Source organism: Rhododendron vialii, chromosome 2a (genome assembly GCF_030253575.1).
Source record: "Rhododendron vialii isolate Sample 1 chromosome 2a, ASM3025357v1".
In the NCBI taxonomy this organism is placed as follows: Eukaryota; Viridiplantae; Streptophyta; class Magnoliopsida; order Ericales; family Ericaceae; genus Rhododendron; species Rhododendron vialii.
The window spans coordinates 22,164,860-22,294,434 of record NC_080558.1 but is presented as its reverse complement, the minus strand read 5'-3'; the positions used below and the strand labels follow the sequence as shown (position 1 = coordinate 22,294,434).

The 129,575-nt window shown below is 39.9% G+C and overlaps 8 protein-coding genes and 2 long non-coding RNA genes across 15 annotated transcripts in view; 4 read left to right on the top strand and 6 right to left on the bottom strand.

Moving 5' to 3' along the window:
• Positions 1-15,252: 15,252 nt before the first annotated feature.
• LOC131316951 (peroxidase 19) lies at positions 15,253-19,676 on the top strand. 2 transcript variants are annotated; one of them, XM_058346528.1, is made up of 3 exons: positions 15,253-15,533; positions 15,986-16,186; positions 18,947-19,676. In XM_058346528.1, exons 1-3 carry the CDS (start codon positions 15,264-15,266, stop codon positions 19,526-19,528), a joined length of 1,053 nt encoding a protein of 350 aa, XP_058202511.1. In that variant the 5' UTR covers positions 15,253-15,263; the 3' UTR covers positions 19,529-19,676. The 2 variants fall into 2 exon arrangements, with proteins under 2 accessions (XP_058202511.1, XP_058202510.1); XM_058346527.1 differs by having other exon boundaries at positions 15,253-15,620.
• Positions 19,677-23,919: 4,243 nt separating this feature from the next.
• LOC131316955 (uncharacterized) lies at positions 23,920-31,125 on the bottom strand. Of its 4 annotated transcripts, none has more exons than XR_009197331.1 (7): positions 30,110-31,125; positions 28,765-28,987; positions 28,531-28,612; positions 27,175-27,462; positions 26,463-26,510; positions 25,822-26,165; positions 23,920-25,256 (listed from the first exon to the last, which is right to left on the bottom strand). It is a non-coding gene; the product is annotated as an uncharacterized LOC131316955 (long non-coding RNA). The 4 variants fall into 4 exon arrangements; XR_009197332.1 differs by having other exon boundaries at positions 25,822-26,161; XR_009197329.1 differs by lacking the exon at positions 23,920-25,256 and having other exon boundaries at positions 25,626-26,165.
• A 763-nt stretch (positions 31,126-31,888) lies between these two features.
• LOC131316954 (mitochondrial pyruvate carrier 1-like) lies at positions 31,889-39,360 on the bottom strand. Its single transcript, XM_058346533.1, has 7 exons — positions 37,141-39,360; positions 36,826-36,912; positions 36,695-36,739; positions 34,746-34,917; positions 33,283-33,434; positions 33,134-33,188; positions 31,889-33,043 (listed from the first exon to the last, which is right to left on the bottom strand). The coding sequence occupies exons 5-7, from the start codon at positions 33,373-33,375 to the stop codon at positions 32,952-32,954; spliced, it is 240 nt and encodes a 79-aa protein (XP_058202516.1). The 5' UTR covers positions 33,376-33,434; positions 34,746-34,917; positions 36,695-36,739; positions 36,826-36,912; positions 37,141-39,360; the 3' UTR covers positions 31,889-32,951.
• A 3,313-nt stretch (positions 39,361-42,673) lies between these two features.
• LOC131315990 (GDSL esterase/lipase At5g45960) lies at positions 42,674-57,501 on the bottom strand. The gene is made up of 5 exons (XM_058345254.1): positions 57,172-57,501; positions 56,193-56,323; positions 54,101-54,334; positions 44,349-44,604; positions 42,674-43,114 (listed from the first exon to the last, which is right to left on the bottom strand). The coding sequence occupies exons 1-5, from the start codon at positions 57,440-57,442 to the stop codon at positions 42,918-42,920; spliced, it is 1,089 nt and encodes a 362-aa protein (XP_058201237.1). The 5' UTR covers positions 57,443-57,501; the 3' UTR covers positions 42,674-42,917.
• Positions 57,502-74,852: 17,351 nt separating this feature from the next.
• On the top strand, positions 74,853-78,078 carry LOC131315989 (ras-related protein RABA1f-like). Its single transcript, XM_058345253.1, has 2 exons — positions 74,853-75,179; positions 77,281-78,078. Exons 1-2 carry the CDS (start codon positions 74,956-74,958, stop codon positions 77,711-77,713), a joined length of 657 nt encoding a protein of 218 aa, XP_058201236.1. The 5' UTR covers positions 74,853-74,955; the 3' UTR covers positions 77,714-78,078.
• Positions 78,079-79,694: 1,616 nt separating this feature from the next.
• LOC131315988 (uncharacterized) lies at positions 79,695-84,361 on the bottom strand. Its single transcript, XM_058345252.1, has 2 exons — positions 83,729-84,361; positions 79,695-80,100 (listed from the first exon to the last, which is right to left on the bottom strand). Exon 1 carries the CDS (start codon positions 84,259-84,261, stop codon positions 83,746-83,748), a length of 516 nt encoding a protein of 171 aa, XP_058201235.1. The 5' UTR covers positions 84,262-84,361; the 3' UTR covers positions 79,695-80,100; positions 83,729-83,745.
• Positions 84,362-101,365: 17,004 nt separating this feature from the next.
• Positions 101,366-102,334, bottom strand: LOC131317312 (uncharacterized). Its single transcript, XM_058346870.1, has 4 exons — positions 102,278-102,334; positions 102,001-102,168; positions 101,536-101,911; positions 101,366-101,451 (listed from the first exon to the last, which is right to left on the bottom strand). The coding sequence occupies exons 1-4, from the start codon at positions 102,332-102,334 to the stop codon at positions 101,366-101,368; spliced, it is 687 nt and encodes a 228-aa protein (XP_058202853.1).
• A 10,517-nt stretch (positions 102,335-112,851) lies between these two features.
• Positions 112,852-117,975, top strand: LOC131315986 (seipin-2). 2 transcript variants are annotated; one of them, XM_058345251.1, is made up of 2 exons: positions 112,852-114,184; positions 116,670-116,866. In XM_058345251.1, the coding sequence occupies exons 1-2, from the start codon at positions 113,045-113,047 to the stop codon at positions 116,832-116,834; spliced, it is 1,305 nt and encodes a 434-aa protein (XP_058201234.1). In that variant the 5' UTR covers positions 112,852-113,044; the 3' UTR covers positions 116,835-116,866. The 2 variants fall into 2 exon arrangements, with proteins under 2 accessions (XP_058201234.1, XP_058201233.1); XM_058345250.1 differs by lacking the exon at positions 116,670-116,866 and adding an exon at positions 117,273-117,975 and having other exon boundaries at positions 112,853-114,184.
• A 3,586-nt stretch (positions 117,976-121,561) lies between these two features.
• LOC131315984 (uncharacterized) overlaps positions 121,562-129,575 on the bottom strand; it is an 8,025-nt gene continuing 11 nt past the window's right edge. Inside the window, exons 1-8 of the mRNA XM_058345249.1 lie at positions 129,136-129,575; positions 125,851-125,888; positions 125,050-125,121; positions 124,823-124,906; positions 124,712-124,746; positions 123,577-123,662; positions 121,966-122,031; positions 121,562-121,873 (exon numbers count right to left, since the gene is read on the bottom strand). The exon at positions 129,136-129,575 is cut by the window's right edge and continues 11 nt beyond it. Coding sequence (XP_058201232.1) covers positions 121,839-121,873; positions 121,966-122,031; positions 123,577-123,662; positions 124,712-124,746; positions 124,823-124,906; positions 125,050-125,121; positions 125,851-125,888; positions 129,136-129,202 — 483 coding nt within the window. The 5' untranslated portion in view covers positions 129,203-129,575 and the 3' untranslated portion in view covers positions 121,562-121,838. The remainder of the gene's footprint in view (positions 121,874-121,965; positions 122,032-123,576; positions 123,663-124,711; positions 124,747-124,822; positions 124,907-125,049; positions 125,122-125,850; positions 125,889-129,135) is intronic.
• On the top strand, positions 127,360-129,028 carry LOC131315985 (uncharacterized). Its single transcript, XR_009196956.1, has 2 exons — positions 127,360-127,479; positions 128,586-129,028. It is a non-coding gene; the product is annotated as an uncharacterized LOC131315985 (long non-coding RNA).

The following is a 129,575-nucleotide window of genomic DNA, read 5'->3' as shown; positions in this document are numbered from 1 at the left end:
CAATAGAACAATATGAGCTATTTAAGGGACAGGTATTTATTATTACTCGTAATTTACATTTTTTTTAGTAGAATGTGAAACAATATGAGCTCAATAGAACTTTATTGGCAGATTTTCTTTTCAAAGGAGGAGGTTCAGAATACGGTGAAGAAGTATAGCATGCAACAGAATAATGTGGTGAAGACATCAACATCATCACCGACTATGTTGGTGTACAAATGCAAGAACCCGGTCCCATGTCAGTGGCGACTAAGAGCAAGAAAGTGTAAGGATGCCGATGAGTGGATAATCAGTCGATACGCATGCAGGACCACACACTTGCGTTGCGGAGAGTGTAACCCAAGATCATCATAATCTTGACGCACGATTCATTTCTGAAATTATTGCCCCTATCGTGAAAAAAGACGCAAGCACGAAGGTGAAGGTCCTTCAAGCAATGATTTTAGATAGGCCAGAGGGATTCCAACCATCGTATGCGAAGACTTGAGCTGCGAAGCAAATGGCTATAGCAAGAATTTTTGGGAACTGGGATGAGTCGTACGCAGAAGTCGAAAGTTTCTTGGCCGCGGTGAAAGTTAAAAATCCAGGTACGGAGTACATCCTGTTGTCGAAAGATACAAACATACCAGGATGCCGCACATTCGATCGTCTTTTCTGGGCATTTAGGCCAGCCATCGAAGGGTTCAAATATTCCAGGCCTGTGATAAGCATTGATGGTACCTTCCTAACAGGAAAGTACAATGGTGTAATCTTGGGTGCTGTGAGTTAGGACGCAGAAAATCAAATACTCCCTATTGCATTTGCCATTGTGGAGAAGGAGGATGTTGATAATTGGGGGTGGTTCTTGTCATGCCTCAGACATTTTGTCACAAATCGAACAGAATTGTGTCTAATTTCAGACAGGCATACTGGTCTATTGTCGTACATCAAAGGAGATCCGCTTTGGAGACCCCCCATGCTTATCATCATTATTGTGCCCGTCACATTGGGGCAAACTATATGAGGAGGTTCAACAAAATTGTGGGCAACCAAGTAAAAGTTACGGCTATGGAAATCCAAAAACGAAAGTTTAAAGCACAGCTTGAAAAGACTAAAAAGTTCGGCGACAACAAAAAGGTCTACAAGGAACTAACAGAGGATTTGGTTTTAAAGAAATGGTCATTCGCGCATGATGGAGGTAGGCATTACAGATCGGAAACAACAAACATCTCAGAGAGCTTGAATGGGGTCCTAAAAGAAGCTAGGCACCTGCCAATAATGGGAACGGTTATGATGACATTCTACAAAAGCGTGAACTATTTCAATGACAGAGCCGTAGAAGCACGAAAAAAAATTGAGACGGGGGAAACTGGAGCACGTTTGCCATAAAAAAGTACAAACACTGGAGGAATAAGGCACCAAGACACCAGGTCATTGAGTTTGACCGCGTGGCACAAACTTACGAGGTGCAGACTCCAATGAATCGGACGAGCCCATAAAAAGGAAATCACAGGCATTCAGTTGACATGATCAATCGTACGTGCAGTTGCAACAAGTTTCAACAATGGAAGATGTCGTGCTCGCATGTGCTTGCGACGTGCATGTTCATGAAAACTTTCCCTTTCGAATACTTCAGCGATGTTTGGTCACTCAAATCAATTATACAAATGTATGCCTCTCAACCATTTAGGCCCCCGCGTGACAAGGCCTATTGGCCTGAAATCATTGGGCCAACCATCATTCCAGACCGAGAACGTATCCGGGGGAGAGGGCGACCCCAAATCACAAGGTTCAGGAACGAGATGGATTGGATTGAGCACCAACCATCACAGAGACAGTCATGCACATTGTGTGGACAAGAAGGACATAATCGAAGAAAATATTCCGGAAGCAGGGCAGAAGCGTCAAGTTTAGGAACGAATTTGTAATCGATAGTAGTAAGATATTTACATATGTATGGAGCTATGTTGTCTTGTACTTGTTTAAATTTCAAATCTTTATTTTTAAATTCGTAATTTGTAGTTTGTAACTTTCGAATATGTTTGTAATTTATGATTGTGGTCACATTATAGTTTACTTGTCTCATTGTTGCCAACAATTATTTGTTTTCAATGCCCATTAAAAATAATACTAATTGTTCCAAAAAATACATAACGGGCATATGCAAAATAGATATTATTTGTAATTAACACCTGCCACTTGACCATGTTGTCACATTAATCTAAAAAAAAATAATTACATGCTTAACGCCTTTTGTATATGCATTCTCGGATAACCATATCATCAACTAAGGGGGGTGCAAGTGCAACGTATCCCTGTTATATTCCACCGGTCGTTCAATAACTCCGTTTGCTGTGAGAACTCTCCACTCTTTGGGAGCCAAAAAAACGCATGGCACATTCATCAACATTGACACCTCTACGAGAACTCTCTCCATTTTCTTTTTTTTCTTCTAATGAAATCGTCAATCCATTTCGATACTTCAATGACTGTTGATCCATTCATACATACTCCCTCCGTTTCTTATTTATAGTCCGGTATTTCATTTTGGGCTATTCCTTAATAAGTGTCCATTTTGTAAAGTTAGTGGGTAAAAGTTGGTGAATTGTCTATTTTGTCCTTAAAAGTAGATTCCATTTTAAAAAGTAAGTGAGTAAGAGTGTAATGATGATGGGTAAGTAGGGAAAGTGGAGGAAAAAGTTGATGTAAAAGGTATAATGATGATGTCTTTTTAATAAGTTGGAATTACGAAGCAGGACACTTAAAAAGGGACGGAGGGAGTATAATGCATCACTCACATTCAATATGCATGACGCATATTGGATATGCATCACGCATATGGAATATGTATCATGCACATTGGATATGCGTGATACACGCTGGATATCCAGCTGGCCCGGCTCGCATATGCCAGCGCGGATAATGCACATCCGATATGCGTGATGCACATTGAATGTGCGTTTTGAACTATTTTTAAAAATAGTTTGAAAAAACGTATATTTTGACAAATAGTTACGTGGAAAGGCATAAGTCGACAAAAAACTCGTATGTGGCAACCCTGGAATTTGGTCCTTATCACAAATTACACCCACTAATTGTATTCTTTTCAATCCAGAGTCGAAAGACTTTTAATTTAACAAAAATGGCGACCCTCTGTGTATATAGTACTATATAGCTTAAAAAATAGCATATACTACTCAACTCCTTCAACGGAACTTGATGTAAATTGCAAGTTTCCGCTACCACACAGTATCATAACTAATCTGTGATCACTATGCACTTCATATAGACTGATTTCCACACTCATCCGTTTTGTTTTCACTGCATGAAGTTGCCAAAACACCTTTCTCATTATTCCAAATTGGCTTGTTTTGTTATTCAAATGAAATTATTTGTGTAAAAAGTTTAGGGACATTTTGATAATTTCATGTACTGCAGACAAAAAAAGGAGTGTGGTTAATAAAAAAAGATGTGCGAAAATCACTCCCTATACTAAAATAAATATATACTACTATAATTCAACTCGACCAACCTTATTTTAATAGACATCCATAACAAAGTCTGCTTGCGAATCATGCATTTCGCAAAAAGAATCCGTCTTTGTTTACAGGGATGAGTGGACTCGTAGTATCTAAACTTTTTGCGTTTCAATCTCTCTCTCTCTCTAGAAGCACACACTCTCTTTAGATACAAAACCAGTTAGGGCTTCTTCTTTTTTTTTTTTTTTTGGGGGGGGGAGGGCGCCTATCTCCCTCCTCCGCCGGGCTCTTGATCTTGCGTTAAACGTAGTAGATCTGTTCCTCGCTACTCCTTTTCCTCCGTTTTGCCTCTTCTTGGTCTGCCGATTGTCCACCGGTTTCTTTCCCTTGGCTAAAATCGAGTTTTTTTTCGATTTATTCGTTTTTAAATAACTATTTGTCAAAATATACATTTTTTCAAACTATTTTTAAAAATAGTTCAAAACGCACATTTCATGTGCATCACGCATATCGGATGTGCATTATCCGCGTTGGCATTTGCGAGACCGGCTAGTTGGATATGCGTGATGCATATTCCATAGGCGTTAGGGTTTAAAATTAGATTGCAAAAGTGTATGCGTCTCGCATACGCTGTACTGTCTCCATTCTCGCGATCTACGATCATCGTGCTGTACGTTCACCGCCGTTCGCCTCTCTCTGATCTCCGTCGCCGTTCGTCTCTCTCCGATCTCCGTCGCCGTTCGTCATTCCCTCCTCCTTCTGACTATAAGTCCCTCTTTCTCTCTCTCTCTCTCTCTCTCTCTCTCTCTCTCTCTCTCTCTCTCTCTATCTCTCTCTCTCTCTCTCCCCGTAGGCCTGTGTTCAACTGGTTGAATGAAAGCTTCATTTACCTCTCCCATGGCTGAGAATACTTTTGTCTAACCTTAGGAAATGTTTGTTTTCTAGGGCTCCGTTTGTTTCGACTTAAAATCTTTTACGTAGAAAAATATATTCCTGAAAAATCTTTTAGTTGGAAAACAATTACCACACTTTGATTTTTTGGTGTTTGGCTATATCGATAAAAAATATTTGTCCTCCATTTTCGGATTCGGGCAACAAGCAGGGAGACTTAAGAGGTTATGATGAATTGGTGCTTGAGAAACCCATGCTCTCTGTCTTTTTCTCTGATTAGAGAAAAGGAAATTAGACACATGTGCATAATGGGTAAGAAATGGACGATCGGATAGGAATTGACTCAAGTGGGGAGAGAGAGAGAGCCTCTTGTAATCTGTTGGAATTTGAGCAAGACAGTGGAAACTTGAGATCGGGAGGGCCGGAGGGGTTTGTAAAATAATTTACTGAGATTCATCCGGTAAGTTGTTTTTGGTGATTTGAGTGAAAATGTTTGACAATAACAATGTTTTACCCAGTTTATAAGCAACCCAACAAAGGAAAATGAGGAAAATATTTTATCGGAAAAAATATTTACATTGAAACAAACAGAGCCTAGGTGTAAAAATGAGGCTAGTGGTGACACAGTTATATCATGTGAGTGTGAGGAAATAATTATGTTGAACCTGGAAATTTTTTGTGACCATGTGTGATGAGGTTGCTAACGTAGGTAGCTTTGTTAGGATTCCTCTTTGGAAGTTTTGCTTGTCTTTGTCATTACTGGGAAATTGTTTGTTTGCTTTCTTTTAAGAATTAATATCAAACGGAACAAAACAAGGCAAGTTGAGTCCAAAACTAAAGTTACATATATATTTGGATTTTGGAATACGTAATAGCATATGTCAGCTGGTCCCATATATGGTGGTTTTGCCTTTCTATATTTTCTTGATTACACTCCACATCAATGTGTGAATATGCATAACCACAGCCACTAGGGCGGTGCAGTAAATAATGTGTTAAAAGTCTATCGATATCCGAAAAAAGTGTTTTGATATGTATGCACCGCATAATTAGCACATAACAGTGAACCACCAAATTAGCATATCTATCACTTATATAGTGTTGGTTTTGTCTTATGAAGTCACATCGGATGCAAAATATTGATATTGGTGTAAGAGTCATGCTAAAAAAAGAACTCTCCCGAATAGCGTAAATCGTTTTGTGTTTTTTCGACGTACTTTGTGTGAAATAGTACGTGATTTGAAGGAGATAATGCTAAATTGATTTCTTTTCTTTGAGTTGAAACTGCATGTTAGAAGCAAGAAATAGGGTCTTGATTGCTGGAACATGATTTCTTAGTTGCTGAATCTGTTTTTTAGTGCTAAACTGTAACTGGTTGCTGAAATTGTGATATATAAGTGCTGAAAACTGCACTTTGGTGCAGTGCGTTGATGGATAAATGTTGAAAATTACTATTATGTGATGAAACAATAACTTTAAAGTTGCTAAACTGAAGTTACGTGCAGGAGTTTGGTGGTTAGGTGCTGAAAACTGATCATGTTGGCTTAGAATATGTCTGTAAGAGTTGGGATATGAGTTCTCATCTTCAAAACTGAAAATCAATTGTTATACTTGATTGAAATTGGTGTTTCGATCATTATATTTAGTTAAGGGAAGAGTATAAGCAAGCGATTGCTAGTATTTATTCTTATGAGTATCTCCATTTCTTAGTGTTGACATGTGTGGATACGTATGTTGAATGCTAGGTTCGGAGGCGACTACAAGCACCGTAGCTCCACGTAGGGAGTGACTGTGTTGGTTTTCTTTTTATTGGAGACGAGGTGAGTGTTCGATTCATAGATGTTCTTCAATTGGATTGAATTTGTGATATTGGATTGTGACTTCGTGTTGATGGGCAACAACGGCCAATGGCCGAACTTAGTGTCGTGCTCGTGACTTCGTGTCGATTAATTGGTTTTATGCAGAAATTATGACTTCATGTCCAGATAATGACTTCATGTCGGATTAAATGACTTTGTGTCGAACCAATGACTTCGTGTTGATAATTTGCTTAACGCATATTTATTTGTGATGCTAGATTTAATGTTTTCATTGAATACCATCCATGTCTCATTTACATTCCTGGAACTCGTTTTGGGTTCCAGTTTTGCAAGTATAGGTCAGTGTCCACTACAGGTCACGTTTTGCATTTTGTGACTCGCTCGAGGAGTGCGTCGTTGAGGCTTGTGGGAGTACGTAACTCTAGGCTCGTAGATGATGAAGGTCCTTGTTTAATTTTTTGGATAATAGTTGGTTACGTAAAGTTTATTTCTTGGCAGACTTTCGCTGTAATTTGTAAATGACAGTTATTTTGATATGTAAATAAAAAGTGCCTGTTGAACTTCAGTTTTTAGTTATTCTTGGAATTGCTAGTAGTTGGTTGTCGTTGGATTGTTGTCGCGTGTTGTATCGAGATAGGCTAATGAAGTGTTATTCCGGAATGGGGCGTGTCAAAATGTTGGCAGCATATATTACAATCCTGTTATAGTTTTGTTGTTCCTTTTCGTGAGCTGTCTTTACGAATAATGATTTTAAATGTGAAGTAGGAAATCTGTAACTTTGTGTATCTCATAAAATGGAAAAACAACCATTATTAATTCCATGGAATACTTGGTCCTCCTTAACTGAGGGATATGCCAATGGTGCTCATTTTGCAGTTGGTTGTTGCCGGGCATATGTACGTCCAACTCGCTCATTTTCCTAAAACCAAGTTTTGCTTCTCTACATATGTACATCCATTTCCTTTTTCCTAAAATCAAAAGTTTATGTGAATATGCCTCCATGTTAAAAAAATATCTTCTTCTTGGTGGCGATGCAAGCTTAGAAAACCAAAATTGTATTTTTAAAAACTACAATTTTAAAAAGAACAGACTATGCTTGGTGGTTTTGTTACAAAACAAATAACTCGTTCTCACCGTCTTTGATTATTTAAAAAATTGTACTTTGTTATGTTTCATATTATAACCAACATTTTTAAGACATTTTTTTTTAATTCGGACACTTTAGTTTTTACTATTTGGAACAAAAAAGAAGTGGAGTAAAGAAGTTAAGAATAGGATAAGGTCAAGAATACACAACCCATGATGCATATAGGATAAATCTGATGCAAAGCTGTTGGAAAGTGCGTTATTGAATTGAACAGTAGTAAGTCTGATTCAAAGTTGTAGTAGTATGTCTGATTCAAAGCTGTCGGATTCCCCTGCCATTGCAGTAGGGAGCCAGAAATATTGCCTCATGCACATAGTATTCAAAGCTGGTAAATTCTACTGTCATGGGGGGGGGGGGGGGGGGGGGGGGGGGTGCAGATTTATTGCGTCGTGCACACATCATATGCATCATGCACATGGTATGTGCATTATGCAGTTGTTGTATAATAAGGGGTCCTCTCCTCCAGTAATCAGAATCCGATATTTATTTCCATTATCGGTTTATACACTCACAAAAAGATGACCAGTTCTTGTAATGAACGTATAATATGTGTACATGTCGGTGGTCAGGTAGTCCAGCAACCAAACGGTCCGTCGTACGCGGAGGGTACTGTTCTATTATTATCAATACCGCGTGGGATAACTCTCACAAATTTGAGGCAATTTATTACTAATGCAGGAAGATTGCGGAGTACGGTGATGAAAATAACATATGCCTATCCAACTCTTAGCTTCCCCCACACAATGTATACATACGTTGGGGTTGAAGTCGTTGACGATATTGGCGTCAATATAATATTTGATGTTGCTGACGGCATATCCGGTTACACCCCCACTCTATACGCGGAAGTTCTTGACGATAATAATTTCAGACAAGAAGTCGAGGGATCACAATGCAATAGTCTCCTTATCCATCGTTCTACTCAGAGGTCTCATAGGCCGCATGAAAGAGATCATTCTAAACAACAATATTTAGACGACGACACATGCTTTGCATATGACATGCATGACGATTCCACCATCTTGAAGCAACACAACGACTACGTGGAACACGACAGCGCATTTGACAATAATCTTGGAGATGACGATGAGGTCTCACAAAGCTCCGAGGAGGATGTTGATGAGGGTTTAGAGGCTGAGGACCACGAAGAACACGAGATTCCTGAGTTTGAGCTGCCAAGTTCCATGTTCACCGATGACACATGGACGAACATCATGGACCCTAGTCCGCAAATGCCTACTAAGAGTCACGTCAGGTGGGATGGACATTGTCAGCTATTTAAGGGACATGTATTTATTATTACTCGTAATTTAAATGAAGTCATTTTTTTAGTAGAATGTGAAACAATATGAGCTCAATAAAACTTTATTGGCAGGTTTTCTTTTCAAAGGAGGAGGTTCAAAATACGGTGAAGAAGTATAGCATGCAACAGAATAATGTGGTGAAGACATCAGCATCGTCACCGACTATGTTGGTGTACAAATGCAAGAACCCGATCCCATGTCAGTGGCAACTAAGAGCAAGAAAGTGTAAGGATGCCGATGAGTGGATAATCAATCGATACGCAGGACCACACACTTGCGTTGCAGAGAGTGTAACCCAAGATCATCATAATCTTGACGCACGATTCATTTTTGAAATTATCGCCCCTATCGTGAAAAAAGACGCAAGTACGAAGGTGAAGGTCCTTCAACCAATGATTTTAGATAGGCCAAAGGGATTCCAACCATCGTATGCGAAGACTTGGGCTGCGAAGCAAATTGCTATAGCAAGAATTTTTGGGAACTGGGATGAGTCGTACGCAGAAGTCGAAAGTTTCTTGGCCGTGGTGAAAGTTAAAAATCCAGGTACAGAGTACATCCTGCTGTCGAAAGATACAAACATATCAGGATGCCGCATGTTCGATCGTCTTTTCTGGGCATTTGGGCCAGCCATCGAAGGGTTCAAACATTCCAAGCCTATGATAAGCATTGATGGTACCTTTCTAACAGGAAAGTACAAGGATGTAATCTTGGTTGCTATGAGTCAGGACGCAGAAAATCAAATACTCCCTATTGCATTAGCCATTGTGGAGAAGGAGGATGCTGATAATTAGGGGTGGTTCTTGTCATGCCTCAGACATTTTGTCACAAATCGAACAGAATTGTGTCTAATTTCAGACAGGTATACTAGTCTATTGTCGTACATCAAAGGAGATCCGCTTTGGAGACCCCCCCATGCTTATCATCGTTATTGTGCCCGTCACATTGGGGCAAACTATATGAGGAGGTTCAACAAAATTGTGGGTAACCAAGTAAAAGTTACAGCCATGGAAATCCAAAAACGAAAGTTTAAAGCTCAGCTTGAAAAGACTAAAAAGTTTGGCGATGAAGAAAAGGTCTACAAGGAACTAACGGAGGATTTGGTTTTAAAGAAATGGCCATTCGCGCATGATGGAGGTAAGCGTTACGGATAGGAAACAACAAACATCTCAGAGAGCTTGAATGGGGCCCTAAAAGAAGCTAGGCACTTGCCAATAATGGGAACGGTTATGATGACATTCTACAAAAGCGTTAACTATTTCAATGACAGAGTCGTAGAAGCACGAAAAAAAATTGAGACGGGGGAAACTGGAGCACGTTTGCCATAAAAAAGTACAAACACTGGAGGAATAAGGCATCAAGACACCAGGTCATTGAATTTGACCGCGCGGCACAAACTTATGAGGTGCAGACTCCAATGAATCGAACGAGCCCATAGAAAGGAAATCACAGGCATTCAGTTGACATGACCAATCGTACGTGCAATTGCAACAAGTTTCAACAATGGAAGATGTCGTGCTCGCATGTGCTTAATTGCGACGTGCATGTTCATGAAAACTTCCCCTTTTGAATACTTCAGCGATGTTTGGTCACTCAAATCAATTATACAAATGTATGCCTCTCAACCATTTAGGCCCCCGCGTGACAAGGCATATTGGCCTAAAATCATTGGGCCAACCATCATTCCAGACCGAGAACGTATCTGGGGGCGAGGGCGACCCCAAATCACACGGTTTAGGAACGAGATGGATTGGATTGAGCACCAACCATCACAAAGACAGTCATGCACATTGTGTGGACAAGAAGGACATAATCGAAGAAAATGTTCCGAAAGTAGGGCAGAAGTGTCAAGTTCAAGAACGAATTTGTAATCGGTAGTAGTAAGATATTTACATATGTATGGAGCTATGTTGTCTTGTACTTGTTTTAATTTGAAATCTTTGTTTTTAAATTCGTAATTTGTAGTTTGTAACTTTCGAGTATGTTTGTAATTTATGATTGTGGTCACACTATAGTTTACTTGTCTCATTGTTGCCAACAATTATCTGTTTTCAATGCCTATTAAAAATAATACTAATTGTTCCAAAAAATACATAACGGGCATATGCAAAATAGTTATTATTAGTAATTAACACCTGCCACTTGGCCATGTTGTCACATCAATTTAAAAATAATAATTACATGGTTAACGCCTTTTGTATATGCGTGCTCGTATAACCATATCATCAAGTAAAGGGGGTGCAGGTGCAACGTATCCCCTGTTATATTCCACCGGTCGTTCAATAACTCTGTTTGCTGTGAGAACTCTCACCACTCTTTGGGAGCCAAAAATGCATGTCCCATTCATCAACATTGATACCTCTACGAGAACTCTCTCCATTTTCTTTTCTTTTTTCTGAATGAAATCATCGATCCATTTCGATACTTCAATGACTGTCGAAATGGATATATAACGCATCACTCACATTCAATATGCATGACGCATATTGGATATGCATCACGCATATGACGTATGCATGATACACGTTGGATATCAAGCTAGCTCAGCTCGCATATGCTAGCGTGGATAATGCACATCCGATATTCGTGATGCACATGGAATGTGCGTTTTGAACTATTCTTAAAAATAGTTTGAAAAACGTATATTTTGGCAAATAGTTACGGGGAAACGAATAAATCGACCAAAAAACTCAGCTAAAATCAGGAGGCTTAACGGCGATGTATGGCTTGGCGGCTGGTGGTGGTGAGGATCGTGAGGCCTCACACCATTTATTACTCCTAAGAATATTCGGTTTCGCTTAACAGCAAAGGGAGGCCTCAAGACTGGCGTTCGGCGTGGCCGTTGACCAAGCCAGTTCTTTCGCTCAGAGCTTCATTGGGTGACCTTGTAGCGGTGGTGTGTGGCGGCGAACGGAGCCTCAATTGTCGGTGTTTTCAAACCGTTTGTGAGGGTCATTTTTTACGGGTCCTTGACAGTCATATATGGGATCCAAGAATGGGAGAGGCTCATGGCGGCGTTGCCATGGTCTTTAGGTCTGGTGGTTTGGGTGTGCGGTCCAGTTAGGTGGCAGTTTCGTTGGCGATTCGTGGCCTGGGTTGGTGGTCGACAGTGTGTAGCGGTGGAATGAGATCTAGTAGGTTAAGGTTTGGTTTTGGTTGGGATGGGCTTTAAATGTTGGATTTAGGCAGTTTCGGCCTCTGGTTTGTTTTTGGGCTTTGCCCACAGGCTTATTTGAGCTGTATTCAACGGATCTGGGCATTTGAGGCCCTTAGGTGTTTAGGGTTTTGTCCCACCAATACTATAGGGTTGACTCTTGTCACCCTTAGAAAAAGTGTAAGTCCGTCTCCCGCTCTTATTCTGTCAAGTGATCTCTATATTGGTGCCGTTGGGCATCGAACGATGGAAGCTAGCTACTTGCTTGCCCGCGACTATTCGTATCAGGTGTTTATCCAACCTTTGGTTGGCCCCCTCCCCTTTGAAATTGCAAAAAAATGACTATTTATCTCAGAGAAGTTTGCGAAAAATTGTTGGACACGACGTTTCATGTATTTTATATAAAGAATAATATTATGGTGTCTATCCTTATGGTGTCTCTGTTAAGTCTCTTGTGGTTTTATGTCATGTCTCTTATGGTTTCGGGTATGCCTCTTGTGGTATTATATTTCGTCATGTGTGGTTTCATGTTTGCCTCGTACGTTTTATAACGTGGAACCACAAGAGGAACAACATAAAATCACAAGAGAAAAGTGTGTTATGATAAGACGAATCCAGAAGAGGGGACTCATAACTCTTTATAGATGGATGATGCTATGGTGTCCCCAGTCATTTTGGGGACACCGTAATTTTTGGCATAACTTCACCATTATGAGCATAACTAAGACCCATTACAAGCATAACAGAACCTAAACAAGGCATAACCAAGGAATATCCAAAAAACCAACCAATGCACAACAAAACCCAACCAAGGCATAACAAACAAGTTATGCCTTGCTATGGTTCTGTTATGCTCATAATGGTTTTGGTTATGCTCATAATGGGTTTTGGTTATACTCATAATGGTTTTATTATGCCAAAAGTTACGGTGTCCCCAAAATGACCGGGGACACCAAAGTCATTCCCCTCTTTATAAGGTCACTCCTTACTCCATTCCCTCATAGGGCATATTGGGCCAGTATAGGTTTTCATGTAACCTTATTATTTGAGCCCCTCAAGAATGAATATTGCATTTTAGTTAGATGAATATTTTAGGGGTTTTTTTTTTTTTTTTCCATTTTAACTCAGTGAACATCGCATACATTTTTATTTTTCAAGGTTTTTAGTTGAGAGAAGTAATAATCTTTCTTTTCCTTCTCATTTTCATAGTGCAGTTATCTTATTTAGCCTTTTCTTTCTGCATGAGCTTCTTTTTTGGGCGAAAGCAAGAATTTCATTATATCATAACAACAGTTACAAGTTAAAATAAATACTACAAAAGACAAGACATGACTAAGTAAGCTCGTGATGATCAGTATCCTATCTTGAAGATTGAAAAAATATGCCGATCTCCTATATCTGAAACTGGATTAAAATCTACTAGGGCAATACAGTTAAGTCCTGTGCCATCTGAACAACTTTGAAGGGAACTTTTGAGATCCTACAAAAAGACAAATTAGATATCTCCTTTGAAATTTTAAACTATGACTCCATTTGTTTCAATGTAAAATATTTTTCATGTAAAATGTTTTTTTCAGAAAATAAATTTCAAACTTTTATTTTCCGGTGTTTAGTTGACACTTGAAAATATTTTCAGAAATCGACAAAATAGTGTAGAGAGAAAGAACGGGGGGAGGGGGGCGCTGAAACGATGGAGAAATATGAGAATATTGAAATTGAACGTGGGTCAGGACTGGCGATTGAGGAAACCGAGCAATGAGAATTGCAGTAGAAGGCAACTAGTTTATTTCGGAAAATAACTTACGAAAGATTTAAGAGTAAGTCATTTTCATCCAATTAATGAAAAATGTAATACATGTAAAATATTTTCTTCATTTTTTACACAATCAAACACCAAAAAATAGGTAAAACATTTTACTGAAAAATATTTAACAGAGCCTATATTTTCAAAGTGACCGTCAGAGCTGAGCACCCTCTTATCAGCAAGATGGAATTGAGACAATCAATATTGAGCAGACAACTTTAAAATCATGAAAAATAGACCATCTAATTAATTGCCATTAAGATAGATAGCCAAGAGCTCAGATTGCATGGGGCTAGCTACAGCTGAAGCAAGGTTATGAATTTCTGCTGTTAATGGAAACATTCGGTCGGATGACTGGCCACAAAACTCACAACCACAACAAAACTCACACCACTCCAAAAATAATCCTTTCTTCCAGGCTCCCATCAACATGCAGAGTAATTATCTTGAGGTTGTGGTGAACGGGTTGAATCACTCAAGTGAACCCACCGAAAAAAACCCACAAACATCGAAAGTGGACCGTTCAATCCAGACCGGAGAGGATTCATGTCCTCCTCCTATATAAAACTGTTTTTCTAAGAGCATCTCTATTGTAATAAGTAAATAAGCGTAGATAAGCAAATTTAACAACAATGCTCAAAAAACAGTACTCCACATTGTAATAAGCAAAGTTACAAGTCTTTTAGCAAATAATTAAATTCCACCCATTCTATAATCAAACTTAACAACTTTTACTAATAACCAAAACTCAATAACCAAACCCAATAACTCAAAAATACCAAACATTGGAATCGTTTCATCGAGACAAATAATTTGGTGTGGTCGGGTGCGTGATTGAAACTCGTTTGCGATTTGACATATGTGCATTGTTTATTGTGGGGTTTTTTTTTGTTAGGGATGCAAAAATAACCAACCAATGTGAAGGTAGAGGTTGTTAAATTTGATTATGAACAAAATGAATAATCAAATGCTGATGTGACATATTTTGATTATTTTCATTGCGGATGCTCTAATAGCCTTACTCTATCTAATAGCCTTACTCTATCCATCCATACATATAAACAAAGTAATCTGATCAATAACAAACTTGGCTCAACTTTCTGTGCAGTTTCAATGATTCCAAAAGGCTTTTGTTTTTCTCTTCGAGAATATAAATCGCAAATAAATGTGTTCATGTTTTTCTTCCTCTCTCTCTCTCACACACTCTCTCTCTCTCACTTTAATAGTACTCCATATCTCAGGCATTCACGGGTGTTGATTCTCCCTTTCTAATTTTCATGGTCACCAAGTGTCCACTTTTTAATGTAAAATTATCCTCCAGTAGTACAACTATTGGTCTCAAAGAAAGCTCCACTATTCTATTCTATACAGGGAAAAACTTATTTACGGAGGGGTTGTTTCCTATTCTATACAGGGAAAAACTTATTTACGGAGGGGTTGTGAAACAGTGAATTTTTTACAAAGGAGTCATGGTTTTACGAAACTCAGTCTTGCATGTTCAAAAGTATTTTGGACGATTCAAATTAAAAATAAGGTAGTACTAGTCAGAGAAATTTATTACCGATCAAAGTTTAAAAACATATTTCCACCATTAATTGCTAAGACGGACGGATGAGATTGCGTGCATCCGCGAATGACTTATTCTCCTCTATATATATATAGCTACCTATAACCAACAAACAAACAACATGGCTCTGTTTCTCGCTTCTAACTTTTCCCGTGTTTCCATCACTCTGCTCTTATACTTCTTCCTCCTTACCCTACGCACCTCCCACTGTATCCCCAATCTCACCAAAGCCAATCCCACCGCCACCCGCCAGCTCTCCCATGACTTCTACTCCAAGTCCTGCCCTCAGCTCGACCAGCTCGTCGGCTCCGTCACCGCCCAACAATTCAGGGAAGCACCGGTCTCCGGGCCGGCCACAATTCGCCTATTCTTCCATGACTGTTTCGTAGAAGTAATTCCCCCACAATTCACTCTGAACTCACTCTCTTCGAATGCTGGTTGGTGCACGTTAGCAGATCAGGGCATATCATGTGTACTAGTTTGTGCCTGCTACATTTTAGTCAATAAAGCTCGTAAATGGAAAAATGGATCACAATTTTTGTGCAGAGATTCTACATGCCACTTCCATTTTTAAACAACTATGTCACTAATTTGAAGTGTGTTTTTTTTTATAATCAGATGTCTGTGTCAACTTGTGTGCGTTTTGATTAATTACAAAGCGCCTTGAAGTTAACGTTCGGAAAAATCTCCATTGGCCCTGTGCTTGGAATGTTTATTCAATTAAATGCAAACGTTGTCGCATCATTCTGTATTTATTTTTCTGTATATAATTGAATTGAATTGATTAGTTTTCTATTTCTCTCATATACCTATAAATTAAATTAATGTTGGTGAAAATTAAAGGGGTGTGATGGGTCCATACTCATAAAGACAAGAGCAGGGAGCAAAGAATTGGCAGAGAGGGATGCGCAGGATAACAAGGACCTGGCAAAAGAGGCGTTTGATAGCATAATGAAGGCCAAGGAAGTGGTGGAGAGCAAGTGCCCTGGGGTTGTATCTTGTGCGGACATACTTGCAGTTGCAGCTAGAGATTTTGTTCACTTGGTAAGTAATAACCAAAGCCTCTTCTTAGTCACATAAATCTTTCAAAAACGGTCTCCGCTCTCGTTCTTAATATTCGTACTCACGACTTTTTTAATTAATTATTTAAGTTTTTTTAAAAGACATTTTCACACGTGCACTCGCGCTCCAACACCCGCACCCGACTGCTTACGATGTGACTTAGGTTACAATACATACACACCTAAAGGAGTGTATTTCATACTTCAAGTCACGAAAATTCACATCTCATCACAATATCTCATAAATTGGTAGTCGGACACCATAAATTTGTACTACTACTATATTAATAATAGTGAATGCCTGTGCCTGAAGGCACGACGCAATGTATTTTTAACCCAAAAGTGAATGGAATTAGAGAAAATAGAAAAGTAATAGATGACAATAGGTACTCCATTTTGTTAAATTTCAAATTAGCCCGTCTACGTTAGAGCACGATCAAAGTCCAAGAAAAATCAAACTCAGTGTAATAATTTATTAACTCCAACACGTGCAATAAGACCACATGCGCGCCCCTGCACGTTTTATAGGCACAACACAAACAATGATGCCAAAAGCCCCAAGTTACCTTGGTAGAGAGGAGAGGAGAGTCGGGTAACCCATAGCAGCTATATCAACTACAACTTCACGGCAATCATCAATAAAGTAACAGATTCATATCATCAGATTGTTGGGGCTAACTCTAAGGTATTGTCAGTGTTGAGTACTCTCTTCAACTCCCTGCAAGTGGGTGGTGGAGCCCTCAGGATTCGTTGAGGTGCGCAAAAATTGATATGAACATCTGAGTTATCAAAAAGGAAGTACATGAAAGGAAAATAAAATTGTTCTTTTTTTTTTTTTCTCCCATTAACAAATAACATCTTAGACTACAAAAAAAACTTCAGGTCCTTACCCTTGAATCCTTAAGGGTTGACCGAAACCAACAATGGGTCAGAATTATAATCAGAATCTCAACTATATTTGTAATGTCCCAATTCGGGTCGTTACAACATTGATCATAATTTAGCAAATCAAAATCTGACCGACAACCTGTCTCACAAATTTTTTATCCCACAATTGACTCATAATAAGTAGTAAAGCCTTCATTGTGGATAAACAAGATTTGTATTAACAAAAAACTGGAAGACATGTACAATTACGCAGGTCATACACCAATCCATACATATTTAGGAATATAAAAATCAATATCATCGCAAACCAGACCACTAATTCAATTAACACTAATCCTGTCATGACCATAGAAAACTCCAAAAACAGTATCGTGGATTTCGTGATTGCCCATGCCTAAAGGCACGACACAATACGTCGATAAAAAAAAATGGCGCGACACAACATTTTTTATTACAACTTAAAAAAAATTATCCATGGAGAGAAACAGTGTACTACTCTAGACAACATGACACGAAATTGCCTCAAAACATCTAACCTAGAGAGAGGGAGAGAACGTATAGAAACATTAGAATGCCGGAAAAATAAAAAGATTTGATTACCTCTTGTTCTGACAAAGTAGAGGTAATGACCCTCTCTCTTTCTCCAATCAAGGTAGGAAGGAAGCTGATTTCTTCTCTTCTTGGAGAAGCTTACGAATTAGATTATTAAGAAAAAACGTAGATTCATTGTTGAAGGAAAACGTATGTACATGCTACTCCGTTTTCAGGAAACAACGTAATTATCAACTTTAAAAAATAAAGAATGTTTCCTTTTAGCGTATGAATCAAAAAATGTTTGTTTCGTTTTTTAAAATAGAAAAATCAACCTAAAAGGAAATTATTGAGTTGGATGTAGGAAAATTAAATAGGAAAACCTTTTTAAGGAAACAATTTAAAAGCAATCAATTGAAAGGATTTACCGGTCATAAGGTTAGGAGAGTTTATATTAGAAAGTATATTAGAAAGTATTCTCTCGATTAGATGGCTACAACTAACATGAAATATTGATCGGACGGTTGTAAAGGGTGCTGAGTTTATATGTATAGACAAAAACCGCTCTGTTTTATAATATAGACTAGACCCACAAAAATTCATATGTTGGGATAACAAAAATTCATATTCTGGCTCTGACTTACTTTTCCGTTGACTTTTTTGAACCACCAAATTCACGTGTTGGACCACAAAAATTGGGAATGATTTCGGTATCCCCGATTATTTTGGGAGTACTGTAACTTTTGGCATAACAAAATCATTATGAGTATAACCAAAACATATTACAAGCGTAATAGAACCATAATATGGCATAACTTGTTTGTTATGTCTTGGTTGGGTTTGGTTATGTCTTGATTGATTTTTTGGATATTTCTTGGTTATGCCTCATTTTGGTTCTGTTATGCTTATAATAGGTTTTAGTTATACTCATAATGGTAAAGTTATGTCAAAAATTACGGTGTCCGCAAAATGATTGAGGACACCATAGCATCATCCACAAAAATTTATCAATGGCGATAGTACCACATCCAAACTCACACACACACACACCACTCACATGAGTGGTGGGTCCCACACACACTACACACTCTAGTATGTGTATGGAGCCCATCACTCATGTGAGTGTGGGTGTGAATTTCGGTGTCACTAGAATTATTGAAAATTTATATGTTGAATTACAAAAGTTCATCTGCATATTGGACCACAAAATATCGTACTAATTTGACATTCACCGTGACAAGCATTTCTTTTTCAATAATCTGTTAGCAGTTTATCTTTGATATTTTTCACGCGAATCTTCATATATACATTACATGCGGTGCAGGCAGGGGGTCCTTATTACCAAGTGAAGAAAGGAAGGTGGGATGGAAAAATATCAATGGCGTCCCGGGTGCACCTGAATCTACCCCGGGCAAATTCCACCGTTGATGAGCTCCTTAAGCTCTTCGCTTCCAAAGGGCTAACACTCAATGACCTAGTTGTCCTCTCGGGCGCCCACACGATCGGATTCTCCCACTGTGAACATTTTGTGACCCGATTATACGATTACCGGGGATCCAGCCACTCCGACCCGTCCATCGACCCGAGGCTCCTAAAAGCCCTGAGCATGTCTTGTCCGAAATCCGGTGGAAACTCAGATATTGTCGCACCATTTGATGTGACCACCCCGTTTTCATTTGACAATGCCTATTATGGGAATTTGGAGGCTAGATTGGGCTTGTTGGAAGCGGATCAAGCTTTGGGTCTGGACCCAAGAACTAAACCCATGGTTCAAGATTTGGCAAAGGACAAGCAGAAGTTTTTCCAGGCCTTCGCAGTGGCTATGGACAAAATGGGTGGAATTGGTGTGAAAAAGGGGCGAAAATATGGGGAGAAAAGGAAGGATTGCAGCATGCATTCTCTGTGATTCTATTTTTTGGCCTGGTTTTGTTTAATAAGCCGGTTGGCTCTTCTTCTATTTTTTTTCGGTATTTATTAGTTTCGCGTCAAACTCTTATGAATTATTGGTTTGTCTTAACAACATGAATCGAAAAAGTAATTTTTTTTTATACAAACTCAATTTTTTTTTATAAAGACAAAAAATTGACTTATTTTTTTCTTTATTCGAAAAATACTGAGTTCCGATCATAATTTCTATTTTTTTAATTCTTCTCATTGAGACGAATCAATAAACCATAATAGTTTAATACAAAACTAATAAAAAAAAATTGAATAAAGACGAAAAAGCCATATGAGTTATTTAAGTAAAACCAGGCCAAAGATAGAGGTTTTTTTGACTTTGTATATTGACAGGTTAGACTTTGTGAACGTTTAGGAAATTCAGAGGATTCTATTGTTACATTTTTACTTGATATGTAGATGAAGTTACGTATGTGGTTCAGTGGTTGCAGAAACAGATAAAAAGCTCATTTCTCATAGTTGTTAATAATTTTTGGGAAAAGTCTACATTACACATCCCTTAAAAATGTGTATGATATGGACCTATTTTATTATTCATTCATAACACTTTAGTGTGTTTTTTGTAACTTTTGTTCTAGAATTCATAACATTTCAGCAATACGATTCGTAACATTTTCATTATGATTCATAACATTTTGGTGCATCTCATAACTTCTATGCTCAAAAATCATACTCCCTCCGTCCCTTTTTAAGTGTCCTGCTTCGTAACTCTAACTTATTAAAAAGACATAATCATTACACCTTTCACATCAACTTTTTCCTCCACTTTCCTTACTTACCCATCATCATTACACTTTTACTTACTAACTTTTCGAAATAAAAGATACTTTTAGGGACAAAATAGACAATACACCAACTTTTACCCTCCTAACTTTACAAAATGGACACTTATTAAGGGACAACCCAAAATGGTATACTGGACACAAAAAAAGGGACGGAAGGAGTAACTTTTTAGCAATACATTCGTAATGTTTAAGATTCGTAACATTAATTTTCTCTATGAATTAATCATGCATTTTACTTCCAAACAATGCATGGAAGTAAAATGCATGATTTTAAGCTTAGGCAAAAAATGCGGTCCTTACATGTTATTTTGCCATAATTGTATTTTGTACTTCAATAAATCTCTAATCATGCACACTTACACAAACTTTTTTTTCCATTTATTAATATGTATACATTTTTTTTTTAGCTCTTTTTTTTTTGCCATTTGTTAATCCCCTAATCTACACTATTCTAGGGGCTTGGGAGAGGGGAATGAGGCTTACGGAGATCGAATCTTGCTTATGGGCATGTGAATATGTAAGGGAGGCTAACTCCACTCCACGTGCGCTCAAAGACACCACACCTTCTGTAATCAAACATAAAGACAAGTGTTCTGCATGATTACTAAAATACTCCTTGTGCAAAACTAATGAAAGTTCACTAATAATTAAAAATTCATTATTTAGCACAAAACATTAAAAATCAACCAACTACCAACTCCGGCAACCCTCACCCCCGCCGGTGACCCCCACCCAAAGTTAGTGAAATTTCACTAATAATGGGAAGTTTTAATTAGGGTTATTTGCAAGGACATCCCTTCAATTATCACGTTTTGTCAACATAACCCCCTCACGTTTAAAACTCATCGACCTCACCCTCTCATCTATCAAAACTCATCAACTATACCCCCTCCCCATATTTCCATTAAAATCTTGGACGAAAACACATGAAAAGACCAGGTTACCCGCCCTCTCCTCTTCCCCCTCTACTCTTCATGTCAGAGAGCTGCAACTCTTAAGTCTCTCCACTTCTCCTGGCTCACCAAATCATGTTTCCCAACACCACCCCACCTCTCCCTCCACCGCCCTTCCTAGACATCCTCTCTAGACTCCCCCACTCCTTCCTCCCCCTTCGCGACCAACTCCAACAAACCCTCTTCGCCGTCGTAGTAACTAATTCGGCCCTCCCTCACAATCACCCTTTTCTCGTCTACCATCATAGCACCGGCCAAGATTCCTCCTCAAAAATCGCTCCTTCACTCACCCGTGAAAATGACGCCGTTGGAATCCTCCACGTCACCACTCCCATGGTCGGCCAGGATTTCCCCTAAAAAACCTCTCATTTCCTCGCCGATAAAAAACGACATCATTGGGTTTCCCCCCGGAATCTTCCACGGCGATTTTTCCCACTCCAGGTTATTGGCAATTGGAAGGAAGATTTACGTTATAGGCAGAACGACAATGTTCGAATGGATGGGAAATGTTACCGTGAAATCGCCCATGATTTTCCCGAGGAAAAAATTCGTTGCGGCGGCAGTCGGAGGTAAGATTTTACGTGGCCGGCGCCACCGCCTGCACGTTGTTGGTGGAGGAGTACGATCTGGATACCGATTCATGGCCGGGTAGGAGGAAGACAGGGGAGGAAGAAGTTTGGAATTTCAAAATCTGGGTTTTGTTAGAAATTTGGGGTTTGGGAATCAATGGGAGGAATGGCTGAGTTTATAGAGTAGAGAGAGGCAAGGGCATTTTAGGCTCAAAAATTATTTTTCCATCTAATTTAGTCTAAAAGGTTAACATTTCATAACGGAATTGAATGGAAAGGGTGTAGTTGATGAGTTTTGATAAATGAGGGGGTGAGGTTGATGAGTTTTAAATGTGAAGGGGTCATGTTGACAAAACGTGATAGTTGAAGGGGTGTTCTTGCAAATAACCCTTTTAATTATGTACCGAAAATTTAAAAAATCGACCAACTACGAACTTTGGCAACCCTCTGGCCCAAGCTGGCCGACGGCATTAACTAAATTTCACTAATAATGGAAACGCTTAATTTGGGAGACTTATCCACGAGATTACAGATCAACGAATTTGATCGCCTTCCAAGGTTGCATCTCCTAACCTTTTAGCTTTTCTTTGAAAGTTAGTAAGCACACACTAATTTTTTGGTTAAGATCTAGCTATACAAAAATCGGAGAAATTGGTGAACATTCACTAACTAGTATATGCTTAGAAAGGAATGGAAATAATAGTATATGCTTAGGAAGGAATGGGAATGACATTCACTAATGTTCTGGCTTTGCTTTGAAATTTAGTGAATGTACGCTAAAGTTGGTAAGCACACATATTTTCAAACAAATTATAAGGACAAGTGTGGCAAGATTACTAAAATACCCTCATGCAAAATTAGTGAAAATTCACTAATAACTAAATAATTTCACAAAATCCATCAACCACCAACTCCGATCAACCCCCACCTCCAGCCGGCGACTAGGAATGAGGCTCCAAATCCAAAGGGCTCAATTGAAAACTTAACGCCAAAATATGGCCGACCCAAAATTCAATTTTACATACCTTATATCAAGTCTTTGCTAAAGAAGAAATGAACAGAGAGAAGAATTTCAAACAAGCAACTTGCATGACTAAAGGCCAGAGAAGTCCATCGCGGTTGGCTAAAAACCACAAAAATCACACCATGATGGGGGGAAATATAGAACGATCCATACATCTACAGTTACCATAAGCAATATTTAGTCTTGCTAAAACATCCCAGTTATAAAGCTACCTCTAAAGATGCTCTGATTATGTAACTGACTACCAAATTGTAAGCAGAATTGCACGTCTCTCTCTCTCTCTCTCTCTCTCTCTGGTGTGTGTATTGATGATATCTACATGTCTTGCACTAATAGTCTCAAATAGCTAAACTACGGAGTTAATAATAATCTTCTACAAGGCCAAACCAAAAACTGTACAGGGTCATCACTTTCTTGACGTGCAATAGACTGATATATAGTTGAATTAGGCTCCAACAGTAATCAGAATTGCACGTCTCTATGCGTGTGTATTTGTACTGATGATAGTTACATGTCTTGCACTAATAATCTCAAACAGCTAAACTACGGAGTTAATAACAATCTTTGACAAGCCCAAAACCAAAAACTTTACAAAGGCATCCTTTTCTTGACACGAAATAGATTGATGTATAGCTGAATTAAGATCCAACAGTAATCAAAGGATTTTCACAAACTTCTGCTTCATCTCAACATAGTTCCCGCCAATAATATTATGACTTTCCACACCAAGTATCATGTGATCTTTATCACAAACCCTATACAACCCTAAGTTGCACGAAGCGGGGTGGAAGCGGGGTACCCCAAAGCTCCCAAGGTTAGGAGCTCCTATGTTTATTTTATTTCACACACACACACACACACACACACATATACATATACATATATGTTGAAATTTGTCCTACATCGGTTAATTATCTCCTTCAAAACTAGTATATGAGCCTAGGCGGCCTCTTCACTCTATGCCAATTGTTTTGGAGTTGGATGTTTAACATGGTATCAAAGCTAGGATTTCAAGAGACTTTTCCCCTTTATTTCTGCCATAGTTGCACTTTCTTTCGTTGTAATCCATGTGTTTCGGATTCTTTGTTTACCTCTCCACGTGCGAGTCGGGATCGCACATGCGGGAGAGTGTTGAGATTTATCCCACATCGGTTAATTATCTCCTCCAAAACTAATATATAAGCCTGGATCGCCTCTCCCCTCTATGCCAATTAGTTTGAAGTTGGATGCTTTAATAATATTACATAATACCATATTTTTCATTTATATCATACAGAAAATATATATTTTATGTCATTTTTTATATAACATTAAAAAAATGATAATTTTTGTAATATTTTTAATACCTTTTTAAAATTTAATAGGTTAGGATTAGATAGTTTATGTATTAAAAGCACATTGATTCTTTTGTTTTGTTATTTTATGGATAATAAAAGCCCATATGGATTATTTTTGAAGCCTGCAAAGAATTGTGAAATCCACTTCAATCTTTATAGCCCTAATGTATAAGCCCATTTAGTAGCCAAAAAGAATGAACATGCCCATTATATCATAGAAACCCAACTTGGACTGTAAGAATAAAATGGCTCATTACATCATACAATACAAACCCAACTTGGCAGCCCAAAAGAATAAAAAAAAAAAAAAAAAAACCTATTAAGTCCAAAACGAGAACCCTTCTTCTTTCACGCAGCCACCAATTCAGATATCTCTCTCTCTCTTCTTCTTTCACGCAGCCACCAATTCAGATATCTCTCTCTCTCTCTCTCTCTCTCTCTCTCTCTCTCTCTCGTAGGAGCGCAATCCCATCTCAATGGGAACGCGCTCCCAACGTGTTTCTTACTAAAAAACACGGTATCGCGTTTCTCGCCCAGGAGAGCCTACCAAGTAGGCAATTCCTGCAACTAAGATATAACCACACAAGCTTCTCCATTCATGGGAGGACAAGGATATTACTAACTAGATGAGAAAACAAAGAGATAAATTGACGAAAATTGACCTTATCAATTCCAAAAACCAAGCCGCAAGCAGCAGTTGTAGTTACCACCCGCACCAATGCACCTTAATTAGTTCCAATTATCCTGCTTGAAGAGAACCAGGCACCACAGCAATCTCACCAATACACATGCATGAAATAAAATGCAAATGATGATGATGAGAATCATAACATGCAAAAACAAGGAGACGAAGACAAGAACGGATTGTGCATGTGGCTCTAGATAGCCAGCTAGAGACCCTTCATATGCAAGGTAAGATTACTTTTGATTACCGTCTCTAGTCCTTCGAGAATCAGATCCTCCAAATTACAGCTAGTATGGTTGAGAATTCCTCCTCCAGACACAACCTGAACATAAAATACAAGTGAAAGCCAACCTGAGGATTATGAAATAATCAAAGGGAAAGAGGGTCTTTTCAGGCTTATGATGTTGTGTGTAGATTTAACGGTGGAGATGATGAACGATTATACAAATAGGACAATGGCAGCATGGGCTTATTACATCTACAGAGAGCATCATAAGCCCTAAAAGACCCTTTTTTTCCCTTCGATTATTTCATACCTACTCTATATAAAAAGGAAATCCTCAGGTTGGCTTTCACTTGTATTTTATGTTACCGCTTTTGTCCTTCACTTTCTTAGCTTGCCATTCATCTCCCCTTTCACACATAACCACACTCTTAACTTAGTTGATGGGGGGCAATTGCTATATAGCAATTGATGAAACAAGAAACCATCATATAACTATGCATTAAATGCCCCAAGGCACCCAGTGGCTGCTTCAGGACTTTTGTCCAATTCACTTTTGCCTATATTTTATGCAACATAACGAAAAAAATTCAAGAAATCATATTTCGAGAAAAAAATTTAACATGCAGACAAATAGAGCCTAAATGAAAATCTACCACCATACCTCAAAAACACTATCAGATATTTAACATCAAAGGTTCAACCACCGAGATCAAAAACCGCTACAAGACCCTCCTTGTTCAAACCATATGAAAGTGCAGCAGTAGTAGGCTCATTAATGATTCTCTGCACATCAAGGCCAGGAATTCACCCAACATCCTCTGTTGCTCGTCTCTGGGCATCATTGAAATAAGCTGCTGCAGTGATAACAGCTTTTGTGACTATCTTTCCTAAATATGATTCTGCAATCTCTTTCATCTTGGTCAGAATGAATGCTCCAATTTGGCTCGGAGAATATTGTTGCCCGTTGACTTCAACCCAAGCGTCTCCATAAGGAGCCCTGACTATCTTGTATGGAACAAACATTTTTGTTTTAGTTTTTCAATCCACGAAACCAAAATGATTGATTGAACACACTTCAGACACATGTCAAGCACGGTAAAACACAGCCGTGTAATTCGGCAAGCCAACCGGATCAAAATATTGATTAAAACACATGAAAAGGAAGAAAATGGCAGCTTAGAACTCAAATCATTCTCACAATCTTATGCTTTTGATCAAAAGAACCCTTGCCAGTAAACAAATAAAACACAATGTACACACTTGTATTCACATAAGAAACAAGTTTTCTAGTTCGGAAGAGACCTGTAGCGAGAGATCTTATCGACTGAAGCACTGCAGGGGATGTTCGGCCTGTCAAAGGGAAAAGAAAAAAGAAAAATGGTAAAAGGAACAAATAGAAAAAAAACATAGCTGCTTGTAATATTTTTTGCAATCTAGAACCGACTTTTCTCCATGGCCAGTGAATAACCATGAAATCAGGCCCATGAGATGAAATAGCGGTGAGATATATTAGTTCCTTACTTAATACCTCTATGTTGGAAATGAAATGCCAACAAAGAAGTGAAACTATGTTAGAAGTGAAACTATGTTAGCAGGTATGGTATAATATCAAACATCTAGACCATTTCACCATTAGAAAAATATTTCCCTACGATCATCCTCCCACATTAGCAAACTTCACCATTTTGATTGAAATAAAGGTCAAAAGCAACAGAAAGTGAAGTGTAAAAATTTCCATCAAGTTTGTGTTGCCTAAGAATGGTTATGGATTGGTTGATTCTAGCTGCCTCATAAGACTATTGAAATTTACACTGCACTACTGTGACATGATTACACTATGAGAGTGAAATTGAGTTACCTACTCATGAATGGATCATTAATCCCAATGTAGAAGTAGTTAGATTTCTCATAGTGGAGATGATTTTAGGCGCAATTAATAATCAAATGGAGCAGAGGCCAGAAAACCTTACACATTTTCCCAGAAACTGATGCAGTTAAGGTCTTAAGCAATTACCTCAGTTCTTCCCCCTTAAGGATGGGTTTATCAACAAGAAGTTCAGCAATACACAGCTTACACCGTGGAGCCCCCACAAAAGTTCAAGAGGTCGGTACCACAAAGTGACAACTCTACTGGTTAGGGGTTGCATATTCGCAGACGGGCTGGAATTTAGTCCAAAATCAGCTATCTTCAAAACTCCTTCATTATTTACCAGAAAATTTGCATCTTTAATGTCTTGATGCATTCACCTCGCAAGTGGCAGTGCTCAAGTCCAGATAACAACTGTTTAATGTAGCATTTAACCTGCAGAACATGAGAAATAGAATCTTATAACATGGAAGTAACAAAAATCAATTCAACCAGTCGTCGAAGAAAGAGAGTACAGAGAGAAAAAGAAATGAAATCCTTGCATTCATCATTTTGAATGGACACGTGCATCTTGTGCATTTCTACACCACAAAACTAATTGAATTTACTGTACTGTGAGTGTTCACTATCATTCATACTACAGAAGTGGTACGTAATTCAACGAAGGCCAAAACTTAAAATCCAACTTATTTTGGACATATTTATCATTGAAAGATACAACCATTTACAACTAAATAAATAGTATACTCACGTTTCATGGAGGTTGATTGAAATACTCATGTTTCAGTGTGTATTGTCTATACCACAAAACTGATTGATTTTACCATTCTTTTTAGCATTCACAATCATTTCAGAATTGTCGAATTCAAAGTTGGGCTTCCTTACATTCCAAATGCCTTCTATGACATAAATGGCAATCTAATACCTCCCCAATGCTACTGAATCTAAAATCATGTCACTTCTATTCAAAATGAGACGAACAACACAAAATACAACATTGTACAAAAATATTTTTGGCAATAACAAACCTATTCTTCACTGAACTCAATGTCATAGAAGGGCCCAAACACTAAAACCCAAGTCCTTTGATACTTAAAGAAAGGAAATTCATCATTACCCAAATCCTAAAAAAACTTAAATTTGGATATCAAAGGGAAGAAAAGAGTTGTTGCTAACAGAAGTTGTCAAGTCTACTTTCAAAGTCCACCCTTGAACTAAACAATTAGTTTGTCACATACTAAAGACCAAGTAAATTGTGATGTCAAAAGCATGAATAGCACAATAAAAAAGCTATATACAACTTCAAAAGCATGAATAGCACAGTAAATTCTAATGTCAGATGCACTTACAGTTTGATTATGAGGCTTTCGTGGTATTACTGAACCAAACAAACAAAATCCACTGCAATCGGACCGAAATAGGGCCAACCCCTGTCGGAATTTGAAGTGTTTCTACAAATCTATCATTTTACAGAGGCAAATATATTAAAGAGAGCGATTATACCTTTCATCGCCGAGGAACAGGGCTCTGTCTCTCATTTTCAGTATATCTCCACTGAGCGCACTTGGCCGGCAAAAGGAAGCACCTGAATGGCACAGAGACAGCGAAAATCGCTTCGTCAGAATAGAACTGGGAACAAAAAGAGAGGAGGGGAGAGAGAGAGAAAGAGAGAGGAAGAGGTCCAGAAGAGAGAAGGAGAAAAGTAGATCTGGAGTGCTGCTTGTCGCTGGTGCTCACCGGAAGTGCTGGTTGGTGCTAGCGGAAGGTGGCAGTCATGATCTGCGCTGCTGGTAGTCAACAATCATTCCTCTCTCTCTCTCTGGTTGAAGATAGATACATGTGGTAGAGAGAGATGCCATGGGTGTGAAGAGAGAGTAATTCATACCACCTGTCGAAAGCTGCAACCACTGCACCGCCAAGGCGCCAACATCACCTCCAACTGACTTTACCCAAATATCCCCTAGCAAAAGACAAATAAACAAGTAGGGGTGAGCAAAAAATCCATCAAACCACGAATCCAATCCAAACCGAAAGGTTTGGTTTGGTTTTTTAGTAGTATGGTTTGGTCGTGGTTTAAAAAAATTAGAAACCGCATTATATGGTTTGGTTTGTGGATTCACACTGACGGTTATGGTTCCAAACCGATCCAAACCATATAATACACACACACACACACACACATATAATTTAATTATGATTCACTAAATAAATATAGGAGCCTTTTAGTCAACTACTTTCCTAATTTATTGATCCTATTAAATCCATCACAATATTTCTTTTTCCTTCTCAGCTGCCAAGATAATTTAGACTAAACTTCTATATATCACAACCCATTCTAATTTCCTATGATTATTAATTTATTATAAAACCATACCCCCAATAATTGGGGACTAAATGGATTATGTTGTTGTATTAATTTTTTATTATAATAAAAAAAAGCACATGGAATCACCAGATCAGACTTCCATGGCCCAATTCCTAAATTTCTATACATAAAAATCAATTCCTGAATTCCTATTCATATAATTCTTTCACAACCTAGACTAATTACCCTAACTTTCTACACAGAAAAACCTATTCCTATTCTATATAAAGCTAATATGGTAAACCTAAAGGGCAAACCGTGGTTTAAAACCGAAATCGAACCGTATTTTATGGTTTGGATTGGTTTGGTTCTATGGCTTTTGTAGGTTGGTTTGGTCATCTGAATTCATAATCCGTAAGTATTGGTTTGGTTCTTGGTTTACTGTAAAACTGAACCAATCCAAACCATGCTCACAAGATACGAAGAAGCGATTGTGGGACACAGAGTCACAGACGGAATATCTGGAAAGTAAGAAAACCCTTTAAAGTAATCTTTAATTCGAGTGAATAGTGTCTTTGGCCCACCACCAAAATCAGCGAAAAGTAGAAAACACCCCAACCAAATAACATAAGCTTGCCCAATTGAAGGGCTGAATTGGAAAAATCAGATAAATTGACTGGAAATTGAGCAGCCCAAAATTGAGGCAACCTTCTCTTATATGCCTCTCGGGGCTTGGATAAATAGTTACTCTATAAAGTAAAAGGTGCCTTCACATACTTTGAAGAGTGATAACAGCTTTTGGATGTTGAATGAATGAAAAGAGAAGGTCCCAATGGCAGGCAAGCAATTCCAGCACCGCCAATGCTGGTAGGACTGTAAAGGGCAACAGAAAATAATGAAATTCTTGCAAAAAGGACACACATAGTTAAAGACTATCCAGGTAACACAGACGACTCTTGTAGTCCTTGTTTATAAGGACTCGGGTCATTGCTACGCGCTAGGCATGATCCGTCATGCCCGTTGATTTGTAAACGGTAATTATATTGTGAATATTGTCCTGTGTTATTTCCTATGTCATGCATGCAATCTAAAGAAATATGTTAACTGATACCTGCAAATATTTACATTGACGAAATGGCAAAACTAATACCAACCACCTGAATGGTAAAACTGAAACAGAGGGGGCACCTCAAGGTCATTTCCAAGCAAAATCAGCAGCACAATTGAAAAGGAAGAGATTCACACTAGCACGGTGGTAACCAAACTACCATTACTAAAGAGGATTTTAGACATGTCCATCTCACCTAACAAAATTCAATTGGAATTAAGTAAAATATTGCCAAAAACCTATTTGTCAAGTGTGTAACAAAGAATCCAATACATCAGAATCCAACCATCCAATTATTACAATGACTCCTCCGAGGCATATTTAGATGCATCAAGTAATGGAGCACATGTTGAAATCAGCCATGACCTGGTTCATAGTTTCGTATCGTGCTTGGAGGGTTAAAATTGAATTTCCCGTGTCACCTGACTCATAATGATGATAAGATGGAGATGTCGCGAGTGTTGTAAAGGTCAGAGGTCAATATCGTACGCGTACACATATTTAATACATGAAGGACAATTTATTTTCCAACTCTTGCCCAAGATACAATTAGATTCCCTTTCTAGCAATAGAACTTACGGACATGGAGATGGAGATGCTAAAAAGGAAAAGAAACTGAGAATATAAGATGCATAAATATAAGTAGAGCATAGTTTATGTTGGAAATTGTAAGTAATAACACAGAATCAACTTGCATATTAAAGGAAACCATTTGAGCTCCATGCATCCAGATTTGAGGAGGCTTATAATTGGAGTTGAACCGAGTACCTTTACACTCTCAGATCATTCTTCTGTGTGAACCTAGATTACAAAGAGCATCCAAAGTGGAAATCCATGATCAAATAAAAGAATAACCACAATCACCCTTCAGGTACATATAATGGCAAATCATATAGATGAATCTGATTAGTATCGACCTTACAACATCCACTCCATGTGCTTTAGCAGCCTTTTCAAGCTCTTGTTTGCTCAAACTAAGGCATACGGGTTATTAATTCCATTTTCAGCAGAAATTTCTTGTATTTCTCTATATCCCCTCCATCAGGAAACCAAACAATGCACTAAAAATAATAAAATATTAAGTGTCAAAGCACAATAAATAAGGCTACACAAGCAAGCAGCAATTAATTGAGACACAATGGGGAAAATAAGGTGCTCAGAAGAAAAGCAGATTGAGACACCCATTTTCCCTAATGGAACGCCTCAAAACAGCCCTTGCTTCTCCAGGCTTTCCCTCCTTTCTTTTGTCCATCTCTCAGGCTTGGCAAGATACAATATGATGAATGGAAAAAATAAAAAGAGAACCAATACCATTAGAACTTTCACAAATAGAATGAAGAAAATAGAAACATGTACTGACCTTCCACTGAAATCTATCATCTAACATGCTCCTTTGAGCATCTGTCAGCTTCCCAACACATCTCCATATGTCATCACCTGCGAAAAAAGAATAAAATAACCCCCGGTAAGACTTGTCAATTGATACTACTAGTCTAATGCCCGTGCTTATTGCTCAGTGTCATCAGAAGACACAAATCACAAATGTTAGAAGAAACAAAAGAAGAAACAATGCCCATCCAAAAAAAAAAAAAACAGAAGAAACAATCAACGAAAAGGGATAACTGAAGTGCAAAGGGACTTTCAGTTGGGAAGAAAAATCATACTGTAAGGCCCCGTTTGATAACAATGATAGATGGATGGGATTCGTAAGGAGATGAGATTAAGATTGGGATTGGTAATAAGAAGGGATTGGTAATGAGTATGTTTGTTTAGGATGGGATTCGATGATGGGATTATTAATATTATGTTTGTTTGAGATGGGATTAGATGACGGGATTGGATTGATAGAAGAGATTGGTAATGAGAAGAGATTGATAATGAGGAGAGGTTGGGATGGGATTACCAATACCATCTCCAAGAGGGTATTAGCAATACCCCCAAGTTGGGTCTTAGCAATCCCACCGGATTGATAGTCCGGACCATTTTTGGGAAAACAAACAAGGTATTGATAATACCCCCACTCTACCAATCCAATCCCAACCCCTGGAGGGTTATCAAACGGGGCCTAATAGTATTGTAACAACTGTATTTCAAATTTTCTCTACATAATCTTCCTCTAAGTCTAATTTAGGGGCCATAACTAAACAAAATCAAACACAATCAACTTAACTACATTTCTAAAACCTTTCTGACAACAAACTTCCACCCAAATGGGTTTTCCCGGCCCTTCAAGACACCACCAACTGCCAATCAATCATCCATCGCCACATTTCACACATGCCATGCAAGTTTGGCTATGTGCAAATCACCACTGTCAAGAAAGTTTTGCACATAAGCGAGGTCTAGTTTGGAACATTGCCTTAATTTTGCTAATACCAAGCAGTGAAGATTGAGAGTCCATGTTGAATAAGGCTTGACTTTCAATCCATATTACCTCTCCTAAACCAACAAACAGGCAAAGATAAAACCATTGCCCTTAGCCCACCATGGGAGATGATAGAGCTGCACCATCTAATTTGAGGCATGGCATGCTAGAAGCAGATAGTTGCGAGGTTGTACCATCCATGCAAACCTCATGGACAATGCAGAATATATGCACATTGCTGAAACACATGATCAATGTTAACCAAAACTGCAAAGATGCTATCTCTACCAGTATTTGTACATTCTTTTTGAAACCAGTAGTTTCTAACCTCCAGCCATGTTGCCAGAGATCATTTCAGGGGGTTTCTTCATGTCCACCAGCCCCTTCCGAATCCACCAATTACAACTACTATAAATCAAACTGAGCCGTATAGCCATCCAAATAGAAGTTATACTGTCATGTGACAATTGACCATACAGCAATTACACATCCCCAGTTAGCAACAGGACCCCAAAAATGAGTTGTTTTAGGGCCAATTGGATTGTTCAAGAACGATCCAAAGGAAGCCATATAGGACAGCTACAACTCAATAACTCTTTGCCCAGCTTTTCGTTGCTTACATCCACCATCTGTAATGCTCAAAATCGGCGCGTCAGGTACAAACATCATGCCAAATTTTGTAAAAGCATTGCAATAGACAAAATCCAGAATGCAAAACCTTGTAATAAACAAACTTAAGCCGTTCAAAAAAAAAAAAAAAAACAAACTCAAGAATGCACAGTGAAAGGCTGAATTTTGACCCTTGCAGAAGACAAAAAGTCTGGGAGCAAAACTTTGGGACACAGTTGTGTCTAGAGTTGTGTTCATATTGTTGGTCTGCAGAGAAACAGTTCTCCGTTCTCCAGGGTTTGTATGTGCGTAAAAACAATCTCATTAACAAGAATTCAGCAAAATGGACCATCAAAGATATTTTTCATACACTTATTTAGAAATTGACGAGGACAAAGCAAAAGAATTACTGAAAGTGCAGAACATAAGTACCACATATTAATGTGTAACAAAAATGATATCAAATTTTAAACCCCTTTCTCCAAAGAAACCTACTCCTATTAGATAGAACAAAGGTAAAAGAATTTGGGCACACCCTACATTCTCATTTATTTATTACCAAAAGACGGAGGTGCCCAGATAAACAGCCAACTCAATAAAACAATCCAGTTTAACATCGCAAATAATTTTCATCAAATATTTCCCCCTACTCTTAATTAGGTGATAAACTGCCAACAAGCTCAACTCAATAAAACAATCCAGTTCAACAGTGCAAATAATTTTTATCAAATCTTTCCCCTTCTAAGACTTTCAGGAAAAATGAATTTTCAACCTAGGCTACATAGAACGAGACAGATTTAAATATAAACACCGAGACAACTCCTACACTTTCTTAGACAATTTTCAACTATGATGAAGAACTATCTACAAATCAATGCAGCAGTTCGTACTGCAATCCAGCTCCAGAAGAACTATGAACCAAGCCTCCCACCAAGAGAAGATAAAATGAAATACATAGGGTTCATATAAATATCCCACAAGTCCATGACTTCATGGAGAAGTTTTCCACAGGGGAAAAAAAAGTTTCTTCTCTGAATAAATCAAAACAATCCATATAGCATAAATCTCATAAAGCAAGAGCCCAAATAGTTGCACAAAATAACAGCACCATTAGCGAGCAATTCATCATTACTTGTTCCTGATAAGAAGTCATTGACATAAAAATCTCCTTTTAGTTTGGGCTCATGCTTCAACTGAATGAGCACCTTTTGCTGCATGAAAATCGAAAATCTATAATTCCATTTCACAAATCACAAACGGTTGCCTTATGAAAATTAACAAATGGTAGAAGTGGGAAGAGATGACAAAATGTAAAGCAGAAAGGCAGTTACCTCCTCCTCATACTAATTCATATATTTCTTTAGTTCTGATTCAATATTCTTCCTTTTCATAGCTGCAAGCTCTTCCTTCTTCTTCAAAGCCCACTACTCACTCCTCTTCTCTGTTTTCAGCATTGACTCTGGAACCATAGGCCCTGGTTTGGCTTGTGCTTCAGACATCTCTCTGCAAATGACCTAATCAAACTTACAATCAAATAACTACTTTCATATTTTTTATGACAAATTGATACCCCTAACCAATCCATCTCCACTAAAAATGCAATCAAACCAGCTCTGTCTAGGACCTTTGCATTGTTGTTAAAACCAGTATAATGAACAACCAATTTTTCCAAGAAAATCTCTCAATTGCTGCCAAATCAAGGTTTTTTGTGGAAACGAAGGAGGCAATTCTACGAACGGAGTCGCATCGCCTACAATATGGATGTTGATGCCGGTACTGGGTTTCCCTCTCTCGTCGGTTCTAAAAGGTATTTTCCTCCGTCCCTTGAATTCATTATTCTTCTGTACTTGATCTCTCCATAGTAAGGACGTAGATATGGACGTATGTAGTAATCTTTCCAGGGGATTATGGCATTTGTTTTAATCTTTTTTCTCCTTGCATCAGATTGAATTCTGTATCAGATTCCTGATAACTTGTGTTGATAACTTGTTTTTAAAAATCTATGGGAACAGGTTACGTTTCATCCCTCAAATGAAGTCTTAATAGGGCCATTCAATATAGCTCAACTGAGAAGCCTTAAAGTATAAACAAACTAAGATTTGAAGCCAAGTGAGAAGGGCAAGTTATTTTACTAATTTACACCATTATCAAACTATCAATTATTGTTTAGAGTTGTGGACCATAGTCTTCTCCAATGGAGTAGGCCTTATTAACCAAAAAGAGAGAGACAAAACCACACACTTGCTCATACACTTGTCACTTGAACAAAAATGCTCACATGGGGCGTGTGGTCCCATAGTAGAACAGAATAGAAACAACCCCACACAAACTTGCACATACACTCCTACAAATGAGGTTCCATGTGAGGGTTTGTACAAAGTGTATGTGCAAGCATGCGCGGTTGTAGCAAAACTGTCAAGGATTTATGCCAACTATATTATGGGAGTTGGAACGTATCTCAAGTGCAGAAGGACCACAATATTACATGTTTTGACAGATAGGTGGTTGAGTGATAGACATAACAAAGATAAATTTCCTTGGTTTCCTTGGTGGCCCTATGTAGCATGGATACGGAAATGGACCTGGATATGAACACAGACATGGGAATGCTAAATAAATGGGGACACAGACATGCCAGGGGACACACCAAAATTAAATGAATAGATAATTTGTATTTATCTTAAACCAGTGGAAATTGATTATATGTATAAACATGAACATCAATTTGTATAATCAAGAATCATATACACATCATATTACACTTTAAACCCAAAATACTTGAAGTACATAATGATAAAAGTCAAACAGGGGGAAAAATAAAAGAGACTTGCCTTATCTTTTAAAAGGGTTTGTTCAGATCTTTTGGTGAGATGATTTACTGGAACTTGAAACGAAAATACAATAGAAGTTGTCAACATTAAGACCAATAAAGCCATATCCTATGAGTTGCCTCGCACAGAACCAGCTCTACCAGTAGAATTAGAACAAGAGAAAATTGAAACCTACAAAGAGGAAAAGATATATGGTAAACAAAACATCTATTGACATTCAGGTGAAGCAAGGGGTTTGGTTCAAACACATCACGCACCTAGGATTCTGACAAGCATCACTCGGCCAAAAGCCACAATTCCATAATTGCTACTGTGTTTGAGGACTGATACAGAATTTTGAAGAATGAATAGGTGTTTCAGCATACATTACATATGGAACAAAAGCATATGTGGGTAAGCAAAATTATAACTTATGAAGTCATGAAAATAGAAGCTAGAGGAAAACTAACCGTTGCGGTACAAGCTGATCAAAGAGTCGTAGCTTCCTCAAACATCTGCAACAACAAATAAATATTACTACTAAAGAACCATTTTTTCAGAAAAATAAAGAGAAAATACAAGTAGTTGATTGCATCTATACCTCAGGCTACAAAATCTAGAAATACAAGTAGTTGATTGTATCTATGTACTGTACGTGGGTAAGTGTATATTCAGAGAGATCTTTCAACTATCACAACAAAAACAGACGATAAATAGATCAGAAAAAGCTAGGTCAGAAAAATAAACCATCTCTGATCCGGACTCCAACCAAACCTTTTAATCTATCTAGTTCAAAGAAGCAGAGAGAATGAACAAAAGGAATAGCTGTGTAAAAGCAATGAATTTGAAAGCCATAACTTGAAAAATAAAATGAATTTGAGACTAAAAAGTACACAATTGAAGAACACAAACTAACATAGCAAATCGCATGACAGCTTCTCTCTATCCTTCCCAAAAATCTTTCATCCACAGCCACTAGAAGAGTTCTTCAATCAAAAGAGAACTTTGTGACGCCGTTCGAAGCAGAAACAGTTCTTAGAGTACTCTATGAAGCTGCTCAAACAGTAACCAGTCTCTCTCTCTCCAACGACAATAACCTAAATAGGCTTAGGAATTACAATTGTGAAAGCCATATTTGAAGAAATTCCTTGTCGACAAAGAAACGGAAAACACAGGTAAAGGCGAGATAAGAGGCCAGAGAAGACGCTGCAAAATAAGGGAACAGCCCTCTACATGGACTGGGAAAGCCTAAAATACCCCAACAACTAAGAACAAACAGTACGCAAATAAAAGGGCAAAATGGTAAAATCTGGGTAAAAGAGTACACAATTTCAGCAAAATCCGGAAAAAACATTACTCCCTCCGTCCCAAAAAGTTGGACACTTTTGGGACTGCATGCCATTTTTGATCGCTTATATCTTTCGATTTATAAAGTTTTATGTGATTTTGAAAACTTTGTTTAATAGAATTAATTAAGATCTATCAAACAAGATCCATATAGCATATTTTTTGACATTCACATTGAACAATATAGGCGATTGAAAATGGCACACTCCCGAAAGTGCCAACTTTTTGGGACGGAGGTAGTAGCTTTTTTCAGTAAAAAATACAAAAATACGTAGCTTTTACCCGAAAAATTATTCGGTGTAGGTCTTCCAAACAAGGCAAAATGACGACCCTACCCTCCAATTCAAACTACAAGGGTAATCCTATAAGGGGTATTTTGTATTTTCGCGGCTTGGCAACCAACGTTTGCTGTTTTATTACAAGAGTATTGATACTTGTACAAAATGGTAGGTCTTGCCAAAATTTGAAAGTGTAAGTGGTAACCATAGCATAGCCAACAAAAAAAACTAAGTCAAGCACAACCAATAAACAAACACAATACCCAACATAGGATTCTAATGTTTAATGGTATTGCATCACAAAACCATGTTCAAATGGACAAATATCTAGAGTGTTCAAATGACACAATTCAAGTGTGAAGCATGTCACAAACTGTTTGAAATCCTCCCCTTTTTTCATAATCCCATCTATAAGAGCCTTCCCCGTCAGCCAACATATATAGAATTTAAACTATTTTGGATGCCCTTAATCCTCTTATCTCGTAACCCATTGCTCGGCATTTAGTCAAACACCTAGTAGGCGCTATCTTCTAATGTTTTTCCACTCTTTAATTCCCTAACCAATGGGTTATGGCTTAACTCAGTTTAACTAAAACTATATAATAGTGCATGATTAGGAGAAAGTGCTAGAAAGTAAATTAGGAATAAATTCAATGCAACTCATTTTCTCTACTTTCATTAACACAAAGTATTAATTACACAATCATCAAAACAACCAAGACAGTTGTGACATGATCAAATTGAAAAAAGCCTATCTCTTGACCAAGAAGGTTATCAGTGAGAAATCAAATTGAATGAATAAACAAAAAAGAAACAGACATGTTCATTATGCTCTGAAAATCACAGAAAGATAACTGTACCAGAGAGAGAGGAGGGGGTTTCATGTGTGGGTGTGGCCGTTGTGGGTGGGGCGGTGGGTATGAGAGAGAGAATATAAAGAGATCTCTAATTACTAACGGTTTACAAATTTGAATTCTTGATCGATGAGAATTAGGGCTACAAAGCTACGAATCCCAAAAATCCTAACCCTAGGTTTTCAAACACATTTGCATTACTACGTCTCCTATGAAAAGCAAGAAACATCAGATGAGCTTAAAAAGGCGGGGCCAAGGGGCGGACCGGCACATCTGATCTTGTCTTTAATTCGCTAGATCATCTTCTCCTTCTTCGGCCTCGAGTTTCCGTACGATCCCTTGAACCTCTTCCCTTTCTTCGTCCTCTTGTCCCCGCGTCCGCAGAGGATCGGCGCCCCCGCCGCAGCCAGGGGGTTGACTGCTGACTGGCGAGTGAGAGAGAGAAGGGGTTCGAATCGCCTATCGACTGAGAGAGAGAGGGGGGTATGATCGTCTGAGAGAGAGAGAGAGAGAGAGAGAGAGAGAGAGAGATGAGGGCCAAATCGCCGATCGAAAGGGTGTGTGTGTGTGTGTGTGTGTGTGTGTGTGTGTGTGTGAGAGAGAGAGAGAGAGGAGGGAGCGTCTGAGAGAGGGTTTTGTGTGTGAGGGGTTTGTATTGTGGGTGTGGCGGTGGATGTGGCAAAAAAATATAATGAGATCACTTCACTGATCAATTGTGGGCGGTCCTACTCTCTTATTGTGAGGGGGTATGTAAATTAGACAGGCTAGGTACACCGGATTCCGGTCCACCGCATGGTTATTGATGTTTATTTCAGGTCCTACAAAAATATAAAAAAATATTTTTAAATTTTAAAATAATATTTTTTGGAACCTTGTAAAAATCAGCTTCAACGGATATAGGTAGGTATATTTTTTAAATTTGTAGGAGTGAAACTGCTCAGTTTCGCAGTTTTCGCCACTATAAATTCAAAAAGCATACCTACTGACATCCTTTAAAGTTGATTTTTTACAGGGCCCAATAAATATATTATTATAAAATTTATAAATATTTTTTTGTATTTTTGTGGGGCCCGAAATGAGCCCCAATAGCCGTGCGGTGAACGGTCACCGGACCACATATGCGGTGATCGTAGCCTGCGGTGATCGTAGCCTAGCTCTATGTAAATGGGTGTGTGAATAGGTGTGATGGTAAAATTATTGTTGAAAATTGATTGAATGCTTGATGATCATCTTTTGCGATGAGAACAGAGGTTTCCATGAATCTCAACCGTTTATAATGCATTACATGTTCGATGCACGGGACCAAAAAAAAATCACATCAGCGAGATTTGGCCAAAAATCTCTTATACTCCCTCCGTCCCAATTTACTTGTCTCAGTTCTATTCTAACTAGATTAAAAAACTAGTTTTATCTTTAAAGTGGTAATGAGTTTTATATCCAATATAGATCTTTTTGGATAGATCTCGATTTGTTTTATAATTCAATGTCTTCGAAATCACCTAAAATATTATAAATTACAAGATATAATTAATTGAAAAATGACACGAATTCTAAAAAATGACAAGTAAATTGGGACGAACGAAGTATTTACTAGTGAAAGTCTACTAATAAGTGAAAATTCAAAATTTAGCACAAAACATTAAAAATCAATCAACTACCAACCCTGGCAACCCTCGTCCCACCGGGAACCCCATCCAAAGTTAGTGTCTTAGTGAAATTTCACTAATAATGGAAAGTTCTAATTATGTACTGAAAATTCAAAAAATTGACCAACTACGAACTCTCGCGACCCCATGTTCGTGAAAATTCACTAATATTGAAAAGTTCTAATTTACTACTAAAAATTCAAAAACAAAAATGTCCAATTATCAGTGAACCCTCAATTCCGGCAACCAACTCTAGCCAGCGACACACGAATTTAGTGAAATATCACTAAATCAATCAACAACCAGCTGTAATGAAAATCTCACTAATCATCATAAAACAAGGTCTACTTTGGGTTTTGACTTAAAAAGTCAAGTTACTTTTTTGCAATGGCGGATTTTGACTCCAAATGGGCCGACTTAATAGATTTTTGCACATTATGTCAAAATGTTTTACATATTATGTCATTAGATTTTTGCTTTCCAATACATTATATTTGTACATTGAATGATTCTAGCTTAATGAAGTATACCGATTGTTTTGTTTTTTTTTATTTAGGCTCATTTAACTGTCACATTCTTATTTTTTATTTATGAAATGAGCCACGATAATGTAAAATAATCGATTTTTTATCAAATTAAACCAGATTAACAAGATTGTAAGTAGTTATACATGGATAATTATCATTAATATACAAAATCAGGTCTATAAAAAATTTTAAAACTCAGACGCTCGGGGAGCCAAGGCCCCCTCGGGCCCCCACATAGCTCCGCCCCTATTTTTTTGTTTTGACTTTATTCAAAAAAAAAATCGTGTTTGTTAATTTTGCGTTAAACTTTTGTGACTTATTAATTCATCTCAATAAGAGGAATCGAAAAAATACAAAATCATGATCGAAACTCATAATTTTTTTAATAGTCTTGCTATTGTCAGCTCACAGAGCTGACGATAAGCACACTAGAAGGCAAGGAAAACACGTATTTCTGTGGACTTTTTATACCATTTAATACACATTCACACACTCACTATTGTCAGCCCATTGGGCTAATTTTAGAATTTTTCTTTTTTTAATAAACATAAAAATAAGTCAAAAAGACACTCTTTTTCACTTTTTTATTTTTTGTATTTTTGAAAAAATTATGAGTTTTGATTATGATATTTTACTTTTTCGATTCTTCGTGTTACGACGAATCAATAAGTTACAAAAGTTTAAAGCAAAATTAATAAATGCGAAAAAAAATTGAATAAAGACACAAAAAAGAGTAAAAGTGACTTTTTAAGCCAACCACGAAGTCGAACATTTTGAAATTAATAAATGTGTTGGATTAATTTAGTTCATATCTAATCTGAAGATTCTGATATAATCTGAACGAGCAACGAATCCGTGCTACGCACGGGAACTGTCACTCAAAAATTTGAAATTCTTACAGTATATAATACTTTTGAATCATAAAATAAAAATAGTTGTTAAATCCGACAACTCAACTCCACTCCCACCTAACCGGGTGTAGTGGGCCGAACAGCACAAGCTTTAAGTTTGGGCCAAACATAAAGTAAAGAAAGGGGAAAATGACGGTTAATAGAGTGTTTTGATAATTAATATCCGTCAAGAACAATTTGCTTGTTAAAAAATGTTTTCAACATGTCTTTGACGGGTATTAATTATTAAAATACATCATGGGCCGTCATTTTCCCAAAAAAGAAAGATAGAATGGGCTTCTAGTTGCACGCTCTGCTTGGATTGGCATGGCTGTGCCACTTCGGCCGGTTGAGGCTCGGCCTCTACCGCTTTGCCTCTGTTGGGCTTCGCCCATTATCTAGATCACACATGGGTCAAACTAGGCCGCGATGCGCCGACAACTAGAACGGGAGTGGAGACAACTGGAACGGGAGTGGAGAGGCCTGGAACTCGCGAGGCTAACCCGTGCAAGGATGGGTGTGACCGTGGCCATATATGAAGTGCAAACCAAAATACTGGATCAAATCTACTAAAACCCACTATTAGCAAGTTATATATGTTCCGATCAGATACTTAATGATATCCGATCAAGTTGATTTTTTAATTACTTGTTCCACTCGACGAGCTCTACGAAGTGAACATTTCCGATCATCAGAGCGAGACCGGAGTGGGGGCTCCTTGGCCAAGACAGCACGCTGCTGTCCCTTTCCCTCTAAGGGACAGCAGCTCCCCCAACTACGTGCAAACCTGGTCTAATTCTCTTATTATGTGAAGTGCAACAGATATATTTTTCAGCAGGCTTGCAAATATGTTCAACTTTAAAATGGTTGTGTATATAGTTGTCATCTTCGAAATGATCCAAAAATGTGCTACGAATGAACAACTCCATTTTATTCATCAAGCAACTTAACGACAAAAGACCACAACATTTATGTTTAGGAATTCTGACAAATTCCGTTAGTAGCACATATTTCCCTTACACAAATGCCCCCCAAAATGCCACTGCTGTGACATAATAGAATTGGTATTATATGTACGCATTTTTTTTTTAAATTAACGAGTTTAAAATATATTCCTTTTGAATTTTTGGTGAAAGAGCTTAAACATATGATTATTTATGCTTGAGAAAGAAATCAATGGTGGGAGCTAGAGACTTGAAGATGATGTAGTAGGTACTCTCTGTTGGGTGTATTGCATCCCAAAATGCATACTTGGAGGCATCAGTGCAAGTAGGTGATTCTGGATTGCACGAGAACGAGGCTTCTAATAGACCAGTCCCACAACAGCCTCTGTCCACCACATCAAACCCTAACAACAACAAAAAATAATAGATGAAAGAAATTGTATGTCAAACAAAAATGTTAGAACCACACCCATTTACACACCCACACTCACAAAGTTGTGGGCTCCACACACACTACGCACATCTAGTGTGTGTGGAGCCCACACCCTTGTGAGTATGGATGTGTAAGAGCATCTCCACTCCTTACTCAATTGTTTACCCAAAGTTGAGTAAAAATTTAGGTAAAAACTTGATTTGGTATAAAACAATCCAATGGACTAATGCAAATCTAGGCATAAATTTGAGTAAAGGTTTCATTAATGGCATAGTTGTAAATTTGAGGGGGAGAAAATAGCCTTCAAAATTTGAGTAAAGATTTTGTTCAAACCAAATTTGGAGAGAAATTATGAGTTTGAGTAAGGAGTGGAGTGGTGTTTCGGGTGTTTTTTACTCAAATTTGAGTAAGGAGTGGAGATGCAGAAATGCTCTAAGTGTGGTTGTTGAATGATGTCACTTTGTCTGGTTGAGGTTTTAGAAAGTTATTTGAGAGTTGAGTGATAATAAGTGGAGAGAGATAGAGAGAAAAATTTATTGAAAACTGTGCCGAGAGTAAAAGTTACTCTCAAAATAGTGAACCAAGCGGAGTGATATGTTTTTCAGCATTAATGTGTTTGACTACTAGTTACATAGCAAAAGGTGAATGGTAATATTTCGAATGAAAAGCTAATTAATATTGGTACAAAAAATAGGAGTGGAAATTATTTTCCACACGACACGAGAATCCGATACAAAGTTTAGCTGGTTAGGATCAATTATTCGGAACATGGATATGACACGACACAATAATACGAAAAGCTAAATTGGTCATGTTAGGATTGAGAGAATTTTGACACAAATATAAGATTACATAACACGACACCCAGAATCAAGTTAAACCACATGCTTTGAATTTGGTTAGGAATTTTCGGAAATTAAAGCTTTAACATAATCTAGACATTTTCCCTTGAAATTTTGGCATGTGAAGGAATTATTTTTCTCCAAAAAAAATAAAATAAAAATAGAGCAACTCTATGCAATTAACTTCAAAACACAACTCCGAACACAGGTGCATCCGAACACAATTATGGTTAAAAGTTGTGGGCGTAGGTACAATTATTTTAAGACCACACCCATGTACACATACTGCACAGTGTGTACATGGGTGTGGAGGTAGCATCACTCTTCTGGGAAAAATATTGGACGAGTTAATGATCCACTCACCAAACTTGCGGCGTTGGATGATATCGACCATCGGTGTGTATATGTCGGCATAAAAGATCTGGCGTCCACGAGTCTGCTGCATGGCTTTCAACTGATTTTGAAGCAGTTGATTGTAGTCTCTGGCGACGGAGGATAATGATTCAATACAACCACGTTTACGGGAACCACCAGAGTTAAGGGTGATAACAGCAGGCACGCAGCCCATTGGAGGTAAGCCAACGATGAATATTCTTTGAGCCCCCTCGTCCGCCAGATCCTACATTTGAGCAAATGTCACCAACTGATTGAGAAATTGTGGAAAAATATTTAATATCACCGATCAAATATGGATGGGATGATTTAAGATTTGAATCTGATTTCTCTGAATTATGTTGTTAGACGGCATAGTGCCGTCTGCGTCATCTTTGCCATCCAAAAATATTTTTAACAGTTTAAATTTGACTCATTTGAGTCAGTTCTTTAAACTTTTTCCTGAAAGAGTTTTTCAAAATCTGGATAATTGAATACAAAGATGATCAAATGGCTACGATGAAACGACGGAGATCTCTCTAGAATCTAATTGCAGATCAACTGGGTCCTTTAAGTTTTTTTATTTTTACTTAGGAGAATTTAGAGTGTAGCCCAAAAAGTAGGTTTGGACTTAATTTAGTCCTGACAAAAATATTTCTTCTTTATTTCAATCTTTTTTCTTGATTTTTCATGCATTTTAACTATTTTGTCCATTCTTCTTTAACTCTTTGCGTACATGTCTATTTTTAGTAAAGTTTATATTTTTAGAATCAACTCCTGACCCATATTATTTCGGACAAAAATATCATTGGCTATGTGAACTGGCTATGAAAACTACCAATTCTCATAGCCAGTTAACATAATATTTCGGACAAAAATATCTCCACCTAGTTCACATAGTCCGAGTTAACATATTATTTTGGACAAAAATACCCCTGAATTATGACTATGAGAACTGAGGCTGTAAGAGCTATATTTTTAGAATCAATTCCTGAATTATATTATTTCGGACAAAAATACCCTTAGCTATGTGAACTGGCTATGTGAATTGAGTTATGAGAACTGGCTATGTGAACTGTCAATTCTCATAATTAGTTCTATGAGAACAGCCAGTTTTCATAGTCAGTTCTATGAGAATTGGCTATGAGAAGTGTTTGTTCTCATAGAGAACTAGCTTTGTGAACTGGCTATGAGAACTGGACTATGTGAATTGGCTATGTAAACTGAAAAATACACAATTCACATAGTCTTATCACACATTAAAATACACAATTCTCATAAAAAATATATAGTTCTCATAGAAAATACACGGTTCTAATAGATAGTTCTCATGGACAATACACAATTCTCATAGATAATTTTCATGAACAACACACAGTTCTCATAAAAAAATACACAGTTCTCATAAAAAATACACTCACGAACAAAAATTGAAGAAAAATAAAAAGATAACCAAAATCAAATATAGTTATAAATATTCTTACCGCCATGTCTTAAAAAAATAATCAAAGTAAAAAAATAATAATTCACATAGGAAATAAATTGATTTAGAATTGAACTTTTAACTGCCAAGTCTCATAGTCAGTTCTATGAGAACTACTCAGTTCTCATAGAGAACTGGCTATGTGATCGGCCAATTCTCATAGTCAGTTTTATGAAAACTGCCAGTTGCTTTGTGAACTAGTTATGAGAACTGGACTATGTAAACTGAAAAATATACAGTTCACATAATCTTACCACACACTAAAATAAAATACACAGTTCTTATAAAAAATAAATAGTTCTCATAGAAAATACACGGTTCTAATAGACAGCTCTCATGGACAATACACAGTTCTCATAAAAAATACGCAGTTCTCATAAAAAAAATACATAGTTTTCATAGACAGTTCTCATGAATAACACACAATTCTCATAGAAAATATACACACGAACAAAAATTGAACAAAATTAAAAAAAGGTAATCAAAATCAAATATAGTTATAAATGTTATCACCGCCAGGTCTTAAAAAAGTAATAAAAGTAATCATTTTGAAAATCGCTGTTCACATATTGAAAATCATTTTGAAAATCACTGTTCACATATTGAAAATCACTATTCACATATTGTTCATATCAAAAAAAGAAAAGAGCGTACGTGGCTTGCTCATATTAGAAAATCACTTTCATTCACTGTTTACATACATTGTTCCTCTTCATGACGAAGGGGACCTGATCAACCTTGGAGTAGAAATTTCAGCTTGTTGTCCAAGTTGAGCTTCCTGACGGAGTCGGAGAGCACCGCCAAGGCCTTGGCAGCGAGGCGGAAGGTGGCGTCAGAGATGCCGAAGCGGTTCTTGTCGGGGTGGAGGAAGAATTAAGGCGAGATGGCATTGTGCTTCTTAACGAGCTTGAGGTCGGAGTGTTGGGCACGCGAGGGTCGATCTAGAGGAGGGAGTAACTAGTAGTCGTGGTGGTGGTTGTTGATGTGCTTCTCGGAGGCGATGAGGACATCGACGACGGCGGGGATCTGGTTGGGGCCGTCAAGCATGGGGTCGGTTTCTTGGACGAAGATAGCAAAGTCTCGCGTCGCTGCCGCCGTGCTAGAGGTGGTTGTCTTGTCGGAGAATCGCACTGTTCGGCCACGTTTGGAGCTGCGTCCGCCATGGATGTTTGTTTTCTAGCGTTCATCGAAGTGGACGTAGCAGGACTGGTCGAAGTCGACGACAAAGTATCAAATGGAGGAGAGAGAGAGAGAGAGAGAGAGAGAGAGAGAGAGAGAGAGAGAGAGAGAGAGAGAGAGAGAGAGATTGGCATCGGTGGGATTCGTGGGAAGATCGTGGCTCTAGTTTTGAAGGAGCGTGGTTAGAGAGAGTATCAAACGGGGAGGGAGAGAGAGAGAGAGAGAGAGAGAGAGAGAGAGAGAGAGAGAGAGAGAGAGAGAGATTGGCATCGGTGGGATTCGTGGGAAGATCGTGGCTCTAGTTTTGAAGGAGCGTGGTTGGATTGAGGGTATAAAAGTCAAGATCCAAATAACTGAGCCTATGCAGGTTCAGAAAAATATTTCAGGGTTGGGTTCAAACCGAACCTAAAAAACAGGGGTGGCCTTTAATTTCTATTTTACTTATCCAGTTCAATCTTCAGCAAGAGAGTGTGATAAAATCGGTACAATCAATTTTTGTCCACACCCCTCCATACTCTAAATTTTCGTCCGCATCTCAGGCTCAATACTATGATCCGAACCGTTTACCTTGTAAATATGCAAAATAATTATTTACGAGTATAATATGATCGTATATCAATATTCAATAGATATGTACATAAGTTACACTTTGTTCTATAAATTGTAAGGTTAAACTGTAGAGCATATTTACCATTCATTTTGCATAACAATTTGCTACATGTTCACTCATTTATCAATAGCAAATAATTTGAGCAAAACATATGTTCTTTGTATGTTTTACGAGATGAACGGTTCGGATTATAAGTTTGGGCACAAAATATTGGAAAAAATCGAAAGTATTGAAGGGTATGGAGATGAGCTCAACCCAATTCGTTAGGACTAACTCCTTTATTCTCACACTTGACTAACGACTGAGTTCATATGTTTTGCTCTCCAAAAAGAGTGAGGTGAGGAGGCGACCAGACATAAGAGCATCTCTAAGGAGCTCAACAAATTGAACCCATTGGCAATAGTAGAGAGCCAAGAGCACAATTCATCCTTCCAACGCGCTCAATAATCCCCTTAGTACTTTGCCGTCATCCACTGTTATTGGCTACTAGTGTCGAGCAAAACCCATTCGGTACTCTCTCTCTCTCTCTCGGGCGCGCACATGCCAGTGTTGTATATATATCCTCAACGTGAAAAATGACTGTATTTGCGACCCTCACACCGCTCACCCATTGAGTTGCCGGAAAAAATGAAGTTTCAGGCCTCTGTTTAGTTTGGCCGGTTTGTCAAAGTGGTCGAAAATTATTTTTGACCACGGGATTGTGTTCGCGAAGAGGAGACGATCACGATGGTAAAAGGATGACCTTGAAATTCTACCGGAACAACGCTCATGCGCCGTTTGACGCCGACGAGTGAGATCTACTCTCACTGTGTGGTGCACGCGAGGGGAGGTGGAAAGGCTGTGAGTTGCTGACACGAGCATGAGTAGGTGTAATAGAGAATAATGTTGGATTGCATAGGTGAAAAAGTGGTAGTCAAAGTAAAGTATGTAAAAAATGTACATTTCTGATACTTTTGAGTAGTTTTTTTTAGGGTTGCTCGCGGTTCGGTTCGGTTCAGATTTTTAGGAATTCGAGGACTGAACCGCTAGTCACGGTTTTCACAAAATGAAATCCGTGTACAGACCAAAAATCCTACGGTCCGGTTCCAATCCAATCTGTGACTCGCGGATCGGTTATGGTTTTGTCCACGGATTTTAGCAAAAATAAAGCTCAAACATATATCCCACAATAAAATGGAAGAGAGTTACATTCAGAATTAAGTTTAACACCACCAGAAAATACTTGTTACATAAACTACCAAAAGCTTAATTTAGAAATCAAATTCAAAAGAATCTAAAACACTAGTAGAATTGTATTATTATAGTACATTACATAACATAAAAGAATCGGAAAAAAAACAAACTACTGAAACTCAACTAGGGTTATCCGTAATTTATACGAAAAAACTACGATTTACTCCTTATATTTTATGTACATCTATATTCTATCCCATTATTAAGATAAAATACTAAAATTGGTGGAAAAAAGTGTTAACATTACTAACAATTTATTATATAAATACACACACACACACACACACACACACACACATATATATATATATATTATTTATATAAAATAAATATCTCACGGTCCGGTTCGGTTAATCCACGGTTTCGTAATGAAAATCCGTAGACCGAACCGCGAGTCATGGTTTTCTAATTTTTTAATCCGTGTCCGGACCATTAATCTACAGACAAAATCCAAAAGGTACGGATCGGTTCGGTCCGGACCGATTTCACGGTTCACCGAATTTCTTGAGCAGCCCTAGTTTTTTTTGACTAGTAGGGTTGGAGCTAGATTTCTAAACGTGATTATTCCAACTGCAGGCGTGAGGCGGTTATAGGCCCATAAAACTAAAAATGTCCCACCCGAGGCCGAGGCAAGTTGTGAGGAGGCAAAATTTGAAGGATAGAATCAGATAGCACGACTCATGTGTAACTTTCTCCAAATCCAAACTCTTTGGAAGTGACCATCGACCACCTCGCGGTTGGTCCAACCAAATGTGGATTTTTTGGGTGCCGGTAGGGTGTCAGCGATACGGACCGTCTAAACTTGTTTTGGACGGTTTGGATTTTAGAGAAAGAAAAAGAGTAGAAAGAGTGATGGAGTGGGGGGAGAGAGAGAATAAATCAGGAACATCCAAAACATGTTTTACACGGTCCAAATCGCTAACAGATACCGCCACATGGTATCCATGTGGCACCGAAAAACATCTCAACCGAACGAGTCCGATTTGTCTGAGTCATTAATAACCATGTCAATAAGTATCACTGTCATGAAATGCGGACTAATGAACATACTCGTTACTTCCACTACCAATGAATGGAGAAATTCTTGGTTGCTAATAGGGAACGGCGTGCTACCCTTCGCACACATTTAAACTGTCCAAAAACACGACCGACGGTCCGGATTGAAAGTATGAAATGAATTTTTAAAAAAGTAAAAGAAAAAAAAAAGTTAAAGTGTATTTTAATTTTGATCTTCGGTTGCATTTTTAGATGGCTCAGATGTACGCAAAGGATACCACATGTCAGCCGTACCCCATTTGCACCCCAAGAATTTCTCGAATGAATGAGCTATTATTATTTCATGCTCCTCGAGTAATGTTCCACACGTATTTCTAATGAGAAAAACTTCTTTACGGAAGTGAATCGCTGCCGTTCAAAAGTGTTTTGGACGGTCCAGATTTTAATGAAAACTTTTCCTGGGAAAAGTTAATTTTGGCCGGTCATAATTGAAAATAAATCTCAGCCATTGATTGAGCTAATGGACTACTGAGATTGCGTCGCTCCGTAAACACACTGTTTATGGAGCGACCGTGAAAAAGTCTATCTCATTTCTAATATGTGGGTTTCAACCCATTGGGCTCGTTTGGATGCAGTAAAAGAAGGGGAGATGAGTAATACCCCTCAACCTCAATAGCACCTGGGGCCCATCTCTATCCCTCTGTTAGGAAGGCAATGCGCAGGGGTATTCCATAATCCTCCTCCTTCGGTAAGACCGGAGAAGAAGGGATTCACCGGTCTTATTTTCGGATAGGGTTTGAGGTGTTATTAAGTTATCCCCCCAATACCCCTGCAAATTGGACGATTTTACCCCTCCTTATCCCTTCTCTCCTAACCCCCAACCCGCCTAAGTTTTTGACGATGAACAACGAAACAAGAACAGGAAGAAAAAGAAGAACAATAGATCAGATAGAGAGAGGACTAATCAGGTTGTGACGTTCAACAGGGATCGGAGAGACGGAGTGTGTTGTAGTCGTTCTCTCTTCTTCTCCTCCTCCTCCTCCTCCTCCTGTTGTTGCCACCACCGTTCTCTCTCTCTCTCTTATGGCGATAAGAGCAAAGGAAATTTATCCTGTGCATTTGTGCCCATGTGTTTCTTACAACCCCACCAATAATCAATTAAAATGAACACTTTGACCCATCTATAAAAAAAACATCTCAAAAAGAACACTTTGACCGAAAAATAATTAAGATGAACACATATTTAAATCGTAAATTAAAGAAGGGTCCAACTTAAAAAACAAAATTAATAAAAAAAAACACTTAAAAAACAAATTTTAATTTTTTATACTTATTAAATTAATTTTGATCGTCGGTTGCATTATGTGCCTCACTCATGCACCTACCTACCTCCGTCAGCTTTTTGGTGCTTTGACAGTTAATTGAGTATCAATAATTCTAACTCCACATATCATATCCAAATACACACTCATTTACACACCCTCACTTATAATAGAGGTGAGGCCCACACACACTGGATGTATAGTGTATACGAATTCTATCTCTATTGTGAATAAGAGTGTGTAAATAGGTGTGTGTTTGAGTGCGGAGGTAGAATGATTGAGAAAGGATATGCGACATGGTACGGGTTTAGGTGCTTTCAATGAATTCACACACTGCATGGTTAAAATTTGCCCATTAATTGGACTGCGACGTACAAGGACCCATGTGATGGCTCAGAGGTAGAACAAGGGCAATTTTCTACTTTAACTAAACCTTTTGGTTGGACGTCGTCAACTGAAGAGGACCGTCCAATAAATAGCTTTGATGACCCGTTCAACTCAACTTCTTATTAATTACCACAAAGTAACCTAATCATGCCATCGAGTATCGAGACAGAAAAATGGGTAAGAAATTGAAGTGGTGTTTTTGTTAAATTATAAATGGACTAAAATAGTACATGTTTTTACAAATTTTTAAGCGGATCATTATCTTCATAGGCTCATGTACATAATAACTAAAATAAAATTTAACAAAAATAACTTGACTATTGTCATTAGCCCGCAATCCAATTAGTAGAAACGCAACCTAATTTAATCCTAATCCTCCTGTAAGACCTCTGTCCCTGCCTTCAATCCTCCCTTGATCTCCCATAGTCTAAATTTTGTTTGAATGTTAAGCGTCATTCGCGTTCATTCTCTCCTACGCAATCTGTGACTAAAATACTAGTACTCATAGAATATCAAACAATACGCCAAAAATAACATTTCTAAACAAGGTTTTGCACGGACTCTTGGGCCTAGCTCATGTCGTTGTGTAGTTCTTCTTCGAAATTGAAAGGTTGTGAGTTCGACTCTTATGGAAATGAGGTCACCAGTGGCGGATTTAAAGTAGGACCAGTGGAGGCACGAGCCCCCACTACACTTTCCAATAATTCCAATTTTTACCCCTAACTTATTATGGTCATGACATTTGTATCCTATTAAATTATACACATTTTCTCTTTATATCACTTACATCCCCTACGGCTTGTTCGTTTGTGGTACTCAAAACCCCTGCACATGGTCACCAATAAATTATCTTTATATATATATCTCCACTCGTTACACTTTAAAACCTCCTTCCAAATTCAAACCGAACAGAGTCCTAGTATCTTTGTCCAATTTTCAAAAAAGTCATTTTAACTTATTTGTTTTACATAAAGACTCGGTTACCTATTTCTACATTGTAGCAAATTTTACATTTAACATCATTTCTTTAAGATAATTGTTGTTTATTGTGAGTAAAAGATAGAAAATTATAAACCTTGAGGTCACCAGAGGGTTTGTCAGGCCATTAATTTCATAGCCCTAGATTAGTTGATGTGCGAACTAGTTGGTCCGAACATTTAAAGAAAGAAAATTCTATGACCATTTTTAATGGTGCCCCCACCGAGTTAACTAGAAACAAGATGGTAAAAAGTTGTCAGTGTTTGCTGACAACTTTTTTTTTTATAGTAGAAACGAGATGATAAAATGCGTTAAATTTTTAGTATTTTTTTGTTAATGAAAACGGAACCTAACTCTAGTGATGTATACCATATGAAAGGGAATTAAAAAAACAAAGATTTTGCATGAAAGTTGACTGAGAATGACATAACAATAATATTAGGTTTTTTTCAAAATCTAGGTTTGACAGATGGATGTACCACAAGAAGCTAGTACATTATTTTGAATGAATTTTTTTCCGTCGTCCCCACTGGGATTGAGTATAATGTATTTCGTTTTAGGTCGAATGCATAGCTATACCCATTGGGATATATTGTTTTTGTTTATGAATAAAAACTCACTCTTGCAATATTTTGAAGGGTCCTTCTATAAGTGGGCTGTTAAAAAGTTGATAAAAAGTCAGAAAAAACCCATACTTCAATACGGAGCCAGGATTTTGCGCGGGGGTAAATATACACAAAAAAAAAAAATTAAAATAAAGAGAGACAGCAATGTTACTCCCTCCGTTCTATTTTCTTAGCCCATGATTTCATTTTTTGCTTTCCCAAAAATGTATGTCCATGTTAACTTTTCAATGGGCATGATGGAGTACATTTCTTATTTCGCCCTTTCTTTTTAAGTCACAATCAACATTGAAACACTCTTTTGACTTCAAATAAGATATCGAATCAAGGGTATTTCGGGGAAGTAAATTATTTTTTAGTTTTTAATGAATGGAGGGAGTAGTACAAAATTAGTAGTATTTGGTTAAATGATAATATTAACTCGTTACTTACTCTTTTATTTAATTTTAGCCCATAATTTTAAGTAATTTCATATTGTTGGTATCCTTATATTATTTAAAAAGAATTGTATTTAAATATCATTCAGACTAGTTATAGTAAAAAGTTGTTCCATGGCTTGAAAAATATTAAAGTTGTTACTTTTAACTTTTTTAACAAAACAATGGAAGGGTGGCGGGCTATCTCTGGAGGGAGGGCGGGATTATAAAGTTTGGCGATAATTTTTCTTTTTTCAAGGTAATAGTAGGGTTTTTCTAAATTTTACGGTTGTGCCTGCCCCCTATTAGCCCTCATCTGGCTCCATCCTTGCTTCAATACACCTTTCACACATTTTTATATACTTTTCACATATTTTAATACACATTTTAAACTTCAAAGAAAGCCCAGTGCATTGTTTTTAATTAGCATTCCCTATTTTGAATAATGAGATGTCTTTAATTAAATAAGAAATACTGTAGTACTTTATTGGAGGGTGGGTGATGAGAGAGACAAACCTTGATAAAATGTTGGAGGTTCTGAAGCAAGAAGAGTTGGTAGCTTGAAACGGTGTAGCTTTGACGTCGAATTGGTGGGCCAAAATAGTTGACAATGAAGTCATTGGTACCGGCGCTTATTATGATCCCGGCCTTATTGATTAGGATTTGGGCTCTTTGCTTTCCAATGGCAAGCTCCAGTCTATTTTTGTACTCTCTAAAGTATTCCATTTGCTTTGGCATTGGAATTGCACCCTGGAGGAAAAAATGAACACTAAATTATTTATAAACTCGAAATAAATTAAACTCTACTGCCATCACATGAATTATTTTCGTTAATATTTTGTAGGGAATGTAAAATTTTCATCATATTAAGTACTTTCTCGTCACCCATTTTATGGATCTACATACAACTCATCGATGGTATGACACGAGAACTTTTACTATATTTGTATTTAGTAACAAGCATGCACAATTATCAATCTTTTTGGAATAACTATCCCTATATATTTTGAAGTGTATGATAGGAAATTCAAACCAGGTCAGTCAATAGGTCACATGTAAAACGAATGAAAGTATGCAAATTTGGGTTTGAATTCGATGGACAGGGGGTGTGTGCTGTGCAGCTTCGTGCTGCACAGCGTGCTGCACGGCCTCTGGCGAGGCTTTTCCGGCATCGGTCCGACAATCGGAGACGTTCACCGCGTAGAGCTCGTCGAGTTCTACATGAGCATCAAAAATCAGCTCGATCAAATATCTTTAAGGGCCTCATCCGAACATATATAACTTGAAAAAAATGGATTTAGTGGTTTTGATCCAGTGTTTTGTATCCATTAGGATTCATTTTTTTTCAAGTTATATATGTTCGGATGAGGCCTTTAACGATATTTGATCGAGCTGATTTTTGGTGCACATGTAGAACTCAACGAGCTCTACGCGGTGAACGTCTCCGATCGTCGGACCGATGCCGGAAAAGTCTCGCCGGAGGCCGTGCAGCACGCTGTGCAGCACAGCACACACTCCCTGTCCATTCGATGCACTTTACTGAAGTAATTTTATTGCATATATATATCATTTCTACACTAAAGCACGTGGACTTTTCTAGTTTAACAATTGCACGTCTAGGTACCGCCAGTCATAACAATCAAAAATAAATAAATTGATCGGCAAAAGTAAAATTTTATTAATTAAGATAACAATAAAAAATTTCATAAGTACTATGAAAGAAAATTTGGGAATTGTCGGGATCCGACAACCCAGCTACCGCCACTTCTATAACACCCCCATTAATTGTTCTTTCAAGTTTAATTAGAGAGAAGTCGGTGACGTTGACGTTAATTTATACCCAAAAAAAAAAAAAAGGTGTTGGTGACGTTCTTAAATACTACTACTATGCAAACCAGGCCATTTATTTCAAACAACAAGATGGTACTTTAGAGCATCTCCAATTCACCTTTATTTCTCCAAAATAGAGAATGAATGTGACACATTGAGGGAAGATTTTATAATTTATTCTCTTTTTTCTTCACTTTTTGTAATTTTTGGGAGAATTTTTGAGGGACCCACCGTCCTTTTTAAAGTTTGGTCTTCTAAAAGTAAATTTGGTCCTCTAAAAATGGAGGATCAAAAGTAAATTTGGAGTACAAAATTCCTCCAAAACTCTAAAAAGGAAGATGGGTCCCTCAAAGATTCTCCCAAAAAGTACAAAAAGTGAAAAAAAAATAGAATAAATTACAAAATCTCCCCTCAATATGTTACATCCATCCTCTATTTTGGATGGATTGAAAATGCTCTTAGTAAGAGCATCTTCAATCCAATACTCTATTTGAGAGTATCAAAATACTCTATTTTATTCATAAAGTGATTTTAGAGGAAATCACTATTTATATTTACTCCAACCATAAACTTTCTATTTATTCATAAAGTGATTTTGGAGGAGATCCTTCATATTTTTTCTCATTCTCCAAATATGAAGGATCAAAATCTCATCCTCTCAAATAGATGAGGAGGATGGATTGTAGGAGTTTTATACTCTCAAATAGAGGAATAGAGCATGAATTGGAAATGCTCTAATTGGTGAGAGAGAGAGAGAGAGAGAGAGAAAGAGAGAGACGACTATTTGTGCTGTGAGGGGGTCAAATCCAGAGCCAGCAGATGCGAAACTAACTCCGGTCATCAGCTCCCCGATGCTAAGACTTTGATCCAAATATGCTGGCACATTCTCCTTGATACCCACGTATGAAGCTGGGATCCCGACACAAGAGACAAAAAAACAAAAACAAAAAATAAAAAAGGAAGGTAATTAGAGTCCGTTTGGAAAGAAATTAAAGTGTGTGGAAAAATGTAGTCTGCTCGAAACTATATATATATATATATATATATATATATATAGACACACACTCCCTCCGTTCCTAATTAACTGTCCACGTTACTATTCCGGACATTTTAAAAATTCATTTATATCTTCCAAAGTATAATATTTTTTATATGCAATATGAATCTTGTTTGATAGATCTCGATTGATTCTATTAGACAAAATTTTGAAAATTATGAAAAATAGTATAAATTAAAAGATATAACTCATTTTAAAAAATTTAGAAAAAGTGAAAGTGGACAGTTAATTAGGGACGGAGGGAGTATGTGGTAACCGAGAAACAACCTTGCAGCCGAGCTATTATTGGACCCGACTGCGCAATCCAAACCTGAGGGGAGACTAGCACAACAACCCACCGCCATGATCTCCTACTTAAATCATGGTTTGCCTCCGAGAGTAATCAAACCCTGCTATGTTGTAAGCGCATGTTCACCCTTACTATGTTAACAAATCGTAGGTGGGTGCTCGAAACTATGTTATTCATATTTTCCCCTCAATTTCTTTCCAGCAGTTAAAGTTTTTGTCCAAAAACATGTATATTTTTCAAAAAGAGACGAACCAAAAAACAAAAGACAGACGAAATACTAAATATAAAAGACAGACGAAATACTATATATACATATATATATATATATATATATAGGTTATTTTCTGTATAAAAATTCTACTACAACCTTTGTAATTTTGTATACAAATCCATTCTCTTTTTTGGACTAACCTACAAAATCCGTAACGAGGCGGCCATTGGAAAACCTTCCGGTGGGAATGTGATTCGGAAAGTCCCTCCCATAAGGTTGGAAATTGCTCTTGAAAATAGTTTGAAGGTAGTTGTTGTTGCCGGGATCGACCGTGGAGTCTCCGAATACCAAAATAGCCGTAAATGAGTTGTTCGAAGGCTTCTTGGTTAGAGCTGGGGCTCCTCCAGCTTTGAACACAAACAGAAGAAGAAATAGAACGGAGAAGAACAGAAGTACAAAATGCGGCCTCATATTTGCTTAAGCTCGCCTTGAAAGGCTCAAACTGAAACGCTAACCTACACAGCATATATATGGTACTTTCCACTTTTTATAAGCATCTATCTACCACCAATTCCATCTTGCAATTATGATCACTATTACAATATTATTAAAAGATGACGTTTAAAAAAGTAAAAAGATGTCAGTTTTTGAAAAAATCGTAATTAAAAAAATTGTAATAGATAAATAATGTCAGTCATCTAAAAAATTATGATATAATATATTTATGATGTCACTTTCTAAAATAATGACATAACTATTATTTTTTTTAATATCAGTTTCTCTTAAACTGTGATCTAATATATTTATGATGTCACTTTATAAAATAGTGACATAACTATTATTTCTTTTTAATGTTAGATTCTCCTAAATTGTGATTTAATATATTTAGTCACTTTGTAAAATAATGACATAACTATTCTTTTCTTTTCTTTTTTAAATGTCGGTTTCTTCTTATAAGTAACATTGAAGAATAAAAATTTGTTTTTGGAGAAAACGGCGCCATCTATGAGCATCGTTGCTTTGAAGTCTCAAATCGGGAGCAAGTCATTACATATGGTATCAGAGCCTGTACCAACCAGAAATGTGAGATAGAATCTCAACCTCATACGAGGACGTGTGTTCCTAAGCGGGGGAGATTGTGACGCCCTGCCCCCCTGGGGAGTTCCAGGTAGTGGTCAACCGACCTGAGGGCAGTTGGGACCTGTGCTAGGGGCTGTCGGATCTGTGACCGGCCAGAAGGGTCAACCGAGGGTAGTCCCATATCGCTTGATGAAGTGTAAGTTGTGTGCTATAAATAATATATCATCATCTTATCTTGTACAAGAAATTTTAAAGCTATGAGGGTGTCAAAGCCAATTGAAACTTCATAGTCAAGTGTGCTCGCACTAGAGTAATCCTGGAATGAGTGACCTCACTGGGAGGTTTGATGGGATTTGGTGTTCAAAGCAGACAATGTTATACAGGGCGGGAGCATATCGTTACAAAAGATGACAACTTTAAAACACTTTAATGACGTTTCACAACTGTCATCTTTTACTTTCAATTACGTTTATAAAGCGTCATCTTTATAGATATTAATGACAGTTTCAAACCGTCATTTTAAAATTCAGACTTTTAATGACAACTCCATAGTTGACAGTTTTAAAACATTCATCTTTCACGTTTAATAACACTTTTAAATTGTCATCTTTTAAGATTATTGTAGTAGTGGATCCTCAACTTAAAAGGTAGTATCCATCACGTTTTAATGAGAAATTTTTGGTTGCTAATCGGCTACCACGTGGTACCCATGCAGCACATTCGAGTTGTCCAAACAATGCAACCGACGGCTTGGATTAAAACACCATTTTCCTTATTTTTTTAAATTTGTTCGGTACCTTTCAATCCGAACGGCTGGTTGCATATTTGGACGACTCAAATGTGTTGCACTGGTGCCATGTCAGGCATCGTACCCTACTTGCACCAAAAAATTTCTCCATTTTAATCGTTTCCTAGGAAAAGGCGTGTAATTTTAGAATCAAAAAATAAATTACTTCCATTTAGGATTTTTTGAATTAATTTTTTTGGCCCCAAATTAAAGAACTATTCGTGATCTTTAATTTGGTGCGAAGAAACTCGAAAATCATGTACACGAATATTTTTTTTATTCTAAAAATTGCATGTATTTTCATAGAATACTATCATTTTGGAACATAGTGAGTATTTACTTTATGTTGAATCCAAATACTACTTAGAGCTATTCATCTTGTACGAAGAATCCCACAAAAAATCAACTGATCAACCTCATATCAGTAAGTATTTGGTTAGAAAAATACTTGTCTTGTTTAAAAATTTATACCAAAAAATAAAGGGAAATTTTTAGAAATCGTCCCCCAAGTTTCAACCGAGTCTCATTTTCGTCATCCAAGTATCAATTGCTACTATTTTGACCTTCAAGTTTGTTTTTTGCTCGAATTTAGTCCAATCATAAACGTCTGTTAACAAAGATGACGAAAATTGGCAGATTGAGGGTAGTGTAGACATTTCCCTCTCTTTTCCTTGGACAAAATGGACATTTTGCCCAGTTTCCTGCCCAAATCAGGGCAAGGTATGACAAAACCCTAAAACTGGTACCCAAATCCATTATCTTTCAATGGGGCTAGGGTACAATTGTACAAGTCAGTGAGGGGATCGTAAAAGACAAGGGAAGGACCACAAAGCTCTCTGCGAAGATTCCATGGATGCGCACAATATGGGGTAAGTTTGAAGCCCTACCACTGGCCCAACCATCTCTGATAAACCCACAAATTGTCCACTTTCATTCACCTGAAATTTCAAGAAGACAGAGTGCAGAAAAATGGTTATCCGACCATAGAACTAGAGTAGCAAAAAGTAAGCATGCGTAGGAATTATTTTTTGCTGAATAATTCTTCTTTGTTTATCAAAACTAATCATTCAAGTTTTCAACCAAACCACTTTTAAAACCTTTCTGAGAAATTGTTTCTGAAAATTAATAACCATATAGAACCTAAGTTATCAAAAGCCAACAATAAACTTACTAAAAAAAAGAGGAAAATTGGACATTTGGTGCCCGTCTCAATCATTTTTTCCTTCAGAATTTTTTTTACTAAAGTTTGATTTTTTAATGGATTTTGCAGAGTAGGGATGCTTGTGCATTTTTTATGTGGGTGGATTGGCCAATGCGTGCTCGGTCAATAGAAGACATCCCTGGGTTGCTTAGAAAAACCACCCAGCTTGAGGAGGAAGTCAGGCTGTGCAAACAAAGGGAGAAGAAGGTGATGGCATATGGGGTGGTGTTTTTGGTCTTCTGGCTGTGGAACCTCTCCTCTGGTGATGAGAAATGCAAATGTGATCAAGGGTTTTAAGCAATTGAGTTGCAAAAAATAGTGATCTAGGTTATGCTAGGTTATTGTAGGTTAAGTTATTAGGTTATTTTATGGTTGGTTACGGCAGCCTAGGTAAGGTTTTGGTGGCTTTTTGGTTGGGGAATGTGTTACAGGTGGTGTTGTAAGTAGTTGTGTAACCCATGTAACAACCCATTTTGTGAAATTGAAGTAAATGAAGTCGGTTTATTTGGCTGCTAACCTGTCCTTATCATTTCTTCTTATCATTGACTGCAAGCAACTTTCAAATTTAGCAGCATAAGAATGGGACCAATGAAACTTTGAATGATAAATAAGTTTTGCCTTTGAAATTAGGTGCCAGTATGTGGAACAACTTTGAATGAGATGTGCATTTAGGAGCATTTAAAAAAAACCAGCTTTGACAGCATGCCATTGTTACTAACTAGATTTGCTAGCTTTAGCACAACAGATTTGCTAGCTTTAGCATCACAAAACCTTGACACATCTTTACACCATTCAATTAGCTACAATTGCATGAGCAGAGCACACGAAATACAGCAAAAACAGATTACAAACAGCAATATAGATGCCAAATATAGTAGCCTTTGAAACCATTCTGCTATATACAGCAGAAGGCAGATTAGAAACTAGCTTGGAACTTGCCTAATACTGCATAAGAAAGAAAAGCAATAGACAAAACATTTCAAAGAAGCCACCTTTGGCATTCATAAACCATTACAATATGTCCATAACCAAAAGCCATTACTAGATTCAGATACAAGTGGTCCATACAACAACTATCAAAAAGAGCACAAAAAACACAGTAGCCATATCAAGCTAGTCCATAATATCAACCATATCAAGCTCTCTCGGTTGAAGAACTGGTCCAAATATTACATAAAGAACTGGTCCAAACATTACATAAACCATGACCCCATAATAACAAAAATAACTTCTCCAAAAGTAGATGTTTCCAACAAAAGAGCACAACAAACACAGCAGCCATATCAAGCTCTCTTGGTCGAAGCTTTTGGCAATCCAGAATAGTTGATGAACTTCCTTTGATTGGCCCTTGTATTGACACCATGGGTTGGTTGTGGTGGTGCCCTTATATTGACACCATGGGTTGCTTGTGGTGGTGCCCTTATATTGCCAGCCTTGGTTGCTTGTGGTGCCCTCATACTGAATGGCCTATTGGCCCCCATTGTTGCTTGTGGTTGGCTGAAACTAGTCCCCATGGTTGGTTGGCTACCACTAGTCCCCATGGTTGGTTGGCTTGCATTTTGTTGTTGTCCATTGGCAGTGGTGTGCTTCTTTCTAACCTGTATGCACTAAACACCTTTTCACCACTCACCACATATATGTAAATAAGCTAAAACAAAATCTGAAATCAATAGAAATTAAACTCACTAGTAGCTTTGCCCTAGTTGTACCCTGGTTTTCAGTGATTGGTTGTCCTTTGCAAGTTCTCTTATTATGCCCAAGGTTACCACATTGGGCACAAGTTGTTGTGGTGTTTCTTCTCTTCAACTTGGTGCCAGTCTGTGGTTCATCAGGTCCTCTCTTCCTCAGTTTCTTTGGTCTTCCTGATTGAATCTTAACATTCGGTGGCAATGGTCCAATGACACCTGTTTTGGGCCACATATCTGCACCATTCATTGGATAGATTATTGGCTCCTGCTTTAGAATCTTTACAGTTGGGGCAGATTTCTTGAAGGGAAAAAAATCCTTTGTTTCCTTCAATTCAAAAAACTCTTTTTTTATGACAAAGCTTTGAAAGAACCATCTTGTAGTCATTTTGGTTGTAGCCCAAAAAATGTTGAACTAATCCATGTTGTGGATGCAGAGTAATTGAATAAAGGTTTAATTAGTGATTCACCTTTGTTTTGCACTTTTGACTTTATGCATTCATTCCTCATCTCCATCTTGTTTTCTTATGCAAGTCGAATTTTGACAAAATTTATGAAAAATTAGACCGAAAAATATGGTACCCTAAATCCCTAGGGTATCCTAAGATTTTTAGGTACCCAAGGATATTAGGATATCCTAAAACTCTAGGATATTTTAAAATTCTTGGGTGATACTTCCATTAATGGTAAATGAATTTTTGTAAAAGTGAACCTAGTGGTAATTAAATATTTCATATTTCCTTAATGAAAATTAAGTATCACTTTTCTATAAAAAAAATTTGAGATAAAAATCTCACTCAAAGTAGTTATTTGGTTATAATTATAAAAAAAAAAAAAAAGGCCGTTAATTGGGTGCTCCTTGTGTCGTGGTAAAGAGCACTTTGGACAAATATGATTTTTTATTTTTTTTAAGGAACCCCAAACGTAATTTTTCTTTGATCCGCCCCAAACGTAATTCATTCATGTACTAATTTAGGAATACAGATTTGGACAGAGCATAAGCAGCTCCAAGAGCCTCCAACCATCAAGGAGCCTTGGTTGCAGCTACATATATAATGGAAAGAGATTACATTCTTTCCATCGGTGGTGGCAAATTTCACTTTTTCACCATCATTTTTTTCGTTCCTATCGTGTGTTTATTGTTGATCTGAATTGTTTATCTTGTAGACTCCATAGTAAAGTATTCATGCAAAAAATAAACTTGATCGGACATCAATAGGAGTATCAAAAATTGAATTTTGCTTTGTATAATGGATAGTTTATCTTTATTACAGTATTATTGACAGAAATCAGATCATCCATTTTATAAACTAAAATTCAAATTTTGATATATCTATCGACTTCCGATCAAGTTGGCTTTTTGTATGGCATTACTATATTGCGGGTCTTAAAATATGAACGGTTCAGATAATAACAATAGTCTCTTGGTGGAACTCATAATAGGCTATGGTGAAAAAATAAGATTTTACATCTGCGGTAAATAGAATTTATTCTCTAATGGAAAACATTAAACAGGCCTAACCATAACATTTGCCTCTCCAAACAAAAATGTTTGGATACACGACAAAACCATGAAATGTCCATGAACGCACCGTGGCACATTGAGTTTAAATGGAATTTGACATGTTTAAAAAAAAAAACATCATAGTGACAAACAGGAGAGTTCTAGCACCATTTCAAGTTCAAGCAGGTTACGGGTCCAGCTCAAGTTGGTTGTGAGTCTAGGTTGGTGCGGGTCTTGTTTGGCTACTTTACTTGGCTACTTCACCCACGTTCACGAGTGTGATTGATGGGTACGGTTCCAGCATCTGGTTTCACACAAGTTTTCTTTATTTTTGTTTTGTTTTGTTGTTATATTTTGTTTCATTATTTTTATTGTATTTTATTTTCGTATTAATATAACAGGATTAAGTTTTAAAAAAATTGCTATTTGCAAGGAACCACGCAAGAAAAAACGCATTTGGATCCATTTTGGGTCCCACAAAAATCTAGAAAAATATTAATAAATTTTTGAATATTATTTTATGATGCCCTGTAAAAAATCAGCTCCAATGAATATCGGTAATTATTATTTTTTGATTCGTAGAGGCAAAACTGCTCAGTTCGCCCTTATGAATTCAAAAGTAATATTTACCAATGTCCATTGGAGTTGATTTTTTACAGAGCCTTATAAAATAATATTGAAAAATTTATGGATATTTTTCAAATTTTTTGTAGGACCTGAAATAAATCCAAATAATTTTTTTTACGTGATTCCTTGTAAATTTTACTTACGATTAGGATTTCTGAAAAAGAAAAAAGATAAGCAGAAAATAAAATAAAGAAAGAAGTACCTTTTCAGATGTCCAATTGATAATCTGGTTCAACACATGTGGCCTTATTAAATGAGTCACTTTAATACTCCGTACAACTCACAAATAAAGGACAACTCAGTTTCGAGTTTGGGCCACACAATTTTCTTTTCCTTTTTTATCAAATGAAAAAATGGTGACCAACTAAAAAAAAAGTATTAATACACTTTTTGTTTTTTCAACCGTCCTACTCACAAATACTACTTTTACACATACATTGCATAGATTTTTTGTGGGGCCCATTATGGGGTCCCACAAAATGACCCGAGCCGTTCATTAATTTTAAAATATTTTTTAAAGGAATTTCGTAAAAAATCAGCTCAATCGGATACATGTAAATGCTTGAACCAATCTTACAACTTTTCATTCTCCGGAATTCTGAATGAAAAGTTGTAAGATTGGTTCAAGCATTTACATGTATCCAATTGAGCTAATTTTTTACGAGATTCCTTAAAAAAATATTTTAAAATTAATGAACGGCTCGGATAATTTTGTGAGACCCCATAGTGGGCCCCACAAAAAATTTGTGCAATGTATGTGTGGAAATAATCTGTGTCGGAAGTGTTTTCCTTGTTTTTTACCTTTCCCCACTCTCTCTCTCTCTGTTATACTCGTACGTGATAACTCAAGCGTGGCGCACCTTAACCAATTATGAGAGACCAATTTCACCGTCTGCTGCCTTTTTCCTCTTTGTAGATCAGAATTTCATAGGTTTCCAACTTCTTTACTTGGTACTTTTTTTAATACAAGGTGAGAGAGTCTAATTATAAAAAGAAAATCAACCTAATTACAATCAAATCATAATCAATTACAATAAAAAGAAATCATAAGAATCATATAATATCATAAACATATCCTGATATGATTATGATATTATATGATTCGATATTCTAACAAATAAAGACTATCAATTAACAGTTTTATTGATCCAAAATTCTAGTCTAGAAATTCAGCATAGTAATTTTATGCTTCGATCAATTCGTATCAATATTCAGTTGAAGTGCTATTTGAAGTGTTTTGGCTCGAATTCAGAGCTGTTTCAAAGCTGTCTAAAGCTGTTTCGAGCATTTTTGGTGCTATCTGAAAATCCCGCTCGGGCGAGATTCATGTTCGTCCAAGCAGTCCGTACAACCGTGTTATGTGGCTTCAATCCCTGCTCTCTGAAGTTTCTACCTCAGCGGGAGTCACATTCGCCCAGACGGTCGAAAACGCTAAAACGCGGAAAGACTTCATTTTTAGGGAGTTTTTTTAGAATTTACTAACCCAATTAGGTTTTCGTTTGGTAGCAACTTGTCTTTGGCTATAAATACTTGTTATGTGGCCTATTAATTAGCGTGAGAAAATATTGGGGTTTTGGTTTATGGTTTGAGAGACTTTTGCCTTTGTTTTAGCTTTGGTGAGATTTGGGTAGAAGGGTTTTTGCATAATGTGGGCACACGCCCCTAAAATCTTGTTTTATAAAATCGGCTGCGCCATTTTTGGAAAGCGCGGCGAAATGCTTCGATTCAGAGTCGCCACTCGGGTTTTGCGGTAAACACCCAAGAAACCGAACTTGAAACGCTTGCTATGTTTTGATTGGAAAATGTTTTGTAAACTGGTCCGTCATCACCTTTGATATCTAAGGTTCGGGAGCTAGGTTACAAGAGGGGAATGATTTTAAAGCACCTCTTCTCGCCTAATCCAGAGATCGGTCTCTACTCAGCATTTGTAAAACATTTGTTATTCTCTCTCATTAATCAATTTCAACCAATTAGGACGGAGAATAGTTAAAGGTGTAACGACCCGGATTTTTGACCCAAATTTTTTATATAATATAATTAGGAGTATTTTCTTAATGCTATTAATACTTTTTTTTATTGCATGCATTTATTTATTTATTTTCTTTCCTACACACATGCATTATTTTTTTTTTCTCCTACATGCATGCACGTTTTTTTCCTACGCAGCATGCATGTATTCTCTCTCTCTCTCCCTCACCTCACTCTCTCCTACAACCTCTCTCTCTCACTCCCATAGCTCTCTCTCTCTCCAGCCTTAACTCTCTCTCTCTCTCTCTTCCTTACCCTCCAAGAAAAATCAAATTCATCCCCCATTGCCCAAAATCGAAAATTCTTCATCACCAAGCAAAATCCGAAATTCAATTCATTCATATCCATTCCTTACTTCCTCTCTAGCCCCAAAAACAGTTCCAATTCGTCCATACCAAGTTTTATGAACCCAACTCCATTAAATTTGATCCTATCCTACTCCACCAAAATTCACCTATAAATACCTCACCCCATTGACCCACGAGCACACCACGATATTTCCCACACTACCGACTAGAAAGGAAGAGAAAAACAAAAGAAAATCAAGCTCCAAGCTATGGAGTTTTAGAGAGAGAAAGTGAGAGAGAAAAAAGTGGGTTTCGTGCCTAGACCCAACCGAAAACCCATCCAACCATTCCAATCGCTTCCCACAACCCCAAGCATCCCCAAACGTCATCCAATTCGAACCCAAGGTTTCCCCTCGGCCAAACCCGAAGTCACCTTCCTCAATTTCGAAAATTTTGATTTCAATCCAATTCGATCAACCCGAGGTATTATAATCCCTTCCAACCACTTCTCTAAGTATATTAAGTGTTTATATGCTTAACCCTATGCCTCGAACGAATCCATGCATCGAAACCATGACGAAAAGTCGAAAAAACAAAATCTGGATGCACCCTTGCGGCCGCAACCTTCGGGTTCTGCCGCCGCAAGAACCAGGCTTTCCGACCTTGGGGGACGGAAGGTCAACTCGGTCCAACCTTGAGGTGTGTACTGTTTTGGTTCGAAACCATTTTCCAACCTATTGAACATCATTTTTGACACCCGGACTTTTTTCCTAGACTTATCACACCCCAAAGATCATAACTAGTTAATATCATATTTTTTAATTTTATTCTCTATTTATTATATTTTTACTTGTTTTCATTTAAAGTTTACAAACGAAAAATCTATGCACCTTCCAAAGAACGTTTTTACCACCCAAACTATTTTTCTTAGACTTCTCGCATCTCAAAAATGATATCTTCCTAAATTTATATTTTTTTGTATTAAATTTACTATTTATTATTATTTTTAAAGTATTTCTAATCAAAATTACTTTTCAACCTTATAAACCTTCTTATTAATGCCCGAATAATTTTTTTTAGACTCTTTACACTCCTAAGATGAAACTTTGTTAATCTCAATATATTTTATTTATTAGATTATTTATTATCTATTTATTTTACTTTCGGCAACTTTCGTTAATATCTTTTCTTAAATATTTTCGCGACCCTCCGGATCCAACTTTTGATGCTCGAACATATTGCATAGGACTGTAGGACTCATTTTAAGGTCATGCTACTTCGCTCATTATTATTATCTAATTTTCTTTGTATTTATCATGGTTATTTATCTATTTTAAATTCTTAAATAAAACTAGTATAAGCCTAGGCTTACTAATTTTTGGACCAAATTAATATTTTTTTTCTTATTAATTAGACAAAAGTTTCTTGCTTAATTATTAACTTCTTGGCCATACAACACTAAAGGCAAATTAGACAAAAGTTTCTTGCTTAATTATTAACTTCTTGGCCATACAACACTAAAGGCAACAGCCAATTCATAAAAAAGTTATGTGATTGCATTGCTTGTTATTTGTTTTAATTATTATTTGATTAATTGTATATTGTACCGATACCATTGCTTGTAATTTGTTATAATTATTATTTGATTAATTGTATATTGTACCGATACCATTGCTTGTTATTTGTTTTAATTATTATATTGCACCGATATTTGATTTGAATACTAGATTGGACCCTAGAGACATGGGGTGGTATGCGAATAGAATTCACATAGACGATTCTAAGTCAATGGGAAAATGGTAAAGTGTTGAAGTTGTGAGATTGTGGATTGTGATTTGGCCATGGCCAAGGATGACCTGCGGGGCCCGGTGATATTATTGTGGTGACACTAACGTATGGTACACCATGGGAAGTTCCAAAGGGTAATCGTGCCTTGCAAGGCCAGCAAGGGGGATTATCCCATGACACGGACATAGTTAGTGGCTTAAGTATGGTGGCGACCCTAACGTATGGTACGTCATGGGAAGTTCCAGAGGGTAATCGTGCCCCCTGCTATGGTCTTAAATGAATTCATGCGAGGTACATAACTTAGGTGAATTCATTTAGGACCCCGTGTGCAGGATAACCAAGGGGGGATTTTCCATGACACGGTCATAGTTAGTGGTTATGGGAGGAAAAGATCTCGTGGATGGGATCTTAGATTTCACGTAAGGTTAATGGATAGTAACAAACCGGTTTATGTGTAAAATCTCTGCTTGACTTCTTCGATTCAATATTATCTTGTTACTTGCTAGCTGTAAAGTAAGAGGGGTAGTTGGGTTGGATTATTCTGCTGGGTGATTTATCACTCATGGATACGTCTGCATCCTGGTAAATCGGTTGCGTCGGCGATCAATTTGCCAGAAGGCACAGGATTCAATGGAGGGGATTCAATGATGGTTCAGTTTGACATGGAAAGAATATCAGGAACGAAGATCGAGTATGCTTGGATTCGTATCAAGCCTAGAGTCAGCTCTGAAGTTAATGTATTTTGAATCAGTAAATTTATCTTGAAATTGTAATAGTTAAACCTTTATTTTGGAAAATTATATTTATTTAGCAAAATTTTCTTGAGAAATTATTTTATATAGCTTTCGAAAAATCAAGGCGTTCCAAAAGGGGATTAAAACTGTAACATGTTGGCAGGATGTTATAGATGACATGCTCACTTAATTAAAATAATTAGTATAAGATAAAAACAGACTTCTGTGGAAGTTTTAAACAGACTGGAAGACACAGTTCCAAAGTGGCATGAGCAAGAAAAAATCAGCATGAACTGATTAAGTCACTTCATACTAATTTGACCTGTGTACGCCAATACTAAACAAGCGTACGCCAGTAAACTCAAACTCACAGTTCTTATTTTCATCCCTTTAGGCTCTGGAAATACCAGTGCTCATCCAGGACAAACTAAGCAGTATTATATAGCAGATAACATACAGTAATAAATAGTTTGAATGGGCTCAGAGGCCACCAAAAGAATAGAACACCTTATAAACAGTGTGGGGAATAAAGCAGAGGCTAAAGCCTAGTTGCCATGCAATGGCCAGCCATTAGACTGGGTTGGACTGGCACAGGTGGGTAGTGAGCTACCGTACGCTAGTTCTAACCTCTTATCCAATGCATGACTTTGCACTTTTTGGGTTCTGAGACATGTTCAGAAGGACCCCAAAGGCATTCCATAGCAACAGAAATGAATATTGAAAAGTAAAACTAGCAAATTTAACTATGGAAAGCAGCAAACTGGTTTTAACATGCTCAAAGGTGATAAAAATGAAAAGAAAAAGATAAAACAGCTAGACACTAATCCCCACGCCAGTACTACACATACAACCATGATTGGTATATGCATACTTAGGACTATTGTGCGCCAGTTCTAACCACCATGGCTTTGAAACCTTGCTTGCTTTTGGGCCAGGACTGGTATTGATTACCAGCTTTGACCTTACCAGCCCCCCTCAGGGATCAGAACAGTATGCAAAACAAAGGTGTTATACCTTTGGTTTTTGAGTTTGAAAAAGTGCTTGAGTTTTGAATGGATGAATTGGTTGGATGATGCTTGGAGGATGGTTGTATAGATGAATGAGAATGAGTGGTGTATTGCTTACTTTCAAGAGAAAGACTAGCAATGGCTTGAGAGGGAATGTGGTGATTTGGTTATCTTTGTAACCCTTTGAAACTTGGAACCTAACAACCAAACTTGTAACCCCTCAAAAGACCAATGCAAGGGGGTATATATAGAAGGTGGATGGAGATAGAGGGGTTAAAACCAATCAAAGAGACTGATGCCTTAGCCCCAAAGGCTTCACTCTCATTGGATGAGAGGGAAAAGGTGATGGGATTGGAAGGTTCCCATGTGTTGTAGACCCTTAACCATGGCTTCTGCATGCTGAAAAAAATAAGTTTGACCAGAGGTTTGACTAGCGTACGCAAGTAGTGGACTTGCGTACTCAGGTCCAAACTGCAGCTTTGACCGATGACTAACACGTGGTAAATGGACCGGCGTACGCTGGTTTTGGACCGGTGTACGCTGGTTTTGGACTGGCGTATGCAAGTAGAGTTTTGCTGGGGCTTTTTGGTTCAGGTTTAAAGGGTTTTAACCACTCAAACTCAAACATACTAATATTTCCGGGGTGTTCTTGATCTTATTTATCATCGGGGAATCAAATACCATAAGTAAACTAATCTGGACAGTCCAAAATAGGGTGTCTACAACACTTTTTCTTTGTAGCTCTTTGAGCATCTGTTTGCCTTTGTTTAGTGGAAGTCATTGATCGACTACCCGTGGCATAGGTTTACATCCCAAAGTAAGCCGAATCATGTAAATCTCTTTCTCTTCTATTTGATTTCTCTCACATTTTGATTGATTATTTTGGTTTGCTTCGCACATATGTTTTGTTTTTCAATTCGATATTCATAATCACCGTCTATTTATTCAGCTTTCGCACAAAACTCTTCTTGTCAAATTAATGCAACACTACAAGAAAATGCAGATTTGGCGACACAAAGTGTCACGCCCTCGATTTTCAACATAAATATATAATCTATTTCGATAAAAGATTCTCGCATAACAATTATAATACCCAAAAGAGTTCCCAAGTTTAAAGAGTTTATAACATTGGCACTCTGGCCCAAATTAAGCTTAGGTACAGGTACAAACAAGTTATAAGGTTACAAATTCATCTTTACCAAAATAAATCTATTACAAAAGATGATTAAGTAACCAAAACAAGTTAGCTTTCAAAAAGTCTTCACATCCAAGCATACGATGTATGAAAGTTACTATCCAGCGTTTTGACCTGAAAAGAAGATTGGGTTGAGCTACACTAGCCCAATAGAAAAATCTTTTACCAATTCTATGTACAAATATAATGATAAATGCAAAAAGGATGAAGACAGGAAATTTAGCTCAACGATGGATAATAATCAATTTATAAGTGTGCCGATATTCAACGAGATCATTCTTAGGCATGCCATTACCATGATATGCCAACTAATTCACAAGACAATGATAACTATAGCTATCTCGACACAACTCGCTATCATCCATCTCCACCGTCTGTATTTCCACCTCTTGCGTTACAGTATAATTACCACGAGGGTTACCATATTACCACCCTTTGCATTACGGAAAGCCCTAACAGCTTGGATCACCGTATTACCACCCCTTGCGTTAAAAGACCCACTTGAGTCTCCCTATTATCATCCATTGCGTTACGAGACTCCCTAGTCCAACTTTCAACCCCAAACAACTACTCTCTTACTCAATATGCAAACTAGAACTTTCTCATAACCACATTCATGCAAGAATCATCATACGTTATGCCATTAATACTACCACTATGCCATAAACACTCCCAAGTAATCAATCAATCAACAAGTTATATTTTACACGGTTTTAATCAAATGAGTTCCTATTCATTTCTTACTAGCGGAATGCCAATGGACCAAAGATAACTTCAATGAATCAAAGGAAATCAATTAGACATGTTTGGAATAGGTTTGGAGGTGTCCAAAAAGGTTTAGAAGTAATTGGGAGTCAAAACGGTCGATCGGAGCAACATGGGCAAAACTGCCCAGAAAGCCAAGGAGTATCGATACCAAAATAACCGTATCGATACTCCGGAGTTTGGAGTATCGATACGCAAATGACCGTATCGATACGGGAACACTATGACAGATTTCTGAAACTACTGGAATGTAGATCCTTTCAGCGTATCGATACGGGGACATTACGAACGACGATTTTGTGCAGAAAACTCAAAAGCAAATACAACAAAACACCCAATGATTTAAGGTACGATTTCTACACTTAATCAACGTATAAACACATAAAAGAGGTAAAGAAATCCCTACCTCGATTTAAGGAGCAAAAGTGATTCGAACGAGACCTAGCTCCAAACTTTTGAAATCAACCGACATCTTCTTCCCAAGCCTCACCCAACGCGATACGAACCCAAAATCACGTAGAGGAGGTGAAATGAGAGTGGATCTTTGAGGTTTTGGAAGAGTTTTGAGTGTGAGAAGAGGAGAGAGAGAGAGTGAGCCGAGAGAGAGAGAGAGAGAGAGAGAGAGAGAGAGAGAGATACACGGCTGGAGAGAGAGATACAAGGGAGAAAAAATGATCCTCTACACACACTCACCACTATTTATACCCTTATATCTTTAAATCGCACACCCACTCCCCCAATCTTCCATTCTTTCACTTAAACCCTCAATTCAATTAATCACCCAATAAACCACATTCTCTCAATTAGTCATATTAACAATAATTTCAATAATTAAAAAAAATACCCGAGTCTCTACACAATGAAGTACATCGGCAAAATTGTATATGGATCGGCAAAGGTTTTCGCTGATGACAAATTTTGTGTCGGCGAGCTGTCGGCATTGATATGTCGGGAAAGGGTTTCGCCAACGTGAATTGTCCTTCATCGGCAAAAGTATAGTTACAACGATGCGGGTTTGCATCGGCAATTCTTGTCGGCAAATGGTATTGCGTCGGTAAAAAGGGGTACTAAAATCAAAGAGTTTCTCCACTTTTGCCGACGAGATTTTTGCCTCGCCAAAAGTCAATTTTTTAAAAAAACATGCTGCTTCAGTGCTTTCGTTATATTTTCGCGTGTCTCGTGTTTCGACCAGTAGACCTCAAACTCAACTCTCCGTGTCATGGTTCTATCTACCAACTGCACCAACATACTCTTCAATACTAATTTTGCAATATCTATTATATATCACTTACTTATGCGGTACATATACAATTTTATACTAGATACAGTATAACATACTCTTATATATAGGTTGCTAATTTTGCTACTCCCTTTTTTGTTAATGTCACTCCCCTGCAAGTGTATTTTTGTTGCAAAAATACATTTGCAGTGGAGTGAGATTAACAAAAAAGAAAGTAGCAAAATCATTTCCCTATATATATTTATAAAGATATATTGTATATACATACAAATAACACAAACACATACACAGAGACATAACTACTATGGGGCTTATGGGGGCCTTGGCCCCCAACTGGTTCAGGATTTTTTTCCCCCAAATTTCAATATTAATATTAGTTATTTTTTGATTTGCTAAGAACACTTGTATACTGTATTTTTTATTGGATGTTATTTGACATTTAAATGAATGTAATTAGACGCTTAGGTATTAATATTAGTTGTTTTTTTGGTATTGGATGTCATTAGACATTTCGTATTTGTATATACTCTCTCTGTCCCACAGTTTCTTTTGTCCACAAACTTAGAACCTAAAAAAATACATTAAAAAATATAATTCAAACTCTCTTTTTGCAAATTACTAGAAATCCATGTGTTCTTTAAATTTTTGCAAAAAGTGAAAATTTAACTTTTGCTGACACAAATGTCATCGCCGAAATATTTATCTTTTGGCGTTGCACATTCTATTGCCAAAAGTTCCCCTTAGGACTATCACTGACACAAAAATGTCGTCGCTAAAATATGCAAAACTTTTGCCGATGCACATTTCGTTGCTAGAAAAAAAATTTCGTTGGCAAATATTTCGTAGGAGAATATTTCCCATCAACCTTACTTTTCCCAACAACATTGCTGATGCACTTACTTTCATCGCAAAAAAATCTACATTTACCAACACGAACTAGTTTTGCATCGGCAAAAGTAAGCCGACAAAAAATGCATTGCGTCGGCAATCGGGTCGCCTTTGGTGCATTTTCTTGTAGTGCAAAATAAAGTTTTACAAATTAAATGGCTCTTATCCATGGAACACAATGTGCACTCCACAAAGAGTGGATAATGTTCACCCACCTTTTAAATTTGCGAACAAAATGCACCATCACAACTCCTATTTCTTGGAGTAATGTTCACCCACAATGTCGTTTTGCCATTTGTCTATTTAATCTTTGTATTTTCTTCAAAGATTAGATTAATAAATTTCATTTGCAGAGAAGAAAAAAAACTCCTAGTTCCTTGAAAAATTGAATGAGATTTTCTTATTGTAGGAATCTAATAAAAAGAAAATTCATATTGATCTCCAAAGAAAAAAAAATTAAAAATTAAAAACAAAAAAGAAATTTGCCAAGTAAGCTCTTGTAAAGAGATTCTCGCAATCTCTTCCCCCTAAGGTCCTTTTGGACAAACTTATTAGGGACTTTTGAGCACGATTTTTGTGATTTTTTCTCTTAATCTTATAGGGTGTGGTCAAATTTTTACATCATATTTTTAGTCTTGGCGATAGAAATCTGAAAAATACAAAACATAGACCAAAGTTAAAAAATACATATAAATGATAAAAAAGACCCAAAAAATTAAGATAACGGAGTTTTTTTAATTTTCATCTATGATTTTATATTTTTCTAATTCCTCTCGTCAAAACAAAAAATATAATATAAAAATTTGTTTCGTATCTTGTAAAGATTAGGATTCGAATCAAACCAAAAAGCCCCAAAAAAAAAAAAATTGTGCAATGAGACCGTAAATATGCGGAGAATTCGAAGAACATCCATAAAAGAAATTGGTTTCTCACATTTTCCATCTCTCTCTCTCTCTCTCTCTCTCTCTCTCTCAAAAGCGCCAAAAAAAAAAGAAGTAAATTTGCCACCTAAGCACTTATACCTTGTAGTTCCCTCCGTCTTTGTCTCTCTCCCTCTGAATATGCGGAGATTCGAGTCGTCCGAAGAACATCTCTCACATTTCCATTGCGATTTCTACGTCTCTCTCTCTCTCTCTCTCTCTCTCTCTCTCTAACCATATATAGTCAGATGATGGGGGCGTACAGAGCAGATGATGATTACGATTACTTGTTCAAGGTGGTGTTAATAGGAGATTCTGGTGTTGGAAAATCTAACCTATTGTCACGATTCACCCGCAACGAGTTCAGCGTCGAATCCAAATCCACAATAGGCGTCGAATTCGCCACTCGCAGCATTCATGTCGATGATAAAATCGTCAAGGCCCAGATTTGGGACACCGCCGGCCAAGAAAGGTCTCCTCTCTCATTCTCTCATATCTGTACTACTCCCTCCGTCCCATAAAGTTTGACACTTTCACTATTCTAATCCTATGAAAAAATTAACTATATTTTTTAATCCGTAATATTTTTATAAGCAATATGGATCTTATTTGATAGATTTTAATTTGTTTTATTAAACAAAGTTCAAAAATTTGCCTAAAATATTATAGATTGAAAGATACATGCAATTTAAAAATGACACGCATTTTTTAAAATGCCAAACTTTATGGGATGAAGGGAGTATTATATATTATCACAGAATGATTTTTTCGTAAGAAGGGCTGCCAAGTGACGAGAATTGACCGTCTTTCATTAGAACATAAAATCTATGTTTCCTCATGCCATCCATAGCACGTATTCGCTGCTTGTATGTTTCAATGATAATAATATATACGCATGTATTCTAATACCCTACAGACCCTTGGGTGTTCCGGGTTATGTCCTTGTGATGTATCGTCAAATTCTTTGTTAGATCCTTTTTTTCCTGTTCTCCGTCTTTAATAAAATTCATTTTTGCCGATAAAAAAAAAAACCTGTGTTTTTTCATGTCGTGCATAGCACATGCAGGTTCGCTGCTTGTATATGTTCATGATAATACATACATTATGACACATGTAATAGAGTTTTTTTATTGGGATAGGATCGATAGTGAATGGTCATGTCTATTGTCCGGCCAGCTCTTTTTGGGTCCTTCTAAGGTATGTTTCTATAACAAGTATGGTTCATTTTTGTAAAGCTTGTTGAGAATATAACTAATTGCAATGAAAATTATGTTAACCGGATAGGGATTGCTATATTTTTCAAGTACATTAATGTTGAAAAAGGGGTTTTGATTCAGTGTTTTCATCTTTGTAATTTCAGCATAAACTCTAAAAACGTGTCAATTGACATCCGTTTTTCATAATTTTTGGTATGAGGTGTACTCCACGAGCTTTAAAAAGTAAATAATTCCAATCTTTTAAGAGGATGCAAAAAAACCTGCAAATAGTCCAACAGGACGGTCTAGTACGTAAAGGAGAGGCTCCGAACCCTTTTTGATTTAAGGTTTTTTTTTTTTTTTGGTTTGGACTTGGATGAAGGACTGGACGGTCTAGGTTTTAGTCTGGTCATGTGTGGATTTTTTCCATTGACTTGGGTAATCGAGGATGTTCTTATTCATGCCAAAAAAATTACATTAACCGAAATATCGTTCGATATGATTTCAAAACATGTGTATCTTGCAAAATAAGAAAAAAGAAAGAAAGATGTAACATTGAATCGGAACCTTTTTTCTCAATAAAGATCTGTTCCAATAACCCCTATCAAATTAACGATAATCCCAACATGATTTTTGTTGTGCCATGTCTTCCCAGCAAGAGTCTGGAAAATGAACGGGCGAAATTAGTCCGAAAAGGACTCACAAAAGGTTATAGTAGTCGGTAGTTATATTCCTTTGCTTTACTGGAGGATATCAACTTGAAGCAAGGATGGAATCAGAGGAGGTCTAGTAGCGGCGGCCACCATGACAAGAATTTTAGAAATTGCAATTATTATATGTATAAAAAAAAATTATTCTCAACATGTATAGTCTCACCATTGCTAGATTTTTTATCCTTTCTTTTTTGTTATATACTAGTCCTAAATCTTCTATTTTTTTCCAAGAAAAAAGACCCAAAAAATTATTCCAAAACTAAATTCAATGAACCAAAGTGAAATAATATAAAGGATGAGGTATAATTAAGGGGAAAAAAAACCTCCACACTTAAACCCTAAAACAACTTAACCTACAAAAATTAAAGTTAGTCTTTTTTCGTACTCTTTGTGTAAATGACAAATATCATTTACTATAGTTATGTTATTTTAATTTTTTTTGTAGAGTCGATGACTATTAATATTGTAATTCAATTTTTTATTTTTTTTCGTATACATTTTGCCACTGTTAGGATACAATTTTGGTTCCGTCCCTAACCCAAAGAAAAAGAAATCGACTTTGGCAAATAATTTGATTGCAGAAGAGAATGTTCTTTTTACATCTAGGGAGGTGGGGGAAACATTGTGGATTTTAAGCTGGTTTTTGAAACATTGTTTGTCGAAGGTACCGTGCTATAACAAGCGCTTACTACCGAGGAGCCGTGGGCGCTCTACTCGTCTACGACGTGACCCGACACGTCACGTTCGAAAACGTCGAGCGGTGGCTGAAGGAGCTCCGGGCCCACACCGATGCCAACATCGTGATCATGCTCGTCGGGAACAAGGCGGACCTCTGCCACCTCCGTGCCGTGTCGACCGAAGATGCAAGGGCATTTTCGGAGAGGGAAAACAACTATTTCATGGAAACGTCGGCTCTAGAGGCTTTGAACGTCGATAGTGCGTTCACGGAAGTGCTGGCGCAGATCTATAGGGTTGTCAGTAGGAAGGCGCTCGATATAGGCGATGATCCGGCAGCATTGCCAAAGGGACGGACGATTGATATTGGGAATAGGGATGATGTATCAGCTGTGAAGAAAGGAGGGTGTTGCTCTGCTTAATTCCTGAGTCTGGAAAAATGAGGGTGGTGAAGTAGTGCTCTCTGTAAATTGATTCGGTGACCTTGTGTATAATTATATTGATAGAGGCTAATTTTTCAGTAACTTAAAATGTTGTCTTGATAAAATTGGGAATCTGGACACGTAAAATGAAATTTGCCATGACAGAAAACCATGCTTTTGATACCGGAAAAGATGCACGGGACAATTCGATAAAATTGGAATAATGCTGGTAAAGCATTGGTTTGATGTTAACAAAAACCATAGCAGCGGATTTCCTTCTCGTCTCTCCATTTGTATTGCTTTTGAAAAACAAGTTTCCTTTGCTTTTTATGTCTTCAGTTTTCCCTGTTATTCTGAAGCTTCAGTCTGAAAAAATATATGTGGGTCTTTAGAGTTTCAAAGTTGGAGACTGATATTTTTTTTTTTTGATCAGAAGAAACTTTTCATTATTAAGTAAAATCCCACAAAGGGTACAAGAACCGGATCCGGAGCCCTCGGTTGGGTAAAGACCTCAACTTACGGGTTATCCAAAAGGACCGGGAGAACAAGATCCAAACGGACCGAGTGAACAAGCCCACAAGGGGCGAAAAATCCGCGCAGGGACAAGAAAATAAACTAAAACAAAAACCCACTCGAAACCCGCTGATCCGACACCATTGGCCGCCGCAAGCTGCAAATCTCGCCAACGAATTCCAAAGAAATACGCCGGCTGCAAAAGGCACAGATTTGTAACTGCGAGAGGACCAAGGAAACGCTAACGCAGAAAGAGGGTTACCCTGCGCAAGATCGCTGGCCACCAATACTTTAGCCATCCCACCACCAACACAGCCACCAACAACACAGTTGCCGGAGACAACCTTCGCATCAAACACTGAAAAAACAGAAAAATCTACCCCTAACTTTATTATCCCACCAACCGCACCCATCGGACCTAGAGAACCAGGCCGATACAGATCCGAACCAGGGAAATCGGCCGGAGAAAAGCTGGAAGAAACCAGCGAAACCAACAGCAACATAAAGCAGAACCTAACTCCTGAACCACTGTGTACCTCGCTTATTACACTCCGATTGGAAGCCAGAGGACTCGGCTGCCACCAAAACCACCACAGCACGGGTCGAGGACGATGAAGGAGGCACCACACCCCGCGCACCGCCAGAGGCAGGAAAGACGAGTTGGTGCTCCATCCGAACAACAACAACACCGGAGGAGGACAGGGAGAAGATCCAGGATCCATGGCGCCAGACGAAGGAGGGAGAGGTGCTCGGTGGCGGAGGACGATGGGAGGGGGTGGGGAGAGGGGCGGCGGGATCCCCACCCCCGAGGCGGACAACCCTAGGAGAGGCAACTATACGAGAATATCTCTCTCTCTCTCACTTTTGAGAAGAGCTATTCACACATCAAGCTTATCAAGCCTACTCAAAAAAAAATAAGTTGGAGACTGATATGGTATGTGATGCATGATTCTTGGGCATATCATATCAGTTGGAGACTGATATGATATGACCAAGAATCATGCATCGCAAACCATTGTATCCCCTTTCGTCAAAAACAAAATAGTACTAAAATTATGAGAAGATTCGACTCTAGAGACCCAATTTCGTCAAAAACAAAATAGTACTAAAATTATGAGAAGATTCGACTCTAGAGACCCAATTAGTACAAGCCGTAAACGATGCAAAATAGTACTAAAATTATGAGAAGATTCGACTCTAGAGACCCAATTAGTTCAAGCCGTAAACGATGATGTGACAGCTAATTATGGTTGGAAAGGCCGTGGTATTGCTGTCTTCCTGATAAAAATTGGAACTTATAAAGTGGACTTATATTGGAGAGAAATGGAAATTATGAACTTTAAATTCAAAATGAAAATTGGCAGGCGTGTATAAAAAGAAATTGATCCAGCATCTATGAAATCTACCTACTTTTCACTTTCTAGACTCATGAAAATAACTTGATTTGAATCTGTGTTTGACCTTTAAAGAAACAAGAGGATAAATTCTGCATTTCTCTCTTGAATACTTTTTCCTTTCTGTGTTCTTCCTCCACAAAGCCATTGCAGGGAGACTCGTAGCATGCGACAAACTTGAACGCTTGATAACTAAAAAGTTGACTGGATAAAGGTTGTCTTTATCAACATGATAAGAGCAACCATGATAAAATAAAATAAAATAAAATAAAAAACATGATAAGAGCAACTGCCACTGTAAACAAAGTAAAATGGTCGAAAAGTAATTTTCAAGCTTTACATATACTATACATCCGTGAAAGGTTATGTAGGGGACTTCCAAAATTGCATTTACTTGTGTATGAAACAAGTCATTACGTTAAAGGGAAACTGCTTCTTGGAGACGTGGCTTTCGTATGGTGTCTCTTCTATGTCTGGTATCTGCGATCACCGAGCAGTGGTTTAGAGAATTGAAGGAGTTGTGAATATGGGGAATTGCATGCAGTTAGCAATACAGGATCAGCAATACAATGTGATATAACATCAGCACCCAAAAAAAGAGAGTGATGCAACAAGAGCTCAGGCTATTTGCTCTAAAATGCAGTATAACACCACATAAACTTATTCCGCATGCTGCTGGGTAGGGAAAGAGCAAATGCAATCAAGTGGTGTCGATAAACCAGTTTGATGAACGCAAGGAAGGAAAGGCAAAAAAAGTAATGGATACTAAAGCCCTTTAAAAAGTATTATGCAGCAGCACATTTTCGTCTACGAGGCTTTCACAAAAAATGGAAGGACAGGTGGGTTTTGAAGCTTGTGTGCCAATTTTGGCTATGACAAAAGTGTTGCCTGATGTCGCCAAAAAATTTGGAAATGGGCAGGAGGTTTTCCTAACCCATGGAGATACTCTTAAGTAACAACGCCTTTCAGAAGGAATTTAAAAGAGAGTACCATAACATTGTTTTCAAAAGATGAAACACCCACTACCTGAAACAAAATTTACGTGCGAAATGTCAGAACAATCAAAGGGAGAGTCCCTCAAGGCACACAATGTGCCGAGGCAGTCATTGACTCATGATCAAACTCCATATGCATTTGAGTTTTTCAAGTGAAATCCAAACATAACAAGACTCATGATTCCTAGCGTATACGTTAAGGAAATACACACAAATCTCACAGAAAATCCTTAATTAATGCTCACCTCAACACAAGATGAGCCCATGTAGAGCTCGACAGAGTAAAGAAACAAATCAAGATAGAGTAGACAAACTATTGTTTGGATATGGGGACAAAGTTAATTCTTTATTTGGCCAATGCTGATTACCTCAATAGGCTTCCTCTACCAGGTCTACAACTCTACATTCAGTCACGAGAGAAGATACTAAGCACATTAGAGAAGTGTGCACTCAGTTCATTTCAATCAAGAGAAAATTGTTATTGGTATCTGTGGCATAATAGTCCTTGCGTAAAATGGCAAGAGTACAACTTGGACTTAATTACTTGGGCAGTTTGGTGAGCGAACATATCCACAAAGTGAGGAGTCCTGATACATTTGCAACTTATAAGGCACAATTAGACTAACCTTACATAAGCAAAGTGGAGGCATGATGTCAGCCTGAAACTTCAAACTGGACCCTAAATGTTTGATAAGTGATTGCCACTAAAGATGTTATTCATCAATGTGAGGTTGAGGCCAGTAGCAGGCATGGGAGAACATTGGAAAATAGAGAGAATCGCTTTCCCTCCATTTGACACTACCTTCCCCGTGGCAAGCGGAGTGATAGCAAAGCAATCCTTGGCAGGGGAAATCACTGCCTTAAAAGCATAATCTTATCTTTTTCGGCCCTTTTTGTTCACGATAGTCTGGGGAAGGGGGTGTGACATCCTGGTAGGAAGTGCAATCCTCCCCCAGTCAGGAAAGAATCAGAATTGGCGAATGAAAACGTTTGGAGGGTACCAACAACAGCAGAAAATACAAATATATGACCCGCATTTCCGGCACCCGTTGTCGAAATTCACGTAAATGGTTTGAGAAGCACTTGAGATGACCCAGGTTGGCTAAAAAGATTGCTCGAAGGCACACTCAAGAGTTTTATTAAGCAAATCCATTACTGGACATCCGTTCCTTGTCAGCCATAAGGACAGCTATTTGAGAAGTAAATGCAGATTGTGTATGTAGTTAATCTGCATAGTAGAATGATGCTTATGGAGATAATCGATTGGTTTCTTGCTGGAAAACAATTACAAAACCAATTGGGCAGTAAGTGCATATTTCCGTTATGAAGACTACAATTTGGCATCTCACAGTGGGATACTACGAGTAAAAGCCAGTGCATTTCACTTGAATCTTCATGATACATAAAAGGCACCCAACAATTGTGATGATGCCAATAGACTTCCATCTCTAACTATAAAACTATAATTGTTAGATAACTATGAGCTATGACCAAAAGCAAGTTGCTGGGTAAGCATACAGGATTCATTTCAGTTTTTTAACCGGTAAAGAACGGTGCATGCTGGAGTCAAAGCTCACCATCCTAGTGGCTAAGACCAAAGGGAAGCAATACAGATCCACAACAGTAACGTAACAGGATCAGAAGAAAACATTGGAGCATTGTTAAAAGGATAAAGAAAGTGACAACTTACAAGTGGAAGAGAATAAAAATCAACCAATCAAACCACCCAAAATATCGAAAGTAAGGCTTATTTAACCAATTAATTGGGTCGCCTAAAGAATCATTTTCATTCTGCTCTGGGAATCAATATATGGGCAGTCACGTAAAAGAAAAGAGGATAATTGCGGGACTATAAAAAGGGGAGGGTATGATCTATCCTCTTCTCAGTAGATTACAGTTGAATGTCAGGAAACAATGATCCTGCAACCTTAGATTGAACATTAATCAAGCAATACCCCCGAGTGCGGTTTATTCTTCGGAGTTTCTGCAGTGACTATTTCTATTTCCTAAAGGAAACACTATTCCAAGGTGCACAGTCCCGTTGGAGTCCTGAAGCATCTCATATGCTGGCCAAATAATACCAAACTCAAGGAGGCTGAATCTCATTTTCACAGTCCAAAACAGAACTAGTTAAATATGTAGAATTGAGAATAAACTCCAAAACCCCAAAATCGTAACAAAAATAAATCGTCTTAAATCCCCAACAGAAATGCCGTCTGAAAACAACAATTCAAATCACCAATGAACAACAAACATCACCACTCAATATGAAAAGAAACATACATATTGATGGATTCAAGATGCTAACCTTGGAGAGGTGAACGTATACGGAAGTTTGGGACCAACATTTACAAATTTCAGATTTTATTGTGTTGTGGATCATACTTTAGATTTTAATTTTGTTGGCTCCGTAACTTGAAGCAATTTGCAAAGAACAATATTTTGGGGCTGCTAGCCTGGTCCATCCCCAAAGAATATCTAAATATAAACACATAAAGCAACTCCATTGCACTGCTGGGCTGGTGGTCAAAGCCCGAGAATAAAGGAATTGCTTCCTCCAACGGAGGTTGCCAGTTCAAAACCAACCTCTAAGGTGCTATGAACTCTTTTGAATCATTCTTAGGTGCCATTGCCCCGGCTTTCACTGGACCCATTAGTGGATGGTGGGACTAGTCTCAAGGTGAGCGTAAGATGGCCCGTTACATCCGAGTTAATAAATAACAAATATGAACCTACAAAGCGACCACAACAGATAAATAAGAAACTGAAGCTACTCACCCGCACCCTTGGGTTCACAACAATCACAAATCATAACTACCATAGATAAGCCCCAGGTCTTGATCCTTTAATGCCCTCTTCTCCTACTCTCACTCCTTGCACTCTCTGCTCTAGCTCTCGCTACCGCTAATTTAGTAGTTTGGGATGTCATCAAAACACGCTTTCACGCCCGCTTAGGTCAACGCCCACGATCACTATCAGTATCATGCACACATAGTATTTTGTTCCTAAGCCTATCTACACCACCACCCAATTCACAACACGCACGAGTTAACATAGCATAGCATACAAACATATAATAGTGCGCCAAAAAAACAGAAATAGAATCTACTGACCAGCAATTCAGTAGGGTTCACGATTTCGGCATATCGACCGCGTTGCGAGGGTTAGACGTAAGAGTCGCAGGCACAGGTGGGCACGGAACATCATGCCCTTCCTCCTGCTGCTGTTGTGGTTTTTGTTCTTGTGCTCGTTTCTCTCCGTCGTTGTTGTTGTTGTTCCCAAACGAGGGCAGAGGATTGGAGCCCTTGACGATCCAACCGAGGGCGAAGAAGGCCATACCCGCGAGTATGGCGGATCCCCACGCCTGCGAGTACCAACGGCTGTACTGCCTCGTGGCGTACCTCCACTGCTCCCTCAGGGTCGCCGCGTCCGGGTTGATCGGGTCGGGCGGGTTCGGGTAGTGGTGGTGCTTGTGGCCGTTGCTGCTACTTCCGTGGTACCCGATTTCCGGGGGGTTCGGGTAGTGGTGTTTCTGTGCGGCGGCGGAGGTGGTATCGGTTCCGTTGTGATTGGGTTCGGTTGAAACCCTAGAATCTGAAGAGGAACGAGGAGGAGGAGAGTTTTTAGGGTTTTGATTGTCGGCCATGGTTGGGGTTTTGGGAAATGCAAAGTACTACTAGCTAATAAGATATGGTTGAAAGTTGAAACTAGAAAGCTCGAGCACTCTCTAATTTTACATGCAACAATATCTGAGTCGAGTGAGGGCTTGCTCGGAAAAAAAGCCATTGCTTTCCCGCGAAAAATAAGCCAAATAAATCCACATAAAAACAAAAATAAATTAATAAGTCAATTTTTTCGTTTTTATTCAAAAAATATTGGAGTTCGATCAAAATTTTATACTTTTTAGATTCCTCTCGTCATGAAGATGCAATAATCTCCAAAAAAATGAGGATAAGCCTAGTGATACGAAATTTTTTTGAATAAGGACAAAAAATAAGCCACTTTGGCTTATTTGTCCGAACACCCCCTGAGTCGGGGGATGCCGACTAGTCTTTCTATTCACCATGCCAAATGCATAGCTTTGTTTTCTGCCACCTGCCCAACCGGCCATAAATGAACTGAGTCATTCGCGAATTATTCGAGGCTCAATTCGGTAAGAGCTCGTTCGAATTCGATTCATCTGCTAAACGAACTGAACTTGAACTTCAATTCTAGGCTCGTTCCGTAAATGAGCCAAACCTGAGCCTAACGGTATTTGGCTCGGTTAGGTTCGTGAACCTATACTTAAATTTAATTAATAATTCAATAGGGGTCTATTTGTAAATGTAAAAATTTTTAAGGTTGTATATATAATTTAATACAAACATAATAGTAGATTTAGGGAGTGTTTGGACAAATAAGCCAAAGTGGCTTATTTTTTGTCTTTATTCAAATTTTTTTTGTATCACTTGGCTTATCCTCATTTTTTGGGGCTCATGACGAGGGGAATCTAAAAAGTATAAAATTTTGATCGAAATCCAATATTTTTTTAATAAAAACGAAAAAAGTGGCTTATCTTATTTTTGTTTTTATGTGGGTTTATTTGGCTCATTTTTAGCGGAAAAGCCAATGGTTTTTTTAAAAGAACAACCCCTTAATAAATGTTCCAAAATATGAAATCTGCGTCGGCTTTTCACATGAATATTTTCACCATTTTCTGTTTTACGGTATAAATACATCCAAATAGGAAATATCCTATGTGAGATATGGAATTTAAGGGTTTGAGGGTTTTTAATTTAGTGATCGTAGCTAGTTACTGAATTTTATATTTATGAGTTTTTTGGACCTAGATTAATGATGCTAGTTCTTCTTTATGACTTTAAATTGGCCCATTTCATTTTGGAATTTAACGAGCCTAGCTTGAAAGCTCGAAACTTTACAAGTTTAAGCTCATGCTTAAAGCTTGAAATTAGCTTGAATATTCCATAATCCACGCCAAACTTATCACGAACACAAAATTTCAAGCTCGAGCCGAACTTGAATATTAATTTCAAAAAGTTTCAAGCTCAAGCCATACTTCAATACAATGCTTGGCTTGATTAGCGCCCCTAGTAGACTCCCTTCTTCGTTAATTTTTTTCAATTTTGTTTTGCGTGTTATATTAGTCTATTTTGAACTTTTGTTTGATTTGCATTATATTATTTAGGTTAATTATTCATCACAATGACGAGTATATAAAGTACAAAGTCATGATCAAAAGCAAAAAAAAAAATATATATATTAAAGACGAAAAAATATCAACTAGTTTTCTTTTCTTTTTTTTGTCTAGAGGGTCATTTTATATGAGCTTTATCAATATCTTTCCACATTTTGATATTTTACCGATTCCTCTCGTCGGGACGAGTGATTAATCTCAAAAATTATGACGAAAAGTTCAACCAAAAGCTACGAAAAGTTAAAAACATTCAAAAAAAAAAAGTTTAGAAAAATAGAACCTGATCTTCTGTGCCAAGGAATTCTGGACCGTTGACCCACATACAAATCTTTTAAAACAAAAAAATTTCCACACAATCCACCAGTCAGAGATTCCTCGGTAGGGAGGATCTATTGTATTAGAGCATCTCAAATCCAACACCCTCCAAATCTCTATTTGAGAGGATCAAATTAATCTATTTTATTTGAAAAATAGATTTAGAAGATTGTACTATTTATCTCAATTCCAACCCAACACTCTATTTCTCAACTCCAACGCATATTTGGAGGAAATCCTCTATTTTTTTCTTCATCATTTATATTTAGAGGATCAAAGTTCATCCTCCCAAATGGATGAGAGTTTTAGAGAATGGATTGGAGAATGTTTTTCCTCCAAAATGAAGAAATGGAGTATGGGTTGGAGATGCTCTTAAGAGGAGAGGAACACTGATCCTGTATACAAAGACAAAAGGTCTAGGAAAACAATTTATGGACACAATTGTGTTATGAGTTGTCCGATGTAAGTGGGACCACTTGTATTGTACAACTTTGGACACAATTGTATCCGGAATTATGTCCAGTCCCCCTTACTGTCCAATTTCGGCCAATCGGCCATTATCTAGCTAACGTCGATTTTGTTCAATGATCGAATCCATTCATATTGTAGATCTCGTCGAGATGTATAACTGTAGACACCCCATTCTGGACTGTCCAGATAGCGTTATTTGTCGATCTTTTATTACCCCAATGATGATTATAGTCGAGAACAGTCTGAGGACGATGGTGTGTTTGAGCTTTGAGCGTCCCTAACCTCTCTCAAACCCATTCCAAACCCTTCAAACCAGAGCCAAACAGCCCCAACAAAACCCAACTGGCATACGCCAGTGTCTTGGAGGCGTACGCCAGTTAACTGCCACGTGTCAGTCATCGACCGTTGACCCAGTTATCAGTGGCGCACGCCAGTTCATATGTGGCGCACGCCAGTCAAATCCAGTCAAATCAACTTTATTCAGCCACATGGACGAGACTTTTGTGCCACCCTGACGTCGGCCACAGTGTCCCTGATGATTACTCTCGGCAGAGGCGTTCCCTCTCTTTCCTACACCCCCCATCAACTAGTCCCATGCATTTAATGCATGGGAGGCTCCAACCTTGTCCCAACCAGCCAAACATGGCCTTGATCAAACTGATCTCAGTCACTCCCCCTCTATAAATACCCCCCCTTGCATTCATTTGCAAGGGGTTAGACACTTTAAGAAGCACAAGGCTTTCTTCTCCTCTCTTCTTGCTTTCTCATTCTCTTCTTCCATTAAAAGAGAAAAGAAAGCAACCCACCTCCATACACCCTGCTGACATACAGCCACCTTCCAAGCCTCCATCTTCATCCCTTAAGCTCAATACCCCCTTCAAACCTCAATACAAAAAGGTATACCACCTTTATGTTCTTTTCTATTTTCGACTCCTGAGGGGAACCAGCAAGGCACAGGCTAATAAACAATACTAGTCCTGGCCTTGGACTGGAAAAATACAACAATCGTATGAGATGTACCTTGGCGCACGCCAGTTATCCCATGCCGTACGCCAGTCATGGCAGTTCGAGCTCAACTGGCGTGGGGATCATGGATCGTCGTTTATGTTATTTTATCTTTCTGTCAATCACCCTTGCATAATAATAATCAGTTTACTGCTTTCTGTATCTAAAACTGTTTAGCTGTAGTAGTTACTGCTTGCTCCTTCATATTATTCAAAGGGCCTCTGGGATCCTTCTGGTCATATTCCAGAGCCCAGATGATGCAAAGCCAAGCATTGGATCAAGGTCAAAGTGGCGTACGGGTATCCATAAGTGGCGTACGACAGTTTGTCCTAGGATCCAATGGCTGGCCCTTGCATCCTAGTTTAATCTTGGCCTCTTTTATGTCCCCACTCTATTTAGGGGGTTTCGTGTCTATTTTCATGGCTTCAAGCCATCTCATCTGTTTGTAAATATATATTCTGTTTTATTTAATTGCATGGTTTGTCCTGGCTGTGCGCTGGTCCCTTTCCAGAGCCCAGAGGGTTGAAAACAAAGACTGAGCAAACAAACAAGTGGAGTACGCCAGTTATGGGGTGGCGTGCGCATGTTCTATCAGCATGCAGTGGCTCGACCAGTGCATGCTGACACAGAATCTGCTCGCGTCCCTGCAGGGCAGCGTACTTCAAGTTATCCAGTTTGCTTAGTGCTTGTTCTCAATCTATATTTAGCATTGCAATCAAGCCATCCATAAAACATTTTGTCACATAAATCACAACTTGTTATAGTTTTTAATCCCCATTAACTGTTCCCCCGCCCTAACTGGCTAAAATTGGTCAAATGAGAGAAAAGATGCAAACGCTTTTACAAAATGCCCGAGTAGAGACCGATCTCCGGATTGGGCGAGAGGGGTGCCATAAAACCCTTCCCCTCTCGTAACCTGGCTCCCGAACCTTAGATATCGAAGGTGACGATGGACCAATCTACAAGCCTTTTTCAAAATCAAGCAAACGTGGCAAAGCGTTTTTCGAGTTCGGTTCCTTGGGTGTTTTCACCGCTAAAACCCGAGTGGCGACTCTGAATCGAAGCGTTTCGCCGCGCTCTTCCAAAAAAGGGCCGCGCCCGATTTTTACAAACCAAATTTCCGGGGCGCGTGCCCATAGTGGCGACTCCGCTGGGGACCTCATTGCATTAATTGGTATTTGGCGTTTAATACATAAATGAACAAATTTTCAAAAGCTTGTCAAAACAGTACACTTTGCGCTGCTGAAGAACGGAATGGTAACGTAACAGGATCTCAGCGTCCGACCAATCCGAACTGAGGCTTTTACTATTGTTCATTTGTGTAATTTTCTCCAAGTATTGATTAATAAAAGTGAGCCAAGCTTCAAAGGGCATTCATTTCAAAAGCGTTGCATTTTTCTCTCATCAAATCATTCTTCGGCGTTCTCCGTTCGTATCGATAGTTGGTCAGCCCCGTTGAGGTGTTTTGGGTAACCGGCACAGTTTACTGGAGCCCGGGGTCCTCGAACGTCCAACAACCTTGGACGATGATGAGTCGTACTACCGTTCGACCATTGCTTTGCTCTACGCGTTGCAGTGGGAGGTATATTGTGGCTCTAGTCAGAGGAACCCCTTAAGCCAAAACCGGCCTCTACAGCGCTTACAAAGCACTAGAACCTTTCAAACTAAGACAGGAACCCGCAGGGTAGGATTACTTGCTTCTAACCCCATATCATGTCTATGTGTTACCGCTTTCCATATTGCATGCTTGTACATACATTCATGGCCGCTTTGCGTAGGAGCATGCTAGAGCGGCTTTTAGGATGTCTTGCGTCGAGTCTGCCTTGCGCCCATTTGACGTTGCCTTGGACCGATGACGAGTCGTGCATCTCGATGTTGCACGTTACCAAAATTTTCAAGTCCTTAATCAATGAGGCTTCGGGAAATCGATACTTTCTAAATCCTTGTCTAAAACCCCATCGAGGTTTCAAACCGAAAACTAGGAGCAACGGAGAGAATGGTATGATGCTTACACCACTCGGGTTAAAAGTGCTAATCACTTACACCAAGCTCCGGCACAGTGCTGCTTACGCCATTTCGGTTACGGTATCATGCCATCTACACCGAGTTGTTCCAAAATCAAACTTTGAAACTTCGAGAAGGGTAAAAGTCAAAGGCTTAGGCTGTTTCGGCATCTCTTAGTAACATTCGGTTCAATCAAGGATACACCGTCGAAAAGAAAATCCGAGGATTCTATGACAACCGTCCGAGTGTCGTAAGGCAGACTCTCTCTAGCTCTAGAGTCTAGGAGGACACCGACGACATGGGCATGATCATTTTTCCTTTCTTGTCGATTCTTTGAAATAAAATGATTGCAGGCTGTCACTGAGCTCTTATACCTTACTGTCTAGTCATGCCAATGCCAAAGCAGAATTCTGAAATCAAGAGCCAAACCTACTTGGGACCGTCCGTCGAGTCTGTGTTGAGGGTTTGATTTGGGGTTCGTCTTTCAGTCGACCGCAACGGAAGCTCTGGCCTGCACTGTGTCACGGGAGGATTCACCACCGACTACTCCGCACGAGTCTCCTCCATCTACTCCGTCTCCACCAGCATCTCCCAAGCTTGTTAAAACAGAAGTACTAGCCATGGCGGATGTCCCACCTCCAAATCTTGCAACCATGTTAGCCGATCTGCAGCGCAACCTAGCCATCATGCAACAAAGGGCCGACCAGGCCGACGCCTCTATGGCCAATCTTCAAACCCTAATCGAGGAGCGACTTCCCCTTGTAGCAGGAGGGGAAAGCGGTGAAAGGCGCGAACAAGGAGCAGCTGCCGAAGATGAACCACTAATCGAGAACCCCGCTCCAAGCCCAGAAATGGCAGCCTTAGTCGCCAAAATGGCCAAGTTGGAAGAAGCCGTTGCCAAATCCGAAAGAAAAGGGTCGGGAGTACTAGACATGGACCGCCTCTGCCCATTTCCGAATGCCAGGCTCCCCGATCGGTTCAAAATGCCCGACTTCGCAAAATTCGACGGCACTGGAGATCCGAAAACTCACCTGTTGGTCTATCATGGAGCAATCAAACTGCATGGTGTTGGGGAGGATGCCATGGCTCAGCTATTTCCACAAACTCTCGCCGGTCCCGCCTTCCAGTGGTTCCTATCACTCGACATCTCCAAGAGGCGGACATGGGAGGACATCGGCACGGCCTTCAATGCTCAGTATAGCTACAACGCCCAGCTCAAAATGACCACTCGGGAGTTGGAATCCACCAAGATGACTGCAAAGGAGTCCTTTGCAGACTTTATCCAAAGATGGAGAGCCAAGGCCGCTCTCATGCCCGATCGCCCAAGCGAGAAGGATCAGATCCGCATCATCTCCCGTAATCTGCAGCCGGACTTCGCCAAAAACCTCGTGTTGGTTCAGGGCGCGAACTTCGAAACCTTCTATGACTCCGGGCTGGCCATCAAAGAAGCCCTTTAAACCGGTGTTCTGCCCAGGAGCGACAATTCTTCCTCCACCTCAGCCTCAAAATCGAAGCCCCGCGCATACACCGGGAACAACACTGCTTTGTTCGGTGGCAACAGCTACGCCAACGCGAACTCTGCCAACAACCCCTCTGCCCAAAGCTCTAACCACATTGGCGACATCAACCAAGTTCAAACCCCTCAAAGACCTCGAAACCGCAACCAACCCCGTAACTTCGCCAACTTCGAGGCGCCGCTTTCCTCGATATTGGAGAAGTTAGTCAAAACCGGCCACCTTAAGCCTCTAGCCCCAACTCCACTTCCTCAAAATCCATCCCCTAGCCATAACCCCAGTGCTTTCTGTGCATATCACCAAATGCCCGGCCATTACACTGACTCCTGCTATCGCCTCCGTCATGCGATACAGGATTTGGTGGACAATGGCACCCTTCCAACTCCACCCACAAAGCCCAACGTCATCTCCAATTCCTTGCCCAAACATGACCCTAACCCTCAAGTGAGCCAGATAAACCTCAGCTCCACCATATTCAACCCCACCGACCATATTACCTCGACCATCAACCCTAAGCCAGTCATACCTTTCCCCTCTGAGCCGAGTATTAACATGATGGCAGCCGGTTGGGCCATGGAGGACAAAGCCAATGAGTGGGAAGAGCTTTGCAATGATTGGACCAAACAGTATAACATGGGGTTTCCCGCGCACCCTCGGGTCAATCAAATATGGCTAGACTAGTGGGAAGGAGAATGGAATGCAGCACGGGCTGACCCTCTGGATGGTCTCTCTTTATTCGCGCTCTTTTACCAACCCGAGCTGAACCAAGTTGAGGAAGAAACCGAGGAATACGTGTGGGATCCGCAACCTGATGGATGGCAATTGGGTCAGGGTCTCGAGGCCGATTTGAACCAGAACGACGTCAGTGAGGAGTACTGGGACCACTTTCAAGAAGGGGAGATTGTGCCCGATATCCGTCGCCAGCTCGGCGCCGTGCTACCTTTGGTGGACGCGATTGCCGGGATGGTCGGCCGCTGCGCCCATGAAGTTGACCCTACTCTTGACATCGTCTCCGAGAAGCAGCCTCGCCCTATCATTATCATTACGGCCCCCGGGGATGACTGCTCAATCATGGTCCTGGATGCGCCTCCGACCGATCTTTGGGATGCAGAAGAAACCGTTAAGACCCAACCACCTGCTGATATTTGGGACGTCGACAATATCGTCGATCTAAACATGGGGAACGAAGTGTGGACCGTTAACACTGCTCTCGTCGATGGAGGATTTTGGGACGTTCCATTTGTTACCAATCCGGGGGCAACCTTCGAGGAAGAGGCTGCACAGGATCCTACCTTTTGGGAAGGACTAGTGATGGAGGATTTGGAATGGGACACAGCTCTGGGGACAAACTCGTCCGCAATGGTGGCATCAACGGACAAAGGAAAGCGCAAGCTGGAAGAAGTACCGGCCGATCTGTGGGATTCTATTGACTCGTCTTCTTGGTGGGATGTGGCCAATGTCACAAGGAGTGGTCGAGTGTTTCAGCCATCCAATCTCTAGGCTGGAAGCTCGTCCAATCCGCCTGGTCAGAAAGCCACCGCTCCCGCTGCTCAAAGGAATGATCCACTCTTTCCAAATGGGGTTCCAGAAGAAGACGCCATTTTGAAACAGCTCGAACGGATTCCGACCGCAGTCTCCATCTGGGGTTTGATATCGTCATCAAAGGAGCATCGTGAAAAGCTGTCCTCCGCGTTGGCCCGGCTCACAGTACCGATCGACATCACCCCCGAAGCCATGATCGCTCTTGTGCTGCCACTCCTCTCTAAGCCCTCCGTCACATTCACCGAAAGGGATCTGCCCATCGAAGGAACCGCTCACAACCGCCCGCTGCACATCACCGTCAAGTGCCGGGGACATTGGGTGACAATCGTGCTAATTGACAACGGCTCTGCCATCAACGTTTGCCCAATGAGGGTTGCCTACCGTTTGGGATTCTCAAAGAGTGACCTAACGCCCTCCAATCTGGCCGTCAAGGCGTACGACAGCACTCGCCGCATGGTGTAAGGAACTCTGATGCTGAAACTGGATGCTGAGGGCTTCGAGATGGACGTAGAATTCCACGTGGTCGATGTCCCTGCCACCTTTAACCTGCTGCTGGGCAGGCCATGGCTTCATAGGGCCGACATCATGGCAGTACCTTCAACCCTGCACCAGAAAGTCATGCTGGGGCTCCCTACCGGAACTTTAACAATCTGCGCAGACTCTGGGATCCGCCCGCTCATAGATGACGGCACACCTGTCTTGGGCATAATGCTCGGGGTAGAAGACTCGGACTTCGGAGGATTCTCTTTCGACACATCTGGCTCAGTCCTCGCCATCGCCATGGATGATGACTTCACCATAAGCTCAACTGTCCTCGAAATGATGAGGAAGATGTCATTCATGCCGGGCCTAGGACTCGGGGTCAACCAACAAGGGATCGCTGAGTTCCCTGTCTTTCCTTCCACCGAAGGCCGCTTTGGTCTTGGTTACACTCCGCCGGCCAAAGGTGCCAAAAAGAGAAAAGACACGGGAAAACCTCGGACCCTTTTTGGTAACTCCGACAGCTACTTTGTGCGAGAGGGAGGAGGCTCTGCTTATTCGGGACAGATAGAGCCGTTTTGGGATCCGGAGACTTCCACTTGGCTGCCGGGATTTGAAATCTTTGCTGCAGACACCTGGTCCGATGAGGAGACGGCCGAAGAGAAGCTTGCCAAAGGGGAATTCGAGAAACGGCTGGGTCAGACCAAGGAAGAATTTGATTGGCTGAAGGCTCTTGATCAAGGGGGTTTGGAGATGCTGTTCTCCCAAGTAGGTTTGGTTGGCAAGGGCGAAGAAGCTGAAGTGCTGATGCTCGGGCCCGACTCCTCAAATGCTCTCGAGGATCCTACCTCTCTCATCGTGAAGGCACAGGGAAGTCTCAATAACTGTTTTTTCACTCCGCGTCTAACATGCATTGACGATGAGTCTGAATCTGACACAGAGTCTGTCAAGTCTACGTCCAGCTCAGAGTCGGAGTTTGTGCCTCTTGGCCCTCCACGTCATAGCTGTTACTTTGAGTTCGAGTCTGTTGTACTTGGCAACCCTGTGGGGTTTTATGAAATGCATGATCCTACTTCTGACTACTTTGCTAGCTTCTATATAAACTGTGTCGACCCTGACGATGAAGGAACAGACTTCGACGGGGACATCCCGGTTGAGTTGCGTTCCCTCATCGAAAAGGAAGACGAAAGGCGTGCTCAGCCTCTAAAAGAAGAAGTAATTCTTGTAAATTTGAAAGACGAGGATGACCCCCGCATGATGCAAATTGGTGCGAATCTGTCCCCGGAAAATCACGCCGGAACAATTGAGCTTCTCAAGGAATTTCCCGAGGTTTTCGTGTGGTCTCACAGGGATATGCCCGGCATTGATCCCGAAATAATGCAGCATCGAATCCCGTTGGAGCCTGGGGCTGTCCCCGTCAAACAGAAACTCCGCAGGATGAGGCCGGATTGGGTTCAAAAGATCAAGGAAGAGGTTACAAAGCAGATTGATGCGGGATTCATAAGGGTTGCAGAATACCCCAAATGGGTGGCCAACATCGTACCTGTCCCCAAGAAGGATGGAAAGATCCGAGTCTGCGTCGACTTCAGGGATTTAAACAAGGCAAGCCCCAAAGACAGTTTTCCCTTGCCACACATTGACGTGCTTGTGGACAACACGGCAGGGCATGCCTTGCTCTCTTTTGTTGATGGATTCTCCGGATACAACCAAATCTCTGTGGCACCTGAGGACCAAGAGAAAACGACGTTTGTCACAGAATGGGGCACTTACTGCTATGTGAAGATGCCGTTTGGATTAAAGAACGCCGGGTGCACTTTCCAACGGGCTCAAACGACCTTGTTTCACGATTTTATCCATAAGACCGTTGAGATCTACGTCAATGACATGATTGTAAAGGCAAAAGAGGAAAAGGACTATCTTCCCTCACTCAGGCAGTTTCTTGAAAGGCTTCGCAAGTACAATGTGCGTCTGAACCCACAAAAGTGCACATTTAGGGTCACGTCAGGCAAGATGTTGGGATTTCTGATCATCGCAAGGGGAATTGAAGTGGATCCTTCCAAAATCAAGGCAATTCTCGAAATGGAGCCGCCAAGGTCTGAGAAAGGTGTGCGAAGTTTTCTAGGGAAGGTCCAGTTCATCAGCAGGTTCGTCTCCAAGTTAACTCTAACCTGCGGGCCGTTATTTCGTTTGCTCAAAAAGGGGGTCCCATTCGAATGGACAGAGAAATGCCAGGCCGCTTTTGAGTCTATCTAGAGGTATTTGCAGAACCCACCGGTACTGATGCCGCCAACGCCGGGTCGACCTTTGATTCTCTATCTGTCCGTTTCTTCAACAGCCATGGGATGTCTGCTAGCACAGGAAGGAAGTAATGGGGTCGAGAGGGCTGTGTACTATCTAAGCTTGAAGATGGTGGGATCTGAGGAACGCTATACCCCTCTGGAAAAGACGTGTTGGGTGTTAGTTTGGGCTACCAGAAAGCTTAGACACTACATGCTAGCCTATTCGGTAAGACTGATTTCTCGGATGGATCCTATCAAGTACTTGTTCGAGAAGCCTGCGCTCACCCATAAGCTAGCACGTTGGTTGCTTTTGCTGGCTGAGTTTGAACTCCAACACGTCACAAGGAAGTCTGTAAAGGGGCGCGCCGTGGCTGAGTTTTTAGCTGATCACCCGATCGACGGCCCGGAGGACGTGGATTTCACTTTCCCCGACGAAGAGGTTCTAACAGTGGTCGAGGAAGTATGGACGCTCTATTTTGATGGGGCTGCTAACCAGAAGGGATTTGGGATCGGAGTGTTGCTGATCACGCCTGCCGGCGCTCACATTCCGCTCGCTTTCAAGCTGAATTTCGATGTTACCAACAATCAAGTTGAGTACAAAGCCTGCATCGTCGGAATGGAAGCTGCCGTTGCTTTAGGTGTCGAGAAGCTCGAAGTGATTGGGGATTCAAACTTGGTGGTTTCCCAAGCCAATGGAGATTGGAAGGTTCGTGAAGAAAAGCCGAAGCCTTATCACCAAGATTTGGAAGAACTGATTCCTCGCTTCAATAAGGTGACCTTCACCCATGTCCCACGCTTGAAGAATCAGTTCGCCGATGCTTTGGCGACTTTGGCTTCAATGATCGAACTTCCAACAGGTGTCAAGCTGCGGCCAATTGTGATTGAACAGAGGGACTTGCTTGCTTACGAGTATATCAACGCCATTGATGATGTCGATGATGGCCTACCCTGGTACCATGACATTTGGAACTTTGTGGAGCGTGGGGAGTTTCCTACCGAGGCCACGAAGAAGGATCAGGTTGCTTTGCAGAGGTTAGCTTCTCAATACATCATCTGTGGGGGGAAATTGTATCGAAGGTCGCACTGCGGGATGCACAAGCTCTGCGTCAACGGCATCGAAGCAACAAGGATAATGGAAGAGGTTCACGAAGGAGTCTGCGGGCCTCACATGAGCAGCGTCATGCTCGCTAGGAAAATCCTCAGGCAGGGTTATTACTGATCTACAATGGAGACGCAGTGCATCGACTACGTCCGGCGCTGTTACAAATGTCAAATCCACGCGATCTTGCAGCATGTCCCTCCATCTAAACTGTATGGCATGACTTCACCGTGGTCGTTCTCTGTTTGGGGCATCGATGTCATTGGGATGATCAGACCGTCTGCTTCAAACGGCCATAAGTTCAAACTAGTGGCAATAGACTACTTCACCAAATGGGTCGAGGCCGAATCGTACAAGACGCTGACAACGGTTCAGGTTGCTCAATTCATTCGAAAGAACATCATTTATCGGTACGGGGTCCCTCAGGCGTTTGTGTCAGACAACGGGAGTCATTTCAAAGGAAGGGTTCTGGAGCTCTTCGAGGAGTTCGGTATCGAGATCCATCACTCAACGACCTATCGCCCACAAACAAATGGGGCGGTCGAAGCTGCGAATAAGAATGTCGAAATGATCATCAAGAAAACTGCCGAGTCTGCGAGAGATTGGCATGAGCAGCTGCCTCTCGCCCTTTGGGGGTACCGAACGTCTATCCGCACTTCAACTGGTGCAACTCCTTTTTCCTTAGTCTATGCGATGGAGGCGGTGCTTCCCATCGAGCTTGAGGTCCCGTCGCTGAGAATCATGGTCGAAAGCGGTCTCGAGGAATCTGACTGGTTAAGCGGAAGATTCGTCGAGCTGATGTTGTTTGATGAAAGAAGGCTCCGGGCTTTGTATCATGTTCAGGGGTATCAGCGTCGAATCGCTCGCGCGTTTAACAAAAAGGTGAAGTCCAGGGGCTTAGCCGAAGGGGACATGGTTACAAAGGAAATCCGGGCCCTAGTGTTTGATCCCCGCGGGAAATTCAGGCCGAAGCGATCTGGGCCGTACATCATCAAGGCCATCCTATCCGGGGGTGCTGCTAAACTCATCGACCTCGACGGCAACGAATTCAACACCCTGGTCAACCTGGATCAGCTCAAGCGTTACTATCCCTGAGAGATGCTCGTTGGATCGAAAACCACAAGGGTGGGCGATTCCAAGCAAAAGTTAGAGCAGCCTGCTAGACCGAAAACCTAAAGAGGCGGTTCTAGGCAAAAATAAATAGGCAAAAGTCGACAGCTCGCTAGACCGAAAACCTGAAAAGGCGGTTCTAGGCAAAAGTTAGAGTGTAAAAGGAGAGGTAAAATACACGAGCGAACCTTAGCCTGAACTATGTTCTGACCTGATTCCTTGAAAAGGGATACGTAGGCAATCTCATCTTGAGATTCGGTCACATTCCATCAAAATTTCGATCCAGGTTCGACACTTTTGGGTCCATATCGCAGTTTGAGGAGGTCGAGCACAAGTCAAGGTTGCACTGAAGTGAATTAGAAAGGGGAAATCTGTCGTCTTTTAACTTTATTGCAAATTACTACTTCTAATACATAAGCTGAGCATAAAAGCCTTAAAAACAGTTGATGCATGAAAAAACAGAACAAAATGCTTAAGAAGCCTCACGGCTCGCAGTTTATTTTAAGCATAGCAAAGTGGCCCGGAGTCAGTCAATATTTTCCCTTGCATTCACATCTGCCCTCAGCCACTGTCTGTAGCAACTCTGTAGCCCCGTGGTGAATTCCGGCATCTCAGCCTGGAGAGCTCTAAGGCCCCAGCGCCTCTGGTAACCGTTGAGTGTTTGAGCGTTGAAATTCGGGACACGGAAGTCCCCAATGCTAGTACGGTGATTCTCTTGAGAGGCGCCCAGCTGTCGAAGGACACGGCCGGGAATGTAGAAAGTGAAGCTCGACAGTCCTGCAATCACCATCCTGTCAAATCCGTCAGAGTGGATAGCCATGTTCGGGAGGTCCAGCCAGGGGCACCTCCAGGCAATCTCGTCAGGCTGCATTTGCTGCATGAACTCATACCAGCCTTCTATATCCGTGTCAGGGTACCGCATTTCCCTTTGATGAATCCTCTTCGGAAATAGGTTCCAGCCCGCCACCGGTGGATGCAGTAGGTTCAACTTGTCCGACAACCATAACTACATGAGTGAAAAGACAAATAAGAAGTCAGATAAAGCCTGAGCGAAAAGACAAGTAAGGAGCTAGGAAGCAGCCTAAGCCGAGCGTCGAGGTAAGACAAGAACGTGCGAATAGCCAGAAAAAGGTGAGCTGAGTGAGATTACCTGAAGCAAAAGTGGGCTGCCGCCGAAAACGGCCGACTGGCCCGTGTACACCAAATCCAAACCCAGGAGTGTTTCCGCCAGGACCAAAGGAATCACGTTCCTCCGTGCCCCCATCTGGGCAGCAACGCTCACAAGAGAAGGGCTGACCTGTCCGTGGGACGGCACGAGCAGATAGGCGGCAAGCAGGCAGATTACCAAGGCAAAACGGCGACACGCTTGAGCTTCGTCGCTATCTAAATCGCCGTCTGGACTGTACATCTCGATCAGCCGCATGGTATTCATTTGGCCACCTTCAAGGATAACGTTTGCCAAACCTCGGGAAATGTTGAGCGAGCTGGCCAGCAGTTTAGGCATGCTTGTTTGATAAGGCGGAATGACAAGTGTAGAGGACGAATAGGTCCGGAGGTACGCCTGGAATTCCTCAACGGTCGGGCACATCTCGTCATCGCCAAAACGAAAGACGTGGACGTTAGGGTCCCAGAATCTGAGGGCAGCCCGTAGGAGCGCCGGACGGAGCGGCACGTGTCGAAGGAAGCGGAACGAAGCAAGGCCGTGATATTGGAAATTGAGCCAGTCGACACTTAGAAATTGTGCTAGCTAGGGCCGGAGTAAGGTTGGAAGGGGGTTGTCCATAGAGAATATTGAGATATACTGAGGCAAAGAGGAAGCAGTGCAGCTGTGAAGACCAATGCCTATGCCTCTGCTTTATAGGCCTTGGCCTTTCCATTCCACCACCAATAAACCATCAAAGCATCATGCTAGCTTCCAAACCATGCACCTGCAAAGGACACTGCCCCCTTGAGAGCTCAGAAACCGTGTGCAAACCGTGTGGGGGTAAAAACAAAGTAACCCCTGAAAAAGGACAGTTGGTCAGTCAAGTGGATCTGGCGTTCAGAAACCTGGCGTACGCCAGTTTATAACTGGCGTGTTCATGTCTCCCACTTACTGGCGTACGGGCCTCAAATTCTGGCGTACGCCAGTAGGGTTCACCAGAAACCAGTTTGCAGCAGCTACTGCCTCCGCATGTTCGTTTTCAATTCCAGGGCTGGCTTTGGCCGTTTGATGGTTCCTACAAGTCTTAAACATCATTTGAGACTATGGCAAGGCGTCAGATTCCAAAAGCCGCGCCCGATGAAGATTTTGGACCCTCGGAGGCCCATTTCAAGCTAAAATCAAGGATACGGGAGGTCAAAACTCGTTTCAGGGGCTTTTGCCAAGTTTTTTCATACCATACATGTTACATAGGCCTTATGTGACTGTGTGGGGGTGTCGGTTTTGGTCCGGGACCATATCGAGTCATCATTGGTGTCTTATGTTCGTTTTTGTGGCATTTTTAGCTTTTCCTTGGTATTTTTCTCGCACCGGGACAATTCTACCGGTTTTGATGGTTGTGCAAGTCATTATACATCTATGTTACCTTTCAAAAGGGTCAGTTTCCTTCCCCGGGGAGAATCTTGGATTTTTGGCTTGCTAACGCCCAAATCCCCCGTATCCCCCGCGTGTCTAGGATACGTGTCGTATCCTAGGACTTTTCTGTCCATCTCTTCTTCGAGCTAAGTCGATTATGTGCATATACAAGTGTCTTTTGTCGATTCAGAGCATTCATCAATGCATGTTAGATATTAGTGGAGGGTTTTATCCTTTTCCTTTATAAAGTCTCATCAAAGCAAAAGGGAAAAACGATAAACAGAAAATGCATATGTTATATACTACTGTGTCAAAGCATAACGGTAGGAATGTATCAAGTATCAAAGCGGCACAACGGCCCGGGCAGAACTAAATGTATTGGGGCACACTCGCCCAAAAGGATCAAAAGGCGCGCAGGCCCTATCCAAAGTATCCAAAGTATCAAAGTACCGGCAAAATAGACTAGGGCTCGGTGATAGCCCTCAGTCGTCAAAAAGGTTCTCCTCGTCGTCGTCCTCCTCGCTGTCCTCCACCTCTCGAGGGTCTATCCGGAACCTGGGATTGCTCGCTGAGTCAAAGCCGCTGCTGAGGGACGTCCCTTCTTCTTCTTCTTCTTCCTCTGCCTCTTCCTCTTCTCTCCTCTTCTTCTGCGAGGGTCCCCCGGCAAGCCTCTTCTCTGCAGGCCTCTTCCTCAGCTCTCGGGGGAACTGGAGCTCCTCGCTAGCCGGAGTAATCTGCACTCCCCGCTATACTCTCGCTGCTGGCTGAGAGGAGCTCGGTGCTACCTTCTTTGTTGGGGGAGGCCGCACGCTCTTCCTCCTAGGAGCCGCCCTAGCTTGTCCCTGCATGGTCATTCAAAGTCATTTAGCATACATTGTGCATATTGTATATATTGAAATGCTGAGTGCAGGAAACGTTAAAAGCAATTCTAGTCAAAAGTAAAGGGGAAAGTTATACCTGAGGCTGCTCAACGGGAGCCGGAGCTGGAGGTGGGTAGTGCAACTGCAAAGAAGCGCCACCGACGATCTTATGAAACTCCTTCTCCATGGCTTTCATCAGGCGAGCTGCTTCCCGTACCCATTCCATCGGAGCCTGTGTTACATTTTCGGGCAAAGTCAGAATGTAAGCCAAGTATACACGCCGAAAGTAAAGTACGGAAACTACAATGGGGAAAAGAGTATCATACCGGCCCTGTGATCTCTGCGGGGTCTGTCCTGGCAGGCTCGAACCGAACTACGGCCTCCTCTCCTTTCGTGTCCCGTACCGCTAGAGTCCAAGAAAGCCGAGGCAGCCCGGTCGCTGTGGCATACTCGCTCCTCTCTCTCGGCTGAGATGCCCTGCTCTCCCGACTCCGCCTCTCCTCGCCAGCTTCAAGTGCCTCGCTCTGCACGGCGACATGCTCCAACACTCCAAGTGGCCTCGCTAAGCGCTGCCTTCGGTAGACAGCATAGTCACGCTCGGGCCTCAGAAAAGCAGCAAGGCCGGCCGGAACAGTAAGGCGCCGCAGCTCAGCCAGAGTGTACTTGTCCGTGTGAGAAGCATGAGGAGGAAGTGGCCCGGGGACCTGGAACTCAAGAGAGCCCAGTGACTGCCGTGTCACCCAGTCACCCAGGTACCACCGCCACCTGAAGGCAGACTCCAACAACACCCAGCTCGCTGTCACCACCCTGCTCCGTGCTAGGTACTCAGGCTCAGGCTCAGCGCTGCTCCATGGGTTCCACTCCACCTGCAGGACAATGGCACAGATTATAGGTCATCAGCGACAGCATTAAAGCAATTCTAAGGGCAGAATAATCAATTTGACATGTTGCTCACCTGAGTGCCAGATAGCTCGTCGAGGTACGTCCGAAAGGCTAAGAGGCTCCCTTTTGACTTCTTCTTACCACTATACATGGGACCCCAGATCATGGTGCGAGGAAGCATCCTCAGGTTCGGGCACTTGTTCTCCGGTGGGTACATCTTCAGCACCTCATAAGCCCACAGCTGCAAGTGGTTAGACAATCAAAAGCATCAGAACACAGTTCATATGCAAATCAAAGACAAGTGCAATAAAGGGAAAAGCAGGGAATGAATTACAAGCTGTGTTTGTTACCTCCCACACCCTCCAGTAGCCGGCAGTCGCCTTCTTCCCAAGTGAGAACTCTCCCATGAAGCCGTAGCACGTGCCTAGAGCAGCTCCTCCCCAGTCAAACCTCGAAGCTGTGCCCAAGTCATAGAGGGCCGGCAAGTAGGACAGGTGCACTGTGGATCGCTTGTTCGGGTACAGTGTAGCCCCGAACAAGTACAACAAGTAGGCCCTCGCCATCTGCTCCGCCTCCAACTCTGAGTCCGGCTCCCTCCCGTGCAAATACCGCTTGAACTGGTCATAGTGGACGGTCTCTGCCTCGCCCGCGGGTGCCTGCCCCAAAAACCACTCCAGAGCCCTGGGATCCCTGTGAATCTCCGAGTCGAATGGGATAGGCTCTCCTCCTACCCTCAAGCCAGTAAGCGCTGCAAAGTCGGATGGAGTCACCGTCAACTCCCCAATTGGCAGATGGAAGGTGTTCGAGGAATCCCACCACCTCTCGGCCAGCGCGGTCAGCAGAGCGTGATCGCTCTTCACGGCCGTCAGAGTAAGGATGAACGGCCTGAACCCTGCAGCATCGACCAAAGCCCTGACTCGCTCGGGCAAACCTCGATACAACTCAAGCGAACTCGCCGGACCTCCATGGCCCCGAGTACTGGCGGCTCCCCTTTGCACACAAAGGAAGACAACAAAAAGAAGTTCATCAGCATCCGCAATTCAAAATAGTTGGTCGAATTCGGAAGTTCAAAAGTAATTCTACGGTCAAAAGTGGCAGCATAAAGGTCGAACAAAACTACCGGGCACTCGTATTACTCTATCCAGTTCTGTTACTAGTCAAATCAATTCAAAAGCGTTTCTCAGCCAAGTTCCGAGCCACAGGGTTTTGTTTCTCTCGAGGCACGTCTCTCAGTCGATTTCACAAGCGTTCTGTTTATCAAAATGGTCGATTCAAACTGTGGGGCACGCTATCCGGGCGTTCAACATGTCATGGCAGTCTACTTAGTCGAATTCAAGTTCAGGGGAGTATCTTATTAAGTCGAGGCGGCTTATGATGGGTTCAAGTTTGGCACTAACGGTTTTGTCGAAGTCATGGGCATCCTACAAGTCGATCTAACTACTTCAAGTGTTCTATCATTCAAGTCAAGTTTCAAAGTCGAGGCATGCAATTCAAGTTCTACTTTCTCAGTCGAGCTACATTTCAAGGTTCTAGCCTACATGCATTACAAGCCAAGCTACGACAGTTCAAAACTACATATTGAGTCAAAAGACAAGGCATGCATATCAAAGTGAGTTCAAAGGAATACCTGCGCCCAATCCATAGACAGGTGTCTCTGAGGGTCTCTCAGTATAAGCTCTGCGTCGTAGCTCTCCCTCAAAGGTGCAAGGCTCTCGACCCCAAACGGAATAAACAAGTGTGGCTCGGGCAAAACATATGTGGCCGAGTCAAACCTAGCACGGGGGGCCAATTGTATGGACTCTGCAAGCGTCACCGCCCGCTCAAAAGACCACACCTCCCCTTGGGCCTCCTCGGCCGCCTCGGTCTCACTCGCAAAAGCCTCCTCTTCGGCCCCGGCCCTCTCGGCCTCCTCTCTCGAGCGCTCCTCCTCCCGAGCCCTCTCAACCTCCCGAAGCCTGTCCTCTCGCGCTGCCAGTACTGCAGCCACTACCCCCGGGTTCTCCCGGAGCAGGCGACCGAGTTCCTCCTTCGACACAAACTCGGCAAAGTCACCCCGTGTGATGGGTACGTGTGCCGAGGACCCCGCTGCAGGCCTGAACTCAACCATTGGTACTTCTCCGGATGCTCCCTCCTCAACCACAGGACCCTTGCCCCTTGCCGAATCTCTCACCGGTGTCTCCGAACGACCACCACCATCACCACTGCCGCCGGCTCCAACCGAGCCTAAACCGGTAATCACCACACCCTCTACCCCACTGCTTGGATCCAATCGACGAACCTGTGGACCCACTATAACAACAGAGCCTGGCGTACGCTGTATCCCTCCTGGCGTACGCCCCTCGCCGTCGCCGGCCACCTCCGCTGCATGGCCACCATTACCGATGTCGCCCCCTATACCTTCTGCACCGGTGCTCGGCGTGACCCCTACTGACGGTTGATCGACGATTCGCGGCCCCGTGGCCTCGATTTCGACCCTTGGGATCCTTCCTTCTTCCCCATTGCCGCCACCTCCACTGGGCTCCACCATGGTTACACTGGTTCGAGCAAATAACGGTGGAGAATGGGAGATTGAGTGAGAGAATGAAGAGTTTTTGAGGTTTTGGGAGGGATTTCGAAGTTCAAAACCGACTGAGAACAGGTTCCTGCATGGTTTCAGAAGTTTATACGACGTGGGGGCGCGCTGGGCCGGATCTGGGCCGGGTCTGGGCTCGGATCCCTGTGAAAAGTGGCGCACGCCAGTTTCCTAATGCCGTACGCCAGTATGTTGTGGGCCTCAGGCCAAAACTCATGCCTTGTGCTGGAATTCATCCTCAAAATGAAAGCCCGACTCGAAAGTTTTGGACCCATCCCCAAGCAGAGGTCCAATTTCAAATCAACGACGGTCCACCCGTCCAATTTCAAATCAACGACGGTCCACCAGTCCAATTTCAAATCAACGACGATCTATCCGTCCAATTTCAAATCAACGACGGTCCACCTGTCCAATTTCAAATCAACGACGGTCCACCCGTCCAATTTCAAATCAACGACGATCTATCCGTCCAATTTCAAATCAACGACGATCCACTCGTCCAAATTCAAATCAACGACGATCTATCCGTCCAAATTCAAATCAACGACGATCCACTCGTCCAATTTCAAATCAATGACGATCTATCCATCCAATTTCAAATCAACGACGATCCACTCGTCCAATTTCAAATCAACGACGATCTATCCGTCCAAATTCAAATCAACGACGATCTATCCGTCCAATTTCAAATCAACGACGATCCACTTGTCCACAATCAAATTAACGGCGATCTATCCGTCTAATTTCAAATCAACGACGATCTATCCGCCCCACGGTCTTTTTCCCCAACAGAGTCGATGCTTTTGCAAAAGAATCATTCCCCAGGAGAGTCCACATTCTGTGATCTGTCCGTCAAAGACAACAAAGCAGCGGTCTGTCCGCCCCAAATCAAACAGGCCTTTTAAAATTCACGTATTCTGAATAGCCTCGAAGAGGGTGTCTAGAAAAACCTTTGACGTTACTTCTCTCCAGTCAATGGTGCTTCAAGTGCCGTCAAAGGGGGGCTTCTGTAAACACCCCATTCTGGACTGTCCAGATAGCGTTATTTGTCGATCTTTTATTACCCCAATGATGATTATAGTCGAGAACAGTCTGAGGACGATGGTGTGTTTGAGCTTTGAGCGTCCCTAACCTCTCTCAAGCCCATTCCAAACCCTTCAAACCAGAGCCAAACAGCCCCAGCAAAACCCAACTGGCATACGCCAGTGTCTTGGAGGCGTACGCCAGTTAACTGCCACGTGTCAGTCATCGACCGTTGACCCAGTTATCAGTGGCGCACGCCAGTTCATATGTGGCGCACGCCAGTCAAATCCAGTCAAATCAACTTTATTCAGCCATATGGACGAGACTTTTGTGCCACCCTGACGTCGGCCACAGTGTCCCTGATGATTACTCTCGGCAGAGGCGTTCCTTCTCTCTCCTACACCCCCCATCAACTAGTCCCATGCATTTAATGCATGGGAGGCTCCAACCTTGTACCAACCAGCCAAACATGGCCTTGATCAAACTGATCTCAGTCACTCCCCCTCTATAAATACCCCCCCTTGCATTCATTTGCAAGGGGTTAGACACTTTAAGAAGCACAAGGTTTTCTTCTCCTCTCTTCTTGCTCTCTCATTCTCTTCTTCCATTAAAAGAGAAAAGAAAGCAACCCACCTCCATACAGCCACCTTCCAAGCCTCCATCTTCATCCCTTAAGCTCAATACCCCCTTCAAACCTCAATACAAAAAGGTATACCACATTTATGTTCTTTTCTGTTTTCGACTCCTGAGGGGAACCAGCAAGGCACAGGCTAGTAAACAATACTAGTCCTGGCCTTGAACTGGAAAAATACAACAATCGTATGAGATGTACCTTGGCGCACGCCAGTTATCCCATGCCGTACGCCAGTCATGGCAGTTCGAGCTCAACTGGCGTGGGGATCATGGATCGTCGTTTATGTTATTTTATCTTTCTGTCATTCACCCTTGCATGATAATAATCAGTTTACTGCTTTCTGTATCTAGAACTGTTTAGCTGTAGTAGTTACTGCTTGCTCCTTCATATTATTCAAAGGGCTTCTGGGATCCTTCTGGTCATATTCCAGAGCCCAGATGATGCAAAGCCAAGCATTGGATCAAGGTCAAAGTGGCGTACGGGTATCCATAAGTGGCGTACGGCAGTTTGTCCTAGGATCCAGTGGCTGGCCCTTGCATCCTAGTTTAATCTTGGCCTCTTTTATGTCCCCACTCTGTTTAGGGAGTTTCGTGTCTATTTTCATGGCTTCAAACCATCTCATCTGTCTGTAAATATATATTCTATTTTATTTAACTGCATGGTTTGTCCTGGGTGTGCGCTGGTCCCTTTCCAGAGCCCAGAGGGTTGAAAACAAAGACTGAGCAAACACACAAGTGGAGTACGCCAGTTATGGGGTGGCGTGCGCATGTTCTATCAGCATGCAGTGGCTCGGCCAGTGCATGCTGACACAGAATCTGCTAGCGTCCCTGCAGGGCAGCGTACTTCAAGTTATCCAGTTTGCTCAGTGCTTGTTCTCAATCTATATTTAGCATTGCAATCAAGCCATCCATAAAACATTTTGTCACATAAATCACAACTTGTTATAGTTTTTAATCCCCATTAACTGTTCCCCCGCCCTAACTGGCTAAAAATGGTCAAATGAGAGAAAAGATGCAAACGCTTTTACAAAATGCCCGAGTAGAGACCGATCTCCGGATTGGGCGAGAGGGGTGCCATAAAACCCTTCCCATCTCGTAACCTGGCTCCCGAACCTCAGATATCGAAGGTGACGATGGACCAGTCTACAAGCCTTTTTCAAAATCAAGCAAACGTGGCAAAGCGCTTTTCGAGTTCGGTTCCTTGGGTGTTTTCACCGCTAAAACCCGAGTGGCGACTCTGAATCGAAGCGTTTCGCCGCGCTCTTCCGAAAAAGAGCCGCGCCCGATTTTTACAAACCAAATTTCCGGGGCGCGTGCCCACAATAACCATTTCAAAAAATCATGTCCATTAGATACAACTGTGCTACAACAACAGACCGTGGGTGCAGACCGCCTCGCAGGCCCATCTCGAGCCCCGAATGGATGATCTAAATCGTTCAATAATTTTAAAAAATAAAATCGAATGGGCCAGTGAAAAATCAGCTCAATTCGATATGTATAGATACTCGATCCAATCTTCATTTTTTCATTTAGATTTTCAGACTTGTGAAAAATAGAAGATTAGATCGAGCACCTACACATATTAGATCGAGTTGATTTTTCATAGGCCCACAAGTTTTTTTTTTAAATTATTGAACGGCTCGAATTATCCATGCGGGGCCCACTCCGGGACCCACGTGGCGGTCGGTTCTCGTGAAAACCCAAGGTCAGTATCTTTAGCTTTCTCGCATCAGATATCATTCAATACACGATCGGAACACATTTATTTTGGACAACCCCTTTCATCCATTTGTCCAAAATAAATGTGTTACGATCGTGTATTGAACGATATCCTATGGACATGTCTATTTGATTATAAAGGACTACTCGGGCATAAAAGATACAGAGTTGTTCAAATCAAGATTTAGAAGAACACAAATTCAAACTTATTTTTATTGAAATTACAAGACCCACGATTCAATTCACACAAATCAAAACCCACAATCGATACATACACGATTTCCGAAAATTAATTAGTCATTCCAAGTACCAAAACAGGGAAGCGTTCCACATCCTTTGTATTCACAGCAACAAACTAATTTCATGACTAATAGGACATGGGTTTTGTTTTATACGGGAAATATGGATTGTAACGCCCTTAATTTTGGAAACATTAAATAAACATTTTCATTGAAAATCTAAATAGAGTCTGGCTCAATATTACATCATAATCTTAACAAAAGTACTTTTATTCAACAAAAGGAGGGGAAAACTAGAGTTCATATCTATTGCTCCGCTTGTTCATCCATCCTAGTCAGCTCCGAAAGCTTCCAAGGTGTAGAGTTCGCCATGTTTATCTATGAGATCTGACATATTATACCAGCGTCGCCGCCAATATAATATGTCACGATCACCAAAGGTAACACCATGAGCTACAAAAGCTCAATAGAATAACTCATACCCACTAACCCTTGTCTTACAAACATTAGGGCATATTATTAACAAATTCTACTTAGTACATATATATTTAACAAACAGATAACAATGACACATCCGTATTCACTATTCACTATCGTTGGTGTCCATGATTTCTGAGTTTCTCCTACGCGTTATTTCGTAGACCGTGTCACTGGTTACACTTTTCATTAACCAATCAACATTTTCAAAATCGTCATTTTACACACCCAACCTCGGTTCTGCCGTTCCGGTCTCTCGAGTATCCTCACAATGGTTTCGCCGCACCGGGTTCCTATTGGCACACTTTGCATTGGCTCCTCTCCGTGGATAACCAAGCCACACACCCAATCTCGGTTCCGCCGTTCCAGTCTCCCGAGTATCCTCACAATGGTTCCGCCGCATTGGGTTCCCATTGGCACACAAAACACACACCACACAATGGGCTACCACGTCCGGCCAAATTGCGGTTTCTAAAACATTTCACCTTTTCAAAACACGCCTTTTCATTAACCACACCCTAAGTGTCATGTTTCTAACTTCTCGATTTCCGTGTTACGTTTTCATGCATAGACTCCGCGGTAGGACTTTTCACAAGAGTGAACATAAATCATTTATTGTAATCTTGAAACTAAACTAACAAGGTCAACCAACTCTATATCACAAGTTATGCTCAAACACCACTTAAAGCATAATGCCACATGTACGGACGCCATTGGAGTGAAAATAACTTATGCTTTACAACAAGACAAGTAATACAAGCAATCCATGCATACATGCTCATAACCATCCTAAAGATCAAAATATGAATACTTCTATCAAACGACAAAGTCTTATATTTCGAAATCGTTCTTTCTTCCTTTGTGGGAAGTTCAAAACAACATATGTTTATTAGAGTATAAGTCAATTATTCCAACATGCTTATACTTCTATTAGCAAAAATAAGTTTGTTAACTATCATGCATTCTAAACATTATAAGTGATAGATAACCTTATATACTATGGGAAAGCGGTTAAGGATATTCTACATTATACTTAGAATTAGAGAGTAAGGACATTCTACTTATACTTAGAGATAGGGGATAAGAAGATTCTACCGTTCTTCTCGGCGGTTGGTCGGTTTTGAGAATCGAATCGGCGGCGTAACGGCTCCGAATTGCTTCGAAAGGAAGAGAAATGGATTTTCTATTCCTAGAAACAATTTTGCTAACTAAACTAGGCTACTTTAAAGATCTAGGGGTGGTTTTTGGAGATGGTTTGGTGGTAGCTCTCAAGAATTTCAAGAAACTTAAAGAAACTTGAACTTTGGAACTATGAAAGCTTAGAAATCCTAGAGAGAAGTGAGAGCAAAGAGTGAAAGTGTGAGAATGGCTTGAGATCATGAGCTTGCTATTTATAGGCCAAGGGTTCTCTCTCTCTCCCTCACCCGAAATCTCTCTCTCTCTCTCTCTCTCTCTCTCTCTCTCTCTCTCTCTCTCTCTCCTATCTTTGATTTTTTTCTTGCTTTGTCACTTCAAGGCATGGTATGGTGGTAAGTAGAAGGGTAAAGTGCAAGTAACTATCAATATCTAGGCATGGAAGATTAGATTTTGTACTTTGGGTTAGGTTTTAGGAAGATTTGATGGAAGAAAGAAGGGATGGTTCAAGATTTGGTTTAGTAGATTTGCTTTAGTAAGTATATATATAAGGATAATGGTGGGTAGATTTGACTTGAAGAAGTACATAGGAATGGGTTGTAAGGATGTAAGAAGATCATGTCAGGTACTCTCTAAATCTCTCCCATATCTCTCCATCTCTCACTAGTACAAAGTACCTATATATATAACTTGAGTTGGTAGAAGAAATCTAAGATGGCATGCTTAAAATAATCTATGAGGTATATATACCTATATATAAGTACTTAGAAAAATCTAGGGAAGTGACTTTGGTGGGTGATTTACTTCTATTACCCAAGGGATAAAATTTTTCCTAACATTTATTATCCAAAGGGTAGAAGGATAATAGTGTTGAATAAAGTTTGAAATGACTAGTCATGGAGTATAATATGATTACTTCTTAAGGTCCAAGGGTTCAATTAGGGTTTGGAGGGGTTCACAAGGCTCAAAGATGGTCAAAAAGGTCCATTTATGGTTAGGAGATTGTAACTAGGTGAATTGGTAGTCCGGTTCTTCCAACTAATCGGTTGAAAACTAATTCTACTTGCTTCGTAGAATTTCTAGTCAAGAAATATAAATTTTAAGGACTAAAATTTAATTAAGACGGATTATAGAAATTTAAAAGGAATTTTAAAAGCAATACTAATTAATTAAAAAGAAATTTTAATATAAAACAAAAATTTTATTCATTAAAATTTTGAGTCGTTACATGGATATACTTACATAGACATGTCCGTGCATGTTTTGTCTGTACAGGCCGAGAAATAGCTACGCAATCTGGAGAGAGAGAGAGATATGGTGGTGAGTGGTGAGTGGTGATTGGTAGTCGAATGGGTGTAGGGATAAGGAAATTCTAGTAGAGGTCATTGAATGTGCCATGGGCCTATGAGAGAGAGAGAGAGAGAGAGAGAGAGAGAGAGAGAGTAGAGCTGCAAATGAACCGAGCTGCTCGCGACTTGACTCGCTAACAGCTCGTTCAAACTCGGTTCGTCAAATAAATGAACAAGCTCGAGCCATCATTCTCAACTTGTTTCATAAACGAGCCGAACTTACGAGCTGGTATATATATATATATATTGTATAAACTGCATATATGTTTCTTTTTCTGTATATATGTTTTGAATATGCACAACTTTGGGTTTTAATTTCCACCTGTTGGCACGTGGCTTATGCACCCACATCTATGACACAAGGTACGTAAGTCTACTCTTAGTTTTATAGGGGAGGAGTGCAATACCCTTGCATATCTTTTACCGATGAGGGACAAGTCTTGAGGTAAGCTTTTTATTGTGAGGGGAAAAAAATGAGTGCCACATCGGAAGTTTTTGAGAACTCGCACCCACTATATACCAGTATAAAGAAAGAATCCAGCTCTTTTTTTTTTACACATGCTGAGCAAGAGTGTCTCCGAGTTTGGTGAGCCACGTGAGCCGAGCTTGAGCAAACATATTTGAGCTCAATTCAAGGTAGAGCCAAGCTCGAGCCTAAGTAAATTAAGGTGAGTCGAGCCCGACCATGGTGAAATTTGACTCGGCTCGACTTGTTTGCAGCCTTAGTAGAGAGATGAAACAAACCTGTTGGAGAGAGAGAAGGAGGAGGATGTGTTTCAAAAAATTTGGGGCTTTTATTATGGATAAAAGGGTCATTTTAAGTGGGCATGTCAAGTATTCCTTAGGCTCCGTTCCAAAACCTTCTTAAAAAATACTCTCTCAGTCTGGATTTAATTGTCTCCACTTCTATTCTAACCGGCTAAAATATGGGTTATATCTTTCAATATGTAATGAATTTCATATCAAATATGAATATTGTTTGATAGATTTCGATTAGTTCTATAATACAATGTTTTCGAAATCACGTAAAATATTATAAATTGGAAGATATAATCGATTGAAAAATGACACGAACTCCAAAAATGGCTATTAAATCTGGACGGAGGGAGTAAGTATTTATTTTACATTTTCAAACTCAAAAATAATATAAATAAAAATTAATTTTTCAATTTTTTTTTGCACCGTATAAAAGATCTCAATGAGATCTATCAAATAAGATTCATATTGATAGAAAAATTATTATTTACGTAAATATATAATTTTTGAGTTTAAAATTACCTTCTTAAAAAATAAGTATTTATTTTCCTTTCGGAAACAGAACCTTATTCTTTTTGGAGATATCATCTTTTAGGTAATTTTTAGATTCTGCACCACTAAAGTGGTGAATAGTCTTAGTCAGAGCCTCTTTTAGGCAATTCTCCCTTAGCCAAATGTTATAGATTTTGTTACAGAAAATTGAATTCTACGATCCTGTTTTTAACATTTATATTCATTTTGTTGTCTTCTTACATTCATTTTTTTTTTGTCTTCCCGCAAAAAAACTATACACTTTCAAATTAAAATCCAAAAAAAAAAAAGAGTGATTGACATCTACACTCATTTTTTTGTCTTCTTACACTCATTTTTTTTTTGTCTTCTAGCAAAAAAATTACATACAATTGACATCTACACTCATTTTTTTTGTCTTATAACAAAAAAATTACATACACTTTCAAATTAAAAAAAGAAAAAGTGTAGATATAAAAAAAAAAAAAAGCGTAAAATTTCAATTTCCTTGTTATATGCCTAGCATGTCGGAAACAGCAACATCTGACTTCCAATCAGAAACTTGTGATGTGACTGATTCTTCTCCATCTTCCACCTCCCCATGGTGACGAAATCCTAACCCTAACCCCAAGCATTCAAAAACATACAGTATATACTTGATGCCATACACATACACATACGTACACGCATATCTCCCTGTCTTCAATGGAACACTTCCAATCAACCGCCACCACCGCCAACGACGACAACGACCATTTTTTCGACGCACTCGACGATTTCCCCTTCTACGATTGCGTCGACACGATCGAACCAAACTCAGGCCCAACTTCTCATCCAGAAGCTGCCGCCGCCGCCTCCTCGCTCGAACGAAAGCCTTCGCCGGAGATTCCCCAACCCTCCGGCCTCCAGCGCCGGCGTTCGTGGTCTCAGCACGTCCGAAACGACGCCGCCGGTAACGATTCGAAGAATTCTAACCATAATTCTACCGTAAGTCGCCATTCCACGTCACGCGTGGAGAGAAAGTATAGGGTTTCCAGAAGTTTGAAGGAAAATGAGAGGGCAGGTGAAAGACCTGATTCGATCCGTAGCGTAGATGAGAAGACGAAAGAGAGACCTGATTCGAGCCGTAGTGTAAATGAGGAGACGAAAGAGAATTCGACGGTTACGACCGTAGATGATGATAGAGTCGACGAGCCAGCAGGAGTAGAATCGGCTTCCGGCGGAGCTAATGAACGTTCATTTACTTTCCTATTTGTCTTAGCTGGATTGCTGATCAAGGCAATCGCGTTTCAAACAAGTTTATTAGTGAATTTTGTCACATTTCCAATATGGTTGCTCTACTGCGGATACACGTTTGTCATTGATCCGTTTCGAGCTGTTAGGCACGCTAGAGAGTACGGGATGGCTAGAGTGTTGAGAATGTGGGGTATTATAGGGGATACTGTTACGCCGTTTGTGTATGAATGGTTGAAGGAACACAAATCTGTATGGAGAATGGCTTTGCGGTTTGGTTGGGGGTTTCTTTGGGCGTCTTATGTGTGTGTTGTTTTGATTACTTTGTTGGTATCGGCGTTTGTTGTTAGTGGTTTTATGGTGAGGCATTTGGTGGAGGAGCCTATTCAGAGGAAGGAGACACTTACTTTTGATTACACGAAGAATAGTCCCGTTGCACATGTGCGGCTCATATCTTGTCCAGGGGAGCCTCGTGGTGTGACAAATACAGAAAATATTGGGTTGGAGAATGTTGGGGCACCACGGGTTATACCTCCAAAACACAAATTGCAAGTCACTGTTGCATTGACATTGCCAGAGTCAGATTACAATAGAAATCTTGGGATATTTCAGGTATGTATTGTTGATTGATAAGGCTGAAATTTGTTAATTAGTTTTTTAATCATGAAATGTTTCATGGGTCCTTTTCCCGATTTTCTTATATCTCGAATGACATCTTGTCGTGTATCATAAATTCATAATCTTTTAGCCTTTTTGTTTTGGATAAGCGCACATTCTTACTATCCTCAAACCAGGAAAACATGGTCAAGGGGGCATTCCCCCAAACATACAACCGTCCAGTATTAGAAACTGCAGCGAAACACCACTGCTTAAAACAACACCAAACAATCTATCTAAACGACAGAACTCGAAAACAGCAGGAATCAACAACAATATTGTCACTATCTTGGACACAAGCCCCGAATTGCACATAGGGCCTTATTTCCTTGAGATGTCTTCAAATTCCTTATAGAGCTTATAAAATCTCTAATTCCATTTATGGGTCTAAGAGTAACCTTTGCCTTTGCTGAAGTTTATCAGGAAAGATTCTTTGATTCTGGTCATCCACATACCATAGATAGCGACCGGTAAGGAACACTTCAGACAAAGGTATCTAAACCTTGTACCCTTTACGTTCATAGTAAACCATAGACATCTAACTTCCAAGGCATTCCTGGATCATATTCTTACACTGCCAAACTGATAGAATATGGGCACTCAAAAAACAGGTGCTGGTAAGTTTCGTTTGCATTTCTTTGCAAGTGGCAGTTCTCATCAAACGACCAACCCTCACCTACTGAGTCTATCACTAGTACTTAGGCCTTGTCGAGCAGCCAGCCGTAAGATAATTGTCCATCTAGGCATATGCTTCCCACCAGAAAACACTGTATGCCAATTCTGGTCTGGAAATTCATGTCTAACTGAATTTCAATAAGAGCTTACCGGAAAGAAAAAAAACTCCACTTGGGTGGGGCAGCCAGCTCATAAAATCATCTTGACGATGCTCAGGCATCAAATTTGAAGGAGACTTAGCAATAGTGAGTTGAGTGGCCCTCTTCCTCATTCTTGGCCATATTCGCTGACCGTGAAGAATAATAGAAGACATGTTGGCTTGTAGAGATCTGCCCAAGTTGTAATCTGCACTGTCCCAAATTGCTCTCCTTTTTTAACCCACAAGGTGTCTTCTGCCGTCATACTCAAAGCCCAAAGGTATCTCAACATTGTTGCTTTATTCCATTCCTCAAGCATTCTAAACCCCAAACCCTCTTCCTGTTTAGGAAAGCAAATCTGATCCCATCTGATTTTGGCCCTAATGCATTTCATGTCTATTCCTGACCATAAAACAGCATTTTGAACCTCCTTGATCACCTTGCTTGGAATGATGAACATTGAACTCCAATACACTTGGATAGTTGGATACTGAAGAGTACAACCTGTATAAGTTGTGCCCTCCCTGCATAGGATATACCAACAGGCAACCTTGATCGTCTTCAAAATCTTTTCAAATAGAATATCACAAATCCTCCGCTTTGAGCATTGTAGATATCAAGGGGACACCTAGGTACTTAACTGGCAACCTACCTTCCCGAATTGGTTAGATAATCCTCATAAGCTCCTTATTCACCCCATCATAGAAGATAGCAGTTTTGTGGATGCTGGGTTTTAAGCTAAAGAAAGAGTGGAAGGCTTTCACCACATCATTTTTTTAGCGCAAAGGAGTATTTGTTTGCCCCACTTTAAATGAACAAGTCATCAACAAAAGCCGAATTTTACAAACGCAGATCCTTGCATCTTGAATGATAGCTGAACCTGCCCTGTCTCATTCTATACTTCAGCATTGCTGCAAAGCCTCTGTAATTACAAGGAACATATATGGAGATGTGGGATCCCCCTGCCTCAAACCTCTTCGACCAGGAAAGTAACCCTCTAAACTTCCACTAATGACCACTGTGTATCTTGCAGTGCGCGCACATTTTATAATACAGGGGACATACTGTTTTGGGAACTCCTTAGCCAGCATAGTATCAAATAAAAAATTCCAACCAACAGATTCATAGGCTTTCATTAGTCTATCTTTATTGCACATCTAGGTGGCCCTTCATTCCTATTTTAACCTCTCACATGTTCTTGCATTAGTAACACATTGTCTATCATTGATTTTCCTTTCTTGAGGGAAGACTGAGATTGATCTTCTAGGACTGGGAGAACAGGCTGTAATCTGTTGGCCAAAACCTCAGCAATGCATTTACAAGTAGCATTACAGCAGGAGATGGGTCAGATATGCAATTACTCAAGATTCCTCTCTTATGTTAGAGTAACATTTCAGATAGAAGAAGCATAGGTCTGCCGTCGGTTGGTTTGCCCGAAGATGCCTTCAGTTTATCTTAAACCGTGTATGCTGACACTCTTGAACAAAGAGGCACCAACTGCACGAAACCCACTAGCCTCTCAGAAATTACCCTATCACAGTTGAAATCTCCCCTTTGAGTCCAAGCATTATTGCCAGTCACTGCACTTATTGTCCTCATTGCTGACCAGAATCTTCTCCTATCTGCAGGCTTATTTTGGCCATAAACTATGGACAATAAGAACTTCTTTGAATCGTCCACTATCACAATCTGGGCAACTACTATTTGATCAGAAAATGAATCACATAGATATTAAGCAGAGAAGAAAGAAAAGGTTTCTGATGCAAGATTTCATGACAAGGACAGGTGTTTAGAATTGTACTTTATTGATCACGGTCTCTCTCTCTCTCTCTCTCTCTCTCTCTCTCTCGTAAGGGGTGGAATCCATTCGTGATTGAGCAATAATTTTCTGCTAATTAAATAGAAAAGAGAGGCTTATCACTGAAAGTTCTTAAGACATTTAGATGAGATTGCACTTCTTTGTGTTAGTAGAGCTTGTTCAAATCTTGTTTCTTAGTCATTGTATTCTTGTTCTTTTCTCTTTCTCTCCTTAGTTTCTTTCGGAAGTGATTTGTTTACTGTGGTTTCCAAATGTTGTGCACTATATCATATTTTTGCAACTTGTCTATAGTTTAATTTTCTTGTTTGAGTGATGTATTGAATACTTGCAACTTCAACAGTTGACTTTTCTTGTTCCAGTGTTCTACGAGTATTACTTGAATGAAAATGATAAATTCATTTCCCGCCTACAGGTTAGGGTTGACTTCCTCTCTGCTAGTGGTAAAGCCCTTGCAAGTTCGAGCAAACCATGTATGTTGCGATTCAAGAGCGAGCCTGTCCGCCTTCTCCTCACTTTCCTTAAGGTCGTTCCTCTTCTCACTGGCTATTCATCAGAATCACAGACTGTGAATGTAAAATTTAGAGGGTTCACTGAAGGAGACAATCCCACTGCCTGTTTGAGGGTAATGATCGAACAAAGGGCAGAATTCCGGCCTGGAGCCGGTGCACCACAAATATACGATGCATCATTAACCCTTGAGTCGGAACTACCTCTGCCAAAAAGAATTATATGGTACTGGAAAAAAACAGTTTTTATATGGATTGGCATGAGTACATTGACAATGGAGTTGCTGTTTATGCTACTCTTCTGCAGACCTATTATCATGCCCAGCATAAGGCCTAGAGATGGTTCTGCCAACCGTAGCACTTTGCAAAACCATCACCCAGCTCAAAGGTAGCTTCTGTAAATTTTGTGATGACGGAAGAAATGATTTGATCTCCCTCGCTGTATTCTGCGATATCTGAAAGTGTGTTTTATTAGGCATGGTCCTCAATCTTTGTTGTTGCACAATTATTTTATTTGTTCAACCAATGTATATATGTCATCTTTGCCATAGCCATTGTACATAGCAACTGCTAGAGAGAAATCTAATAATAAGTCGGAAATTATAAGCCCTTGTACATCTTCCTCCTGCTCTTGTTGACGTGTTGGGACTGAGAAACCAGTTATTGAAACTGTGGAGACGGGAAAGGGTACGGATGTTGGTTATATATTCTTTGTCCATCATCTTTCCATTAGCTATTCCCCCCTTTTGGTTAGCCAGATATCGCAAGATTTCTCTATTTTTTTCTTTTGTTTTTTGTTTTTTTTTGTTTTTTGTTATCACCATATCTCTCCATTCAACAAGCAGCGTGATCTCCACCATTCTTTCTTTTCCTTTTGTCAAAGGGTAAGAAACTTTCATTGATAAAAAAGTACACCAAAGAAAATAAAAAAGTACACCAAAGAAAACGATTCTCGTTCCATAAAGAATCTAATAACCAATCAGGAAATCTAGCTTCGCAAATACGAATATCAAAACCTTGCAATCCAAAGTTGCCTAATTGTGTGCAATTACATTTGCTGATCTACAAATACAAAGAAAATTACAAATGCTAAACCGATCAACTTCATGGCGAATATCTTCAATGACAACTTCCACTTCCGTAGGGCAAGTTCACACAGTGATGGTAGTCAACCCAACCGATTGGATTTGTCATCAGACCACCACTGCCTCTGCCTTGGTTCATTAAAGGACTATCACCACTACCTTTATCGAAACTTGAAACAGCATCTCGATGATAAAGGCAAAGCCAAGAGAAAGGAAAAAACACCAAGAAACTCTTAGATCTAAGACCAAGAGAGAAAAACCCTCGCTGGAAAGAAGAGGTTATTGAAAACGAAATAAAGTCATCACTAGGGAGGAAGAAAAACACTCATCAAGGGTAAAACCCTATCCTCCCGCTGCCGCATTAGGGTGCTGAAAACCCTAGGAGAAGGAAGGGAAAGAAGAGAAGAGGCAGCTAGGGTTAAGAGAGAGAGCTCAGCCATTCTTTCCACTAGTGTAGGACAGGAATTTACGGTAACTACCAAAAAGTCATGCAAAGTTGGTAGATCAGTGAACATCAAATGGGTACCCAGCGGTTTTTTTTAAGGCTTCAAGTTCATGGATAGGCTAAAGGCCTAAAATCGGCACAAGCTCTACAATTGCTCCCTCTTATTCAAGTGGAAATTGATAGTCAAGCCGTTATTCCACTGCTTCTTGACACTAAAATTTTGCTCATCATCTTAGTAAATCTCATTTTCGGATGCAGGCACCTCCTTGGGGAACGCGCCTTTTTTTTATTTATTATTATCGGCGCAACTAGAATAGTTAGATTAGCACCGTAGAAGAAGCGAAGTTGAACTCCAAACCTTCTTTCTCCTAATACTTAAATGCACTCCTGATGCCGTTGGACCAAAGACCTCTTGGCTGAGGAACCCGCCCACCAGTTGATCACACCTTTTGAAAAGCAGAACTTCTTTCTTCTAGCACTTAAGTGCACTTCTGATGCCATTGGACCAAAAGCCTCTTGGCTGAGGAACCCGCCAGTTGATCACACCTTTTGAGAAGCAAACCTTCTTTCTCCTAATACTTAAGTGCACTCCTAATGCCATTGGACCAAAGGTCTCTTAGCTGAGGAACCTACCAGTTGATCACATCATCGGAGAAGCAAACCAATGCTCATCTTAACCAAGCAATCGAGTCCACTTCAAGACATTCCCTTAAATCAGGACCGGCTCTAACCTACGGGGCCGAAGCTAAATGCAAATTTGGGGCCCTTTATGTATTATTCAGAACAAAATATTAAAAGCTAAATCAACGTAGAAAAAGGTAAAGATACAAAACTTCAAATGTATTCCTTATGACACGTGAAATATATTTGGATTCCCTTCTCTCTTGCTTGATAACCTGCTTTTTCTCTTCTATAAGCCCCAACTCTTTGTAGATTGTATTGTTTTTTTTTTTTTTTTTTACTGCATTCCTTCTATATTTTATTTGAGGAAAAGTCTTCAATACACACCTCTTTAAGGTGTGTACCACATGCACTTATTGTGTGGTTCATATTGTGCCACCTCATAAAAAATTACTTATAGGACCGGTCATTCATAACATTTTATTTCGTATCGTAACTTTTATTCTAAAAATTCGTAACTTTTCATCAATATGATTCATAACTTTTTAGCAATAGATTCACAACATTTTGGAAATCATAACATTTTAGTGTGTTTCAATGAGCGTGCATATGGTACACACCCAAATAAATGGTGTGTATTGTAGCACTTCCCTTTGTTTGATGATCCAAGTATCTTTTGAAATTGAGATTAGAAACAAAGCAATCCCACGTAGAAAAGCAAATGATCAAGAGGATTATGTTTTTACAAAAAAACTTCAACCAATAACCAAATCTGCTTCTATCCCACATCAAATTTACAGAAAACAAACATTTTATTCCACCTTCTTTGTGATTTTGTTTCTCTTCAAATATGAGCAACCAAAATTTTCTAGTTCCGGTCAATTAAAATAATTATGCCTACTACATAGAATATCAAAATTGGGGGTTCTTTGAGCTTGGGATTGGAGGCCCAAAGCGGCTGCTTCCTTGATCTCCCCAGAAGCCGGCTTTGCCTTCAATCATGTCATCCTAATGACTTTCTTTTTTGCTAATGGATCTCCGCCTACTTGTATTAAACCTCAACCTATGGGGTTTACCTACCCCAGAACTCTGGACTCGTTTAATGCGTTTTTGTTTCACCAAAAAAAAAAATTTAAGTGAGCTGATGTGTATGAATGACACTTAGTCTCCACCTGTATGTTAATATATATATATATATTTTTTCATTTTTGCCAAACGATAGGATGTTAGGTTAGTTGTTAGTAGTTACAACGGCAGTCGAGCAGCTCTTCCATGAGGACTCGAACTCAAGACCTCTTCCTTAAGGAGAGTAAGTAACCAACCACACTAGTCGATGTTCCCACCACCTCATGTTAATGGGAGCAATTTAGATTATGGCACTTCGAATACACAGACAGACATCGTGGTAAAACAACGAATTGTCTCCCAAGACATAAGAGTAGGACTCGATGCAATGACCGTGGCACCTTCACAGCGCATGTTGAAGAAAACAAATCCAAATTTGCTGCTGCTCAGCATTCCCACTCACTCAAGGGTGTGGGTAACGTCCATGATCTCTTCCCGAATCAAACATGAATTGAATCAAAGTAACGGGGACTACTTTGCCGAGTTCCTTAGGGAGCGCTTTTTCAAATAAATAAAGCAAATTGCTTCAAAAAGTTTGTGGTAAAAAAGCTTTGCCTGGAACTCCAGAGTGAATTCTGGAGTTCTTCACTCTAAAATTCCAGGCAAGCTAAAAGGAAGATAATCGTAAACAGGAGTCAACGGTTGGCCATAAGGGATTCAACTCAACAGCTGTGAACAGGCCTTCAAGGCCGATAAACTGCCGATGTTGCCTCGTTAATTGAAGCTCATAAATATCTCCCATCCAGCATTTTACAGAGGCCATCTGCTGGAATAAAAAAAGCCAATATACTTCTTTTCCACTCCGTTATCATTCCCCACATTCATGGGAATCGAAACACAGATCAAGATTTCATTTTAGAAACCATCTGCCATAAGACCGTAAAGCAAGAAACCTATTCTTTGCCCTGTGCCTCGAGCATGGTTCAAATAAGTATACATTACTTAGCAGAATTCTTTTACACATAAAAGCATGTACTGTTCTCATTTACCGAATATGAGATTAAGAGGTTATAACTAGAGAGAAGTATCAAAATACCATCTGTAAAAGATAATTCAAGGTCACAGTTTCCATAAATGCCACCAGCGGCATAATAAGGTCCTTGATTATAAACCAACTAAAAGAGCAAATATTTTTTTTGCCCTACCAAAGAGAGCACAAGTTTCGCCAGAAAATTTCCAGGCAGCCATACTATGATTCATTTGCGAGCTTCAACTTTCTTCTGTTCTTTGGCTGCAACAAATGCAAAACACATCAGTATCCTTGTCATAAAATGCCACCAAAACTGAAAACAAGCAATCAGTGCACCAATCGCATGATGTTACCTGCTTTTTCTTCTTCTCGTTTTTTGGCAGCCTCAGCCCTTTGTTGTCGTATAAGCGCCAACCGATCTGCAATACAAGCATATACAGGAAAGGCTATGATGTATCTCTTGGAGTCATATGATTACAAATGCAAAGGGAGAGAGAGAGAGAGAGGTATCTAAGCTCATCTCTTAAGAATGAAAACATAAATGGAAAAATGGTCCTTAGCATTAACCGGTCCGGGATTAGGTGTTGCTACATCACAAGCTCATGTTTGCACGATCTTAATCTGTATTTACTTGAATGAAAATATCCATGAAACAGGTTATTTATTTATAATTGAACAAAAGCAAGCAACGAAAAAAAACAACGGGGATAAAAATAGAAAGGTAACAGAGGCTGGTGAGTTGTGGACTTATTCTTGCAGAGTTTAGCTTGGTTTGGGTGATGCTGTGGGGAAGATACTTTGACGCCGGAGAATTGACGCCGGAGAATTGGATGTCCCAACAAAAATGAATGGAAGTTATGGGAGGGAGCAGATTTGGATGTTTAGTGGACTATTTAGAACGAACATAAACTCTGATACTTTTTGAGAATGTTAAGGCACCAATATAAACTACATGAATGCCTACAATCACACTCTACTCTTAAAAGAAAACTGCTGCAAGCTTACACCTGTCAAAAACCAGCTTCACTCTCCTGATCAGAAAAACTTCGCACTCACAATTCATGCTTAACTTGAGAGCCACATGAGCAACCAACCACTCTTTTTCATTCTCATTTAGTGAATATGACAAATTCCTGTCTTTTAACAGAGGGCCTACTCATCCATAAGCATTACAAAATTCTACGTGTTACAACTCTTAAACCAATTACCACATCCACGTATAGCATTACCTGAATCCAACTCCATGTTTGATTGGGGAATAAAAATATGGAATCAGGTCCAATCTGGAGGGGCCCGCGTAGTCCCACATTTGGCCCATGATGAATTCCCAAGACCAGGAGAAACCATTCAGTGGTCCTGCAACCTAACAACTACACCCACAACTTTGTGTGGCTGTAAAGGCTATGGAACCAAGGGTCGAATAATTTCTCCAAGCCCAGTCTACATATTCCATATTCATGCCGTAAACCCTGCCGCTCCATCTAACTGTGATGAACACCCAGCCCCGCTTTATCCAATTCATTATTCCACCTTAATCAAACAAACTATAATTCCCACTCGATCAATTTTAGTCCAATGGAATATCTACCTAATCTATTACCCCACAAGATCACTAATCCCATCCTGCAAATAAACACAACTCAAATATTGAATAGCAGTTATCTTTATCAATACTCCATTCTCAATTCACACAAGTGTTGTGGACAAAAGGATTGTGTTATTCCTTTTCTCTGTGCAAGTATAACTAACTACTCCACCTATCGGTGAAGATGATTGACTCACTCTTCTTTTGAGCTTGACTAGACACACCAGTCAAAAAGCCATCGGTCAGATACTGTAGTCACAATTCAAGAATATCCACGTAATGTAATAAACTGTCTAAAATGCAATAAATACAACCAGGATAACTTGATCCTTAAGAAAAAAGAGAGCTATTAATTAATTCATTAAAGACCAAACCATACCTAAATCTTTCCTTGCTTGTTCTGTTTTCCCTTGTTCTTGCATCCTCATGTACCTCTCATGAGCTTTCTGCTTCTCTATCTCTTCCCTGTCGTCAAATAAAGAAAATATGAAGCTACAATGAACTGTTTCCAGTTGCAAATATCTCAAACATAACTTATAAATATCCAAAATGACGGAGGACAGAGCCGGAAGATAAACAATTCAACTATGGTGGGCTGGTAGTCGTGATGCATGACTATAACTGTATATCAAGGTATATATTGTAATCACTTGTGAGCACGACCAAAAGCCACGATTTGCTTCAACGACAGAAGATAAATACCGAAGTCATCAAGTCGAGCTTAAGGGCGAGTTTAAAGGCGGTAAACGCAGGTCTAAACTGATTGCTCTCAAAGCACACCCATGAACTTCTATATGGCAGGCCAAGCGTTTACCATCGCATCAATCAAGTCCCCACTTATCGAACTTCTATTTATTTCCAACAGAGGTATCCAGCTATCTTTCTGAAAGCCCAATTTCCCCAAGAAACCCATGGCATCTATCATTACACAGTACATACCAATGGCCCATGCATCTACTTCTTGGCAGGTCTCTTTGGCATAAACTTCACAACCAAAGAGTCCAGCCAACAGACCCAACGGAGTTGTCTAAAGACTTAAATTGAGTACCAATTGAGGAACTTGCGGATCAAAGCATGTTTGACGCTAGAAAGGAAAAAAAAAAACTTGCAATATGAATAGCCATAAAATGCCTAGAAGGGCTGAAAATTTGCCAAGACGTCCTAGGTTGAAGCACAAGCTGCATGTGTAAAAGTGTATTAAGGATGCAAGTGTTAATAAAAGGAAACCTGAGAACAGGCAGGTATTCAAGTGAACAGAAAGATTGACCCCACAAGTGATTATGTAAAGCAGAAAATCACACGTTAAGATAACAAGGAAATACATATGCTATTGTGCTTACAAAGTTGCATTTTTCGTTTCTATCTATTTGAATTACTTGTTTTTCGCCTTGCCAATGGAAAAACAAATATATGGAAAGCAGGAGGAAAAGGTAAGGGGAGTCTTTACTTGATGATAGTATGATTTATTCAAGAATGACTAGATAACTGAAAGAAGTAGACGAAGACAAACAAACCTCTCACGTCTTGAGAGTTCAGTCGTTTTCTCAATCTGCAAAAACAAATATATCAAATACAATTTTTTATCACAACAAATTAAACAACAATGAAAAACTTTGACTACTTACATCAACATCCCTAGCTTTCAAGGTCTTTGGCTTCACCAAATTAGGATTCTCAATCTCAATAACACCTTGGGTGCCCTTCCGCTTCTTAAATTGACAAAAGTACAGACAAGCTGATTTAGAAACTCATCATTCAAATAGAGCAAGGTAGAATGGTAGATGAAAACCCATTAACGAACAATCTGAAAAATATCATGAATGATATACACAGAAGTAAGAAGCTCACTCACTTCAGATTCTTCCTCAGACTCCTCTCCAGATTCTTCCTCAGATCTCTCTTCCTCCTCCTCTTTGGCTTCTGCCTACAGCATAAATACATCATATAAGGTGCCTGGAAGTGGAAGCAACTCAAATGAAAACCAGTATTGTAAGGATGTACATGGATGACATTTACAATCTCTATGTTCTCACTGTTCTAGCATTTCGAAATTCAAAATGCAAATGCCAAAACTGCAGCCATCTGACTTTCACTTTATGAACATTTTCCATGCAGCAGACCTGTCAACAGAACTCCTTTTCCTCCAAGGCATAAAATTAGTTGACGCTTAAGTGTCCATTTTGTATTCAACATATCTATTCGCCAGCGGATCATTTAGTTATATTTTTCACATGCCAATTTGGTCACTGATCAAAATCCTATGCCTCTTCTCCATGCATAGACACGCCTTTACGAAGACAGTATTCATGTCGAAAAATGACAAACGCATAAGCACAGACTATACAGTCCAATATCCAGATTTCGTAGAACATTGCCATGTCCAACGGTGCATTTCAATGTTAAAAACTGTCACTATAAGGACATCTTAAATATGCTACCGCTGCCACAAAACATTTGGGCTTTCTGAGCCAATACAGTGGTAGTTTTCCCCATCATTAGAGGAAAAAATCCTAAACCACAATGATGCAAATCCCAAATGCTGGATTTCCACCTTCAGATGCCAAGTAAAAGGGGAAAAAAGAAACAAAAAAAATCTTGCAGTGCTAACTGTAATCATAAAAGCATCGGTAAAAGAATCAAAATAGAGAATTACCTGTTTAAATGTGCGAGGACGAGCCGACGTACCAGCAACTGTGACCGTTTAAGTGCATCAGGAAAGCACAAGAAATAATCAGTAGATTCAGTACTTAATTTCAGCCACTGTTCCAAGTGTCATCAACAGTCTCAATATCAGACAATAACACGACCCCTCCCCCTCACCCCAAAACACCCAACTCACCCACCCAAAAGAGAGATCAAAATCTTTAACCAACCACGTATATTGAGAGAGAGAAGTTTAACTTGAACAAAACCAGAGATAACAAAGATTCAAAACAGCCCCAAATACCAGGAAAGTCATCAGGGAGAAAAGCAAATGTATCTGGCTGTAAAGCTTCTTCTCTCTAACCTCAAGGGGGTTGTCGTAGTGGTTAACTGGCTTGCCTCGGCGGGGCTTACCACCCCAAGGTCACAGGTCCGATTCCCCTCTGCAGCAATTTGTCCTAGGGGCGACCTCACCTCACACAAACGCGTGGAAAGGGCTGTGGGAGGGGCTGGAGAGATTAGTCCGGTTCATCGAGACACTCTTAACTACAAGTGTGACTTTTAGCAAATAATATTCCAGCATCAAACCTATGTGCTATGCGAAGTAAGCTGATACTGTCAAGTCATACTTGTATGGATAATCAATTCCATAAGTAAGCTGATAGTGCTACACTGGTAAGTTGATACTGTCAGAATGCATGTGTTACATGGTTAGCCAATTCAATAAACCCTTCACTGGAAGTACCTGATCGACTACATTTCTAACTATTGCAACTTGCAAGATGGCGTAAAATGTTCAGCAGAAGGTTCTATCTCCTTTAAAGATCAACGCGCAAGTGGAGAATCACATACAACATCAGAGAGGACGATGTTGGTCCCTGGTTCTCACTAATTGCTGAGACATGATACTTATTTGAGCCCTCTAAGATGAGTAAAGTGAAGAGCTGATATACCATAGATCTATGAAGCACGTGTACGGCTAAGAGTAATGGTTTTTTTTTTTAATCTTTGAAATTGTTGCAAATATTAAAAGAAAAGGGATGATGGCATCATATCCCTAAATCTAAGAACAAAAAATTCCTAAATCTAAGAATAATCCTGTGCCTACCCAATACCCAAATCCGAGATTGGCAAGAAACCAATCAAGGAAGCACCCATTGGGACAAGCCCACTCCTAATTGGCCTAAACTGCCCAAATAGTTTAGGCTCAAATATGAAAATACAGCTCAAATGAAAACGGGCCAGAGCGAGACCCAGCCCAAAGAAGGCCAAGCCCAGACCCGCACCCCTAAACCCTATTCGGTGCAGATCACCACTGACACTGCGCCCTCACCGTCAGCCACCACCCCCAACAAGCAATCCACCACCACCACAAGACACCACCCGCCAAGGTACCCAAAACTGGAAGATCAAAAATTACCAGACCGCAACACTAAACTAACTCCTTGGTCCAAAAACCCTATGACTAATGGACCAGTTACAACAGATAAGAAGATTAATATCAGATCTTTTGATAGACCTCCAAGAGCTAATTAAAGCTCTAACATCAATGAGGATGTTGTGAAATAAGTGAGGGAGATGGTAAAATCCCACCCTAGTCCCACGTCAGCTAAGAATATGAAACTCGTGGGAAGTATAAGTAAATCCATCAAGCCTACATGGTACATCTGAGATATATCTTTTGAGGCCACGTGTTCAGGCCGAAGGATATCCGTGGCCAGTGCTGGCCTTGATGCTTGGGTTGCCCAAGCCCGACTTCAAGCTTGGTTGCCCACATACTATTAAATCATAAAAAAAATAGAATGACATACAAGTCAAAAAAAAAAAAAAAATCAATGTTACATGGTGCTTTTAGCTGGAATTACATCAAAAAATCAAAATCAAAATGTAAGTCCGGTTATATTGCTATAAGATTACCACGATTCAATTCAAAGAAAACCACTTTTCCTTGCATTTCTTGAAGTAAAATCTCCAGTTGAGTTATCGTGCTTTAGTTTATCTATGTATACTCATTTTCAATTGAGAATCTGAGATCATAGTCAATCCATTTAATCTCTCGTGTGACATAATCGTCCAAAGGTAAATTTGTATGCAACTTCAACTAAGAAAAATTACTCTCTGTCGAAACAACTATTTTTACAAATTCTTTTTAGCCCAAAAAAAAAAAGGCCTACTATATAAGGTTAAAATTAAGCGAGTAATATTTACCTATGTAGACATTTTAATATCTATATCAGTTATTGTAATCAAAAGAAATTATGAAATTTACCATATAAACCGTTTAACTTTCAATGGTAGAGGTTACATGAAAAAATAAAACCAAAAGAAGTAATAGAAGGAGGCTTAAGCAAATAATAATAGTAATAAAAAAGATATGTTCTATAAAGAGACAAAGAACTGAAGAAGAATCTGTTTCTTATTCAAGCGACAAAACAATAAATGCCTTTCGGATTATTTACTTCCAGAAAAAAATAAAATAAAACCTGAAGAAGAAGGTCAGGATAAATGAAGAAAAAGGAAAGGGGAATCTCCACGCTGTGACTCGAACATGCGTGCATTGTAAGGAAAGACCCAAACTTTCCACTGGGCCAAAGGAACTCTCTTTATATATGTCGCTAACTTAAATATTTATTACATACTTGGTAGTTTATTTTTTTTTATTTTTTTTGGTTTCCCCGTGGTGAGGGGTTGCCAAGCCCGGGGGCTTGTTGGACTTACCCTGGGGCCGGCCCTGTCCGTGGCCAGCTGGTCGGGTCACTAGAACCATGCTACATACCAATACCTGGTCCATTACCGTTACAACCGTAGAACACAAGAAGTTTGTTCAATTGACCAATGGCAATAACCAGGTATGTTACCGTTACAAGTAAGTTTACTGTTACCTCTGCAGCTTTTTGGTCGTTCCAACTTCCCACCCGCGTGGCTAACCAATTGACCACTAAGGCACTAACAAAAGCTTATGCTGACAGTACGAATTTTATTACTAAAATCAATCAACTTATGGAACACAGTATACCCACCAGAGTCTTCAACATGTAGAGTATACTCTTCACAAACAGAAAGGAGGGGGAAAAACCACAAGAGAATCCCACACAGAAATGAAAGATCAACTTCAGAAATCGAACAGACTCAACCCAATCCCAACCATAACAAACTCAGCAAATCATCAAACAAGTCCCACCACATAAACATCCTCACGAAACACAACTAATACCAAACATTAAAACGAATCCAAAAACTAACACGCAGAAACGTACACTATGGAAAACGAATAACAGGAAAAAAGGGCGCATACGCATCTCTTCAGGAGTGGAGAACTGGCGTCGACCGGTAGGCTTGCCCTTGAACTTTCCTCTCCCCATTCTCTCTCTGCGTTTAGAGCGTGTGATCGATCAGGTATTCAGAAAGTTATAGAGGGAGAGGGGAGGAATTGTTATAGATGAAGAAGAATCGGATCAGAGAGAGAAGAAGCAGATGCTCCTTTTCTGCAATTGGTTCGATTGGAGGAAACTGGTGTTCGGGATCGTCTTCGGGTTTATATTCCGCAGAAGAAAAGAAACCCTAGTTGTCTTTTCGGTCCCCAGAGCAATTTAGCGAACCCAGTAAAGGATAGAGGAGAATTTTGTGCGTGCGTACTCGAACGGATGGATAAAAGCAAATCCGTATCCGGTTGTTTGGTGGAATTGCTTGTATAATTTGCTTTACATACGATTGATGGGAATTTAATTTAGGGAT

Bases quoted from the DNA above. Each gene is read 5' to 3' on its own strand.
- LOC131316951 (XM_058346527.1), top strand. From the start codon at position 15,264: ATGGCTCTGTTTCTCGCTTCTAACTTTTCCCGTGTTTCCATCACTCTG. The intron at 15,621-15,985 runs GTTTGTGCCTGC...TGAAAATTAAAG, and splicing joins AGGGCATATCATGTGTACTA to GGGTGTGATGGGTCCATACT. The intron at 16,187-18,946 runs GTAAGTAATAAC...CATGCGGTGCAG, and splicing joins CTAGAGATTTTGTTCACTTG to GCAGGGGGTCCTTATTACCA.
- LOC131316954 (XM_058346533.1), bottom strand. From the start codon at position 33,375: ATGGCTTCCTTTGGATCGTTCTTGAACAATCCAATTGGCCCTAAAACA. The intron at 33,189-33,282 runs GTATGGTCAATT...TGGATTCGGAAG, and splicing joins ACTGGGGATGTGTAATTGCT to GGGCTGGTGGACATGAAGAA. The intron at 33,044-33,133 runs GTTAGAAACTAC...CATGTGTTTCAG, and splicing joins CTCTGGCAACATGGCTGGAG to CAATGTGCATATATTCTGCA.
- LOC131315990 (XM_058345254.1), bottom strand. From the start codon at position 57,442: ATGAGGCCGCATTTTGTACTTCTGTTCTTCTCCGTTCTATTTCTTCTT. The intron at 54,335-56,192 runs GTCTCTCTCTTT...TTTTTCCTCCAG, and splicing joins CCCTCACAGCACAAATAGTC to GGTGCAATTCCAATGCCAAA. The intron at 44,605-54,100 runs GTTTGTCTCTCT...GCTCAAATGTAG, and splicing joins ACCTCCAACATTTTATCAAG to GATCTGGCGGACGAGGGGGC.
- LOC131315989 (XM_058345253.1), top strand. From the start codon at position 74,956: ATGATGGGGGCGTACAGAGCAGATGATGATTACGATTACTTGTTCAAG. The intron at 75,180-77,280 runs GTCTCCTCTCTC...TGTTTGTCGAAG, and splicing joins GACACCGCCGGCCAAGAAAG to GTACCGTGCTATAACAAGCG.
- LOC131315988 (XM_058345252.1), bottom strand. From the start codon at position 84,261: ATGGCCGACAATCAAAACCCTAAAAACTCTCCTCCTCCTCGTTCCTCT.
- LOC131317312 (XM_058346870.1), bottom strand. From the start codon at position 102,334: ATGGGAGAGTTCTCACTTGGGAAGAAGGCGACTGCCGGCTACTGGAGG. The intron at 102,169-102,277 runs GTAACAAACACA...AACCACTTGCAG, and splicing joins GCTACTGGAGGGTGTGGGAG to CTGTGGGCTTATGAGGTGCT. The intron at 101,452-101,535 runs GTCGGGAGAGCA...CTTGGACTCTAG, and splicing joins AGCTGGCGAGGAGAGGCGGA to CGGTACGGGACACGAAAGGA.
- LOC131315986 (XM_058345250.1), top strand. From the start codon at position 113,045: ATGGAACACTTCCAATCAACCGCCACCACCGCCAACGACGACAACGAC. The intron at 114,185-117,272 runs GTATGTATTGTT...TCCCGCCTACAG, and splicing joins GAAATCTTGGGATATTTCAG to GTTAGGGTTGACTTCCTCTC.